This window comes from Mustela putorius, unplaced genomic scaffold (assembly GCF_011764305.1).
Source record: "Mustela putorius furo isolate JIRA1106 unplaced genomic scaffold, ASM1176430v1.1 tig00003834_pilon_pilon_pilon, whole genome shotgun sequence".
In the NCBI taxonomy this organism is placed as follows: Eukaryota; Metazoa; Chordata; class Mammalia; order Carnivora; family Mustelidae; genus Mustela; species Mustela putorius.
The window spans coordinates 118,714,735-118,838,453 of NW_025421987.1; the positions used below are offsets into that span (position 1 = coordinate 118,714,735).

The following is a 123,719-nucleotide window of genomic DNA, read 5'->3' on the forward strand; positions in this document are numbered from 1 at the left end:
GCACTTTCCGGCAGGCAGCCAGCACTCTCAGGTCAGCAACAACTATTTCAGCTCAATTTATAAAGCAAAAGAAAGGGATTTGGTTGACCTGCAAGGATCGACTCTGTAAGAATGAATGCTAACCACAAGGGTGATTATTCACAGCTTGCCCAACTTCCTGAGAAAATAAAACATTCTTCAGAGATTTTCCCCCCTCTTTTAAATGAATGCATCCATTTCCTCTCTAGTTAAAAAAAAAAAAAAAAAAAATCCAGAGAACATCAGAAGACTTGGTACCTAATAGATTTTTATAGAATTTCTAAGAGTGTTTAAGAGATTCATGTAATCAATTATCTCTTAATCTTGAAAGGATGACGAGGGAAATAGTGGGGATCACACAGCGGGCTCCTTTCCCATCTCGTTTACCCATTCTTTCCCTGTTAAAGATTTCTCAGTTCTTCAGGTTTTCACATTTTGGGCAAAGATGAACTGTGTGTAGTCAGCATTCCAAGAGTAGAATGCAGCCTTTCTACTGCTTACCAAAACTTTTACCAGTCCGTACACTCAAAACTAGCTGGGAGCTTTGTTTTTCCTTTCCTCATTCTACCTGAGTGACTTTGTGGTGTCTGTATTTGTTCTCTATTGCTTCTATAAGAAGGTACCACAAATTTAGCATCAAATTGCAACCCAAATGTATTAATTTATAGGTCTGGAGGCTAGAAGTCCACAATGGAGTTCTCTGGGCTAACATCCAGGCATCTGTAGAGTTGTATTCTTTTCCGGAGGCTCTAGGGAAAAATCCTTTCCCAGCTTCTAGAGGTTGCCCAAATTCCTTGTTTTGTGGCTGCCCTTCCATCTTCAAAGTCAGCAATGGCCTCTGTGGTCTTTCTCAGCCTGCATCACATGGACACTGACTTTCTGTCCTGCTCTTTTCCATTTAAAGAGCATGTCCGTGATTACATTGGGCCCCCCAGGCTAATCTCTTTAGTTTAGGGTCAGCCGGCCTTATTCCATCTGCACCTTAATACTCCCTCATAATTTAGCATAAGATAATCACAGATTCTGGGGAATCTCGTTACAGAATACGGACATATTTGGGGGGCCATTATTCTGCTGAGCAGTGTCTTTGTCAGACAGGAATGAAACAACTCAGGTTTCAATTAGCAATAATAAACCTCATTGGCTACGATACTACCACTGCGCAAAGCTACAACTCAGGTTTCAACCATATTGATCTCCTTCCTCAGTACACCTGCTCCTTCTTTCTGCTTTGGTCATCTCCACACAGACTTATCTTCTGGGATCTTTCGTAGCTTCATTTCTTCTCCATCCTTCCACGAGGCCCCCTTCTCAACTGCCTGCCCTCTACCGTATGAATTTCTACTCATTATCCAAACAAAATCCATCTCTTTAGTGATGACATTTCGGACTCTTCCATGACATGTGTCTCATTCCTCTATTTCAGCTCTTCCTACACATCATTTATTCATTCAATTCACAAATATTTATTTTGGAATAGCCACGTGTCAGGCAAATGGAATTCACCAGTGACCATGATGGACAGGGTCCCTGCTTCCATGTATCCCATATTTTAGTAGAGGTGACAATAAAGTAAACGAATAAAACAATTTCAGATAGTGACAAGAACTGCGGAACAAGGAGCAAAAGACATTAAATGGGGATCAAGGAAGTCTCCAGAAGGAAATAGAGATAAAGTGTGGATAAAATGTGGCTCCATGTGATGATCTGAGGGAAAATCATCCCAAGCAAGAAGGAAGCAAATGTAAAGGCTCTGAGCTGGGAGGATAGAGGAAAAGATAGGAGGACAATGAAGCAGGAATGCAAGGATAGTCAGGGAGAGGGTAGTGGGAGATGAGGCTGGAGACAGAGGCAGGGGCTGGGTCGGGTTAGATCTTCTAAGTCATGGGAACCTTGGTTTTATTCTATATGAAATGAACAGTATTGGAGGGCTTTATGCAGGGAGGCAACATAGTTTTAGATTAAAAAGAATCACTCAGAATGGAATATTGTGGGTGAGGGCTAGGTTAGAGCCTTGATGTCAGGACAGAGAAAAACCAGGTGGACCAGGGAAGTAGTTAGAGATGATGCAGCGTTGTAGTTATCTGCTTACTGGCAAAGTCTTAAATATCAACTGTGGCAAACGATTAAATACATCCAATTTAACCAATGCATTAAGTATATTGAATTTAGGGGCATCTGGGTAGTTCAGTTGGTTGCACATCAGACTCTTGATTTCAGCTCAGGTCATGGTTTGGAAGTTGTGAGATCAAGCCCCACATGGAGCTCCCATACTCAGTGGGGAGACTGCTGGAGATTCTCTCTCTTCCCCTCTCCGTCCTCTCTTCCTCTCTAAAATAAATAAATAAATCTAAAAAAATTTTTTTAAAGTATACGCAATTTAATGAACATATTATGAAGACTGTAATAGTTCTTCTCCTTCATTAGAGGCCCTAGAGTTGTCTGAGTAGAGACTAGTATCTTTTCATCCTGAGGACTTACTATAGTGCCTGATATAAAGTGGGCATCTAAAAGTGCTAATGATAAATATTATCCTGTCATTTCTAGTTATTTATGGAGTAAGATATTTTGACTAGGCCTTTATCTTTTTCTTGATCAGCAGCTTGGAGACTCGGTTCAAAATGGGAAAAATGATTGGGACATTTGTTCAACAGTGGAGTAGCCCAGTTGTGAACCTTGTACAAATCCTGAAATATCTGAGGAGAATTTATCACATATTTTCCTGAGTTAGATTTTTTTTTTTAAAACAGAAAACAACAGGCTTTAAAAAATCAAATTCATAATGAATATTATAGTAAAAATAAAACTTAAAATGGCTAAAATTGAACATGGTAAGATTTGTTGTTGACTCAAAAATAACAGAATTAAATCCTGGCAAATTGAAAATCTGAAAAATTTGATAAGGCAAATGGACGTGGAAGAAATAAGTTCTTGAAAGAAAGCTTAATGTGGGGAGCCTGAATGGCTTGGTCAGTTAAGCATCTGCCTTTGGCTCACGTCATGATCTCAGGGTCCTGTGATCCCATGGTGATGAGCAGGGAGTCTGCTTCTCCCTCTCCCTCTGCAGCTCCCTCTGCTTGTGCTCTCTTCCTCTCTGTCAAATAAATAAATAAAATCTAAAAAAAAGAAAAGAAAGCTTAATGGTTGAAGCTTTGATTGACCAAAAAGGAAGGAAAAATAAAAGAAGAAAGAAGAAAAATTGATCAATGAATCAGCTCTTTTTTTTAATAAAAATTTTAGGAAAAAGCTTGATGTTTATGAAATAATTCCAAACCAAAATCAAAATGGAAACTATTTGAAATAGTTTAACTTCATAATATAAAAAACTGATCATTTATTGATTTGTTTAATAATAAATCATTCAAGTCATGTTGGCGTGATGGATTTCTCTAGTTAATACTTTCTTGCTGAAAATTTATCAGTATTGGGGTAATTGTGGTTAAATGTTTGTATCCATTTGTCAAAGAGGCAACAATCTGTAAGTTTGAAATGATTGCCATTAAAAAAATTCACTGGATAAAAACATTAAGGTCAAGTTAACAGCATCAACATGGTAAACTCCAAAGACATTTTTAACATAAATATTAATTTTAATTCATTTTTCAAGTATTTTCATTATAAAATTATACAAAAAATTTAAAATTTTTTCATAATACACAAAATAAAAGGAAAAAATATCATCTATACTATCATCATCAAAACAAAACCATTTTTTAACAATTTGGTGTATTCTTCCAATCTTTTCTTAATGCAAATTAAAATTAAAAAATCATTAATTTTTAATTGTTAGTATTACTTCATATGCAGTTTTTCATACTGATTTTTTCACTCAATGTTAGATAATCAACATTTTCACATTCTGGCCTCATCTTCATAAACATTCTTTTTTAAAGGCCAAGGGGAATTTCCTTTTGGTTGGGTTAATTTTGCCAATTTTGTAATAGTATATAAACAGTGCTATATATTGTTTCACATAAAGATTTTTGTATATTTAGGATTATTTTCTTAGCAGAGAGTCCTAGAAATGCAATTATAGGTTCAAAATATTCTTCTTTCTTTTAATTTGGAAGAGAGAAAAAGACAGTTTTATTAGTAATATCCTGACCAGACATGGGACCAGTGAGAAAGCAGGTCAGACACCTAAAAGCAGCTGTATTGCAGCTGTAGACATTTTCTATTATTTTTTAGATTGTGGTATTTAAGGGGGCTTGGACAGTTTTCACCTTTTTTTTTTTTTTAGAGAGAGAGCGAGAGAGCACACATGTGTACATGAGTGTGTACTCTCCTTGAAGCAGGGGTGGAGGGGGAAGGGAAAGACAGAGGGAGAGGGAGAGAGAGAAACTCAAGCAGATGCTTGCCCAGTGTGGATCCCAAATTTCAGGACTGGGAGATCATGACCTGAGCTGAAATTGAGAGTCAGTTGCTTAGCTGACTGAGCTACAAGGCACCCTGGTTTTTGCTTTTAATTTTTTAGATTTTATTTATTCATTTGAGAGAGAATGAGAGAGACAGCATGAATGGTGGGGAGGGGCAGAGGCAGAGGGAGAAGCAGACTCCCAGCTGAGTGTGGAGCTGGGTATGAGGCTTGATCCCAGGACCTGAGATCATGACCTGAGCTGAAGGCAGATGCTCAACAGACTGAGCCACCGAGGTACCCCCAGTTTTTGTTTTCAAAGTAATCTTTATTTTCATCAAACTCATAAATTCACACAATTTAAGAAGTCAAATGGTACCATAAGTCTTATGATGAGTAACAGTGGTTTCCTGCCCCCTCCTTCATGAGATCCTTAAAAATGCTATTTTTTTATTCTTAAGTTTTAGGTATTAGTATTGACTTGCTATTATGGAAGATGGGAATTTAAGTAACACTTCCTTGTCACACACATCCCTTTTTCCAGTACCTCTCATATGTGTAGGTGTGTTAGCCCACCCACATGCTTCTGCACTCACACACACATAAACATGCACATTTCTCTTCCCTCTATTCTCCCAGTCTATGTTATATCGCTTTAGTGACCTTCTAAGAAAAGGTATATAGAAGGGGAGTTTTTTGAACACTTACTTGTCTGAAAATATCTTTATCCTACCTTTGAATTTGACTAATGGTTTGATTGAGTTTTGAGATAAAGTATTTTTATCTCAAAATTTGGAAGGCATTCCTGAGGCATTCAGTGATACTGTTAAGAATTCTGATGACATTTAGATTTCTATTGTTTTGTATGTGATCTGATCTTTCTTTCTGGATATTTTTATGATCTTCTCTTTATCCCTGATGTTTTGACATTTCATCTTGACATGCCTTGAAGTTTTTTTTTTTTTTTTTCTCAGTAGTTGCACAGGATAATATGTGTGTATTCTAATTTGGAAACCCTTTCATTTCATTCCAGGGAACTCTTTTCAATTATTTCCTTGATACTTTTCATTCTGGAACTCCTCTCTTGGATTAATCTTTAAGTTTAAAAAATAATCACTTCAGGGACACCTGGCTGACTCAGTCAGTGGACCTGCATCTCTTGATTTCAGAGTCATGAGTTCAGGCTCTACGTGGGATGTAGAGATTACTTAAATAAATAAAACTTTAAAAATATTTTAAAATAAGTAAATAATACTTTCTAATGTCCATCTTTTGTCTTTATGTTCTGCTTGATGGTGATTTCCTCGATTTCTAACTTTTTTAAAAAAATATTTTATTTATTTGACAGAGAGAGTTACAGTGAGAGAGGGAACACAAGCAGGGGGAGTGGGAGAGGGAGAACCAGGCTTCCTGCCAAGCAGGGAGCCTGATGCAGGACTGGATCCCAGGAACCTGGGATTATGACCCAAGCGGAAGGCAGACGCTCAACGACTGAGCCACCCAGGCCCCCAATTTCTAACTTTTCTAATACTTCTTCTATTTTGTAAGTTGCCTTTAATTTTCAAGAACTCTTACATATTTTGTGTTGCTTTTTTGTAGCATCCCACTGTCATCCATCTCATGGATGCTCTGTCTTCTCTTATCTCTCCAATAATAAAGACAATTGTTTCGTGTATTATTTCATAGTTTCTGTTTTCTTACCATCATGGTAGAATCTTCCCTTAAAAGTTTAGTGATCCATTGTTATTTGTTTATATTTGTATGAAGCATTAAAGGCTGATTAGAGGGATGCCTGGGTGGCTCAGCTGTTAAGTGTCTGCCTTTGGCTCAGGTCACAATCCCAGAGTCCTGGGACTGAGTCCCACATCAGGCTCCTTGCTCAGTGTGGAGCCTTCTTCTTCTGTCTGCCGCTCCCACTGCTTGCGCTTTCTCTCTTTCTAACAAATAAACAAAATCTTTAAAAAAAATTAAAAGCTGATTAGATATTCTGTGTGTGCGTGCACATGTGTTTGTGTGTGTATCTTGGGAAGCTCTGGGGAGCCCCATTTACTTTAAAGCTTCATTGTAGAGTGCTGGATGGGCCCTGCTGCTTCACGTATGTGAAGTTGAAATCAATCCCAGTTTTCAGTCTCACTACTCATCTTGGATTCAGTGATAATCTTCTTTAGGTGTTCACTCTGCCTATAGGTGTTTGTTTATCTAACGGTCTGTTAGGTCCCTGTGACTTCTGGGGAGTCTGGATTATATCTGAACTTTTAATATCTCTGATCTGCTGGTTCCTGCTCATTATTAGTCATCCATTGCTGAATAACAAATTACCCTAAAACCTAAAGACTTAAAACAACATTTGTTATCTCACAGCTCTGTGGGTGAGAAATCTGCATGCAGTTTAGCTGGGTTCTCTGCTTTAATATCTCACAATCAAGGTGTTAGGTGTGGCTGAAGTTGTCTGAAGGTTCAACTGGGGAGAGATCTACTTCCAGGTTCACGCACGTGCTTGTTGGCAGGATACTGTTCCTTGCTGGCTGCTGGCCAAAGGCCACCCTCACTTCTTTATCCCATGAATCTCTCTAGGGCAGGTCACAGCCCTGCAGCTTGCTTGATCAGGGTAAGCAGGCAAGGAGAGCCAGGGAGAGAGTGTGAGCAAGATATGTCTCAGTCTTTTATAACATCATCTCAAACGCGGTTTTATTTATTTATTTGCCAGAGAGAAAGAACACAGGCAGGGGGAGTGGGAGAGGGAGAAGCAGTCTCCCTGCTGAGCAGGGAGCCCCATGAGGGACTTGATTCCAGGACCCTGGGGTCATGATGTGAGTTGAAGGTAGAGGCTTAACTGACTGAGCCACCCAGGGGTCCCTGCCATAGTCTATTTTTAGAAGCAATTCATAGGTCCAGTTCACACTCAAGTGGAGGGGATTACACAAGGGAGTGAGTAACAGGAGGCGAGGGTCACTGGGGGACATCTTGAGAAGGCTGCCTACCACTTCCTTGCAGAGAACACTCCTGCTGCAAAGCCTCTGTCTCCTGGTATAGCATTGCTGGGCTTCTTGAACTTTTTTGTGCAGATAGGTCACCTGGAGCTTTTGATAGCAGGCAGATTCTGCTTCAGTAACTCTAGGGTGGGATATGAAATTCTGGCTCCCAGGTAATCCCAATGCTTCTGGTCTAGGACTACACTTTGAATAGTGAGGTAGTAAAAAAACCAATGTGCCTCCTGGCTTAATCTAAAATTACATTTGGTCTCTCTTCCAAGACCGAGAGAAGATCCATACCTAAAAGATCTTTACAAAGTTGGCTTCCATCATGGTGTACCGTGGCCAGGGCCAAAAGTGCAGAAGGTGATCATTTAGCCCATCAACCTTATCTTCAGAGACTTGCAGAATAGATCTCGAATTCAGGTGTGGCTTTATGAGCAGGTGAACATGTGGATAGAGGGCTGTATCACTGGTCTTGATGATTACATGAACCTCATGTTAGATGATGTTGAAGAGATTCATTCTGAAACAAAGTCAAGAAAACAACTGGGTCAGATCATTCTAAAAGGAGTTAATATTACCCTGCTCACAAAGTGTCTCCAGCTAGAAATGATCAATAAAGTGAGAAATTCTTGAGAAGGCCATGTAGTTTTTGTTTGTTTGTTTGTTTGTTTTGTTTTAGATATCCTTTGTTGGGAGTGTAGTTCTAAAATATTTGCTTGCATTATTTATTTATTTATTTATTTTTAAAAGATTTTATTTATTTATTTGACAGAGAGAGATCACAAGTAGGCAGAGAGGCAGGTAGAGAGAGAGGGAGGAGGAAGCAGGCTCCCTGCTGAGCAGAGAGCCCGATGTGGGACTCTATCCCAGGACCCTGAGATCATGACCTGAGCCGAAGGCAGCGGCTTAACCCACTGAGCCACCCAGGTGCCCTGTTTGCATTTTTTAAAAAGATTATTTATTTATTTGACACAGAGAGAGAGAGAGAGAGAGAGAGATCATAAGTTGGCAGAGTGGCAGGCATAGAGAGAGGGGGAAGCAAGCTCCCCATTGAGCAGAGAGCACGATGTGGGGCTATACTCCAGAACACCGAGACAATGACCTAAGCCAAAGGCAGAGGCTTAATCCACTGAGCCACCCAGGTGCCCCTGTTCATATTGTTTTGGTTACCTTTATGTTTTTACCAGAGGACAATAAATGCTCTGTGATTGTTTTTATTAAAAAAAAAATAAAAACAGTCATTACTAGACCAAAGCTGAATATGTTAGTCACAAATTGTAAAGTCTTTGGATATCCCAACATATTGCTTTAAAACAACAGAATCCAGACATATGAAAAATCAGTATGCAGTCTCTTGGTTATGATGCAAATGGTAAGGTATACTTTTTCCAATTTTCTTTTATAGAACTGCATCATAAGGAGGAGGAATGAGTTTTTATATGGATTTAGAAGGTAGGAGATGGTCCTGTATATTGACTATGGTTTAAATAACAATCCTATTGTTACCACTATTAAGACATTTTGTTTTTCCTGCACAGTCAGAAAGAAGTGTCTAAGCCTTAGGAATAAATTTACTTTCTAGAATATAAATAAATAAATCTGTAGGTAATTAGTAAAGACTTGCTAGTAGTAAGCATACCAATTCATGAGACTAGCTGTTTACTCCTAGAGTCTGTGGACAGAAAGTCATCCAGGTCTGTAGGAAGAACTGAAATCAAAAGTGCATGCAATGTGGGTTTTGCATATAGAATCCTACCCAGCTGTATTACATCCTGTCATATTATATACACATTACAGGGCACAAATCCTGCTCACTTGGGAGCATGGTGCAAAGAATCTGAAAAGAGGCAGCTATTGGCCTTATACACTTAGTCCCATGGCCCTACAGCCCTGAAATACAGGACTGATCAATTCTCTGTTGATGGATGCTACTGGCTCCATAAGCAGTGTTTTCAAACTCGAGTGCATCAGCATCACCTGGATGGTTTGTTAAAACAGAAATTGCTGGCGTCACCTGCAGAGTTTCTGATTCATTAGACCTGGGTGGAGCTCAAGAAATTACATTCAAACAAGTTCCTAGGTGGTATTGCTGCGGTGATCAGTGACCATACACTTTGAGAACCACTGGTCTAGATGAAAGGGAGACACCCAAGTCTCTCAGTGCCCTCTGAATGTTGTTGATAAATTGAGATAGAGAACTTAGGAGACTGTTCAGTTAATGGGGGTCACATTAGGACAGATTCCACTGCTGGGAGGATTCTCAGTTAGACAAGTTTTCAGAAGTAGGAAGATCAGATGGGAAGATGAGTGAGAAAGTCAGCAAGATGTGTTGTTCTTTTAGTGGGATAGCATGCCCTATTGTTAGGGCTAGCTCTTTGTATTTGATGCTTTGGGTTTCTTTTTCAAACTGTAATAAAGAGTATTAAAGATAATTAATATTCAATACTCAAACATTTCTTATAGCAATTTAGTTTGTTGAACAGCCATGCAACTTTTTTCCCCTTATTTCCATTCTTATTTTTCCTCCAAATTTCTGTTTAGTATGTTATTAAATCAGTGGAGGACTTAAATTCAACCAGGCTTTCCATGTCAAGTTGTATAGGTTGCATTCATTACATGTAGACATAACCCTTTCTCCTATTAGATTCTCCCCTGAGGGAGTAGTCCCATTCCAAAGCTATAAAATACTATTGATGGTGGACAATAAAGGACTTAGAATAGACAAGAGGCTGGGTCTGTATTTGGAATGTTATTCTATTGACATTCAGCTGCACAGAGAATGAAACAATGGACTGGAATAATCCTGTGGAGTGGGGGCCTTTCCCTACCCACTTGTTATCTCATTCCTTTCTCTGGCGCAATCTTTCCCCTTACATCAACACTTAGAAAATGTGGCCAGGTAGAGGGGATGAAAATGCTTACCCAGAGAAGTATATCTTAAGTTTTTGATGCTGCAATGTGGTATTCAGATCAAGATGGACTGTGTACGTGTGTTATTCTTTAAAATTGTACCCTATTTTAACAATGGTAGCTGCAACAATATATTCCATCTCACATGCTATCCAAAATATGACCTTGATGTTCCTCTTCAGAAGAGATTGAGATCTATGTGCCCTATCTTCCAGTCTGGGTATGCTTTTAACTCCCTTGCTACAAACCAATAATGCAGTGAAATTGATGTTGCCTGACTTCGGAAGCTTGGTCAGGAAAAAGTGAGACAACTTCTGCCTAATTCCCTTGAATGCTTGCACAGGAGCCCTGGCCTACTATGTTGTAGGTAGCCTGTCTGCCCTGAGGCCAACAAGCTGTGAGGGACTCCAGAGTAGCCCATATATAGAGACAGTGTAGAGAAGCTCTGCAGTTACTAGAGAGAGAAAGGTTGGTCCAGCCCTTAGCTGCTCCAGCCCCCTGCTGTTCTGGCTCTGCCTACTGTCTGATTGTCAGTGTTGAGACTCTGAGCCATAAATGTCCAACCAGGGGCTCCCCAAATTTCTGACTCATAGAAGTCAGCAGAGAGGATAACATGATTGCTGCTATTTTACTTTTATTTTATTTTTTACAGATTTTATTTTTAATAATCTCTACACCCAATGTGCAGCTCAAACTCACAACCCCGAGATCAAGAGTCAGATGCTTCCACTGACTGAGCCTGCCAGGCACCCCATGATTGCTGCTATTTTAAATCACTACATTTTGGGGTAATTTATTACACTGCAGTAGTAAGCGAAATAATCTCTGTAATAGGTGACAATGATTAAAGTAATTTTACCAATGAGGTTTCTTTCGTTATAAGAGAAACTGACTCTGGTCAACTGAAGCAACATTGATGAGATAGATGTCCAAATTATGAAGCTAGAAAAATCACATTAAAAGTGAACGGAAGGGCATCTGGGTGGCTCAGAGGGTTAGGCTTATGTACCTTCTGCTCAGGTTATGATCCCAGGGTCCTGGGATTGAGCCCCACATCAGTCTCTCTGCTTAGTAGGGAGCCTGCTTCCCACACTCTCTGCCTGCCTCTCTGCCTACTTGTGATCTTTCTCTCTCTGTGTAAAATAAATAAATAAAATCTTAGAAAGAAAAGGTGAATGGAAGAAGGGAGATCCAGATAAAGAGCAAAAATTCGTGAAGTTGAAAATTAAATCTTTGAGGACCGAGCAAAGAAAAAAAACAGTGCAAACAAAATTAAGAATGAGAAGTTAGAATTGATGGAGATTAAAGAGATAACAAGAGAATATGAAGAATTTTGTTTCAATAAACTTGAAAACTTATACAACGTGGATAATTTGTCATACTGACCCAGAAAGAGGAAGAAAGGCTCTATAAATCTGTAATGACTAGTATGGTACATGTGACTTTTGACACTTGAGACATGGCTAGTGTAACCAAGGGGTTAAATTTATATTTTATCTATTTTTAAAAAAAGATTTTATTTGAGAATGAGAGAGCATGAGTGGCAGGGAGGAGCAAAGGGAAAGGGACAAGCAGACTCCATGCTGAGTGTGGAGCCCAACTCAGGATTTAATCCCATGACTCTGCAATCATAACCTGAGTTGGGATGCCTAGGTGGCTCAGTGGGTTAAGCCTCTTCCTTGGGTCTCAGGGTCCTGGGATGGAGCCCCACATGGGGCTTTCTGCTCATCAGGGAGCCTGCTCCTTGCCCTACCCTCCCCACTGCCACCCCCCACTCCTACCTACTTGTGATCTCTGTCTGTCACATTAAAAAAAAAAATCTTGGGATGCCTGGGTGGCTCAGTTGGTTGGACGACTGCCTTCGGCTCAGGTCATGATCCTGGAGTCCCGGGATCAAGTCCCACATTGGGCTCCCAGCTCCATGGGGAGTCTGCTTCTCTCTCTGACCTTCTCCTCGCTCATGCTTTCTCTCACTGTCTCTCTCTCAAATAAATAAATAAAATCTTTAAAAATTAAATTTAAAAATTAAAAAAAAAAATCATGACCTGAGCTGAAATCACAAGTTGAGTACTCAACTGACTGAGCTACCAGCTGCCTCAATTTTATCTAATTTAAAAAAAATTATCTTTTTTTTAAAAAAGATTTTGTCAGAGAGAGAGAGAGAGAGCGAGAGAGAGCGCATAAGCAGGCAGAGTTATAGGCAGAGGCAGAGAGAGAGAGAAGCAGGCTCCCCACTGAGCAAGGAGCCAGATGCAGGACCCTGGGATCATGACCTGAGCTGAAGGCAGAGCTTAATCAACTGAGCTACCCAGGCATCCCAAAATTTTATCTAATTTTAAATAATTCAAATTTAAATTTAAAAACTGGGACAGTGTAAAAATATTTCTGTTAAACAAAGTTGACTCTTTTGCTAGGACTATATTTCACTTTATTACATCTTGTGAGATATTATCATATTATAGTGTGTATAGGATGTGTGTTTATGTGCACATAAACACATCACTGATCTTATTGATATTTTTTTCTGAATATATATATATGTACATGTATGTGTGTGTGTGTGTGTATTCTTGTGTATTAAACATTTCTGTTTTCATTTATAATAGGTAACTCTGGATGAATACATCCCCAAAAAAGCCTTTTGATGTCTTTAATCATTATAAGAATATAGAGTTTGAAAACTCCTGGACCAGGACATAGAGAAGACAAAGTAGAATGTTGTTATGGTGTTGGGAACTAGCATTATTCATTGGAACATTTTAAAATGAGGAATGACTTTGGACATTTTTAACTGGCTTTAACTTAAAAAAAAAATCCATCTTCTTTCCCAATACTTCTCTTTCATCAAGGCCCTCATACTGCAATACCTCAGTTGATCTATTTTACTGGATCTTGGGACGAGAGGACTCTAATATTTAGGCTCTTCTCTTCTTTATCCACATCCAGATCGGTCTATCCTGTGTTCAGTTTCCCAGGGCCCTGGTCGAATATTAGTGGAATATAAGAACTAATGAGGAAGCTTTCACAGGAACTCATTTGCCTTTTTGAAAAAGATTTTATAAGCAATCTCTCCACCCAACATGGGGCTCGGGCCTACAACCCCGAGATCAAAAGTCAAATGCTACACCAACTGAGACAGCCAGGTGCCCCTTAATTTGCATTTTTTAAATGGATGATTTTTGAAGACACAGTCTTCATTCAGCAGAGTTATTTTGGTCAGAGGAATGAGGAAGGTGGAGTAGGTAGAAATTCACCATGAATAGTCTGAGAATCCTACAGACTGAGCCATGGACTCTACAGAGTTAATACTTAAGTTTCCCGGAATGACAGCAGCAAAAGGCAATTTCCACTGCAGCGACAGTACCCTGGGGACTGTCCAACTCGGATGCTACTCTGCATCCTCCTTGCCCTGATAAACCTAATGTTTCCAGTGGCTAGTGGTGTGGCTGGTCACTGACCTGGATTCTAGTTTTATAGCCTCTGATAATTATCCACAATGTCTCTCAGGTAGAGGTGGCCTTTTGAAAACACAAGGCTCATGGACACAGATTTTTTTTTTTCATTTATTTGAATTTAAGATGCTTAAGGGACATTCCTTTGCAATGGCTTATTTTCAACTCCACTCTTCTCTTTTTCAAATTTAAATGGTGGTATCCTCTTTCTCTCTTAAAATAGGCTTCCCTTTTGAGAGCAATTTTATATCTACAGCAAAATCAAACAAAGTACAGAGAGTTCCTGTATACATTCTGTCCCCATGAGCGCACACAGCCTCCCCCACTAGAAATAGCCCAAACAACAGGGGTACATTTGTTACCACTGATGAACCGATATTGACATCATAATTATCCAAAGTCTTTAGTTTATATCAGCATTTACTCTTGTTTGTACATTGGACATGAATCCACCATCATAGTATCGTACAGAACAGTTTTACTGCCCTAAAAAATCGTCTGTGCTCTGCCTTTTCATCCCTCTGCCTCCCCAACCCCTGACAATCAATGATATTTTTACTTTCTTCATAGCTTTGCCTTTTCCAGAATGTTATATAGTTGGAATCATACAGTATATAGCCTTTTCAGAGAGGTATCCTCTTTTATGATTTCTTTTCTTTCTTCTAGACTGCTCATACTGGCCTCAGAAACAGATGGTGGTTGATAAATAAAATGAAAAAGTAAGCTACAAAGTATAGCCTGGGGAACTCTTGCATCAGCATCACATTAGAGTAATAAAGCCCTGAGGTAGGGAAGAAAAGAGAGCACTGTGGTTAGAGAACAGTGTTTAGGCGGTTGTAGGCAAGCCTTAGAAAGAGAATCAGGGCCTACAGTCTGTGTGGGCTTTGTAGGTCAGGCTAAGGCTTTGGAGTTTCCTTAAAGTGCAATCGGAAACTATTTGGAGGGTTTTGAGTAGAGTAACCCGATCTCATTTACATTTAAAAAATGACACTGAGAGGGAGAAATGACTGTAGGTGGATGTGAGGAACAGTCCCTCTCCCCAGTTAGGAAGCTATTACAGTAGCTGGGGCAAGAGATGATGATTGTTTGGTTTAGAGTAATAGTAATGTTGATGGAGAGAAGCATAGAAATTGAAGATATATGAAGGTAGAATAGCTCAAATTTGTTGATTTATTAAATAGGATATAGAAGGCAGTGTGAGACACACACACACACACACACAAGGACAGAAGAAATCCAATTTGCTGGTTTCAAGAACTTGCAGATTTGCCATAAAGACTGAGATGGAGAAGGAACAAACGTGTGTGTATGTAATGGATTGCGGGCACAGAAGAAGGAGTGTGGCACATGTAAAAATGTTTTACACATTACATATCCTCCAGCATTTTATACTGAACATATTCGAAGAGAAAACTGGAAAATAATTTTATGAATACCCATTTACAACATCTACAACTACCATTTTAATATACTTCTATTCGAAAATAATTTTATGAATACCCATTTACAACATCTACAACTACCATTTTAATATACTTCTATCCATTTATCCATGCCATCAGCTCATTTTACTTTTGTAATACGTTTCAGTTGCAGACATCAATGGGCTTCCCTCTGCATACTTCAGCATACATGTCATTTATTTCCAGCTTTTTTCTTTTGATGTAAAATTTATACACAAGGTGAAGCGCACAAATCTTACGTGTGCATTCACTGAGTGTTAACACATGTACACCCCTGACTACACCTTTAAGATCTTTAAGGGACATCAAGGGGGCATAATCAAACGGGATGTCAAGAGTGGGAATCTAGAGCTCAGAGAAGTCTCGGTTTGAAATTCAAATCTGGCAAGGCTCCGAACACAGGTCTATTTAAGCTATGGGATTGGATGAAATAACCCAAAGGGTGTAGACTGAAGCGAAATGGGTTCTACCCGCAAAGTGTCCAGCGTTTAACGGTCTGTTGGGGGCGGGGAAGGACGTGGGGGGAGCGCGCGACCTGTGGGGAGGTGGGGTTGGCCCAGTCCGGGGTCTCGAAAGGTCGGTCTGTTTGGCGCCTCTGGGCGGTCCTTGGTAACCACTGAGGTGACCTGAGGTGTCACGGGAAGGGGGGAATGAGGAGGGGGACATGGAAGGGACTTCCAGCCCGAGACCGGAGGTCGGCCTGGAGGGGAGGGAGCAGGGGAAAGAGGAAAAGAGATCTGGGGAGGAGGGAATGGGGAAGGGGGCCAAAGGAACGAAGGCGAGAACGCAGAAGCCGAGGGAAAGAGAGAGGTGGCGGCGGTGAGGGGGCGGAGTCGCCGCAGCGGCCCGCGGAGGGGCGGGCGGAGGGAGGGGGTGTGTGCGCGGGTCACATGGTCGCAGCTGCCCTCCCCGTCAGCCGCCCTCGCCGCCGCGGTGCGCTGGCTGCAGGAAGCCGCCGCGCCGCCGCTTTTGTTGTCAGGGACTCCGCGAGGAGCGCCGCTCGCCGGCTACCGCCGCCCTCTTTCAGTGCAGCCGGCTCTCTGGCCGCGGGGCCCGGGTCCCGGGCGCCCCGCCCGCCCTGCCCATGAGCGGGCCCCGCGACCACCGCTGCCTCCAGCCCGGGGCGGCGCGGCGCTGAGGCGGAGGCGGCGCTGCCACCTCTGCGGGAAGCGGGCAGCCTCGGTTCCCTCCCGGAGGGCACCATGGAGGTGAATGCGGGTAAGAGCCGGACTGCGGAGGGTGGGGGCACGGCGGAGGGGCGCTCGGATCCCGCTGGGGCACTTCGGCGGGCGGCGGCGGGGCTAACCCTAGGGCTGGTGGGGTGGGCTGCCGTGCGGTGCGTATCGACTCGGGCTCGGTCCCCGCGTCTACCCCCGGGCCGCTCCACGGCCGCCCTCCCGGCTCCCTGCAACGCCGCAGCGCGGCCCGGTGGCGCCGGCCCGGCCCCCCCCTCACATGGCCCGGCCGCGCGAGCCACGTGCGCGCTGTGTTTACGTTCGGCGGCGCGCGGGCGCCGGTTGGCTGGGCGGGCTCGTGACGCGGCATTACATAATGGGCGCTGAGGCGGCGGTGGCGGGCGGGGACACGTGAGGCCGCTCGGCTCGGTGACCCACATTCCCCGGGGCCGCAGGGACACGTGGGGGCGGGTGCGCGCGCGCGCCGGCGGGGAGCGCCGCAGCCTTCCGGGAGGCCCCGCCCCTTTGGAACCCTCCGGGCTGTGACGTGGCCGCGATTCCCTCCTCCCCCGCGGGGTTGCACACTGCGGAGGAGGCCGCGCGTGCGCGTGCGGTGAATCCCGCGCCCGGGCGGTCCCGTGGCGGGCGCGGGCGCCGCAGTGCACCCGCTGCCACCCCAGCGTCAGGAGACTGGGCTAGGCAGACTGCACTGGCGGCAGATTTTGGGGATACTGAGCAAGAAGTGTGGGGCCAGAACGCGCCACAGGCGGAGAGAGGTTTCTTTGGGGAGAAGACTCGGTGCTTCCCCAAAGCGAGACCCCTCGGAGTTCTGAGGTGCTTAGATCGTTTGCAATGTCTGGTAGCTAGGACGGCACCCGCCTTTGTTATGATGCTGCTTCAGTATTTCCTGGAAAAATGGTTGCTCTAGGACGTGACCTACCTTACACACCTTCAGTCATAAAAAAGGCTCTAAAATCTCCTTGGGCTGGGAGCCTATAGGTCATACAGATAGCTAATCATTCATCTCACGTAATGTCGAGATGACTCAGGTGATCCTAAGTGACCCCGGAACTTTAGGACGGACTGGTCATTGTTTATTTAAGTTGATTTAAAAAAAACCCATTGGTTGCCGACCTTTCTTGAACCTGATCAACAGAATTTGGCTTTATCAATATTTTTCTAGTTACATTTCCTGTTACAGCGTCACAGAACAATACTGTACTCCCTTCTCGCCTTTTGTCTGCCCTCATTGATGGTCTTTACACCTGAGGCCAGTGAAGTTAAAGAGGAAGCCAGTTTGTGATGAGCTCTGGGTGTTACACGCAAGTGATAAATTATTGAACACTACCTCTTAAACTAATGATGTGCTGTATATTGGCTAATTGAATTTGAATTAAAAAAAGCCAGTTTATATTTTCTAAGTTTTAAGTAAATATTTTTATATGTATACACACTTTAAAAAAACCATACCTTGAAAACAAGTGTGAGTTTTTCACCAATAGTAGAAATAAAGACAGCTTTTTGTGTTTTAATTGCTTCTGTGTCTGTTTAGCCTTTGAGGGTGTTTTTTAAAAAATTGGGTAATCTGTCAGGGAATTAAACTTTTGCTTGATAAGGATTTAGAGATTATTAGGTTCAGCCTCTTTAACCCAGCTTTCAGGATGAATGAATTCTTCCAGATTTGTAGCCTTGTAAGGTGGGCTAGCTCAGGAGGCAAGAAAGTTTTTGTCTGGTTTGAACCTTCCTGGAACAGTATCACTGATTTTAATCTTGCCTTTTGGATCTATAGATAATAAAACTTCCTTTGGATAACTGTTGAACACATCACCCCAGTTCTTCCATTTTCAGTTCTTATTACTTGGTCTTTGCAGTGTTTTGATCATCATCCATGTTGCCCTTTGGGCTGTAGCCCCCAGAGGTGAACAAGCTCCTGTGGAACTGGTTGGACAGTTACCAAGTTCCAAGTTTTGGATTCTGCTGCAAATGAATTCTCTGGCAGGCTGTGCTTTTGTGGCTTATTGGCTTTGCTGACTCATAGTAACCTTGCAATCAACTAGGACTTTTTATGTGAACTATTTTGAAGCTAGGTTTCATCCATTGTGCAGATAATTGTTTGCTGTAAAGTGTAGGAATTAGCAGTTTTCTTAAATTTTGTCTTGTTCCTTTTGGCTCCATTTTCAACTTGTTCTAAGCTGTTATCCAGTACATTTGACAGTTTCTGCCATATATCTGTTAGAGGGAGTGTTGGTAAGCATTACCTGTAATTTCCTTCAAATTGGCCCTTAGGGTGGGGCCATATTCAGTCTGTGTGGCACACCTCTGACCCATCCCTTTGGTTGATACCATTGTATCAGTACAGCACATTCAGCCAATGACCATTTCCTCTGTCATGACATATTGTGTCTTTATCCATGACTAATGCAGATGTGAAATAGTGAAGTGGTAGAAATCGACTGTATACGTTTCTGTCGCAGATTTTGGGTGAATATACCAGGTTCTTTAAAGTAAGTGATAACTCACGGCACAAACTTCATAACCATAGCTGTAATTCACATTTTTAAAAATCGGAAAAACATTCCCACATAGTTCATTCTTGTTTTTACAAACCTGTATTTCTAACTTGAAAAAAAAATGTCAGAGAGCAGTAACTATAAAGAAGTCAGTTGTAGAGAGAAGAGAGAAACAGCAAGATCATGGGAGGACTTAGAAGTGAAGTAGCAAGTTGCTTGACTAGTGAAGGGAGTTAAGATACTCAGAAGATGGTATGGAAATAACCTCCAGGGAAACCACTGGGTCCATATTACACACTCAAAATTAAAGGAAAGAAGAAAGGATAAGGGGGATTAATTTTGTTTGAACTCTTCTAATTGAACTCTTAAGTATGATGGTAAAATAATAATCACCCATATTGGCTGAGTACTTACTATGTGCCGGGCTCTTCACATGTGTCACTACTTTGATACCACAGCTTAATTCTGTGAAGGTGGGTACTGTTACCATTTGAAGATGAAGAGCTAAGTAGATTGAGGTTAAGTAACTTATTCAGGCAAGTTTTGGAGCCCGATTTTGAATCCACAAAGTCCACTTGGGGATCATAAGCTACTATGCTGTATTAGGTCTAAGCCCACATAACATCTGATAGCATGTGCACATCTGGGTGGTCTTGTCTTCTTGGGGGTAAAGGAAATAACTATGTGCATCCACTTGATTTGCAGTGGTATAGGGTATAGCTGGTATAGTGGTATAGTTGATGGAAAAGGGTGGGTGTCAGTAAAGCCTCCTAATCTTGTCATTCCTCTCTTTTAGTCTTGTTGCTAGTCAAACTTTCTCCCCCAGATGTTAGATTACACTTGTGTGTTCCCGATCTCCTACTTCCCCTGGTAATTTACAAAAAACACTGTTTTACAAAATAAGACCGGTTTATTTTGTCATCCCATTTTTTATTTGTTTTTTTAAGTCTCTTATGTGGTATATCACTAAATAATTTGTATGTTCTTCAAGACCCCATTTACCGTCATCTTGGCTGTGTTTGCCCCTTTTGATTTTTGCCCTCCAGAGTGCTCTTGTGTCATCCTCAGCAGTTCACAGTAATCTGTATGAAACAGTGCTCATAATGCAGGGGAGTGAATGGTTAACACAGCTGTTTCCTCATTTGGTCTATAAGGCTTTTTAGGGAAAGGACCATGTTCTCTAGAGCCCTGACATTCAGGACACAGTTGGAAGGTTACATCTATCTACTATGCTGTGAGTAGAGATTATTAGTAACCTACTTTTAAAATGAGAAGACTAAAGCTTCTTGATGGTAAATCTGTTTCATTCTAAGTCACAAGGCACAGTCATGAGTTGAAATCAAGCATACTTTCCAGGATGGTGGGCAGTGGGAATGAGAAGGTTTTGGTGATGGGCAAGTCTAGAGTTGGGGTAAGAAAACCCAATATATGGTGAACAGTAAGTGCTTCCCAGCAGTATAAAATTAGATATTGACTTCTGGCTTGTCTGAAGTTGACCACTGGGTAAGCCCTCGCCTGGGAACCTGGCCCAGCTCCAGGGATTTTTTTTTTTTTCCAACTAAAAATAGAGAAGACTGCTTCAGCTAATTTTAGCTTGAGACATCTAAGAAGTACATTCTGCCTGTTTCTGGAAGTGTTGGGACTTGCTGGTTCAGGAATTTCACCTTTCTTGCTTTATCATTGAAAACCATGTACTTTAATAATCCCCTTTTATGAACACCACTTCATTTCAATCTTATGATAACTCTGGCAGATAGTCCTGTTTTATAGAAGGTGACTCAGTTTTAGAGAGCTTGAAAGTGACTTGCTTGCCCAGGTCTTCACAGTAAGAGATAATAGTCTATACTCTGGCCTTGGCCTTCAACCCTGGACCTGCCACTTAAACCTCTCTGAGCTCTGAGTTCCTCCTGTGAAAAAAGGGATAATGGAAGTAAATGCTTGTGAGGTCAAAATGTGATATGGAGTTGTGTCACTTTGTTCTTGGTATTCAGTAGGTAATTGAGGACTTCTAGTTTTCACTTCCCTTTCTTCAGTGGGTTGAGGAACTATTAGATGTACTTCTTAACTTTCTAGGAAATTAAAATGTAACCGTTTGGGTCACTAACCATCAGGTCAGTAGATTGGTGTCTGGTAGCAAGAGTGGCTGCTAAGACAACTAAATCAGTGTTGAAGGTCTTGCTAGGAGAATGTAGCTGCTTCTAGGTGGGTCATCTTTGATACCATGGTTCTTGGCACAAATGCTTGCCGAAAAGGTTTGTTAAGCTCTGTAAAGGTAGGAATTGGATATTAACTGGATTGATAGTAGCTCAGTAATTTTTCTTTGGTTTGATTTTGGAGGTTTTGAAAGGAAGGTGCTTTTGGGTAGTTAATAACAATACCTTCCATTGGCCAGTTGTGTTTTAAAACAGTTATTAAGCCATTGGGATAGCTCTGATTTCTGCAAGTTTATTTCTAAGGTGAGGTAGTCAGAAGACCTTGTAAACACAAATGGCTCTCTCAAACGCTGGCCCTAAGAAAACCATACTTTTAAGGAAAACCATCACTTCTCATCTTTTACTATTTTGAGATGTAAGGAAGTGAATTTACCACCTAACGTGGTAGTACTTTAGGTAAGATAAATAGCTGTGAGATGTTCCTTTCGGAGTTTATTGAAGACAAAGGATAATACTTTCCTTTGCATTCTATTCTGAGTGTGTAGACATGTGAAAAAAGTAGCAGTTTGCTAACACCTGGAATTTCTAATGTGAACTTCAGATCTCTAAAATTTTATGAAAACAGATGGCACAGTGGTTTTAGCTGGTAACATGACATTTGCTGGCCTTTCAAATTAAATTGTTTATCTTTGGATTCACAGTATATTAAGGGTATTCAGGCAGTTATGTCAATGAAAACATCAACTTTTAAAATTATGAACCAGTTTGTGCTTTAATTCAGTGATTGTAGCTATTCTTAAACTTCAGTGTGCAAAGAATTGCCTGGGGAACTTGTTAAAAATTAAAAATGATCATTCCTGGGACGCCTGGGTGGCTCAGTTGGTTAAGCAGCTGCCTTTGGCTCAGGTCATGATCCCAGTGTCCTGGGATCGAGTCCCACATTGGGCTCCTTGCTCCGCAGGGAGCCTGCTTCTCCCTCTGACTCTGCCTTCCACTCTGTCTGCCTGTGCTCGCTCTCGCTCGCTCTCTCTCTGACAAATAAATAAATAAAATCTTTAAAAAAAAAAAAAAGATCATTCCTAAGGGGCTTTCTCTACTCTGGGCAGAGCCTTGAAAACATGTACTTTCAAAAAGTACCAGGTGGTTCTTATGATACATATTTTACATAATTTCTCTGGATGATGAGAATAAACTCAGACTTAGGAAATTTTTCCTCCTTGTGTTTGGAGTTTTAGGAGTTTTCAAAATCAGCAGTAGATGACATTCCTATTATCAAAATACCCTTGGTCACTGGGGTGCCTGGGTGGCTCCATCGGTTGAGCATCTATCTACCCTCGGCTCAGGTCATGATCCCAGAGTCCTGTGATCAAGCCCAGCATCTGGCTCCCTTCTCAGAGGGAGCCTGCTTCTTCCTCTCCCTCTGGTCACCTCCCTCCCTCCCTCTCCCCACCCACCCCCGCAATGCTCTCTCTGTTTCTGTCTCTCTCAAATAGATAATTAAAATCTTAAAAAAAAATTACCTTTGGTCGCATTTTCTTCCATTGAACACAGATAAAGACATTGGCTTGTGACAGTCCCGGTTTTACTGTGTAACTACTTTATTGTGTATCAGTTTCACCAAGAGGTTGATAAAAGTTTCTGATTCAGTAGATCTGGAGTGGGGCTTGAGAATTTAGATTTTTAACAGATTTGCAGGTGATGCTGAAGCTCTTGATCTAGGGACCACACTTTGAGAATGACTGGTTTATAGGTGGGGAGCACACAGGTCTAATATTAATCATGAAGCTCTGGTTTTGCTTTGGGAAGATGATAAGCACATGCCAAGAGAACATTTGGGAAGTGGGTTAGTCTAGAAAGACAGAGTCACACCTCCAACTTCGATGCTAATAACAGGTGTATGCTTAATGAATGGAAAAGTGGATGGAATTCTCCACATTGTATTTTTTGTCTTCAGAATTCAGGTACATTTAGTTGCATTTATGCATATTTGTGTATGATGAATACTGTTGTATTTTTCTTGACATGGTAGTGCTGTTTTAACTTAGATTTTAGGTTGTGACCAAAAATCCCTGAGAGTTATGGTTTCACTTTACTTCTCAGGAATTTCCCATCCTTCATTTGTATAGTTGGTACTTAAATGCGTGTCTGGTACCTTATTTCAACACAACAGACTAAAAGTGACCTAAAATTCCTCTGCCCATTTTTTTTCTTCTGTGTAAGTGTAAGTGTCTTTCTGTTCTTTGGAATTGTTTTGGCCTTAGCATTTTGCTGTGTGTGTGTGTGTGTGTGTACGTGCATGCGTGTGCACGTGCATGCGTGTGCATGTGTGTTGACTTATAAAGTGTGGGAAGTGTGGCTTTTATCTAAAAAAAGATTGGGGAATCATTTCTCAATAGCAGAGAAGTTTATTTCAGAGTGAATGCTTAAATTGCAGTTATCACTTAGGGAATGTGGAGAACTCTTCACTTATTACTCTGTATAGTTACCCACATTGTTTTCAGAAATGCCCTGTTTTGTGACTTCCTAGCAATGTTTTATGATATTTGGGATGTGTCTGTGTAATTAAATGTGGGCTTCACAAAGGCAGGGAAGTAGGTCTTAAAAATATTTATGGCAGGCTTATTACTTGTAAAGCATGTATAGAAAATTAGGAGACACTGTGCACTTAGGTGCTTATTGTCTAGTGAGAAAGAGATGGAAACAGGTAAATTGTAGATTTAAACAAGAACTCAGGACAGTGAGAGAGATAATTTTACCTTTGTATCACATTGAAAAGGCCTGTAAATGTTTGTTGATGATAGAAGAAAGAGGAAAAGAAACCACAGTAGATCTTGGCAGAAAAGTTGAGAGTTAGTTGTTTGGCCTGTATTTGGAAAAATAATATATTTGGCTATGGGATAACTCTTGCAGCATTTTATGTCTTCGAGGGAAGATGTTTGAAATTATATTCTTTTAAATACTATTTCTTAACCTGGGAGGTTTATAGTCTCTTAAAGAGGCCAAGACCAGTTTTCAGGAGGGTTGTGGAGGTTATATTGGTGAGGTCCTGAGTAGTGTTTTAAGAGTAGCTCTATGGAGAAAGAACTAGTGTCAGCCTTAATGTTATTCTCTTAGAGCATGCATTCTTTCAGCCTCTTTTAACAATTTACTGTAAATAGCAAGTCAGAAAACAGGTGGTGAGTCTGGATTCTTTAAGAGCTGTTTACGGGTAAGTGTGTCTGCAAGGCCAGTGGCGGAAGTGGGTGGAGAAGGGGGATCGTAGAACTGGTGATTAGTGGGTAGTCACAGAAGTTTTCAGGGATCTTTCAGGAAAGATTCGGGGAGCAGCTGCTATGAAAGATTCCCCATTTTGACATAAATTATCTGGAGTTCCAAATGTTACATCTGTTCCTGGTTAACCTATGTTTTAGCCAAGTGCTGGTGGAGGCAAACAAACTCTTTGTTTCTAGGATTGTGTCACTGTAATGAAGGAGGCAGAGAGAGGACCAGAAGCAGACTTCTTCATGGCAAAAACAGTTTGCTTACTCTAAGCTCTGTAGTCAGTCAGGAAAGTTTCTCATTCCTTTTAGGTAAAAACAAACAAACAAACAAAAAACCCCCAAAAAAACCCAGGGAAGGAAAAGCTTTAGGTTTGGATCTTTGTATGCTCAGAATAATTAAGCCAGTGAGAACCTTCTTATTTTTTGAATCCATGGAAATGATCTGTGCTTCGAGCCTTGTGGAAGCAGGAAAAATAGGAAATAAGGAAGTAAGTTATTTTCTTCTTTTAGGGTAAGTGGATAATTAGTCAGCAACCTGTTTCTAAAGTTAGTGACTTTACTGTTAAGATTTGGAAAAATAGAAAACATATATTGGCATGTATCTAATTATGTGAATTCTCCCTTTTTCTAGGAGGTGTGATCGCCTATATCAGTTCTTCAAGCTCAGCCTCTAGCCCTGCCTCTTGTCACAGTGAGGGTTCTGAGAACAGTTTCCAGTCCTCCTCCTCCTCTGTTCCATCTTCTCCAAATAGCTCAAATTCTGATAACAATGGTAATCCCAAAAATGGTGATCTCTCCAATATTGAAGGCATCCTGAAGAATGATCGAATAGATTGTTCTATGAAAACAAGCAAATCGAGTGCACCCGGGATGACAAAGAGTCATAGTGGAGTGACGAGTAAGTTACTTTAATTTTCAAAGGTTGGTGCCATTAATGCAGGTGGGGTTTATTTTATCAGTTTTTCATTTGGGTGTCATTTCACCCCATTTTGGGTAATCATAGTTTAGTAGTTAGGTAAGAAACAGCGATGATTTTAAAAGTTACAGCCTGGGGGTTGTCAGATTGGTTCTTGCCACAAAGCAAGAAATGTGACCTGCACTGTGCCTGACCGTGTTTCCTCTAGGGTATCCCCTGCTACCACATTTTCACAGTTGCCTTTCTTCTGAACTCTGCGTACTGAATCTGGTTTCTAGAACAGAGTACTTGTTATGGGAAGGGGTTTGCTTTCATGAAGTTGGAGCTAGGAACATTGGGGATTAGAAAATAAAGCAGCATTGGGTTAACTAAATGAGTGGTGGAATTTGGACCCCTAAGTGAATGTGGAGGTAAGATGGGCTGATACAGGGGAGGAATGGTGCCTGTTAGGTGAATTGAATTGTGTATTGTATAGCAGCAGCCTGTGGAGACGTGTTCACACCTCTGTCAATTGACTCTTCTGTCTGAGGAGAACTGTTTTTAATTCTGGTTGCATATATATGGTGTAAAGTAACTCTAGAGTCATAGAATTTCAGTGTATGTTTAAAATCATCAGGCTCTCAGAGATGTATTTGGCAGTCCCATAAACTGTGTTTAAAAGAAAATTAAGATTTCTTTGGATTTGTTAATTTGGTGTAAAGATTTTTCTTTGCATTGTTAAAGTAGATTGATATCTTTCGAAAGTACTTACAAGTTGAATAAAATAAATTGGAATTAGTTGGAAAGAAAACAAACAGTTGAAGTTTTTCTTCCAGCTTTATACTTTTATGTCTGTTTGTGTCTTAGAATTTAGTGGCATGGTTCTACTGTGTAAAGTCTGTGGGGATGTGGCGTCAGGATTCCACTATGGAGTTCATGCTTGTGAAGGCTGTAAGGTAAGCTACTGGTTCTGGGATTAAAGAAATTGGAGTTAGCCTTGGCCAGTTTCCATAATTGATTACCTGGGAGGATGAGAGAAGTTAACAGCTACTCTTAAAGTTTTAAATATTTTATGTAGTATATAAAGGTAACTTGTTTTGAAAAATGTATTTTTAATACAGTTAAAGTATTTTTTTTTCTTTTAAGATTTTGATCAAAATCAATTTGCTATCTTGCTCAAACTTAATTATGGTATGAAACCAAGTGCACAGATGCTTATTCATTAATGCATTAGGCACTATTCCAGGTAGTGGGGAAATAGCAGGGAGCAAAACAGACAAGGCACTGCTGCCTTGTTGGCTTAGTTTAAACCAAACTTTGAATAGGTCTCCTCGGATATGTTGACATTCTGATATATCAGGTATTAGGAGCTGGGAATAATTCCCACATACTTGTAAAAATGTAGATCTTCAGAAGTAATGCCAAATGAGTAAAAGAATCTTGAATATAAATTGAACACTTGAGAAACCTCATTTTATTTTTAAGGTTTGTTGACTGTTTCTTAGGTGGGGGGTCAGCTAATTCCAAGTGAGATAGTCTATACCTCCTACTTAAATCCAGGGAATCTCTGTCTCTTTTTTAAAAATCTGACACAACTGTTTGTACTGAGCATCAGAAATTAATATCATCAAGACATTCGCTCTTGCTGTTTTCTGACTGAAAGCCAGTTGTAGGAATCCAGTTTGGCAAGATAAGATGGGTGAGCAAGATGAAGAATATACGTGATGGAAGAAGAAATATTTTCTAGGGTAGCCCTGAATAAATTGTGAATTTTGTGGTAGGCCTGAATAAATTGTGAATTTTGTAGCTCTTAATGGCTGGGTCACTTCACAAGACTAGTCAGTATTCAATACAGAACTAGTACTTTTCCACTGTTTAAAAAAATTCTCTATATACTGTTTAGTCTTTCTTTTCTTTTCTTTTTTTTTTTAAATAAAAATGTGAAGTAACTGTAGAGCAAGCGTCATTTTCACTGTATTGCTAAAGAAACAAACAAAAAAAAGCACAAGCAAAGGATTCTAATTGTGTGTCCTTGATATATACACCTAATTGTTCTATAGCCTCTTAGAGAGGAGTCTAGTTCAGATATTTTAGTGTCCACATATAACGTTGCAATAATAAAATTTTAAAATGTTGTATTTCAAAATTATACAGATTCTTGAAATGTGTGGTTAGTTATGATATTAAAGGAAACTGCAGCTTGAAAGTTTGGTAGCTGTGTTCTTGATTTCTGTGTTCTTCCTGAGACCATGGAGCTGGAGCTCTTTGAAGACCCATCACAGAACATACTTTTTTTTTTTTTTTTAAGGATTTTATTTACTTATTTGACAGAGAGAGAGAGAGAGAGAGAGACACCACAAGTAGGCAGAGAGGCAGTCAGAGAGAGAGTGAGAAGCTCAGGCTCCCTGCTGAGGAGAGAGCCTGGTGTGGGGCTTGATCCCAGGACCCTGAGATCATGACCTGAGCCAAAGGCAGAGGCTTAACCCACTGAGCTACCCAGGTGCCCCCAGAACATATTCTTAAATTGTTAGTGTAGTAAAGGCAGTTATTTGTAGCCATCAGGCTGGGATCACTAGCAGCTCTGTGGGTGTGTGGTGTCACATGTACCTGTTGCTTACAAGTAGCCAGGAACATCTGGCACATGCAAGTAGACCTTGCTGGTATTAGCAGGTAATGATCTGGGAAAGACCAAGCTCTTCTGATGGAGTCCTGGTTCTAGTGAGGGAATTACAGCTATGGAATACATTTCTCTGTCAGCTCTTTAAAAATCATTCATATTTCAAGAGTTTTAGAATTTGTGTGTGATTAAAGTTTGGACTGGAAAATGTGGCTTCAGGCAGAGGCCAGTAATAGGGTAAAATGTGGTGAAGAGGTGCTTGGCAAGCTCCAAGATTCTCCAAAGGGAAGAAGGGGAAGGAGAGTTTTGGTTGGCTAGTAGGCATAGGTGCTTACTAATAACAGTAAGAATCCAGTTAAATTCTGTTTGTCAGTGTTATTATGTATCCCTGTATTCTAAGCCAGAATTACTTCTAGGTAGCTAGTAAAATACTCAATAGTTGTGGGGGGAGTGCTTACAAGGATTTCATCTGGATGTTTTTAAATGGCTGAGTACATCTTTCTTTGTTCTTAGGGTTTCTTTCGGAGAAGCATTCAGCAAAACATTCAGTACAAGAAGTGCCTGAAGAATGAAAACTGTTCTATAATGAGAATGAATAGAAACAGATGTCAGCAGTGTCGCTTCAAAAAGTGTCTGTCTGTTGGAATGTCGAGAGATGGTATGTTCCCACTTTAACGAGTACTCTTCTTAAAACATATGGAACTAGGCCTTTATTCCTTAGCATAAACCAGACCTATAGGCAACTTACCAGTGGCCTTCTTGTGCTTAGAGTGAAATGTATTTTAGAAAACACATTTTGATGCCTTGTAGGATGCTAAATTCTTTAAAGTTAAATTTTAGTGTTATCACCCTGGAAAAACAGCTTTTGGCTCTCTTTGGGACTTCTTGTAACCTTCCCCCCTTTAATAATGATAAATACTTTATTTCCTAAAAACAGAATTCATTTTCTCTCTCTCTCTCTCTCTCTTTTTTTTTTTTTTTTTTTTTTGAGAGAGAGAGAGAAAGAGAATCTCAAGCAGGCTCCATGCCCAGTGTGGAGCCCAACACAGAGCTTGATCCCACGACCCGCAGATCACGACCTGAGCTGAAATCAAGAGTTGGAGGCTTAACAACTGAACCACCCAGGCACCCCTCTTTTTTTTTTTTTTTTTAAATATAGGAATCCTTGGCTCTTTCTCCTTGATTTCTTAGCATTTCTGAGAAATCCATTTCTCCTATGTGAATTACCTCTGTGACTTTGTTAGCACTGAGACAGTAATGTGCTTTTAGGGCATAGGTTCTGAATACACTGAAAGAAGATACAAAACTGAAAGGAACAGTAGGGTCTGGGGTGGAGGTGATTGCTAAATTCTGGCATGATCCATTCCCATAAAAAATAAAAGTTAATTTGTGGGACTATTAGTGTTTTCTGTGGATGACATCACTGGAACATTTGACTCTTCTATTATGCTTACGAAAATCACTTTTGGATGGTCTCATTCAGTTCTAAGTAACATTACAGAAGAGTATGAGGTTTTCAGAGGGATTAGTTTAGTAGGATTAATTAAAAATTGCTAAGAATGAACCTGATATTTATCTAGGGAAGCATCACTTAATCAGTCCCTTAAGTTACTCTAAATATATTACACAAATACTGTTTGTAATAGAGCTTCTTGAGTAATGGATTTCAGCAGTTGATGTTTTGGATTTCATTTGCCTGAACATTTTTTTTTTAATATTACTGGAAATACTGATCCAAAGTTGGTGATATTGTGATTTCCCCAAAAGAACAGAAATGGCAGTCATTTATGAAGGAGGGAGTAGAGGTAGAGTGAAACATGATAAAATTGTCCATGATAGCAATAATGTCACAGGCTACAATTAGATTAGTAAGGAGTTCTTGCTGGGTGGGTATTTATTATCTCCATATGAATATTAGATTAGAAAGCTTTTCTTTTCTGTCCCTCAGGGATAAGAATGTTGGAGACAGAACACATTCTAAAACATGACCCCCAAAAAGGGGAAGATGAATGATTTAATTTTTGTTCCATTGATTTTATTTAAAATCCAGCAAATTTTCCAAAAACTGCATTTCTATTGGCTATGTTTTTTTTTAATTAAAAAAAATTTTTAAAAACAGTTTCTCTTTTAAAAAAGCTGGAAAAGAAGAGAGCAAATCTTTTTTTTTTTTTTTTAAAGATTATTTATTTATTTGGGGGGGGTAGAGAGAGAGAGCGAGCTAGTGAGAGAGGGAACCCAAGCAGGGGGAGTGGGAGGAGAAGCAGGCCTCCCGCTGAGCAGGGAGCCTGATATGGGAATCCTGATGTGGGGATCCCAGAACTCTGGGATCACGACTTGAGCTGAAGGCAGATGCTTAATGACTGTGCCACTCAGGTACCCCAAGAGCAGATATTTAATAGTTGGGTTTGAGAATAGGGTTATAAAAATGAATTGACAAAGGTTAGATGTTCAGGGACTACTTGTACCTACTAGGTTCCATTAACATTAATGGCTGGGGGTAGCTGAATCCCATTTGCCTTCTTAAGAACACAGCCTTCAGCCTTGTTAATAGGTGCTGCGTAGTAATGCCGATCTGCTTCAAACTGTGATTTTTATTAGTTAATTTCAAATTTTTAAAATTTTGCTCCTAAAAACCCAAGACATAGATCTTCTCTTAGTTCTTTTTTGGAAGAAAAATGAAAAATTTTTTTCCTTTCCACTTCCTCTGGTAACATTAAAAATATAACCAGCAAATTTAGAATAATTTGGGTCAGAAACATGCAGATATTTTTTATTTGTATCACTAGAGGCCATAGCTAACAGGTAATTTGGTGTTAGTCGTTTGTATGAACAGATCTAATTTAGAATATAGACGTTAAATATTTTTTTCTTTAATAGCTGTTCGGTTTGGTCGTATTCCTAAGCGTGAAAAACAGAGGATGCTAATTGAAATGCAGAGTGCAATGAAGACTATGATGAACAGCCAGTTCAGTGGTCATTTGCAGAATGACACTTTGGAACATCATGAACAGACAGCCTTACCAGCCCAGGAACAGCTGCGACCCAAGCCCCAGCTGGAACAAGAAAACATCAAAAGCTCTTCTCCCTCTTCTGATTTTGCAAAGGATGAAGTGATTGGCATGGTGACCAGGGCGCACAAGGATACTTTTCTGTATAATCAGGAGCAGCGAGAAAACTCAGCAGAGACCATGCAGCCTCAGAGAGAACGGATTCCCAAGGGCATGGAGCAGTATAATTTAAATCATGACCATTGTGGCAGTGGGCTTAGCAGCCATTTTCCATGTAGTGAGAGCCAGCAGCACCTCAATGGACAGTACAAAGGGAGGAACATAATGCATTACCCAAATGGGCATGCTATTTGTATTGCAAATGGACATTGTATGAACTTCTCCAATGCTTATATTCAACGAGTATGTGATAGAGTTTCGATAGATGGATTTTCTCAGAATGAGAACAAGAATAGTTACCTGTGCAACACTGGAGGGAGAATGCATCTGGTATAGTGAAATCAATTTTTTTACTCAACTTGCATCAAGGAAAGCTTTTGAAGGTTTTTTTTCTTTGTGGGGAGTATACACACTTCAGGGGCAGGGGTGGTATCAGAAAACATGAGACTTACAGAATCAGTATTGTGTGATATTTTAGGTCAAATACTGATAACATCATTTGTTGATTGACCCAATTTCACACAGAACTAGGTACAGCATGTGATTTGATTGATACTATGATTGGGATTAAGATTTTAAATAAAATATGGATCATGTAGAATTGATTCTTTAATTCTTAGAAATCCCTTTCAAAATTTAAGCATTCTGATTAATCACTGTCTTACTAGCTTTGGGATTTTCTCAAAGGGCTGATCATTTAGCTTGCTACAGTTAGTAATCCTTTAATTTCTATGGAGAGGGTTCTTTAACCATTATAGTACAAAAAGGTCCTTGAATGTAGAACATGGTTAGGTATTTTACTGTTTGAGAATTTTAGAAATAATTTAATACACTAGTTTCTAAGGATTTTCTCAGACTTTGTCTTATGAGATGAGTTAATGTTATTCATATTATTCAAGTTTTTTTTTTAATCAACTGCAACAATCTACATGAAAGTACAGTGTTTATATTCAGCCAAATTTTCATCAAAAAACAGCAGTACCACATCATTTCCAGTATAAACCATGAGGTCCTTTGATAGTGCTTGGTATTTTCTACAGCCAGGTAATTAAAGTCTTCTTTTTTTCAATTTCAAAATAGCTGAGACTACTCCAATTCTTTTTGTTAGATTTTTCTTGTCACTTGCAAGTATTCGATTGCATGGGTCAGAAAGGTGATCTTATATCATATTAGACTTAATGGCTACCTTAAGGAGGGAAAAATTTACAAGCATTTAGATTCTCATTTTGTGATATTCTCCATGGTTATAGAATCATCCCATTCCTGCATCTCCTATGGATTTAGTGAAAATTTAAAGGCTGATTTTACTAACAGAGTATACAGTGAATGTTCATCATCTTTCTAGTGTTCTTATACCTTGTTTGGCTTCCTACTTTTTCCCCACCAATCCTTATACAGAAGGTGCCCTTGTATCTCCCATCATTATTCTCTAATTGAACAAGTGGAAGCCAGTGGTCAGAGCACTGTTTATGAAATAAATGGTCAATGACCTTTTTAGAAAAGTGAGGCATCTCACTATCTTTCCTTCCTTGAAATTATAATACTGTAATTGTGCCTTTTGGAAAAAAGTGAGTTTTGAAATATTAACTAAATATTGGGTTCTAGGCCTGTGACTCTAGCTATATTTAGAGAAATTAACTAAACTTCTTAGAATCTCATTTCCTCTAAGAAATAGTAATTATAATATCTGCCGTGACTAATGAATAGGACTGCTAATAAAGTTTGTATGAATTTGTTTGAAAATCATAAAACCAGCATAAGGTGGCAGCAGTACTAAAAAATAAACTCTTAAACCCAGGTTTTTGAAATAGCTTAGGCCACCTCTTTTGTGATGCACGAATTGCTGTCAGAGTAGGTTGCCACGAGGCTTTCTAACACGAGGCAAGTAGAAGAAGAGAAAGTATTATTATTAGTAGATTTTACCTGTGTGTGAGAGTTATTTTCACATTGGGGTTTCCAATGATTTGAGATGCTACTCTCGAAGTTTCTTTACCATCTCTCATAATTTAATAGTTTTTCTGTTTTGTGCATGCTAGGTTTGTCCAATGAGTAAGTCTCCATATGTGGATCCTCATAAATCTGGGCATGAAATCTGGGAAGAATTTTCAATGAGCTTCACTCCAGCAGTGAAAGAAGTGGTGGAATTTGCAAAGCGTATTCCTGGATTCAGAGATCTCTCTCAGCATGACCAGGTCAACCTTTTGAAGGCTGGGACTTTTGAGGTAGGTTTTATTTATCTAGAATATCGATGCACAGTGTGTGTAGTATTTTATTTTCATTCTTTTCTAAATGAGTGCTTATAGTCCGGAGGCTAAAATTACCAGCAAAAGAATAACCATATCAGAATCTTGGCAAGAGATGTGACAAATCCAGAGTTTCTTAAGGCTTGAAATACAACTTCTCTGTATCCTCAGCGTATAGATTTCCTCCAGGTTGTAGTATTTACTTCCAGGGATGGGCTTCAGGCAGGGTCTGCAGAGCATTTGACACCCACTGAAATTCTATATTGGTGTTCTAGTATAGAGTACAAAGGGTAAATAGAATGTGGTTTTCTCTTTTAGGAAATTGTAGAATGTTTCAGGGTTATGTGAGATGTGTCTTCTGTGTTACCGTGGACTTTCTTGGCCTCATCTCATCCAGAATCCTTGCTACCTTTTCTTCTCTGGCTTCCCTTGCTGTGATGTATTCTGCCTGGACTTAGGGGACAGCTGCTTTTGCCAACTTGAGTGGGACAAGTGCTATGTTAGGTGCCTCCCACCTATGGCTTCTAAGTGCTGCTGAAGTGTGAGGAGCCTCAGGACTTGCTCAGAGCTCACTTAAATATTACTCTGAAATGCAGGGTGGTGGGTGGAAAGTTGGTGTCTGGTGGTCCACTTCTTTGATCCATGGGGGACGGGATCTGGGGAATATATTTTCATTTTCCCCTGCTGGTCCCACAGACTGAGCTCTCAGTTGTGAATGATACTGAGTGGCGGCCTGCTCATTAATGCATCCTCTGGTATTTGCTGATAATTGCTGTCATCCCTGTCATCTCATTTCCTTTTTCCTCAAACCTGTTTTCATGTATGGTAGTACACATTCCGTGTAAACTTTGGCCTTATGTTCTGTTTTTAGGAGACCTGGCCCAGAATGGAAAAGGAGCCATGTTCATAAACAAAATAGCTGTGGTATAATTTAGAAGCAAAACTGTTAGGTTAGGATTTTCAATGTAAAGGAAAACATTAGAGTTAAGATTTAAACCTGAATCTTAAAGGGGTGTCAGTGATCAAGTTCAAAGTTCAGTTCATTCATTTTTTGAGGTTAAGTAATTGTGGCCCACAGAGGTGGAGAGATTTTTCTGAAATTACCAATACATTTCTAACACAGCACCATAACACAAATCCCAGACTCCAGGACTTGTGTTCTTTCCCCCTTGTGATATGACTTGGGATTGCTGTGTTCTAGTTCTATACACTATTTTGGATTGTCTTGAGTAAAACAAGTCTTTGGGAAAATTGCAAAGGGGAGCTATTTGTTCAGTATTCCTTTGGTTATGAAAGAAATATGTGACATAGGTGTTACCCTTTACTATAGGGGAGGGAGTGCCATAGATAAGTAGTTGCTGATTTGGTTTGGATTTGAATTACAACTCGGTGTCTGGAACACTTCTGCTGTAATAGTTTTCTTTGTGTATTGTCTCTTTGGGTTATGGTTTCTTAAAATAGTCTAATTTAGGTTTATCCATGCATTTGTCTTGGCTTTATTTGGTGTTTTGATGTCTCTAAGTGTTGTTGCATTGAAATACTGCTCTTTTTACTTAGGATTTAGAGACCATGTGATATACTTGGTAGCTTAAAGAGTTTCTTTAATGCCTTTGGCCAAGGCCTAGTTTCATATTTCTTGGCATTAATGCCTGCTTTAATTTTATATTTGCATTTCAGAATCTTTATTAATAGAGTTGCAGAATATCACAGGACTCAAGTATTTTTGCCACTAGTGGCTGGAATTTTTCTGATGTTCACTCCATATTTATTGCTTTGGTAGAGAATTTGCCTTAAGGAAATGGTTCTGGGTAAAAATAAACTCAATTTTTCTTTTACAACTTTCTTTTATATGTAGGATGTTTCTTAACTGGCTTGAATACTGAATTTTTTCTTAGTATTAGTACTGAACTCCTTCAAATACATTTTTCTTTTTCCAGGTTTTAATGGTACGGTTTGCATCATTGTTTGATGCAAAGGAGCGTACGGTCACCTTTTTAAGTGGGAAGAAATACAGTGTTGATGATTTACACTCAATGGGAGCAGGGGATCTGCTAAACTCTATGTTTGAATTTAGTGAGAAGCTAAATGCCCTCCAACTTAGTGATGAAGAGATGAGTTTGTTTACAGCTGTTGTCCTGGTATCTGCAGGTAAGCAGGCTGGTGCAAAATTGTGCTACATCCAGAATATAAGTAACCAAGTGGAAAGAAGATGGAACTATGTTCCAGCAAGCTGTCTATATGGCAAGAGAGCCTGAGGCAGATGCTAAAGTGCATGAATAATCTGTTGTTTTTGAGAAATCAGATAGCAAAAATTCAAAAGTGCTGTATGATAATAAAATGATGTTTAGATATAGGCCTCAAATTGACCACAAGTCTTAGTCTTTAACTTTTGCCTGTAATTTTTACAACTCTAAATTGTTGCTTTTGTGGATTTAACTTTGGGAACATAGGTGGTTCTGATACGAATTTAAGTTTTAATTAAAGTGTGTATTACTTGAGAATGTTAAAATTATCAAGGTACATTAGTGAGGTCTGTTCCAAAACTTGGTGAATTACGAGTAGGCTTTTACCTAGCTTTGCCACTGAATTTTCTGTGTGATTTGCATAAATAATTCTATTCTTTTGGGTCTCCGTTTCCTTGTGGAAGGAAAGGATTGTACCATGTGAGCCAACCTGGGGTCTGGCACAGAATAGGTACTTAGTTTCTGTTTGAATGAGTGACCAAGATTTTTGAGTCCTCACACTTAATGTTTATTTATATGAGTCACTGATGATGTTTTCCAGTTTCCCTGCCACCTTGCATTTAAATTATATTATTTCTGAGCAAAGTATTTCAATTTAGATAATAGCTATTAAGATAATAGCAAATGGGAAATTGAAACACTGACTTTCCTGGGGATATATAAGTAAGTACCAGCCATTTTTAGGTATCACTAACTTTATTTTAAAACATTGAGAATTGTACAGTATTTTGATATGACTTACTTCAAGTTTTGTATTTGCTTCTTACTGTGTAAAAGCCATTGTACCAGGTGCTGTGGGGGTTATAAAGTGTAAGTTATAGCCCCTGCTTATGTGGTAAACTGTTAATCAGTAACTCCTAATGAGGAGGTTCTAGGTATATCTTAAAGGGTCTGTACATTAGTGGTGTAAATAAGAGTTAGGTAAATAGCTCTATATGTAAATAAGAGTGTAAATAAAGAGTTATGTCATTTGGAAGCATAATTTAGCTACCTATTCTGATCAGCTCTACCTAGGTGGCTAAAAATGCACTTATGATATGGAATAGTATTACAGTAACAGGTTAATAAGAGATAACTTATTTTCTTACAAGTAACCTTGTAGTTAATGCTTCTTGCACTTCACCTACCATCCTGCAGTCTCTTGATAAGTAATTATTAATGGTTTGAGTTGACATCTGATTAATGTATTGTGAAACTAAAGGTAATCCATACTTTGTAATTTCTTTATCTGATCAGTATGTGGACAGGGGAGACAGAACAAGCATTAAGATACACGCTTACTCTCCAAGCATCTATGTGTTATTTGAGAGAGAGAACTAACACAAAAAGCTTTATGGTATTAAGCTGTGTGGTTCTGACTGAGAAAGTAGGGGTCTAGGAAGGAAGATGAAGTTACCTGAGAAAGCTTTGTGGGGAAAGCTTTGAATTTGAAGGATGGGTTAGTAGATTTTCCCATCAAAACAGTGATGAAGCGGCTTTGGAGAACATGAGGTAAGGCAGGGTCAGGTGGCCAAAGCCCTATGTGTACATCAAGGAGGAAAGGGATGGAAGGCTTGGGAGTTAAAGGGACACTGGATTATGGAATGACCACAAGGAGAACTAAGCAGAGAAATTTTAACTGAAAAAATGGGGCAGTGGAAAGTCAGTGTAGGAGAATGATGAGGCATGGACAGAGTCATGGTTTGACATAGTTCTGCATGTTTATCTTGGGTAGGTTAGAAAAGTGAGTCATTGGAGCTGGAGGGTCAGGTTGAGAGGCTGTTGAAATAACTTCAGGTAGGAGGCAGTGGAGTGAACTTTCCTGAGATAGGTGTAGTAGAGGAGGTGAAGCAGGAGGGACTGTCTCAGAGATGGTGGAAAGGAAGAAACAGTGGCAGGGGATAACCGGAGCTCTCTACCAGGAAATATGCCATTTACTTACATTTTCTACCAAGTGAACATAATTTTTATTTTGTTTTAATCTCCTTTTGAAAAAGCCTTGTTTTGTTTACTGGTCATAACAATAATATGGGTCCTTTGCAAAAGTAGAAAATACTAAGATGAACATAAAGATGATAATATTGCTACCAAAAAAGATCACTGTCAACATTAGGGAGTCTTTCTCTGTCTGTTCACCTGTCCATCCATGTACCATTTGCTTGATTATTATGGTACATAAAAAAATATGTGACATACCGAGTGGAAAAGACTTATAAAAAAAGAATGTAGTGCATTCTTATTTTTGTTCTGTCTAAATGAAGGTACATAAGCAACACATACACAGACACAATTTCTTGCATTTTAAAATAATTTGCTTTCACTTAAACATATGATAGTGTTGATGTCTAACTTAAATCTTTACCACGAAGAAAAGACTATTATTATTTTTAAAGCAGTATCTATACAAGAAAATAAAATTCAGAAACTACAGAAGATAAGTCTCTCCTTCCTTCTCCCAGCCTACTCTCCAGAGAACTAGAATTCTATCTTTCTTAATTGTTCTGGGAGTTGCCCACTCAATTCTAAATATTATGCTTATAGCTTTTTTTTAATTGAGTAGATACAACTGACAAAAGTGTCTTCTCTTTATAAGTTTTATTTTTACAGTTACTTTGTTTTATATATAATTAGAATATGCTCACATTCTTTGACCATTCACTTTTACATAATCTCTCAGATAGAATAGAGAAAGAATCTTCTCCTTAGGAAGACAGTATCATCGTCCTTCCATATCCTGGCTTCTTTTGCTATACCTTTTTTTTTTTTTTATTTTACATTATCAAGAATGAAAATATTTATATTCTGTTCTATAGGTGTGATTAGATTCCATGCTTTATTTGATGGAAAAAGATACTGAAAATATTGAAAAGTAAAAAATATTTTTTTACTAAATATTGAAAAGTAAATATTGAAAAGTAAAAAAATCTACATTTTCTAAATATTCAAAAGTAAAAAATATTGAAAAGTAAAAAATATTGAATATTGAAATATTGAATAGTAAATATTGAAAAGTAAATATTGAAAAGTAAAAAAATACTACATTTTTTAAATATTGAAAAGTAAATATTGAAAAGTAAAAAATATTGAAAAGTAAAAAAATATTGAAAAGTAAAAAATATTTGAAATATTGAATATTAAATATTGAATATTTTCTAAATATTGAAAAGTAAATATTGAAAATATGATATTTTCTAATATTGAATAAATATTGAAAAGTAAAAAAATCTACATTTAGAGTATTAGGATTATGTAAATAGTACCTATAGTGTTCACATAGCGGGGTTGAATTGGTAGATGAGGCAATACAGATTTTAAGATTTTATTTATTTGAGAGAGAGAAGCATGAACATGGGGAGTGGCAGAGGGAGAGTGAGAGGGACAAGCAGACTTCCTGCTGAGTGAGGAGCCTTACAATGCTGAAGTCAAACACCTAACTGACTGAGCCATCAAGGCTTCTGGAGGCAATATAAATCTTGCCCTAAACCTGTGCCTCCCAAGGGGGGAATGTTCCAAGTATCAAATAACAAATGGATCATTTATATTCTCTATTAATTGCTTAGAATTTGCTTTATATTTAAAATAGCTTTTTGTTTTTCTTGGAATCTACAGTTGCCATCTGGGTTTTGTTTTGGTTGTTGTCAGATAAAGTGCTAGTTTCTAGACCTCATTATATAATTTTATCCTTACAGCAGACCTCTGATGTGAGCTAGGATATGTTATTTTCAAATATAGGCAAGAACTTTGAGGAACAGAAGGGTTAAATTGTCCAAGGTCATGAATTTTAAAAAATTGGCTGAGCATGCATTTGGACTACTGTTGGCCTAGCTTCAAAGCCTTTCTGTTACACTGCTTGTTAACAGAATAATTCTAGCTGCTAAGAGAGAGAGAAATCTAAAACACGATATTTGCCTATCCTCTTAGAAGACTCTTGATGCCATGGAGAAAAAGGGAATTATACCTGGAAGGTAGATTGTTCTTGAGATTGTGTGAAATGGCAGCAGTCATTGCAGTTGAAGATGAGGGATGGGCATATAGGTGTGAGAACAATCTGAATGTGGATTTTAGTTGTCCTATGGAGGTTTTTGTGGAAGGAATTTGACTTTCATCTTGTAGGAAGTGATTATCCACAGAAGATTTTGGTGAGATTTGGTGTTGAGCGATGAAGAACCTCTCTGAGTTTAAGGAAGTAGAGGACAGGTATATCGTGAATTAAACTATACTATAAACTATGAGGTAGGTAGTGTAGCATTTAGTACATCATTTTGAAAATCAATTTTTATTTCAGTCTGTGCATTGTATTGTTTTAATTTCTAGAGGATTATTGTTTATGATCCAGCTAGATTTTTACGTAGGTTATTTGGCCTTGAAATCATGAAATCATGGTTTTAGAAATGCAATTTTAGAAAGATTTAATGCAGTTCACATTTTTAGGTGTAGGAATCCATTTTCCTGAAGTTCTGAGTTGTAAGGAGGAAGCATAAGTCTTTCCAACAGAGTATTCACTGAAAGACTCATAATATTAGTTGTTCTAACTCAAGTATCCTTCTCTGCCTATCTAGATTATTTTGTTTGTAGGGCTCACAGTCATTCTTTTCCCAGTTGTTGGTATTGTAAATTACTGATGTGATGCAAACTAGGTATTTTTTTCTGCTCTAAGAGGTCTCTCAGGGAAGGAATTTTGGTTTGTTACGTTGACTGCTAATTCCCTAAGCACCTATCCAGTAGCCATATACATTCAGTAAGTGCTTGGTGAGGGAATTACTAAGTTGCAAGGATATTGAAGAAAACAGTTACTTGAATATTAAAGGCAGGAGAGACACTTGGAAGCATCATTGAAGGCTTTACGTAGTTTTATATGGCCATTATGATTGTATGATCAAAGTTGTATGTTAAGAGATCTTTTCTCCGTATAACAGTTTTATCTGAAAACATATGACTCTCCCAATCCAGTAGTCAGCATTCAAATTGTTTCTTTTTCCATAATAATTAGCACATAGTTCAGTAATAATCCACACTTTATTAAATGTAAGATAAACCTGTTTTCATCATTTTTTTCTGCATTTAGAGTTAATCAGACTTCCCCCTTGACTATGAAATTTTAGTCTTTGCATTGCAAGTGGCCTTTTTAGCTACCAGCTACAATGCAGAGCGTAAATACCCTTGTGAACAATGAATTAAAAAGGGTGTGAATGGCCAGAGATTTTTGCTTCCTTGGCAGTATCTTTCTTATTAATTAAAATTCCCTATACTGGGAGCCATTGAGTATTTCTTAGGCTCTACTGCCTCCTATTGTAAAGGGAAGAAATAGTCGTTGATGATGACTAAAAAAAAAAGTCCATGGGTAAACAGTATAGATTTTGCTAATTTTAAGATACTTTGCTTTATTGTTGGATTATACTAAATCATTAGTTTATTAACATTTTGTATGATGAGCTTAATAAACACAGTATGCAAAATGGAAGTGAATGCAGGTTAATGTAACTAGATAATAAAGGTACACAGTGTATTAGTTACCTCTTTACTGCGTAACAAATTACCTTAAAACTTAGTGGCTTGAAAAGATATACATTTATTATCTCACAGTTTCTGAGGATTAGGAATATGGGTATGGTTTAGATAGGTGCTTCTGGCTTGAGGTTTCTTGGGAGACTGTAGTCAGACTGTGAGTAGGGCTGTGGTTGGCTATGAAGGCTCAACTAGGGAAGGATCTGCTTCGAGGATTATTCATATGGTTGTGGTAGGAGTCCTTTCCTTGCAAGATGTTGGGCTGAGTACCTCAGTTCTTTGCTGGATGCTGGTCAGAGACCACCGTCAGTTCCTTAGCATAAGGGCTACTTCATAGGCAGCTCACAACATGGCACTTGGCATCTGGCTTTACTCAGAGGAGGTGAGTATGAGTTTGCTGAAGATGGAAGCCTTTTTTTTTTTTTTGGTAGTATTTTATTCATCAGTAGTGAGTCAGTAAGTCTAGCATACTGAAGGGGAAAGGGATACACAAGGGTGTGGATACCAGGGTGAGGGGGCCATTTTAGAGGTTGCCTGCCATACATGGTAACATACAACTGTGGATATATTCTGTATGAAGAAAAAAAATATATTTGTAAACTACACTATTTTATTTTGACAGGAGAGTTGAAATTAGTAGATGGCATCTAATTTTAAAAATTAGAACCTCTAGTTTTGTGAACAAAATACTAAATACCAAATCTTGATTTATCAAGTATACTGTGTAATGTGTCTTTTTATAATATAATAAATAGGTACAGAAATTTGCCATTGGGATTTAAATGTTGACAACTGTCTTTTGCCTTTATTCCAATATATAAAACCTTGTTGTAGACTCATTAATGAGATTGATGAAAAAGAATTTAATTTCTATTTAATGTTTTCTCTTAATTGGTATTTATATTTAATGTTTATAACGTCCTCTTATTCCTATCTGTCTATTCCTTACTCTCTGTTAGATCGATCTGGAATAGAAAACGTCAACTCTGTGGAGGCTTTGCAGGAAACTCTCATCCGCGCACTAAGGACCTTAATAATGAAAAACCATCCAAATGAGGCCTCTATTTTTACAAAACTTCTTCTAAAGTTGCCAGATCTTCGATCTTTAAACAACATGCACTCTGAGGAGCTTTTGGCCTTTAAAGTTCACCCCTAAGGCCTTTGTTTATTTAAACACGAACTGATTCATGCTAACTGTACATTTTGTGCTAAAATGCTTATTTATATGTGTATACCATATGTGGAGATAGAAAAGACCTTTAAGACAATACAAGATTGTAGGCTATCTCTGTAATTATGCAGTAGCTGTTTGGATTGAGGTTTCTTCAGCCATGGTTAGACATTGACCGCATTTCCCCTATAGACCAATCAGCTGTGTCGCACTTAAACTGGAGAAGTTACACTGAATTATAGTCACACTGAATGTTAGACTTTTTCATCTGCCAAAACCAAAAATCATTTTGATCTCCCTGTGGTATAAATATAACGCACAATCACAAGTACGTGAAGACTTAAAAATTAATCCTTCGTGGTAGAAATGCTGTTGTATGATGAAGACTTGATTTCACCACAAGACCATTTGATCTGGTAATTGGAGACATTGCAAATTAGAAGATCTTGATGTCTGTATTTTGTTCTGCCACTTATTAAACTGTACGATCCTGGGCAGGTTAGTTGGTTGTGGAAAATGAAAATTGATAGTGTTCTTAATGCCCCACCTCACAGATACTAAAAAATGTCTATAAAGCATATTTACCTCTTGGGAGATAGGCACTATGTAAATAAGATAAACTTTTTGTTATTATAATTATTCATAATAATATTCTTTCCTTATTTCTGAGAATTCATTTCACAGTCCACACCAACCTATTATTCAGGGTTCCTGCATATGTGTGGGGTATCCTCCTGGCACACATATATTCAAAGTTTATGGGTACATCAAATACATAGTATGTGTACATAATATCTGTGTGAATATAGTTATACATAAACACATTTCTTCACAATATTTTAAACTGTGAAGAACTTTTATCATACAATAAACTTAAAACAAGTGGTGTCAAAGACTCAAATTAGGTGCATTTTACCTATTGATATAACCATTGCTTTAAATGTTTAGATAGTATGTTATTGAACTTAGGCTCTATTTTTATTTAAGCAGCACTAAATGTAAAAGTACAACAGGCAGTTGAGTCCAGATTTCAAAAAATATGTATTTTGAGTTCATCTTTGTTTAAATCTTTGGTTCAGGGTACTAGATTTCTTACCTTGTACTGAGGAAAGGTTACATTGCTGCCCCTTATACACATGCTGCAGCCTAATGATAAATATTTTGATTCTTTTTGGAGAACCAATCAATGTTTTAAGAAAACTGTTTAATGTGTTGGCCCCATGTGCATATGTGTGCATGTGTGTGTATGCGTTTGTGTGCAAGTGTGTTTTGAGTCCACTTTTTTTTTCCTAGATAACACTACAGGGATTTTGTCCAATTAGATTTACTCTATAATTTGAAAAATCATTTAGTGTGTGTGACCTACAGGCTTAGAAGTGGTACAGAGACATTTCCTCCACATATCTAATATTGGGCTTTATTAAATAGAGAAAATCAGCCTCTATTTATGGCACTGGGAGAAATAACCAAAGTTGAGGATTTTATGTATGTTTTTCTGTTTCCCTGGAAAAACAGCAATTAATTGGAATTTTTTTTGAAAAGATTGCCTTCTGTATAATTTTTGGATTATATAAAACTGTAAGAATGGAAAGAGCCTGCTTTACTATACTCAGCCTGTTACTTTAATGATACATGAGCAGAATGCCTTATTTTGTAATCTTGTTTAACTTGTTGCTACTGGGACTTGAATTTCTGTGGCACTTGTTAAGTAAGTGAAAAAAAGAAGTTAAATCCTCTCATTATTAAAGAGGAAAGGTGATGGTGATGTCTGTAATACATTATAAACCATAATTGTGATTTACCTTACATAGGTAAGACTTTTATGGGATATACAGTATAGTTTTTGTGAATTCTTTACATGATAGCATTAACTTTTTATAATTTTTTTTCCTAAGATAAATGCATAGTTTTCTTCTATGGGGGATAGAAATGGCTTTTTGAAGTAATCCTGAAAACCTCAAAGATCATGTTTGTTCTTAATTTTTGCCTTTTGCCTAAGCCTCTTTATAATATGTTATCTTTAAAACAGTTACTGTCTTAGTGTGTAACCAAAACTATGTTAGTATTGCGTATACAACTTTAGTTAGGTTCAATATATACATGTATACATCTATATATAGATATGTAGGGTTGCATTTTGTCTTGTAAAATTTTATTTGAACAATTCTTCCTGTAGGTAATGGGAAACAAAATTAATAGTTCATATGCCACTTGTAGCATCTCTATATTTGAAAATAGCCCAATATTAAAACTACTAAAATTAAACCAGCAGCCTATTATAAGCACATTCTTTGATTGAGTCATTGGGTATAAACTTACTAAATGTGGAGAAGACAACCAGTTTGGGAAACTTCTGGGTCAGTGGGACACTGTTGATTAATTGATAATGTACTGTATGAATTAAGTGATGCTTTAACTCTGATTTTACATTTTAAGTTAAAATATGGGCATTATGTCAGCAAACTTAAGGGCATTATGTCAGCAAGCTAAAACATTTTTTTCCTGTGCTTTTAATGTATCTCTACATGATCTGAGAGAGGATTCAAGCTTTAGACAGATATAGCTGAGGGAAAGGGGAAGCATCTTCTTGAGTTGAAGCTTTTCCTTAGGGCAGTGGATTAATTACAGATTCAAAAAAATTAGAAGGCAATTTCAGTGGATTAAGTGTATAGCTTTTGTATCTACATTTCAAGAAATTACCATTGTAACTTGATAAGAAATGATTTATTTTATGTAAACATCATTGCAAAGCAAGGTGTAGAAGCTCAGCTAGATTTATTACTGTGCACGAGAGTAAGTACCTATCTCAATTATTCTTTTTCTTTTCCAATATAAAGTTTGCTGAATGTACAAGAAGAGTTTATCACTTAGGATATAGATTTTTTTTTAGGGGTTGGGGGGGATGGGATCTGTCAGGAAATTGCCTATAAACAAAGATTGTCTTGATTTGATTCAAAACATAAAACTTGAAGCTATTCTTGAACTAATGTGGAAAAATAAAATGGCTATTGTTTTAAAAAAGTGATAGAAATATATTGTCAAGATATGAATTAAGTTTATTTTCTACAAACTTATTGATGAGGACATGGACAATATCTTCATGTTTCTGAAAAGTAATGTGTACATGGGGGGAGGGGATAATAAATATTATTTCTAACCAAGTGTGGTTTTGGTATCTTTTTATCTCGATGTTTTTGTAAGACTCTAATTTAACTTCCTACTTTCCCCTGAGCATAGCAGTACATCTTAACCTAAATCTCTGATTCAGCGTGGTGGAATGTATATATGAAGGACTCTTTTGATTTTAGTTTGTTTAGAGAGTCCAGCAAAGGTCTTTGATGTTTTCTGGAATGACAGCTGAATCAGAGATTCAGAGACTCGCTGTATCTTGTAATCTGTCTTAGAGGGGGATGGTGAGAGAAGAACGGGGTGCTTGATCTAGCCAAGACTGAGCCTGGCTATAAACGGCATAAGATGCCTCAGCAAGACCACCACCTCCTTTCCCCTTTTCTAGGGGCTGTACCATGCCAGCAAAGTTGAAGCCATTACTTCAATCTACACTCACTACAGTTGTTACCTAGATCAGTGATATCCATTACTTTTTTTTTTTTTAAAGAATTTATTTATTTATCAGAGAAAGAGAGAGGGAGAGGGCACAAGCAGGCAGAGGCAGAGAGAAGCAGGCTCCCTGCTGAGCAAGGAGCCTGATGTGGGACTTGATTCTAGGACCCTGGAATCATGACCTGAGCGGAAGGCAGCTGCTTAACTGACTGAGCCACCCAGGCATCCCATACCCGCTACTTTTCTGTGGATGATAATTGATGTTGGGTAGGAGAAATGGGCTCCTTGATCAAATAGCTTGGAAATGCTGGGTTAACAAGGTTACTGAGATGTCTTTATGTGAGTCCCATTCTCTAATGAGCAAGTGTGTATTGTGAATTCTTTAAGGAAGTTTTCAGTAGGACATAGTCTTTTTCAAACTTCTGCCACGTAGCGCCCCCTTCTCCTTTTTTTCTGTGTTGAGCACTTGTTGGGACTCCTTGGAAGGTGTGATTTCAGGAGAAAAACATGTTAACCCACTTTGGTTGTTGGTCAGGATACTGATCATATTCTGTGGATTACTCTATAAATTTGTATTTTGTCCCTTTTTTGCACAGTATAATAAATATTAAGCTCTGAATAAATAGTTAATGAAAAAGTAGATTAAATTCCTTTTGAATTTTGGAAGTGCTGCATGTGAATAAATACAGTCAATTCATGGATCTGGTTTTAGTTTTACAAAAACTCATTTGGGCCTCTTAAAATCTGTCACATTTGCTTTTCTTAATTCTTGGTCTATCTAAAGGTTTAGCACCAACTATGGCCTGTATTCTAGTAGCCACGTTAGAGTTGCTCTTCACAATGCCAAAATTGGTGGACGAATTATAAGGACAATCTTGGAGGAACTCAACCTCTCCAGAATGCTTTCTATGGGGGCACGGTCGCAAGAACAGAAACATGGTCTCGAAATTAGCATTTCTCCTACATTGCAATAAAAATTACTAAAGAGGGTGAGACCAGTGTTTTAAAGAAGACTCAAATACCTGGGATGAAAGTGATGTTTTCAAATGTTTTTTCCCCCTCTGTTTTCCTACTGGTAACCACAGAATTGAGAATGATCTTCTGAGAAGTCTCTAAGGTAAGTTCTGTGTTTTTTCTGTTCTATAGGTTCATTTTTCTCTGAATTCTCCTTATCCATAACCCCAGCAGTTCCCTCCACCCACCCCCCTCCCCAATACTTTGTTGCTTTGCTTGTAAATTTTCATCTATCCCCCCCCCCCCACAGCCATTTCATTTCCTGTTCAGGTTCTGCAGTAAAATGCAAGTAGGGTAATTTCCAAAGTGGAAAGCACCTACACTTTCATTCTCTCTTGATCATCTTGCTCCCTACAGTTAGGCTGCTCTTTTTCTTTTCTTTAAGATTTTATTTATTTATTTGACAGAAAGATCACAGGTAGGCAGAGAGGCAGGCAGAGAGAGAGTGGGGGGGAAGCAGGCTCCCTGCTGAGCAGAGAGCCCAATGCACGGTTTGATCCCAGGACCCTGAGATCATGACCTGAGCCGAAAGCAGAGGCTTATTAACCCACTGAGCCACCCAGGTGCCCCATAGGCTGCTCTCTTTCTAAGCTGTTTTATCTAAAGGGCTTTGGAGGAATAAACTGATGCTTTAGCTACTCATTACATATTTATTGAACATACATGTATGGCTCAAGAATTTCTCTTTTTATCCAAATGCAAATGAGTTTCCTTGAAAATCCAGGGCACTAATCCAGACAGTGTTGTGGAAGTTGTGTGCACATGAAGCAAATGGCCACCATTCACAGCATCTTAAGTAGTAATTGCCAGTAAATGCTGTTCTAGCTGTGGTGTGCTGGAGCAGCTTGTAAGGTCTCTTGAGGTCTCACTGTTACACTTCCGGAAATTTATGGAGCTGGTTATTAAAACAGCCATTATTAAAAGTTAAATTACATAAACTTACATTTGAATTATATTTGAGAAGATACTTAAAACTCCTCACTTCCTAATTACATTTTACTCTTATTTATGCTTTTGAGGCTCAGTACCTTTATTTTTATGGGTATGGTAGCAATACTTTGTCATGGTGTTCCTGCACATCTCTTCTCAACTCCCTAAGTGATGGCCCATTGGTAGCTCAAAATTGGCGGCAGTAGGATTATTTATACTATGCAAAGCCGCTAATGCTATGATTCAGGCTTGATTTATTTTGCTGGTTGTCTAGCTTTAAGGAAGTGATGGAGACATTGTTAATAATACAAATTAAAGGTGTACTCTGATTTATACGTATGTAGAGTTCATACATGTGGAATTGTTTGGTGACGGGTAAGAGGAAGCTCGTTAGTCAGGATTCAGTACATAATATGAGTTTAATGTTATCCTCCAACCCCCACATAACTTTTTCTCTTATCTGTAAGAAGTGTAAGCTACTTCGAGTGATTACAAGACTAAATGAGAAGTATTTAAAAACTCTGCAGCAATGTCCTCTACAGACATGAGGTAATTGTCTTTCCTTAGGAAATGACATAAAGAGGAAGAGAAAGGAGAGTCTGGGGGTGGGGGGCGGGAGGAGTGGGCGCAGGGCCTCTGAGGAGGCTCTCCCTGGGCTGGCCTGTGTGGCTTGGCCTCTCACAGGCACGTCGGGGCTGAAGTGAGCTGGCAGTTCCCCATTTAGGCCTTTTCAGCGGGGAACTGCTCTGACAGTTGACTGTGATGACCGCAACCTTCGGATACTTCTGATTTCCAGTAACGTCTCCAGGAGAAGCTAACCAAGTGACAAAAGATGACCCGGTCCGCCTCCCATTCCCAAGCCCTCAGACCAGAATACAGTAGTTCCCCTGTCCCGCAGATGGGCTTTTTGGAGTTCCAATGACCTACCCTCAGCCTTGATTGCGCCCGGAAGCAAGAGCCCCACGCTGCGTCAGAGCGTGGCGACGTTCGCCTTACGTCATCCCACGTAGGCATTTTCTTTCTGCCGTCCTCACACGGAGAAGGGTGAGTACAGCGCCTTAAGGTGTTTTGAGAGCGGCCATTTACATAACTTCTATCACAGTATATTGTTACGTCATTCTTTTTTTATTATTGTTAATCTCGTACTGCGCCTAATTTAGAAGTTAAGCTTCATCATAGGTTTGTATGTATAGGAAAAGAAATCATGTATCTAGGCTTCGGTACTTCCGGGAATCAGGCATCCACTGGGGGTCTTGGAATGTATCCCCCTGCAGCCAGGGGGACACGGCTATGTATGAGGAAGGTCATTAGTATTCCACGGGATGCTATTATTGTTCAAGGTGTCCATCCGTCACAAGGGGCAGGGATAATGGGCTCAGTGTTCCTTCCTAGGAAAAATAATAAAAATACCCTTGGAAGGGTAGGAAGAACTTTCATGTCTGAGTTTTGGATGTTCTCACCATTTATGGAGGATTGAGGATACCTTTCTAGTTGTGATTCTGCTCTTCAGTGATCTTGAGAAGATCCCTTTATCATTGGGTTCAGCTCCCTTCTGTAAAATGAAGGAATTTAACTGTAAGCCCTCCCTCATCTCTTCCAGGGCTAACATTTGTGATATGATAGTATGTAAAACAAACAAACAAACACCCCCCCCCCCCAAACTAAACAAACACAAAAAAAGAACTAGAGAGTGGCTTTTAAAAAAGAAAAAAAAAAAGGGTGAAAAATTTGTTTTGTTGGAGGTGTGGTGAGGGGAGACAAAGAAATGTGGTTCCTGCAGCTAAAGGTTGATTGATCACACTTGCCTTACCCTGGTGTGACATTGCACCCTGCTGGCCATCTGTCCCCTCTCCTTGTGGTGTGACTCCCTGCTCCCTCGTGCCTGCCTCACTGCTAAGTGTTCACAATACCTTTAGCTCAAAGTCAGCTGTTAAGGTCAGGGACAGGAAGTATGCTGGGGGAAGAGGGGTCACTCTAGGAATTTCATGTCCCCCAAGGTTCCCAATGCCTAATGGAAGGGGCAACTGAAGCTGGACGCAGAAAGCACAAGGAAGGAACATTAGGAAGCCCTAAGACCTGTGGCAGCACTCACTGTTCAAGCTGAGCCCTTTCCTGCATGGCAGCACTTCCCAGTTTTTGATCGTTACAAAAATATAAAATTTTGTAGTTGAAGTGAAAAAGTGTAAAATTTTTTTGTAGTTGATGATTCTCTTGTCTTTTTCCTAAGTCTTTTTAATTTTATTCCAACCCTCAAGGTAGTCAGGAAAACTTTTACCATATAAAACCAAAACTTGTACCTATTGTTACTTTCTAGCGCTCTTAGCTAGCAAAATCAAAAGAATTTCATTTTGAACATCCTGACCCCTCCACCATTAACATTTTATTATACTTGTGAATTACACAGCTATCTGTCCTTCCATCTATCAGTCCTTATCTTGGCATTTTTAAAAGTGTATTTTAAAGTAAATTGCAGTCCTCAATAAACTGCCCCTTAAATTTTTTGTCTTGCATATAATTTACAAGAGTTAAATACTAATTTATACTCTGTTCTTTTGATATACAGTTTATAGATAATGAAATGTACAAGTCTTTAGGGTATATCTGCCACTTTATTTTCACAAATGCATTCTCACTGTGTAACCCAAAAACCAGTTGAGATATAGACCATTACCATGATCGTAGAAAGTTTTCTCATGCCCCTTTCTAGGCAATCCCCACCCCTCAGAGGTCATAGCTATTGTTCTGATTTTTTTCCACTATAGATTAGATTAACCTGTTCTATAACTTATATAAATGGTATCATTGCCATATATACTCTCTTGTATAAGACTTCTTCACTCAGCATAGTGTTTTTGAGATTTATCCATCATAATTTTATTATTTTTATTGCTAAACGGTATTCCTTCATATGGATATACCATAGTTTGTTTATCCTGTCAGTGGATACCTGGGTTATTTCCAGTTTTTTTTTATTATGGATAAAACAATTATGAATACTCCATTGTATTTGGTGTTATAGTATATCATGACTTGACCTTGGGGTAGAATTTGTTAGTTCTGTGAGTACAAGAAACAGCATATAGTGGAAAGCATGAAAAACAGAGCATTAAATTTAGTTCTTTCTGCTTAGAGTTCTTATAGACAAAAACAGCTCATCAGTTAGAAAATGCTTAAAGCCTATCTAAAAGGGAGTTCAGCAGTAAGGATATTTATTACTTATTTCCTGCCTAAGACTTCTGGAGGCAGGGCAATTCCAGCCTGGTTCAATAGCTCCAGATGCCATTGAAGAATCCAGGAGCTCACCTCATATACATTAGATTGGCCATTATCAAGTGAACAAACAAAAAACAAAACAAAGGAAAATAACAGGTGTTGGTGAGGGTGTGGAAAAATTCAAACAATTGTGCACTCTTGTTGGGAATGTGAAGTGGTGCAGTTTTGTGGAGAACAGTATGGTGCTTCTTTAAACAATTAAAAATAGAAAAGAAAATTTAAAATGGAATCACCATATGATCCAGCAATTCCACTTCCAGATATATATACCCAAAGGAATTGAAAGTAGGTTCTTGAAGAGAAATTTGTATATCCACATTATAGCAGCATTATTCATAATGGCCAAATGATGGAAGCAACCCAGGTGTCCACTGATGGATACGCAGCATGTGGTATGTACACAGTGACATATTATTCAAACTTAAAAAGAAAGGAAATTCTGACACATGCTACAACATAGATAAACCTTATGCTAAGTGAAATATGCCAGTCACAAAAAGAAAAATACGATGTGATTCCACTTATATGAAGTACCTAGAGTAGTCACATTCGTAGAAAATAGAGTGGAGAGAGGGGTAGTTGCTTAGGGCTGGTGGGGGAGGGGAGGAATGTTTCAGAGTTTCAGTTTTGCAAGATGAAAGAGTTTTGGAGATTTGTTGCACAATAGTGTGATGGTATTTAAACACTACAAAACTGTACACTTAAAAATTGTTAAGGTGGTAAATTTCCACGTTATATGTATTTTACTATAATTAATTAAAATAAAAAAACAACCCAGTAGCTTCTGATCCTTCTTTGTCATCTTGTGCATATTTGTAATGTTTTCTCTCATGATTACAAGATGGTGGGTGCCACTGTCAGGCATCACAGCAGAAGGAGTATGTCCAGAGAATAAGAGAGGCCATTCCTCTTGTTTTTTAGGGAGAAACTTTTCTCAGGAGGCCCAAGCAGACTTCCCCCTCTCAGCTCCTGTTGGCCAGAATGTGTATCTTGCTACAAGAGAGCTTGGAAAGCAAGTATGTACCATTTTTCGACCTCTGTAGAGAGCATCAGACTCTTCTGGAGAGAACAAGGGGTTTGGGAATGGCTTTTGGGGAACGAACCAATGATGTTATCTTGAATGGACTACTGTTAGGGAGGAAGGGTCCTTCTTTGTTAGCTCAGCATTTTTGGCCACTATAAATGATGACCAGAGCAAATCTTGGTTGATACAGGGATGATGCCCTTGGCTTACCTTTAATATAGGCAGCGTTAGGGCGAGAATACAAATGAAGAGGGGTGCCTGGGTGGCTTAGTAGGTTAAAGCCTCTGCCTTTGGCTCAGGTCATGATCCCAGGGTCCTGGGATTGAGCCCCACATCGGGCTCTCTGCTCAGCAGAAAGCCTGCTTCCCCCCCTCTCTCTTGGCCTGCCTCTCTGCCTACTTTTGATCTCTGTCAAATAAATAAATAAAATCTTAAAAAAAATACAAATGAAGACCACCAGCTTGCCCTTGTTTTTTTTCCCCACTCCTGCCTTTGTCCCCTAGTGTGAAGGACTGTTTTTTTTGGTTGTTGTTTGTTTTTTCCAGGAATTTTTGTGAGCCAGTTGACTTCATATTGGTATCTTGAAATTGGCTACCAGTGGGAATATTCATACTATGGAAATTGGTAAATACTACATATTAGGACTCTTTCCACCCCAAGTACCAATGTGCTGCTGAGCCTTTCACACAAGTTCATGGACACTCCAGCTCCCTGGTCCAAGCTCTATTCATGCCCTCTCTTTTATCATCTGTCCCTTGGGCCGAGTTTTGTGCATATTGGCAATGTGGTCTGACTGTGGGAAGTCAAGGAAGGAACCTTCTTCAGGCCTTGAAAGCAGGCCTAGAGTCATTTGGGTAGGGAATTCAGGTACTGGAGCATCATCTGGAGTGGGGTATGGATTCTGGGCATACTTGGCCTGAGGAGAGGGGCATAGCTTTAGACTTGGAACTTCTTAAATGTGACTCCAGGGCAGGGGGCCAGTAGCCTGGGTTGTAGTGTGGGCAAGAGAGGGAAATAGTTTTGTCCACTTTCCCCCATCTTCCGCCTTTGACTAAATGGAAGAAAACCCTTCCTTCCCTCATATACCTGCCTAATTTCTTGATGAAGGGAGAATTGCTGGTCTAATTTATCAGAATCCATTCATGGGCTATGTTTTAGTAGTGGACAGGGTTATTGTGTCTTAAAGTTTAGGATCTCTGCAAGATGTAGCTTTCATGATTGCAGTATATGGGGCAAGCTCACCTGTGACTGTACCTGGGTGTGAAGCTCAGGTCAGAATCGGTAAGAATCCTTTCCATTTTAGATTTAGGAAGGAGGGAGAAAGAGGCCTCTTGACTTGAATCTGTTAGGATTTGATATAATTTGTACCTCTTAGAACAGTAGTTCTCAACAGGAAGTGCTTAGAGTAGCAGCATTAGCATTACTTGAGAACTTACTAGAAATGTAGATTCTGTGGTCACTCCCCAGATCTCCTGGATCAGAAAACTCTGGGCATGGGTCCAACAGTGTCTTAATAAGTCCTCCAGGGAAGTCTGATGCAGCCAAAAGATTGAGAACCACTACTCTAGAATATAGCTTCAGCATACTCATTTGCTAGGGCTGTTATAACAGAGAGCCACAGGCCGGGTGGCAAACAACAGAAATTTACTTCTCACCCTTTTGGAGGCTGGGAGTCTGAGATCAAAGTATTGGCAGGGTTCGGTCTTTCTGATGGCCACAGGAGAAGGCTTCTCTCTCCTTGGTTGTAGATGCTTGTGTTCTTCCTGTGTCTTCACATCATCTTCCCTTTGTGCATGTCTGTGTCCAAATTTCCTCTTATAAGGACAGTATTCTGATTTAATTAGTGCTGACCCTAATGACCTTGCTTTAATTTAATGACCTCTTTATAGACCCTATCTCCAAATATGGTTACATTCTGAGGTACTGTGTGTTAGGACTAAAACATACAGATTCTTTGGAGGATGCAATTCAAACCATAATACTTGGGAAAACCAGTCATATAATTTATGTGCCAGGGTGCCTGGGTGGCTGAGTGGGTTAAGCCTCTGCCTTTGGCTCAGGTCATGATCTCAGGGTTCTGGGATCGAGTCCCACATTGGGCTCTCTGATCAGCGGGATCCTGCTTCTCCCTCTGCCTGCCTCTCTGCCTACTTGTGATCTCTCTCTCTCTCTGTCAAATAAATAAATAAAATCTTTAAAAAAACTTATGTGCCACTATGAGCTTATTAGATGTCAGAGACTGGGTCTTCCTTGTTTTTTTTTTTTTTTTTTTAGCTCCAGTTTCTTATAAGATGCCTAGTGGTTTTTTAATACATTTAAATAGACAGTGGATGGTAGGAGTTTTTGATGTTTTATTGGGGTTATAATCTTAAAACACTTTTTTTTTTTTGTGCTGTATGACCTTTAATTCGGTATAAAGAATTCCAATCACGTCACCTAGGGACCATTCTACCCACTGCTCTGTTTGGCCACCAGTCTCTTGTCTCTCTCTTCAGCAATGGTGAAGTGGATACCCTTTCCACGGGGAAGAGAAATCCATGATTTGTTGCCTTTGCCAATAACAAAAATGTTGGAGAGTCGGGTGGCAAAGCTGTTGCCATTGGCATCTTTCAGGTGAACCACATCAAACGAACCAGCGTGTGTCTCTGTGTTGGTGATCACACCAATTCTTCCCAGGTTAGCACCCCTAGTCACCATACATAGATTACCAGTGTCAAACTTGATGAAATCAGTAATCTTTCCGGTTTCCAAATCAATCTGAATGGTGTCATTGACCTTGATGAGGGGATCAGGATAGCAGATGGTGCGAGCATCGTGAGTCACCGGGTGGGGGATTCCTTTTGTCTGCACAAAGATCTTTATCACTTTGCACAACTTGTACTTGGCCTCCTTGAGTGTAATCCGATGAACAGCAAAGCAACCCTTGGTATCATAGATCAGATGGAAATTCTTTCCGGTCTTGTCAATGCTGATGACATCCATAAAACCAGCAGGGTATGTTATATCATTTCGGACCTTGCCATCAATCTTAATAAAATGCTGCATACAGATCTTTTTTACTTCATCTCCTGTTAGGGCATACTTAAGTCTGTTCCTTAAGAAAATGATGAGAGGGAGACACTCTCACAGCTTATGGGGACCAGTAGATGGGCGAGGAGCGAACACACCAGTCAGTTTATCCAGCATCCAATGCTTTGGAGCTGCTACATGCTTCAGATGTTTCTTGGGACCACGAGCCATAGCTGCGCTAGGAACAAAAAGAGCTTAAAACACTTTTTTGTATGTATATGTGAAAAGCACATGTCTCAAAGCTTATGGTCTCAGGCCTTTTTCAAGGCTATCTGATGTGAGACACTGACTGAGGTTTTTCTACCTCATGTTGCTATAGATTTTTGAGTTGCTTAATCCCGCTTCCTCCTTTTGTGTGTGTGTATAGTGGGAGCATTCTTCTGGGGCCATAGAAGACGCTTGACATCTAAACTCCCTCAGAAACTTGTTTGTTTGTTTTCTTCTTTCCTGCTTGAGAGCTTTTGAAAAGAAAAAAAAAAGGAAAAAAATTAGCCCTTCTTTAATCAAACAGAGCAAAGGATTCTAGGTATTTGTATTTGAAGAACTCAAAACCAGACTATGATAAACAGATAATTGTCGTTAAGAGGTATCCGACTTTATTTGCTAAGGATTTTCTATTGTTGCTTTTCAATTTAGTAGACAGTAGAATTACAAGTTGCCATGACAACCTATCCATTGCCCAAGTTGCTTGGGCCTTAAAGACACAGAAACCACATTTGGTTTTATTCCATAGAGCTGACATTGTTATGAAACAGAGCAAAGCAGAGTGAATGAGGAATTAGAGCAGACATCCTGCCCCCACTTCTTTCCCTTCCCTCCCCTCTTGTGGTTTCTGTGTTTACCAGGCCCCTGAATAGCCCAGTGTTAGAAATTGTATAATTTGGTCTCTGGAGTTCTTTCAAGAAAACAACCACGTTGCTGTGTCCTATGCAGTTTTGTTACCTTTGTTAGTAACAAATTATGGGTTAAGGAGGTTTGGCATATATGTAGTTAAATTCCCACTTCAGTACAAGGTTTGATGAATGATGGACGTCTGTCATTTCTGCAACTGCACTTCGTTCATTCAGGTGGGATATCAAAAGAACACTCCAAAGAAACTGAAGACTGGTTGTCCAGACATTTCCAACTTAAAGGAAGCCAGAAAAGCCTGGCAGACCCTGGGACCCATTCTTGGTTATGCCCAGAAGTAGAATTAACTGGCTAAGCTTGAGAAAACACTGGAACTCTGGCAACTTCTCTAAATGAATTTTCTCGTTCCTCTGAGCTTTGCCCATGTGCATTATGTTACAAAGCTAATTATAAAAGATCTTGAGAGCCAAGGGAAGGCTGATTCATCTGATAAGCTAATTTGAGAGCATACCTTGAGCTTGGGTTGTAGTACTTCCAGTAGGCATGATTGAGAAGTTAAAGAATAAAAAAAACCTTCCACTTGGCAGAAGTTTGCTGGCTCTGAAAGTTTAGATTTTACTCAGATGTATTTATTTTCAATCTTGCTTAATTTCTTTTCAGGCTGTAGGCCATTATTCAGTGTGATGCTGATTTTTTATGGCTACCTTTTAAAAAATTTTTTAAAAAAATTAATTATTTTTTGGCAGGGTTGGGGAGAGAGAGAGAGGGAGAGAGAAAGAGAGAAAGAGGAGAGAGGCAGAGGAAGAAGGGGAGAGAATATCTTAAGCAGGCTCCATGCCCAGCACAGAGCCCAGTGTGGGGCTCAGTTTCACAACCTTGAGATCCTGACCTGAACCAAAATCAAGAGTTGAACACTTCACTGACTGACCCACCCAAGTGCCCTTTTATGACTCCTTTTAAGGGACCAAGGAGGAATCTCCTTTTTTTGCTGTAGAAAGTACTTTATTTCATGGGGAAAGTGGGATCCATTAATGAAACAGTTACCCACCCAGGTACTGGAGCAGTTTTGGCTTTACCCTAGGACTTCTTTGAGCACCCAGGGTAATCCCAGACCTTCCCAGTTAACCACATTTCTGTTATGGTTTATAATAATTGCAGGAATTTAAACTGGGGAGGTCACCGGTTGCAACAGTTCCCAGACTTCTCTAATCAGGACACACGTAATGGGTGTTTTAGTTTGGGTCTCCAAAAGCAGACTGGAGGACAGGAAGTCAGGTGCTGGAATTGATGCCAGAAAGCAAAGATGAGGGAGGGAGTGCTGGAGGGAGAAGGGAGGAAAGCCAGTACAGAGGGTATTAATGAGCTGGAGGCTGCTTAGGCCAAGTGGCTCTCTGTCAAAAAAGTCACCTGACTTTACCTCAGAACTGGCCTGCCAAGGGATAAGGAAGTTGAGTATTTATCCACTGACTCTGTTATTGGTTGAGGGTTGCCTCTGAGGGCTTAGCTCCTTCTTACACAGAGAAAAAGCTCTTGGGCTGAGAAACAAAGACCGGGTCCCCTGCAGTTGCCACTGTCAACAATCACAGGAAATGTTATCTGCAGTTGTAGGTGACTTCAGACATGGGCCAGGGCAGCAGTAGCGTCAGTCTTACTTTTTGTGAGTATCCATGGTAATTATGGTGGTTTTAAAATCTCATCTACAAATTCTTGACACACTTCCCATTCAGAGATGGGAATCTATTGCTTTTTTCTCTTGAATATAGGTAGGCTTGGGAGTGCTTTGACCAACAGGATATGATAAAAGTGATCTATGTGACTTCGAAGGTTAGGTCATAAAAAGCCATGCGGATTCCACCTTTGTTGCTGGGACTTGCATTTGGAGCTTTGATCTGCTATGTGAGATTGCCATGGTGCAGAGGCCATGTGTTGTCAGCAGCCCCAGCTGAGTTCCCAGGCAATGGCTTCCAATCAGTTACCAGCCACGTGAGTGAACCATCTAGGATGTCTAGCTTAGTTGAACCTTCAGATATCTGCAGCCTCGGCCAATATCTGACTGCAACCCCCCAGGGAGAACTGTCCAGTCAAGCGCTTTCTGAATTCCTAACTCACAGAATCTATGAGGAAAAGAAAATGATTGTTTTACACTTTCACATTTGAACTACTTTGTTATGCAATAATAGTAACTAGAGCACTTACCAGGAAACTGGAGGTATCGAGGAAATTCTCACATAACACCTTTTGCTGTTTTTCAGAGAAGTCACTGGAAGCTCAGGGAGGTAAAAATATCCACCTGAGCTCACATTAGCATATTTCCCCCCAGCTGTGCTGTTAGCAGTTCCCCATCTGCTGTCTGGGGATGCTGCAGCACTGGGAGATAGTATTCGGAAAGGGCTTTGTGAAGAGTCTGTTAGTAACTTGCACCCATACTGTGCCTTCTCTTTCCTTACTTTGGAATTCTCCAGTGTTACCCTATTCTATTCAGTTGCAAGATTGTACTAACTGCTGCTTCATAGACAAGACTTTCATTCTCTTTATCCAAAGCAGTTAGAATCAAGGACAAAGGAAAGAAGGGGAATGATTTGTCTAACTAATCTGGAAATCTTTCCATCTTGTGAATACTAAATTTGGACAAAATGTCTTAAGAACTTGATATGTCAGGGGTGCCTGGATGGCTCAGTTGGTTAAGCATTTGCCTTTGGCTCAGGTTATGATCCCAGGGTCCTGGGATTAGGCCCCACATTAGGCTCCCTCCTCAGCAGGAAGCCTGCTTCTCCTTTTCCCTCTGCCTGTGCGTGCTCTCTTTCTCCTTCTCCCTTTGCCTGTGCATGCTCTCTTTCTCAAATAAATAAATACAATCTGAAAAAAAGAAAAAAGAACTTGATGTTCCAGTCAAGAGTATGGTTTACAAATTTTGGGACTCTTTGAGGGCCTGGGAGAAGAAAGTCCTCTGAAATTTTAGCCTTAGAATCATATGAACCTTGAAATAACTCCTATAAAAGAGAATGTCAGTGTTGTACAGTATAATACACTGTAATGAATGGAGTGTAAATACATTCCACAGCACATGGATTCCAGTTTCCTCGATAATACACTTGGATTTAGAAATGAAGGAGAAAAGCCTTAAGAAAATATGATTCTGAAGGGGCACCTGGGTGGCTCAGTGGGTTAAAGAAAATATAATTCTGGTTTTTTAAATATGTAATATTAGTTAAAAAGAATTTCAAAACTCTAAACTGTTCCTTACACCAGATGAACCCAAACTCCTATCATATTTATCCATTTGTAGTTCAAACACCTAGACTGCTTTATTACTTGCTGTTGATAATAATCAACCTGAAGTTGATAATAGTCCTTCTTTTTGTCAAGGAGAATAAAAATTTTGAGATAAAAAATGGTTGGTCTGGGGCGCCTGGGTGGCTCGGTGGGTTGGGGCCTCTGCCTTCGGCTTGGGTCATGATCCCAGGGGCCTGGGATCGAGCCCCGAGTCGGGCTCTCTGCTCAGCAGGGAGCCTGCTTCCTCCTCTCTCTGCCTGCCTCTCTGCCTACTTGTGGTCTCTGTCTGTCAAATAAACAAATAAAATCTAAAAAAAAAAAAAAAAAAGGTCGGTCTGATGGTTTTCCCTGACTCTGTGTGAGTCATAGAGATTGTGTGGCTGGGTTTCAGAGACTGACTATTAAAATGGTCCCAAAAAAATTTAACTGAGAAGTGATCAATTCAGAGACTGCATATAGATAAATCTTTGTCATAGGTTCTAAAGCTACCGGACCTCAACTTTCCTTAGGATCCCTGAGATGCAGCCTTATATCTTCTGTTTACAGAACACTGTAATCAGTGTTGGGACTAATTTAGGTTTTAGGCACAGTAAGGAGAACTGCTGGAGAAATGTGCTTGCAAAGTTTTCAGGGCATTCTCTAACTTAAAAAACTAAATATTGTAAATTGATTGTAAGTAGAGTGTGCATACGTGTGTGCTTATTTATATATACTTGCCTCATTGTCAAATAGAAGTTAGCTTGTTCCTTTATCCTGTGTAGTTCTATGAACTAGAAATTACAACTAAAGACTTGATTAGATGCGAGTTAATTATTTATGGCTACAATGCACTATAGGTGATGTTGCAGTTTCATATAGCTTCATAGCTTTTTAGCTTGTAATTCTGAAGGTCATTCTTCAGTATAGGCTGGGCTCAGCTGGGAAGGTTTAGTTTAGGCTAGGCTTGGTTGACCTTGGCTGGATTTACTCAGGTACCTGGTCAGTTGGTCGTTTGACTGGTTTGATTGGCTTATACAGATACACCTCATTTTATTGTGCTTTGCAAATATTGCATTTTTTACAGATTGGAGGTTTGTGCCAATCTGGGTCAAGCAAATGCTATTTAGTGCATCTTTCTTTCTTTGACAGACGGAGATCACAAGTAGGCAGAGAGGCAGGCAGAGAGAAGAGGGGGAAGCAGGCTCCCTGCTGAGCAGAGAGCCCGATGTGGGGCTCAATCCCAGGACCCTGGGACCATGACCTGAGCCGAAGGCAGAGGCTTTAACCCTCTAAGCCACCCAGGTGCCCCAATTAGTGCCATTTTTCTAACAGGATTTGGTCACTCTGTGTCTCTATGTCCCATTTTGGGAATTCTTGAAATATTTTATACTTTTTCAGCATTATGTGTTGGTGATCTGTGATCAGTGATCTTTGGTGTTATTTTGTAATTGTTTTGGGGTTCCACGAACTGCACCCGTATAATAAGGATGAACCTAATAGATTAATATTATCTTTCTCCCTCTCCTCTGGCCTCCCTATTCCCTGAGACACAACAATGTTGAAGTTAGGCCACTTAATAACCCTACAATGACATCTAAGTTTCAAGTGAAAAGAAGAGTCAGTTGATGTGACAAATTTCATTTTTGTTGTGTTTTAAGAAATTGCCACAGCCACCCTAATTTTTGGCAACCGTCACCCTGATCAGTCAGCAACCATCAACACTGAGGCATGACCCTCTGTCAGCAGAAAGATTATGACTTGCTGAGAGCTCAGATGATAGTTACCATTTTTTTTAGCAATAAAGTATTTTTAAATTAATGTACAAATATTTTGTTTTAGACATAGTGTTACTGTGGACTTAATAGAATATAGTGCAGTGTAAACATAACTTTTATATGCACTGGGACACAAAAAAATCAGTTTGATTTGCTTTATTGTACTATCTGCTTTGTTGTGGTGGTCTGGAACCAAACCTGCACTATCTCTGAGTTAGGCCTATAGTGGATTCAGCTTGGATGGCTCATATGACTGAGACCTTTCTCCATGTATTATCTTTCAGCATGCTATTTTAGGTTCATTCATATGGCAACTCAGGGTTCCAAGAGTGAAATTAGGAACATACAAAGCCTCTTGAGACATAGGGTTTGAGCTCATACAATATCATTTCTATTAGAGAAAATCTCAGGGCCAGACCAGAAGTGGAGAAAAAGACTCTAACATTGCTAGGGCATAGGTAGAAGGAGGAAAAGAATTTGTGGTCATTTTTTCAATCTACCGCACTGGATTTGTATTTTTCGCGAATGGGCCAACTAGCAAGAAAATTTCTCAGGTGACTGTTGAAAATGTAAGTTTCTGAGAAACCAGGCACTATGAATGTTTTGGAGTAAGAGAGAAGCCCTGAAAATTAGAATTCTGAGTTCAGCTGAGATGGCAGGTTAGCAGTTGGTGAGGATCTTTTTACAAAACTGATTGTGGCAAAAACTTGCTGTGGCATATATGTGTATATGTGAACACATTTGTGTGTGTGTGTGTGTGTGTATAAAATTTTGCTTCAGTGTCTCAGTTGTAGAATAGGGACATCCAGTTAGCTCACTTGAAAATGTAACTCCTTGAATATAAAATCTATAGGGTATTGAATATACTATGGATTATTGCAAGGTATAACCGTGGTATGTGTGTAGAGTGGGATCACTTCATAACAAAATGCCATTGACTGGGTTGTTTGACCAACAGAAGTTTATTTCTCACAGTCTAGAGGCTGTTAAGTCTGAGGTCAGGGTGTAGCATGGTTGAGTTGTGGTGAGGGCTCTCTTCCTGGCTTGCAGATTCTGCCTTCTTGCTGGGGAGTGGGCAAGATTGAGAGAAAGGTAGGAAGGAGTGAAGAGAAAGCTCTCTTACTGCTTCTTATAAGGGCACTAATCCCATTGTGAGGACCCCCTCCTTATGGCCTCATCTAAACCCAATTACCTCCCAAAGTCCCCACCTTGAAATATCACCTTGGGAGCCATGATTTCAACATATGAATTTTGAGGGACACAAACATTAGTCCATAACAAGTTGCACACAAAATCAGATTTTTCTGGGTTATAGTTTTTGGGGAGTGATCGGTATTTTGAATGTTTAGGGGGGGATATGGTAGCATATTTCCAATATTAAAGGGCTCACTTGCAGAAAAGTGATTAAATTTTGTAGTGTCTCAGAAGATTTGGGAATTGCAGATAAAAGCTATGAGGATTATAGAAAGCTGACTTCAGTTTAGTATAAGGCCTCTGCAATAATTTGGGCTCTCTGTAGTGGGCAGAATAGCCTGCCATATGAGGTCACCAGTTCTATCGTTAGCTGATTCAGAGAAAGGCCCTACCTCACTGGCTGGCAATTCTCTTCTACACAGGGTATTTTGTTAAGTCTTTGGTAGATGGTGGTAAAAAATAGTTTTATTATACTGTGGTGAAGTTCTGTTAGGGGTAATGTCTATTGACTTCTGCTGGATAGTGAGTGGAAGGATTCTTAAGAATATTACACTTGTTCCTGAAGAATCTGTACCTAGGATGAGAAAATGGCAACTCAAATTATTTTATCCTCTACAAAACCAAAAGCCGTGTGATCTGCTAATCCCCATTTTCTCAGTAGGCGGCGCTCTAGCACCAGGGATTGCATAAAAAGTATCAATTTAGGGAAACAAGGACTTTTTTGGTTAATGTTTGTTTTTCAGACAAAAAAGGAAAGCTGTTAGGAAAAATAAACAGTTTATCAAGTATTGCGACAAAGACACTTCAGGGGAAAGACAAGCTGTCGCTTCAAGGATAGGAAGAAAAATCTCTTCGTTTGTAGAAGCATCAGATGCTGTGTGAGTGCCTTGTAAGAAAAAAAAAATCATGATGATGAAGGGAAAGAAACCAGCGGAGATAATAGGGAAGATTAAGAAAATAGAAAACAATTGAAATCAGCTGCAAGCAAGCATGGAAGAGTAGAGCCTTGGGAGAGGGATGTGGCGGTGTAGTGTAGCAATTGGAAAAAATTAAAACTGCTTTAATATAATTGAGAGTCATTCTAAGTATTCAGATGTACCATTTACTTTAGATGCCAAATTTCCTGCATAATTGGTTTCAGCTGCCCAGCCCACAGCCTACAGCCCGTTCTTGTTCTGTAGCATTCAATGTTTTGAGGTCTTCAAGCACATAAACTTTTGCACCTAATGACAAGTATGTGATTTCTGGATTGATATTGCTTTGTTGTTTTCCAGATTTTCAAGTTGTGAAAACATAATAGGTGAGTTTGGAACCCAGTTTTTGTGAAAGGGATTGGGGGAGGAATAGCTTAATTGAACAGGAAAATAATTCACTATGAAATTGGTTGGATTTCTGAGGTGTCATCTGCGCTTACCTCTTCCTAAGATTAGGAAAGACGCTCCCAATTTAGTCTTCCCATCTTCCATTTGGCCATTTAAATGACTTTTCTTAAGAACTTCTCGACATTTATCTTTTTATATTGAATTCCTTCTTGTAAGGTGTTTAATGCAACATCATTTCACTTGGTTTACTTTTTTTTTTTTTTTTGGTAAAGATTTTATTTATTCATTTGAGAGAGAGACAGAGGGCACAAGCAGTGGGAGAGGCATAGAGAGAGAGAAGCAGACTCCCTGCTGAACTGGGAGCCTGACATGGGGCTTGATTCAAGGACCTGGAGAACATGATCTGAGATGAAGGCAGACGACCAACCATCTGAGCCACCCAGGGGCCCCTCACTTGGCTTACTCTTTCCTGTAGCAAGGTTTAATCAGCACAGTACATTAGAGTAATCTGAAAAAAAATGCATAAAAACTAAAGGACAGTGATCGTCAGATTATTAGGATCTAACCACAGTCTTTGCAATATTTGAGTTAAATTAATGCCATGGCAAAACTCTAACACACGTCGTTCTGAAACTTCAGTGTGCATCCACATCACCTGAGGGCTCCTTAAAATACAGACAGGTCCCTTGACCAGGAGGATCAATATCACCTGGAATTTGTTAGAAATTCCCATTTTCTGACCCCACTCCAGCCCTAATACTAAATCAGAAATTCCAAGTAGGGCTCCTTAAAATACAGACAGACAGTGGGCCCTACTCACCAGAGTTTCTGATTCAGTATTAGGGCTGGAGTGGGGTTAGAAAATGGGAATTTCTAACAAATTCCAGGTGATATTGATCCTCCTGGTCAAGGGACCTCATTTTGAGAACCAATGTCTTATACATTTGCTGAAAGTTTTTAAATTTGATCTTGTTAACTTTGGTTAACATCTTAACTTTGGTCCCCCATCCCCCCAACATGCTATAAGCGCAGATCAGATATTTAATTAACAGGAGAGGATAGACTGTGTAGCTGTTTGTTGAATACCTACTATGTACCTGGCTCTATTCTGAGTTCTTTTCATTTTTAATCTTCTCACTTAATCTTCCCTATGATCACAAAAAGTATGATTTGCTCTTTCCAGTTAACATAACGTAGAACCTGAGTCTTGAAGAGCTGGGGAACTTTCCGAAGGCAGCCAGCTAGCAAGTGGCAGAACTGGAATTTGGACTCAGGTTGTGCTTGACTACAAAGACTTTATTACACAAGAGGACTTCAAAGCATTCATTGATGTTTGATTTATTGAATTTTCGCAGATTTCAGTTCAAACTGGCCTTTACATAATTGACCACAAGCAAACTTCTTAATTTCTGGACCTAAGTGTTTCAATTTCTAAGGAGATAAGTATCTGTCTCACAGGCTAATATAAGGATTAAGTGAAATAATATATATTGGAGGGCCTAATATAGTATCTGGCACATAGTAAGTGCTCTTTTAAGCTGAACTCCCTTTCCTTTCTTTAAAGATGCAGGTATTTAATCCAAGTTCATCTTTGAGTGAGAAAACTATGACTAGAATAGAGACACTCAGATTCCAGCTTGTCCCTGGGAACTTAATTTGGAATGCCTTAGTGGGGAGGGAAGACAGCAATTCTGTTTGACAGTAGGCAAGACTGACATGGATCTTCTAGATTTCTCCAGGTGGAGCCTAGCTCTACATTTGCTTCAGGTCACCCAGTTCCTCTAAACATAGTGGGGGTCTGTCACAAATAATCTGTTCTCATGTGGAACCAAAAAGAACTAGACATTCTCCAGGTGAATTGTCCAGAAGCTCTGTGTATCTAACTACTCTCTTGGTTTGGAATTCCATCCCTTACCCGCATACCTTCCCTTGATAATTCCATTATCCTTGTTATTTTGGGGTCTGTTTCTTTCGACTACTCTTTCTCCTGGATGTGGGTCATTTTTTCCTGCTTCTTTCCATGTCTAGTAATTTTTTAGATGTTGGCATTATAAATGATACTTTTTTTGATGTTCAGATTTGTTGTTTAAATAGAATGTCAGTATTTGTTTTGGTAGGCAGTCAGCTTACTTGCAGATCAGTTTATCCTCTTTTAAAAAAAAAGATTTTATTTATTTAGGGCGCCTGGGTGGCTCAGTGGGCTAAGCCGCTGCCTTCGGCTCAGGTCATGATCTCAGAGTCCTGGGATCGAGTCCCGCATCGGGCTCCCTGCTCAGCGGAGAGCCTGCTTCCCTCTCTCTCTCTCTCTGCCTGCCTCTCCATCTACTTGTGATTTCTCTCTGTCAAATAAATAAATAAAAAAAAAAAAAAAAAAAAAAATAAAAAAAAAGATTTTATTTATTTATTTAGAGAGAGATGGAGCATGCATGAGCATGAGCAGGGGAGAGGAGCAGAAGGAGGAGAGAGAGAGAGAGAGAGAGAATGAATCTCAAGCTGACTCTGTGCTGAGCACAGACCCCAACACAGGGCTTGATTGCACGTCCCAGAGATCATGACCTGAGCTGAAATCAAGAGTCGAATGCTTACCCAACTGAGCCACTCAGGTGCCCTCAGATGATCCTTTCTATGCTTGTTTTTAAGCTTTGTTAGGATGGGTCTAGAGTACCATTTATTCTGCTACTAAGGCATGACACTTTTGGAGTTGCTTTGAATGCCCTTGTATTCAGTGATACCTCTCTGCTCTTGCTGGGGGGTGGGGTGGGGTGGTGGTGGATCAAAAATCTCCTTGCCCTAAATGGACTGTGGGAATTATTCAACTGAGAGCTACCTGGCCGTTGTCCTGATTTTGGCTTTGTGGAGCTTTATCGAAGTATTTACAGACTAGTATTCAGTTGAAGATTTGAGGAGACCCCTCTGCAGATTTCTTGAAAACTTTTTCTGCATATAAATTCCAAATATTTTAGCCTCCCCAGGGGCCTATATTTATATCCTTAACTCCAGTGAGTCTGCCAGGTTCTGTCTGGGTTCTCTTCCCTGTGCCAAAGTCCAGAAAGTGCCTCCAGAGAGAAAACCAGGTCAATTGTGGGGGGGGGGTTCACCTTGTTTATTTACTTTCTCTCAGAGATTACAGTCTTGTTGTGGTTGATGTCAACCGTTTCATGTATTTTGTCCAGTTTTCTAGTTGTTTACAGTGTGAGGGTATGTCTTATACCACTTATTACTCCATGGGTAGATGTAACAATCTGCACACCTTCTTTTGGTGGATTCCTATTTGTCATATTTCTAAGGCTTGGGTCAGCCACCATCTCCCTTGGGAAACCTTTTGGATTCTTACCAGTTTGACTTAAGTGCTGCACTTTCTTCTGCTTATTTATGTCCCCCACCCCCAACTCTTTCAAGGCTGTGAGCTTTTTAGGGCATGGATTATAAATTATTTTTAGCCACTACCGCGGCACTTAGAATATAGTAAGTGCTTAATAAATGCTCACTGGCTAAATGGGTATATTACATTGATTTGTATTTTTTGACTTTAACGTTTACTAAGAGTGTTCCTCATTCATCCCCTGTTTCAAAGGCTCCTCTTCCCTGGTCTGTCTTTTATTTATTTTTTAAAAAACATAATTTAAATTTAATTTTTTAAAAGATTTTTTTTATTTGTCAGAGAGAGAGAGAGAGCAAGTACAAGCACAAGCAGGGGTAGTGGCAGGCAGAAGGAGAGGGAGAAGCAGGCTCCCTGCTGAGCAGGGATCCCAACCTGGAGCTCCATCTCCCAGTGCCCTGGGATCATGACCTGATCTGAAGGCAGATGCTTAAGTGATTGAACCACCCAGGCGTCCCTTCCCTGGTCTTTCACACTCAAGAACAAGTTGCTATAAACCACCCATGGCTTGCCCAAAATATGGGGAATCTCCTTCATGTCATTTGTAGCCTATGGCAGAAATGACTAACTCTTCATCAAAATGTGTGATCCTCTGTCATAGATAGGATTGTCCCTGGGATAGGACTGCTGTATTTAACAAGCAGACAAGCAAGCAACTGCAAAAAGCAAGACACCTAGTTAAATTTGAATTTCAGGTTCAATATTTTGGACATATTAAAAATGGTTCTTTTTTTCCTCCAAAAATTCAAATAACTATGCATCCTGTATTTTATCTGGCAGCACTGCGCTGGGAAGTAGCTGCTCAGTTGGGGGCTCTATTCTCACCAGTGGACCATAGTGCGATGTGAGGTAATGCCTGGTGTGTGTCACTGCCAGGTGGTTAAAGTGTGTGTTTTCCACTCTCCCCTTCTGCCTGAATGCAGAGGCTTTGGGTGCCTGAGGGGAGGAGCAGGGCACAAGTTGGGGTGAAATGGTTGTCCCTGCATTGCATATGAAGGGGAGCTGCTCACATCCTGCTTTGGACTGCTTTGTGAGTGAGCAAGGAACTTCAGCTGTGGTGAGTCAGTTGGTCTGTGGGGTTGGTTTGCTACAGCAGTTAATATTGTTCTATTTCATGTTCTCTTGAAAGAATGACATGGGAATGTTTTCCCTGAGGTTCTACCCTGCCTGCTTGGTAGCTTCTGTGACATATCTCAAGATGCCTCAAACTCTGCATGTCCAAGCCTGAATTTGTGATTTCCCTAGCAATCAAACTGGTCCTGTGCCCTTTATTTCAGTGAGTGGTATAACCATCTACCCATTCTTGACACCTTTCTTCAGTATCCAATCCACCATCAGCTCATGTACATCTCACCTTTTAAATACATCTTTAACCAGCCCACCTCTTTTATTTTCATTGCTACCGCTCTCCTCTAGTTAATATCTTTTGTATGGACTGCTGCTGCTGCCTATATTCTGTTTATCCCCTGACCCAATATAGTCTCTTGGCCAACCCATTTTTCTACTTTTCTCAGCCAGAGGTGATCTTTTCAAAATCTCCTTTTGTCACTGTCAAGGGATTCCATTGCTCTTACGATAGGGATCAGAATCTTTAATGTGACCTCCAAAGCCCTGCCAGGATCTGGCCTCGTGCTCCCTTCTCTTTTCTGAATTTTAGGTCTACTGGCCCTCCTCCACTTCTTTGAATGTTCTATATATTCTCCACAAGACTTTGTGCAGCTGTGTCCTTCCCTGGGTATTGCCTTCCAACTCTTAGCTGAGCAGATCCTTGTTCTTTCTTCAGATCTCAGAACTAAGTTCAGTCACTTCCTTTTCAGGGAAGCATATCTTGACTTTCCTAATCTAATTCCTACTCTTTTGAGTTTTCATAACAGGTAGTAGCACTTTTTTTTTTGTAGCCCTTGCAACAATAGTAATTTTTATTCATTTGCATGGTTCTTTGATTTAATATATATATTTTTTACCTGTTAGCTCTACAGCAACAGAAAATATTTCTTTTTGTTCTTATGACTAGATCTTAAATAAGTATTTGTTGTCAGGTAGGGATCCAACTTAAATATTTTCTAAATGAGTGTCCAGTTGTCCCTAAAACATTTCTTTCTCTTTCTTTCTTTCTTTCTTTCTTTCTTTCTCTCTCTCTCTCTCTCTCTCTCTCTCCTTCCTTCCTTCCTTCCTTCCTTCCTTCCTTCAAGATTTTTAATGTATTTATTTGAAAGAGAGCAGAGCGAGTGAGAACATGAGTGAGGTTGGTGGGAGAGGGAGAGGGAGAAGCAGGCTCCTCACTGAGCAGGAAGCTCAGTCCGATGTTGATCCCAGGACCTAGGAATCATGACCTGAGCCAAAGGCAGACACTTAACCAGCCGAGCCACCCAGGCACCCCCCCTAAAACATTTCTTAAATAATCCTTTCTTTCCCTACTATTTTTTTTTTTTAAGATTTATTTATTTATTTATTTTTGGGGCAGGGGAAGGGACAGAGGAAGAGGGAGAGAGTCACAAGAAGGCTGTGCACTGAGTGTGGAGCGGCATGTGGGGCTGGATCCCACAACTCTGAGGTCACAATCTGAGCGTAAACCAAGAATCAGATGCTTAACAGACTGTACCACTGGGTGCCTCTCCCTACTGGTTTTAAATACTATTTTTATCTAAATGTATTCTGATCTGTAATGAGTCTCTTTTACAATTTCTTATTCTTTTTCATCTCTCTCTTTGTCTGTTATTGCACCAATAACACCTTAAAAATCTTTTGATATTTGGTTCTTATTTTTAAAGCATTGCTTGACTAGTCTTGAATATTTCCTCATTCAGAGGGTACTTATAATTAGTTTGTCAAATTTCACTAAGGAATCATATTGGAATTTGGTGTGTTTGCATTGAGAATTTATGGGTTAATGTAGGAAGGAAATAATGAGTTTTACAATAATGAGTCTTTCATACCCAAGGGCATGGACTATCTCTCTCTCCCTTTACTCAAATCACATTTTATCATCTGGAGAATATTTTTATAATTTTATTCATATAAGTTTTATATATTTCTTTTTTTTAAAGATTTTATTCATTTGAGAGAGAGAGAGAGAGCGAGCGCACGTGCACGCACTAGCATGTACGAGCGCGGCTCAGTCCCAGGACCTGGAGATCATGACCTGAGCTGAAGGCAGACACTTAACCCTCTGAGCCATCCAGGCTCCCCTGTACATTTATTTTCAAGTGTGTTCTTAGGCATTTTATAATTTTTGTTGCTATAGTGAATGGAATTTTTTTTTTCAGTACCAGTAAGTTTTTATTTATTCACTGTATTTTTCTAGGGTAAAGAGAAGGGAAAAAGGTCTGTATGTGTGTTACAAAATGTTAGCAAAATGGGAAAGGAAGTACCTAGCATAGCAAAATCAACCATCAAATAAACATTCCCCTATGAGGGGTCACAGAAGTCCAAGAGGGCTCAGTTCAGAAATGAGGGGAAGGGGTCAGGGAAAGAAGAGAGAGGTCCATACTTGTCTACCTTCCTTTCCAGACCCCTCCACCCCATAAATTCAAGATTTCACCAGAAGCTTTGGTTTCTATTAGTAAACATGCATGGAGCTACATTTGTCCATTTCTTATTAAACAATCTTGTGGCCCCCTTTGACATGTTTCTTATACCTGTATAAAAGTTCCTGAGTGACTTGGATATACATTTGTCTTCCCTTTCTTGGTCTTCTGAACCTGCTTCATTTCGTTTCCTTCCTTTCTTTCTTTTCTTCTTTCTTTCTTTCTTGGTTTTATTTATTATTTGAGAGAGAGAGTGAGAGAGAACTAAAGATGGGGTGGAGGTGGGGAGAGCAGCAGAGGGAGAGTGAAAACCAGGCTTTCTTCTGAGCAGGGAGCTTAATGTGGGGCTCAATTCCAGGACCCCAGGATCATGACCTGAGCCAAAGGCAGATGCTTAACCAACTGGGCCACGCAGGTGTCTCCCGACCCTGCTTTCTACATGGAAGGCCCCCATCACTGCTTTTGCTTCTCTTTACTCTAGGATTAGAGATAAAAGTAGGTTTGATCCTTCCAAATGCAACTGTATTAGTATGAATCTCATCAAAGAATGGTCTTGACACGAGATTGAGAAACGGGGATGGAGTGTTCTTAGCTTCTTCAAGACTTTTGCACAAATCATTTAAGAGTTGTGGACAATACCCACAAATTAAATATGTATGTGTGGGAGCTTTTTTGGGGGGAGAGAGAAGTGGGAATAGGATGAGAGTCAAGTTTTTAGGGCATTAGATCTGGCCCAATACAGAAAACAGGGGAAGGGGAACAGAGAAGAAAGGATGGTTTAAGACCCTCACACTTCAAGAAGAGGGCTTACTGAGCTATGCTCCAGATTCTTTTGCCTGGTGCAAGAACTTTGGTCAGTGATGTTCTGGCTCCTTTTCTCAATACAAAAAGAAGTTTGTAAACAATAAAACCCCAAAAGAACATGGAGAAGACTAACACATTATATTTACACAGTCAACAAATCAGCTACTTGTGAATTCGTACAAAACCTGGACTAATATGACAACTAGAGGATGGTAGCAATTGGGGGAGACAAGAACCCAGGATCAGACATACCTCATCCAGTGTGTTCTGTTGCATTTGCCCCATTTCAGCACCTGTATGGATGTTGTTTACATGTACAGATTGTTCATTTGGAACCAAGTACTGCACTAAGATCATAGTTCCTTCTAGATTTACTTCTCTCAGAGTTGTTAATTGCATCCATTTATTTTGCTTAGTTTTCTTTGTACCTATTGTGAATCTATTCCACACCCTCCAGCAGATAATTTACTAATCCCACTCCCTTACCTCTCAAGACCTCCTTCCTGGAGTCCACTTTTCTGCCCAAATCTGGACTCTGTGCTCCTGGGCTTGCTGTCCTCCTGGGACTACTTATCCTCCTAGAAGTCTTTCCTCCTCTCTTCTCTTTTGGGTTCTCTGTTTCCTGGATTCTGTGCATTCCTCTGCTTTGAATATTTTCCTCCATTTCTCTCTGGAAGCTATTCCTGGTGTTCTGAAATTCCACAATGATCTATTTATTGTGGCGTGTGTCTTTTAAATTTTATTGTGGTGGTCTTTTAAATTTTATAAATGGCTGTTTTCTTTCTTTCTTTTTTTTTTCTTCTGAGATTTTATTTAAATTCAAGTTAGTTAACATGTGGGGTAGTATTGGTTTCAGAAGTAGAATTTAGTTATTCATCAATTCCAGGTAACACTTGGTACTCAATGATGAGTGCCCTCCTTAATGCCCATCGCCCGTCTAGCCCATCCGCCACCCACACCCCTCCAGCAACCCTCAGTTTATTCTCTATATTTAAGAGCCTCTTATGGTTTGCCTCCCTCTCTGTTTTTATCTTATTTTATTTTTCCTTCCCTTCCTATATGTTTATCTATTTTCTTTCTTAAATTCCACATATGAGTGAAATCATATGGTATTTGTCTTTGACTGGCTGACTTCACTTAACATAATACAGTCTGGCTCCAACCATATCTTTGAAAATGGCAAGATTTCATTCTTTTTGATGGCTGAGTGGTATTCCATTGTATATGTGTGCCACATCTTCTTTATCCACCAGTTGAACACTTTGGGCTCTTTGTATAGTTTGGCTGTTGTTCATAATGCTGCTATAACTGTTGTGGTGCATGTGCCCCTTCGAATCTGTATCCTTTGGATAAATACCTAGTAGTGCAATCCCTTGGTCATAGGGTAGCTCTATTTTTAACTTTTTGAGGAACCTCCATACTGCTCTCCAGAGTGGCTGCAGCAGTTTGTGTTCCCACCAGCAGTGTGAGAGGATTCCCCTTTTCCCAAATCCTTGTGAACATCTGTTGTTTCTTGAATGTTAGTTTTAGCCAATACATGGCTGTTTCTATCCAGAGAGTCACATGTTCCAATTCTGAAGGTTTTCTTCTTTTATTTTGTATAGTTCTTTTTCCCATTACCCACTTTCCTCCCCTCCAGTCCCATCCTTATATCTGGAACTCCTTGTATTTGGATAGTGAATCTCACAGATTGAACCTCTAATTCTCTTACTCTCTTCTCTGCTTTTTGATTATTTTATGTCCTTTCCTTTTATTTATCATCTGGGGTATCTCTTTTGTTGACTTTTCTGAACTTCCTATTAAATTTCAATTGTCACTATCACAGTTGTAGCTTCCAAGGGCTCTTTCTCTTTCTTGTTCTTGCTTTTTAAAAATAGCAGCCTGTATTTGGTTTGTGGATGTGACAATGTCTCCTATGACTCTGTGTCTATTCATTTTAAGTGTTTTTCTACAAATTGTTTTTTTTAATGTTGTGCATAGCTCAGTTTCTTCCAGTTCCTTTTCCTATTTATTTGTTTTGCCCTCTGTTTTATGTTCAAGGCTTCCTTTAAATGTCAAGTATTACTGAGACATGGGTCTGTAAGAATGAAGAATGAGGTGCTAAAAACTGGCAGACCTGTGTGTGTGTTGGGTGGGGGTCAGGCTCGTTCATTGCTGGACTCCATCATATGGTGATTGAGTGGTGAGCTGGCTTTTTCCCTGGGAGATCCTGAGATTTTAGTAACTGGATGTCCTTTGTCTGGGCCTGTGCGATTTCTCCTGAGACGAATCTGTCTGTCCTGTGCTTTGGAGGTTTCTCCATTATTATGGGAGTTCTGGGAGTTTGGCTGGGAAAGAGAACTGGGAAGAACTCTCACCATTCAAGAGACAGAATTTTACTAAATTCACCACTTTAAAAAAATTTTGTTTTGGGGGGGTAGAAATAGAGGGGGGGAGAGAGAGAGAGAGAGAGAAGAAAGAGAGAGAAAGAGAGAGAGAGAGAGAGAGAGAGAGAAGCAGACTTCCTGATGAGCAGATCTCATCATTTGGAGATCAGAACCTGAGCTGAAGGCAGACTACTTAACCAACTGAGCCACCCAGGTGCCCCTCTATCATCTTTTGAAATGTTTATGTGTGTTTTCTTTTTTGATCTATTAATGTCATTCAGTATGTAAAATTTTAAAAATGTGACCTAACATTGACTTCTTGGAATCAGTAGTAATTTTCCATTATTTTATATTTTTATATATATATATATATTTATATATATATATATTTATATTTATATATTTATAAATATATATATATTTATATATTCTCTTATGTAAACATTCTGCCTATATATTCATACATGTGTATTCTTTTTCTGTATGTTTTTATTTTTATTTTTTAAAGATTTTATTTTTTTATTTGACAGACAAAGATCACAAGTAGACAGAAAGAGGAGGAAGCAGGCTTGCTTCAGAGCAGAGAGCCAGATGTGGGGCTCGATCCCAGGACACTGGGATCACGACCTGAGCCGAAGGCAGAGGCCTTAACCCACTGAGCCACCTAGGTGCCCCTCTGTGTGTTTTTAAAGTAGGCTCCACACCCAGCATGGAGCCCAGTGCAGAGCTTGAACTCATGACTTGGAGATTGAGACCTGGGCTGAGATTAAGAGTTGTACTCTTAACTGACTGAGCCACCCAGGTGCCCCTCTTTTTCTGGTTTTGATATCAGCATTATGCTAACTTCATAATACTAATTAAAAATCTTTTCACCCTTATCTGTGATCTGGAATTGTTTATGTAGCTTGGAAATTATGACCTTGAAAGCTTGACAGAACACCTATAAAATCAAATGGACCCGATACAATTAGATTTTTTAATTTATATTTTTTATGGTTAGTGTTCTACTTAGGTTTCTAATTTCTAATTTATTTCTTCTTTTACTGACATTAAAAAATTTTTTTACTGAACTTTATTTTTTATTTATATTTTAGGTAGTTAACATACAGTGCAATATTGGTTTCTGGAGCAGAATTCAGTGATTCATCACTTACATACAACACACAGTGTTCATCATAACAAGTGTCCTCTTTCATACTCATCATCCATCTAGCCTGCTCCCCACTGACCTCCCTCCATCAACCCTCTGATTGTTGTTTATCATTAAGAGTCTTTTATGGTTTGCCTCCCCTTCTTTCCTCTCTTTTTTCTCCCCCTTCTCACACTTTCATCTGTTTTGTTTCCCAAATCCACATAATCCACATTATTTTGTTTCACAAAATCACATGAGTGAAATCATATGGTATTTATCTTTCTCTGACTGATGTATTTCACTTAGCATAATATACACTAGCTCCATGCACATCCTTGCAAATGGCAAAATTTCATTTTTGATGGCTGAGTAATATTCCATTCTCTCTCTCTCTCTCTCTCTCTCTCTATGTATACACACACACACACCCCACATCTTCTTTATCCATTCATTAGTCAATGGACATTTGCACTCTCTCCATAATTTGGCTATTGTTGATAATGCTGCTATATACATTGGGGTACATGTATCCCTTGAATCTGTATTTTTGTATCCTTTGGGTAAATTGTAGGATAGCTCTATTTTTAACTTTTTGAGGAACCTCCATACTGTTCTCCAGTGACTGTGCCAGTTTGCATTCCTACCAAGAATGAAAGAGGGTTCCCCTTTCTCTGCAACCTTGCCAACACCTCTTATTTCTTGTGTTGTTAACTTTAGACATTCTGACAGGTTGAGGTGATATATTATTGTGGTTTTGATTTCTATTCCTTGATGATGAGTGATGTGCATCTTTTCACGTGTACCCAGACATTTTTTAAGATTTCACATTTTATGTTAGATTCTTTGGTTGAGGAGTGGGTGGGAAGTGACTATCAATTGTTTTGTTTTATGAATTTTAAATTATGTTATAATATGATCTAGATGATGTTTGCATTTTGAAAATTTTCAGGGTTTTTTTGGTGTGGCCTGATACATAGTTTTTGTAAAAATGACATGTGTTTGCTCACAAATTGTTGACTGCAAAGTTCTCTTTTTATATCTTCAGTTCAAGTCTGATGGCAGATATAAATAATATAACCATGTTATATTACCATGTTTTGTCTATATGTAGATTTCTGAGTGAGATATGTAAAAGGCTTTTGTTAAATTGATTACGTTTTCTGTTTCCCCCTTCCCTGTAATGTCTTGGAAATTACACGTTCTCCTTTAGTTCTTCTGTTGGTTACCTTTACATCGACAGTAATTGATTTAATTTACTTTCTTTAGAGATACAGCCCACATGGTCCAGAACTATCTTTAGAACTAGGTACTCTGACTCTATGTACTCTGGACGATTGCAAGGGAATAATTTAATTCCACAAACCTTTAGTAAGCACCGGCTATGTGCTAGGACTTGAGGCAGCTACTATGGCTATGAAAGATGAGTGAGATGGTTCTTCCCTTATGACGTTCATAGTCTAATGGGGAGGCTGACAACTGAATTGTAACATCACATGACAGGTGATAATAGAGACACAGAGTTATGGGAAAGCTTGGGGAATGGTTGTCACAATGATGCTCCCAATGAGTCATCCCTCCCAGTTTTGTGTGGTCCCCTCCCCTTGAATCTGGGCTGGTTAACCAACCTGAGATTCATTTCTTATCAAGAGAATGCAGCATAAATGACACTGACTTTTATTTCATATTTTTAATTCCCTTGAAAAATTGGGCTGCATTCTGAATTTCTTGGCTTATTAATTGCTCCTCAGCTACATCTATTTTATAGATAATAATTGCTATTTATTTTTATTATTTCCAAAGATCTCTAATTGGTTCTTTCCCCAATAATTCTTTTAATGTTTCTGCCTGGCTTTCCATTAACTTTTTCTCTTTGGGTGTTAGTTCTGTTTGTTGAGTTTAATATCTCCTTTTCCTGCTGTCAGCTTCCTATAAATATTAGAATATTATTGATTCTGTACTCACCTGGATAGTTGAGATTTCCTGTTGTATATCTTATTGCCTCTAATGGAGAGAGAGTTAAGATGTGATGTTGGTAGGATTCTAGGATTCACTTATCTGATGGTGTTCTAGGTTTCTCCAGCCACCCCAGACAATGTATGGCCTCTTTTACCCAAGCTGCCATCCATCTGCTCCATTCTGCTTGGCATAGGTGGTGTGGGATGAACCACCTGGGGTATTACCTGTTAATGTCACCTGGCATGTGGTTGATTGCCTTTCCTTTGTGTACCCTTTTTGGCCATCTCAAAGCTTGGGCCTCTCTTGGGGGCAGTTCCCACCTTCACAGAAGCCCTCTCCCATCCACAGATTGTGCTGTGGTTTCCTCCTTTGATCTAAATGTATCTGTTTTCTATCTTTGTTCCTGAGATAATCATCTTTAAGAAAAATGACTCGGAATACAAAATAACCTGGAATTGAGAACTGGCATTACAGATAGGAAATTATGATTGTTCAATTTAGCCCAGAATTCAGACCTATTAAGATCATTTTGAAATTTGAGTGTAATTGAAATAAAGACCTGGAATTTAGCTTCAAAAGAGCAAACACACCAGCATAGAATGGAGGAAAACCCAGTTTGGTATTAATTTGTGAAAAAAAAAGTCCTAGAGCATTTGGTTCATGACAAACATTAAAGGGTGTGATATAAGTCTGCAAATGTGATTACTAAAAAAGACAGTGTAAGACATCCTAAGATGGTGAGGTAGAAGACCCCTGCCTCTGTCCCCCCAAAAGATCAACAATTAGACAGCTATCTGTGAACAAATACAGTTCTGGGAGAGATCAAGTGGCCCCTTAAGAAATTTCAGCAACAGTGAAGCAAAAAACCCGAGAAAACTATATCTCGATAAAGCTGAAAAAAAAAAAAAAGATTGTAATGCAATTTTAGGTTTTACTTTTATTTTTTTTATTTTTTTTTTTTTTAATTTTTTATTTTTGATAAACATATATTTTTATCCCCAGGGGTACAGGTCTGTGAATCAACAGGTTTACACACTTCACAGCACTCACCAAATCACATACCCTCCCCAATGTCCATAATCCCACCCCCTTCTCCCAAACCCCCTCCCCCCGGCAACCCTCAGTTTGTTTTGTGAGATTAAGAGTCACTTATGGTTTGTCTCCCTCCCAATCCCATCTTGTTTCATTTATTCTTCTTCTACCCACTTAAGCCTCCATGTTGTATCACCACTTCCTCATATCAGGGAGATCATATGATAGTTGTCTTTCTCTGCTTGACTTATTTTGCTAAGCATGATACGCTCTAGTTCCATCCACGTTGTTGCAAATGGCAAGATTTCATTTCTTTTGATGGCTGCATAGTATTCCATTGTGTATATATACCACATCTTCTTGATCCATTCATCTGTTGATGGACATCTAGGTTCTTTCCATAGTTTGGCTATTGTGGACATTGCTGCTATAAACATTCGGGTGCATGTGCCCCTTTGTATCACTACATTTGTATCTTTAGGGTAAATACCCAATAGTGCAATTGCTGGGTCATAGGGCAGTTCTATTTTCAACATTTTGAGGAATCTCCATGCTGTTTTCCAGAGTGGCTGCACCAGCTTGCATTCCCACCAACAGTGTAGGAGGGTTCCCCTTTCTCCGCATCCTCGCCAACATCTGTCATTTCCTGACTTGTTGATTTTAGCCATTCTGACTGGTGTGAGGTGATATCTCATTGTGGTTTTGATTTGTATTTCCCTGATGCCGAGTGATATGGAGCACTTTTTCATGTGTCTGTTCGCCATCTGGATGTCTTCTTTGCAGAAATGTCTGTTCATGTCCTCTGCCCATTTCTTGATTGGATTATTTGTTCTTTGGGTGTTGAGTTTGCTAAGTTCTTTATAGATTCTGGACACTAGTCCTTTATCTGATATGTCGTTTGCAAATATCTTCTCCCATTCTGTCAGTTGTCTTTTGATTTTGTTAACTGTTTCCTTTGCTGTGCAAAAGCTTTTGATCTTGATGAAATCCCAGTAGTTCATTTTTTCCCTTGCTTCCCTTGCCTTTGGCGTTGTTCCTAGGAAGATGTTGCTGCGGCAGAGGTCGAAGAGGTTGCTGCCCGTGTTCTCCTCAAGGATTTTGATGGATTCCTTTCGTACATTGAGGTCCTTCATCCATTTTGAGTCAATTTTTGTGTGTGGTGTAAGGGAATGGTCCAATTTCATTTTTCTGCATGTGGCTGTCCAATTTTCCCAGCACCATTTATTGAAAAGGCTGTCTTTTTTCCATTGGACATTCTTTCCTGCTTTGTCGAAGATTAGTTGACCATAGATTTGAGGGTCTATTTCTGGGCTCTCTATTCTGTTCCATTGATCTATGGGTCTGTTTTTGTGCCAGTACCATGCTGTCTTGATGATGACAGCTTTGTAATAGAGCCTGAAGTCCGGAATTGTGATGCCACCAACGTTGGCTTTCTTTTTCAATATCCCTTTGGCTATTCGAGGTCTTTTCTGGTTCCATATAAATTTTAGCATTATTTGTTCCATTTCTTTGAAAAAGATGGATGGTACTTTGATAGGAATTGCATTAAATGTGTAGATTGCTTTAGGTAGCATAGACATTTTCACAATATTTATTCTTCCAATCCAGGAGCATGGAACATTTTTCCATTTCTTTGTGTCTTCCTCAATTTCTTTCATGAGTACTTTATAGTTTTCTGAGTATAGATTCTGTGTCTCTTTGGTTAGGTTTATTCCTAGGTATCTTATGGTTTTGGATGCAATTGTAAATGGGATTGACTCCTTAATATCTCTTTCTTCTGTCTTGCTGTTTGGTGTAGAGAAATGCAACTGATTTCTGTGCATTGATTTTATATCCTGACACTTTACTAAATTCCTGTATAAGTTCTAGCAGTTTTGGAGTGGAGTCTTTTGGGTTTTCCACATATAGTATCATATCATCTGCGAAGAGTGATAATTTGACTTCTTCTTTGCCGATTTGGATGCCTTTAATTTCCTTTTGTTGTCTGATTGCTGAGGCTAGGACCTCTAGTACGATGTTGAATAGCAGTGGTGATAATGGACATCCCTGCCGTGTTCCTGACCTTAGCGGAAAAGCTTTCAGTTTTTCTCCATTGAGAATGATATTTGCGGTGGGTTTTTCATAGATGGCTTTGATGATATTGAGGTATGTGCCCTCTATCCCTACACTTTGAAGAGTTTTGATCAGGAAGGGATGTTGTACTTTGTCAAATGCTTTTTCAGCATCTATTGAGAGTATCATATGGTTCTTGTTCTTTCTTTTATTGATGTGTTGTATCACATTGACTGATTTGCGGATGTTGAACCAACCTTGCAGCCCTGGAATAAATCCCACTTGGTCGTGGTGAATAATCCTTTTAATGTACTGTTGAATCCTATTGGCTAGTATTTTGTTGAGTATTTTCGCATCTGTGTTCATCAAGGATATCGGTCTATAGCTCTCTTTTTTGGTGGGATCCTTGTCTGGTTTTGGGATCAAGGTGATGCTGGCCTCATAAAATGAGTTTGGAAGTTTTCCTTCCATTTCTATTTTTTGGAACAGTTTCAGGAGAATAGGAATTAGTTCTTCTTTAAATGTTTGGTAGAATTCCCCCGGGAAGCCGTCTGGCCCTGGGCTTTTGTTTGTTTGGAGATTTTTAATGACTGTTTCAATCTCCTTACTGGTTATGGGTCTGTTCAGGCTTTCTATTTCTTCCTGGCTCAGTTGTGGTAGTTTATATGTTTCTAGGAATGCATCCATTTCTTCCAGATTGTCAAATTTATTGCCGTAGAGTTGCTCATAGTATGTTCTTATAATAGTTTGTATTTCTTTGGTGTTAGTTGTGATCTCTCCTCTTTCATTCATGATTTTATTTATTTGGGTCCTTTCTCTTTTCTTTTTGATAAGTAGGGCCAGGGGTTTATCAATTTTATTAATTCTTTCAAAGAACCAGCTCCTAGTTTCGTTGATTTGTTCTATTGTTTTTTTTGGTTTCTATTTCATTGATTTCTGCTCTGATCTTTATGATTTCTCTTCTCCTGCTGGGCTTAGGGTTTCTTTCTTGTTCTTTCTCCAGCTCCTTTAGGTGTAGGGTTAGGTTGTGTACCTGAGACCTTTCTTGTTTCTTGAGAAAGGCTTGTAGCGCTATATATTTTCCTCTCAGGACTGCCTTTGTTGTGTCCCACAGATTTTGAACCGTTGTATTTTCATTATCATTTGTTTCCATGATTTTTTTCAATTCTTCTTTAATTTCCCGGTTGACCCATTCATTCTTTAGAAGGATACTGTTTAGTCTCCATGTATTTGGGTTCTTTCCAAACTTCCTTTTGTGGTTGAGTTCTAGCTTTAGAGCATTGTGGTCTGAAAATATGCAGGGAATGATCCCAATCTTTTGATACCGGTTGAGTCCTGATTTAGGACCGAGGATGTGATCTATTCTGGAGAATGTTCCATGTGAACTAGAGAAGAATGTGTATTCTGTTGCTTTGGGGTGAAATATTCTGAATATATCTGTGATGTCCATCTGGTCCAGTGTGTCGTTTAAGGCCTTTATTTCCTTGCTGATCTTTTGCTTGGATGACCTGTCCATTTCAGTGAGGGGAGTGTTAAAGTCCCCTACTATGATTGTATTATTGTTGATGTGTTTCTTTGATTTTGTTATTAATTGGTTTATATAGTTGGCTGCTCCCACATTGGGGGCATAGATATTTAAAATTGTTAAATCTTCTTGTTGGACAGACCCTTTGAGTATGATATAGTGTCCTTCCTCATCTCTTATTATAGTCTTTGGCTTAAAATCTAATTGATCTGATATAAGGATTGCCACTCCTGCTTTCTTCTGATGTCCATTAGCATGGTAAATTCTTTTCCACCCCCTCACTTTAAATCTGGAGGTGTCTTCGGGCTTGAAATGTGTTTCTTGGAGGCAAAACATATAGATGGGTTTTGTTTTTTTTATCCATTCTGATACTCTGTGTCTTTTGACAGGGGCATTTAGCCCATTAACATTCAGGGTAACTATTGAGAGATATGAATTTAGTGCCATTGTATTGCCTGTAAGGTGACTGTTACTGTATATGGTCTCTGTTCCTTTCTGATCTACCACTTGTAGGCTCTCTCTTTGCTTAGAGGACCCCTTTCAATATTTCCTGTAGAGCTGGTTTGGTATTTGCAAATTCTTTCAGTTGTTGTTTGTCCTGGAAGCTTTTAATCTCTCCTTCTATTTTCAATGATAGCCTAGCTGGATATAGTATTCTTGGCTGCATGTTTTTCTCATTTAGTGCTCTGAAAATATCATGCCAGCTCTTTCTGGCCTGCCAGGTCTCTGTGGATAAGTCAGCTGCCAATCTAATATTTTTACCATTGTATGTTACAGACTTCTTTTCCCGGGCCGCTTTCAGGATTTTCTCTTTGTCATTGAGACTTGTAAATTTTACTATTAGGTGACGGGGTGTGGGCCTATTCTTATTGATTTTGAGGGGCATTCTCTGAACCTCCTGAATTTTGATGCTCGTTCCCTTTGCCATATTGGGGAAATTCTCCCCAATAATTCTCTCCAGGATACCTTCTGCTCCCCTCTCACTTTCTTCTTCTTCTGGAATCCCAATTATTCTAATGTTGTTTCGTCTTATGGTGTCACTTATCTCTCGAATTCTCCCCTCGTGGTCCAGTAGCTGTTTGTCCCTCTTTTGCTCAGCTTCTTTATTCTCTGTCATTTGGTCTTCTATATCACTAATTCTTTCTTCTGCCTCATTTATCCTAGCAGTGAGAGCCTCCATTTTTGATTGCACCTCATTAATAGCTTTTTTGATTTCACCTTGGTTAGATTTTAGTTCTTTTATTTCTCCAGAAAGGGCTTTTATATCTCTCGAGAGGGTTTCTCTAATATCTTCCATGCCTTTTTCGAGCCCGGCTAGAACCTTGAGAATTGTCATTCTGAACTCTAGATCTGACATATTACCGATGTCTGTATTGATTAGGTCCCTAGCCTTCGGTACTGCCTCTTGTTCTTTTTTTTGTGTTGAATTTTTACGTCTTGTCATTTTGTCCAGATAAGACTAAATGAAGGGGCAAGTAAAATACTAAAAGGGTGGCAACAACCCCAGGAAAATATGCTTTAACCAAATTAGAAGAGATCCAAAATCGTGAGTGGGGAGAAAGGGGATAAAAAGAGGTTCAAAAAGGAAGAAAGAAAAAAAAAAAAAAAACAAAAAGAAAAGAAAAAAAAAAAAAAAGAAAAGAAAAGAATTTTTTAAAAAAAGAATACACCTAAGAAAAATGTAAAAAAGAAAAAATATATATATTAGATAAACTAGTATAAAATCGTTAAAAAAGAAAAAGGTAACAGTTAAAAAAAAATTTTACCCGAAGGCGAGAAAAAGAAAAAAATGAAAAAGAAAAAATTAAATTAACTGCAAGACTAAAAAAAATCACAGGAAAAAAGCCATGAGTTCTGTGCTTGGCTTTCTCCTCCTCTGGAATTCTGCTGCTCTCCTTGGTATTGAAACCGCACTCCTTGGTAGGTGAACTTGGTCTCGGCTGGATTTCTTGTTGATCTTCTGGGGGAGGGGCCTGTTGTAGTGATTCTCAAGTGTCTTTGCCCCAGGCGGAATTACGCCGCCCTTACCCGGGGCCGGGGTTTGCTTTCAGGAGCTTTTGTTCCCTGAGCGCTTTCCGTAGAGTTCCAGAGGACGGGAATACAAATGGCGGCCTCCTGGTCTCCGGCCCAGAGGAGCCGAGAGCCCAGGGCCGCACTCCTCAGTGCGCGCTCAGAGAACAGCGCCCAGTTACTCCCGTCTGCCTGACCTCCGGCCGCGCTCCGAGCTCACCGAGCCTACGACCGGTTCAAGGTAACACGGAGCTGCGAGCTTACTGTCGGCTCTGTCTCTGCAGCCGGCTTTCCCGTTCCAATACCCGCAAGCTCTGCGACACTCAGACACCCCCGATCCTTCTGTGACCCTGCGGGACCTGAGGCCACGCTGACCCCGCGTGGGCTTCGCCCCGGTTTAGCCTCTGGAGCGATGTCCCTCAGCGGAACAGACTTTTAAAAGTCCTGATTTTGTGCGCGGTTGCTCCGCCGCTTGCCGGGAGCCGGCCCCTCCCCCCGGGGTCTCTCTTCCCGTCGCTTTGGATTCACTTCTCCGCCGGTCCTACCTTTCAGAAAGTGGTTGTTTTTCTGTTTCCAGAATTGCTGTTCTTCTTCTCTTCGATCTGCCGATGGATTTTCAGGTGTTTGCAATCTTTAGATAAGCTATCTAGCTGATCTCCGGCTAGCTGAAGCAGTCTCAGCTTGCTACTTCTCCGCCATCTTGACTCCTCCCCCCTAGGTTTTACTTTTAAATGTGAAACATCTTTTATAAGTCTTTCATAATATTGATTTATATTTCTTTCACTAAGAATGTTTGTTTATATCTTCTGCCTGTTAGGGTCCGTGGTCAAAGGAACCAGACTGACACAAAGCGAAAATCAAACAAAGCTTTATTTTGTGCCAAGCATCGAAAATCAAACTGACTGGTAGGGGCCATCTCTTACGAAGAGACGAAGACGATGACCCCGACAAGGCCACTCCCAAGAAGGCCGCTCTGGATGAGGCTGCTCAGGACGAGGCCACTCTGCAGATGAGGCCACTCTGGACGAGGCTGCTCCCAGGACAAGGCTGCTCCCAGGACAAGGCCGCTGGCCAACGAGGCAGCTCCCCAGACGAGGCCACTCGAAAAGGTGACGACGACCCCAACAAGGCCACTCTGGATGAGGCCGCTTGCTGATGAGGCTGCTCTGGATGAGGCCACCCCCAACGACAAAAAGGCAACGATGACGAGGACGACAACCCTGATGACGCAGAGACGACGACAACGAGGACGATAGCCCTGATGACTCAGACTCTACTCCCCATGATGCTGCTCCTGACGAGGCCGCTCCAGATGAGGCCGCTGCCTACGAGGCCGCTCCCCAGACAGGGCCGCTCCCGGGAATGAGGTTGCTCCGGCAAGGCCACTCCCTGGATGGGGCCGCTCCCCAGAATGGTGCCGCTCCAGTGAGGCTGCTGGCGGCAAGGCTGCTGGTGGTGAGGCTGTTGGCCGGGGCATTGCTGCCTATGACTACGATGACCAGGATGACCATGACACTCCCAACGACCATGATGACCACAATGCTCCGACTCTCCTGAAGATCACCCTAAGGGCTATTCCAACGGCTATTCTAACTCCTCCTACTCAGCCTCACAGACTAACCTTTATGTAGGTGGTTGAGCCTGGCCGCACACAGATGGCCAATGGGATTTCAACTCACCACAGTAAATATATGCGTGCCCCACTGATTGGATGTCTCCATCAGGCCTGGCCCGCCCCTATATCCGGGGTTTACAACTAAGTTCCTCTGGCTAACCAGGCCCTTACACTGCCCTTATTTTATTGAGAGTGAAATTAAACTTTTTTATGTTGATTTGTGAGAGCTTTATATGTAATTGCCCATTTGTAGTCACATACATCGTAATTATTTTCCTAGTTGTGATACCAAATTTCATGTAAAATTTTGCCTCTTACATGCTTAATGATTTGAATAGTAATCAAATCAATATTTGTGTTACATTTTAAAAATGTCTCCCCCCTTGGGGCGCCCGGGTGGCTCAGTGGGTTAAGGCCTCTGCTTTTGGCTCGGGTCCTGATCCCAGGGTCCTGGGATTGAGCCCTCTATCGGGCTCTCTGCTTAGCGGGGAGCCTGCTTCCTCCTCCTCTCTCTCTGCCTGCCTCTCTGCCTACTTGTGGTCTCTGTCTGTCAAATAAATAAATAAAATCTTTTAAAGTCTTCCCCCTTTAGGATTATAAAATATCCTTCTATATTTCCTTCCAGTATTTTTATAGTTCATTATTATTGAGACTTCTTATTGACTTGAAATTTATTTTTACTTATCTATAATATGAGCTCCTATCTGTATTCTTTGCTGAATTTATAACTAACTGCTGCAGTGTCATTAGGATTTTTGTGCCTGCATTTGTAATTGAGATTCTTTCCTATGTTACTTTTATCAGGTATACCAAGAGGATTGTGCTAGTCTTGAAATATGAATGTAGAGGGCGCCTGGGTGGCTCAGTGGGTTGGGGCCTCTGCCTTCAGCTAGGGTCATGATCCCGGGGTCCTGGGATCGAGCCCTGAATTGGGCTCTCTGCTCGGCAGGAAGCCTGCTTCCCCTCTCTCTTTGCCTGCCTCTCTGCCTACTTGTGGTCTCTGTCTGTCAAATAAATAAATAAATAAATAAATAAATAAAGTCTTATTAAAAAAAAAAAAAGAAAAATGAATGTGAGAATTTTTATGGGAAATACAAAGGAAAATACTCTGAAACAGAGTGATATAATGCAAACCTATCACATTTCTCCTCTGCTTAAAATCAGTGGTATTCCCATGCTCTCAGATAAGCCAAAATTTCTTGACTAGGCTTCAAGGCCCTTTGTATCTCTCCCCCTTTCCCCTGAAACTTCATTTATCTCTGCTCCCTATCTTGCCCTCTCCCTTCCACCAGTATAATAAGCATTATAAGGTCAGGATTTTTGTGGTGTTTTGCTTTCTACTATACTACTCCATCGCTCAGCACAATACCTGGTACACTGTAGATGCTGGTAATACTTGTTGCAGGAAAAACTTGCAATTCCTGGGGGGAAAGCCTCTCTATCCTCCAGACTTCCATATGAGTTCTTCTCTCTTTTGGGTACCTTCTCCCCATACTTGGTGTTTAGATAAACCTACACGGCTTGTAGGACTCAACTTGGATATTACCTACTCCGTAAAAACTGTCTCAAGCCTGAGTTAGGTACCCATAGAGCATTGCTACTGTGGTGCTAATCATGCTGTATTCTAGGAACACCTGGATCCGCTAAGCATCAGCTAAGCATTTGGCTTTGGCTCAGGTCATGATCTCAGGGTCCTGGGATTGAGTCCCATATTGGGCTCCTTGCTCAGCAGGAGCCTGCGTCTATCTCTGCCTGCCACTCCCCCTCTTATGCGCTCTCCGTCTCTCTCTGACAAATAAATAAATAAATAAAACCTTTAAAAAATGTGATGCTGTATTTTAATTGGCATTTCCTTGAGTATCAGGAGGTTGACAGGGACTTCCTCTCTAGAATTATCAATAGGATCCATTTGGGGTTGAAAGTTATGGTAAGTCTTTCATAGTATAAGAAATGCCGGGGCACCTAGGTGGCTCAATCAGTTAAGCATCTGCCTTTGGCTCAGGTCATGATCCCAGAATCCTGGGATGGAGCCCTATGTCAGGCTCCCTACTCAATGTGGAACCTGCTTCTCCCTCTCCCCCTCTCTCTTGCTATCTCTCTCTCTCAAATAAATAAAATCTCTCTTTTAAATTTTTATTTATTTTTAAAAGATTTTATTTGACATTTATTTGACCAGACAGAGATCATAAGTAGACTGAGAGGCAGACAGAGAGAGAGAGAGACAGAGGAGGAAGGCTCCCCACCAAGCAGAGATCCCATTGTGGGGCTCGATCCCAGGACCCTGGATCATGACCTGAGCCAAAGGCAGAGGCCCTAATCCACTGAGCCACCTAGGTGCCCCCCTCTCTCTTTTTTAAAAGAAGAGCTGCCAACAGTTGGGCCTAATAGCTACTCCAGGACCTTCTGAGGAAGAGTTGACTTGGAAATGTTATCCCCAAACACATGGCTCTAGGGACTAAATAATTTGGAAGAGTAGAAGGGGTTCATTTTTGGAATTGTAGGTTGTCGGCCTGGTAGGGAATGCTGTGGCTCTCCCATGTTTGCTCTCTGTTTTCCCTAAGCCAAGTGAAGGTGCAACTAGAAAAGATTTAAATTCAGGAATTGGAGGCATCTGCAAGAATGGGAGTTGGGCATCCCATTCCTCAGATGGAGGAGTGCTAAGGCAGTGGATTAGGATTTGGTGGTGGACACTGGGCCTACCTGGGCAGGGCAAAGGAAAACTAGAGAGAGATGATGGTGTGACTTAAAGCAGCTTGCTGATATCCAGGGCAAAAGGAGTGCCTGCTGGACAGTGGGACTCCAGCAGGAAGCTGCTGTGGGAGCACAATCGGGAGCAAGAGCTAAGGGGGCATCTGAAAGAAGTTGAGTAGGGCTGGACCTCCTGTCAGGAACCCTCCAACGTAGAGGCCCTTTCAGGGCTCCTAAAGGATGTGCCCCATGTGATTTATGAGTCATTGAACATCATTTATAAGCAATATTTTTCTCTTTCTTCATCCTCCCCATCCCTGCACACAGGAGGGAGAGAGATTAAAGGTACTCCAGAAGCAGACCATACTACTGTACTCTTCTACTCATGATATAGCCTGACCTAGAGGAGAAGAGGTAACAGTAAAATTTATTCCAAAGTTTAAAAATGGAATTTTAATAGCTAAAAGTGATAGAAAGCTACAGGATATGCCTGAGAAGTTGTGATGGGAAAGAATGATACAATATAACACAAATGGAGAGAGTATTTGGAAAAAAAGAAAACCATGTTATCTTGCACTCTGTTTGATTCATACTATTCAATGAACTGGTTGTACTTCTTTATTTTAATCTAAATTTTAAATAGTTAACATACAATGCAATATTGGTTTTTGGAGTAGAATTCAGTGATTCATCACTTATATATAATACCCAGTACTCATAACAAGTGCCCTTTTCAATATACATCACCCATCTAGCCCATCCCTCACCTCCTTCATCAACCCTCGGTTTGTTCTCTAAGAGTCTTATGGTTTGTTTCCCTCTCTCCATTTTCCCCCTTTCCCATATGTTCATCTGTTTTTTTTTCTTAAATTCCACATGAGCAAGATCATATGACATTAGTCTTTCTGTGACTAACTTACTTCACTTAACGTAATACACACTAGTTCCATCCACATCATTGCAAAGGGCAAGATTTTATTCTTTTTAAAAAAAGATTGTATTTATTTTAGAGAGAGAGAGGGAATGTGAGAGAGTGAGCATGAGTAGGGGGAGGGCAGAGGGGGAGGAGAGGGACAAGCAGACTCTGCACTGAGTGTGGAGGGCAATGTCACAACCCTGAGCTCATGACCTGAAATGAAACCAAGAGTTGGGTACTTAAATGACTGAGCTGCCTAGGCATCCCAGGATTCCATTGTTTTTCATGGCTGAGTAGTATTCCATACCACCCCCACCCAACATCTTCTTTATCCACTCATCACTTGGGCTCTTTCCATAGTTTGGCTATTGTTGATAATGCTGCTATCAATGTTGGGGTGCATATGCCCCTTCAAATATTATTTTTGTATCCTTTGGGTCCATAACTAGTAGTGTAATTAATGGATCATAGGGTTCTGTTTTTAACTTTTTGAGGAACCTCCATACTGTTCTCCAGAGTGGCTGCACCAGTTTACGTTCCCACCAACAGTGTAAGAGGGTTCATTCCTCTTTCTTCACATCCTTGTCAACACTTGTTTCTTGTGTGGCTGATTTTAGCTACTCCTACAGGTGTGAGGTAATATTGTGGTTTTGATTTCCCTGATGATGAGTGATGTTGTGCATCTTTTCATGTGTCTGTTAGCCATCTGGATATCTTCTTTGGGAAAGTGTCTGTTCATGTCTTCTGTCCATTTCTTAACTGGATTATTTGGTTTTTGGGTGTTGTTTGTTAGGTTCTTTATAGATTTTGGTACTAACACTTTATCAGATATGTTTGCATATCTAAGTCCCAGTCGTTCATTTTTTGCTTTTGTTTCCCCTGCCTCCTTCTGGCAACTTGTCTAGCAAGAAGTTGCTGTGGCTGAGGTCAAAGAGGTTTCTCCCTATGTTTTCCTCTGGGATTTTGGAGGTTTCCTGTCTCACTTTTAGATCTTTCATCATTTTTTTTTTTTTAAGAGAGAGGGCATGAGTTGGGGTCGGAAGGGGCAGAGGGAGAGGAAGAGACAGAATCTTAGGCATATTCTGCACACCACCCTGAGATCATGACTTGAACCGAAATCAAGAGTTGGCTGCTTAACTGATTTAGCTGCCCACGTGCCCCGGGTCTTTCATCCATTTGGAATTTATTTTTGCGTATGGTATAAGAAAGTAGTCCAGTTTCCTTCTGCGTGTGGCTATCCAGTTTTCCTAACACCATTTGTTGAAGAGACCATCTTTTTTCCATTGGCTATTCTTTCCAGTATTGTCAAAGATTAGCTGATCATACAGTTGCGCGTCCAAATCTGGGTTTTCTATCCTGTTCCATTGATCTATGTGTTTGTGTCTGTTTCTGTGCCAGTACCATACTGCCTTGATGATCACAGTTTTGTAATAATAGCTTGAGATCCAGAATTGTGATGCCTCTAGTTTTGTTTTTCTTTTTCAAGATTGCTTTGGCTATTTGGGGTCTTTTGTGGTTCCATACAAATTTTAGGATTGTTTGTTCTAACTCTGAAAAGTGCTGGTGGTATTGTGATAGGCATTGCATTAAATGTGAAAATTGCTTTAGGTAGTATAGACATTTTAACAATGTTTGTTCTTCTAATCCATGAGCATAGAATGCTTTTCCATTTCTTTGCGCCCTCTTCAATTTTTTCCTTAAGTGTTCTATAGTTTCTAGAGTACAGATCTTCTACCTCTTTAGTTAGGTTTATTTCTAGGTATTTTATTGATTTTGGTGCAATTGCAAATGGGATGGATTCCTTGATTTCTTGTTCTGATGCTTTATTATTGGTATATAGAAATGCAAATGATTTCTTCACATTGACTTAATGTCCTGTAACTTTGCTGAATTCATGTATGAGTTGTAAATTTTTTGTTGAAGTCTCTTGGGTTTTCTCCATAGAGAATCATGTCATCTGCAAATTGTGTAAGTTTGACTTCCTTGCCAATTTGGATGCCTTTTATTCCCTTTTGTTGTCTGATCTGAGGCTAAGACTTCTAGTACTATGTTAAATAGTAATGATAAGAGTGGTGAGGATGGAGAGGGAAGTGAGTCATTGCATATAATGAATTATTTTACATACTGATATACTAAAACATTATTGAAGGATAAAATGGTCTGATTCAAAAAAGGGAAAGAAATCATATAGCAATTTGTATAGGGAAAGTTTAATATAAAGAATTATTAACTATAACAGAGGATTGTGTAATGAAGAATTGGTAAGAAGTAGAGCGATCTCTAAATAATATACAAATGAGTCACCACCCCTGTGGTTGAGGTCTGGTGCCTGAGGATGAGCTCATCCCTTTCAACACTGAGCTCCAGATCCTTGTTGGAGAAGGTGTGGCCATGGGTTGCCGAATAATTGAGAGGTTGCTATGGGACCCATCTGGTCAAATTTGCAGGAAATATGCCCTCTAGGGTTTCAGGGAAATCTGTTCATGGAGAGGAGTCTCACAGAAGGTGCACAGCTACAAAACTGCCTAGGGGGTACCAGGGGAAGCTGGATGCTGGTGCTGTAGGTAATCTACACTATGGGAGCTGGGAGTTGAGGAAATCATTTATACTATAAAAGCTAGATTTTTAATGCTGGAAAAGCTGCTCCTGCAGGAGGAACTGGGTGCTGGATCTGGCAAGAGAATATACCAAACCAGGGTGCAAACTTCTTCCTGCAATCTCTCCAGTGCCCCTACTGACAAAACTTAACATCTAGTCAGTAGGCTAAGGAAAAATATTTAAAGGCCCAGATTCATTTTCATAGAGCAGACAAGAATAGTAAATTTGGTTCTGAGAGGCAACAACTTGCTAAAAAGTATAGGGGAATTTATATACATAAAGTGCACTGGCTTGCCCTCTGAAGGAGAAGCTTGTGTACATAACTCTTTTTCTTTCCCTTTCCTTTCCTTTCTTTTGCAGTTGAGATCACGGACAGTACTTTTCTGCAATTTCTGCACTTCCTAATTTCCTGAATTGTAGTGGCAGCTCTCCCTTACCTTTATTCCCTCAGTCCCTCCAGTGTTTTGTAAGGTTCTAATTTCTAGTATTAAATCCCTTCTTGTTCAGAATGCCTCAAATGATTTCTGGTTTCCTGAACAAAATCATGACTGACAAATTTATAACTTTACTTTTGTGAATGACTTAGAAACATGGCCAGGGTTGCACATTGATGAGCAGCAGCGTTGCAGTTCAATTTTACCTCTTTCCCTTAACGTTAGTGTGTAAGTCATCTTCTTTCCTGCCTTGAAAAACACTTGCCATCTTCTTCTTATGGACTGAGAAAACCAAGACAGCTCACTGAACTCTTTTGAAATCCTTTTTAATATCCAAAGTACTTCCACATACATATTTCCTTTGCTTTCTAAAACATTCCTGTGACAGGCTGGAGGGCAATAATTCATGTGTCCATCCATCTGTCTATCCATTCAATAAATACTTATTGGGCATACTGGATGTGCCAACTCTTACACTGTGTGTTGGGATTGTAGAAGCAAAAGATAAAGTGCTTGCCTCTAGATATGTGCAGTCTAAGAGGAAACTAGACAGAGAAATGTGATATGATTGGTGAGATGTATTCTGGAAGCCTATGTAGAACAAATAGACTAATTTTGTTTCCATCATCAACTGGAAGCAAATATTTGTAATACAATGGAGGGTCTGTATTTTAGTGCTGGTATCTTAATTTTTCCCATAGGTGTTCTTAGACTCCCTCAAGTAAATTTTCAGTATTTCTAGAGCCTGTCTTAGGCAAAGTTGAACTTAGAGAAAATTAGATTTTATTCATAAAGCTTTTAGGTTTGTTAAAAAAGAGGCAGGAAATCTCATGCAACTCTCACAGTAGCCCTGCGATTTGGGCATTGTGACTCCTCCTTTATATAGTTGGACAATTGAGGCTCCAGAGAGACTAAATTTGCCAAACTGGACACACAACTGGGACTAAGTATTAGGGCCTGGATTAGAACCTGATCTGTTTCTACGGGCTTTGAAGACATGTTCAATGATGCAACAGGATCTCTTAAATGTTACAGAGCCTTTTTTTTTTTTTTTTAAAGAAGTTAACTTTGAAACTTAGTCTAAGAAAATAAGTGGCAAGTGACTTTGGATTTCTGGTCTTTTTTTTTTTTTAAGATTTTATTTATTTATTTGACGGAGAGAGTGATCACAAGTAAGCAGAGAGGCAGGCTGAGAGAGAGGAGGAAGGAGGCTTCCCACTGAGCAGGGAGCCTGATATGGGGCTCGATTCCCAGGACCCTGAGATCATGATCTGAGCCGAAGGCAGAGGCTGAGCCATCCAGGAGACCCTGGTCTTCTTTTTTGCTTTACATTTTTTCTCTTTTCCTTATTTCTGGCATGATTGCTGTTCTTGGCTTCCATTTGTCTACACCAAGATGGTGGAGAAGAGGTTATCCTCTTTTTCTGTTTGATTCTGTTGAGCTGAGGTGCTTCTTTTTCAGGCTGTGGTGTCTGACCTGGTGGTCTGCTAAACATCTTTCTAGAATCCTCCCTATTACAGACTCTAAAAAGACCTGAACTTGCCTAGAAATATATACATATAGAATGAATATAGAAATGTATGGAGATTCTTGGCTATGAGTGTGAAAAGGAATTGGATGTTAATTAACCTTTACTGGATTAGGAGAACAGGAAAATACTTGAGAAGAGAATATACTGTTGTTAATCTGGTAAAACAGAAGAAGTGGTTATGCTTTTGGAACTAGACCGTTTCCTTGGTATCAGGTAGCTACTGAATGCATTCCTTTTCAAAAAAGTTACTAAGGAAAGACAAGAACCCTCTCTTTTGCTCACTGAGTATAAAGTCTGCAGAATGGAATTTTGCCTAATCAGCCTTGATTTCTAAACTTTCATACAATCCGTAATGTTGGCTTCTTCTGAGACCTCATTTTAATCTTTATGGATTTTTGAAAACTGAAGCTTTGCCCAGACTGAGACAAGCAAACCTACTCTTTCAAACAATAATTTATTTCTTATTTTGGGTTGACTATTTCCAAACATAGACCACTTTCTGTACTGCTTGTCCTCATATAAAGAGTTTATAATTCTCTCATAGAAGATGGTTTTACATGAAAATGCCCATATGTTATAGTTTTAGAAAAAAAAATATTTTGAACAGTGAGATGAGAATGGGTTATGTCCAAGTCCTGTTGCAGTCTGAGAATTCAAGTTTTAAAATATAACTCTTGGAGGCATTGTATCAGAGTGGCTAAAAGTGTGGGCTCTTGTTAAGAAGACTTGAGTTTGAATCTCATTTTTGCTAATTATTTTTTTATTAGTCTTTACGAAGTCATTTTTCCTCCCAAGGCTCAAAAAGGGATGTGACTGATACCTCCTGTTGGTTTTGTTGATCTATGTTTTATCATGAGGTAAAAATAATTTCACAGATCAAATGGCTTTTAACACCTTTCCCCCTCCTTGTGAAACGTTTCTCGGATAGTTCCTATTTGCCTTTCTAGGTGGACTCTTCATTCACCTCCTCCCTGCTCTGTGCTATAGGGCTGACCCTGAAGGAATTTAGGAACTTGGGGCTTCGGTTACATTCAGCCAATGGGAAGCATCAGGGAGATTTGCAAGGTGGAATGGAGTGAGGTCAGGATATTTATTCTGCTCTTCTCTCTGGATTCTGGTAACCGCTTTCTTCCCTTGTTTCTTTAGGGGTGGTGAAGGTAAATGTCTCCAGCTAATCTAGGCTTCCAGACTTTTCTTGGTTTCCCTTAAACCTACCTCCATCTTTATAACTAGAGCCTTTATTAAGCTCTCCTCAGTTATCCCATTTGAGGGGCTGTTAGCTTTCTGCTAGGGGACTGGCCAACACAAGGCTGTCTCCCTGCAGTTCCCTAAGCCCCTTAGGAATACATTCTCAATTCTGGATGTCAGTCCTGCTTGGTATTGCTTGCTCAATGAGCCAGTTTTGGCTGCTGTCGCTGCCATTGGGTGGGTATTGCTGCTGAAACAGGGGAAGGCTGGTGGCCTGTGCCTTCCTTTTAGTTTACTCCCTGTTGATATTCAGAATTGCATCTAATCCCCTTCTAGTTCCTGCTCACTTAGAGCCTGCTGTGAGTCTAGTCATTGCCTGTGGTGTGGTCACCTCCACATAGGACTTTAGCCACAGGTGGGAGAACACAAATGCCACTTAGGGACAAGACTAACTGTAGGCATTTTATCTGTGTTGGTCTTTGGCCCTTGGATGTCAAGTGAGCATTAATGATGCAGACTTGGTCCTACTATAGTTACTCAACTTGTGGAGTTCTCTTTCTCTGTTTCTCTCTCACATACAGCCATTTCCCCCAACGTAGCCCAGCAGGGCCAGGGTGACTATATAGTAAATGGCCTTTCCATCTCCAGCACCTGTTCTGTGTGGAACCAGCTCAGTCTCTACCAAGGAATTCTTTACATGTTCAGTGGAATCCATGGGTAGAAGTGTGATTTAGGACAATTGATTTCCTTTATTTTATGCATTTAAAAAACATAATTCTAAGAAGGTATTTGTAGGCTTCACAAGAGTGCCAAAATGGGCCATGGCACAAAAAAGTTAACCTGCTACCTAGCAGGCTGCATCTCCACTCACGAGATGACAGGGATATGATGATGGCATGTTAATACTCACTTTGCAGGATGGTTCAAGTGAGATGATAAATGGAAAGCACTTGGTTTCCACTTGTTTACTATGGCCAGGTACTGTGATATTATCATCTAGTGTCATCAAAATCATAAATACCTTATGTTTCCCACATTATTCAAAGCAGTAATCTTCAAGTGTTGGAAAATGGGGACATTCTCCTTCTCTATTTTCCCAATTTTTTTTTTTTCCACACTGTTATACACTAGCTAGGGCATTTCTCTGTTACTAGGAGTGGATGATATATAGGTTTTCTCTCCTCCTTTTCAATCCCTACATATAATCTACAACCTCTATCCCTGCCCCACCTTCCAAGACTCAAAAGCATGTCTGCCAGAAACCAAATTAATAAGACACCTGTCCATGGTAGTGAGTGTACCTGTTAATCTTGCTGTCATTCATTGGTTTCTGCTTTTTTCTAGGTACTGTATTTATATGAGGTGACATGCCTGATTTGGATTTCATGATTGCACTATTTTATCCATGTGAATTAAGCTGCCACAGACTGTCCCATTTCTAGCTTGTTACTTCAAGCCAGAATGATATTGTAAAAAGTTGGTGAAATATACTCAGAAGACTATTCATCACTAGTTTAGGAGAGATGATGATTAGATGATAAAAGAAGAAGACAAAGGAGAGGAGAGGAAATTGATTTCAATTTTCCTTATATGTAGGGATAGAAAAAACACATTTTGAATCTTGCATATGTTCATTTCTGGTTGGAATTTTTATTTTTTTAAAAGATTTTATTTATTGATGACACAGAAAGATAGGGAGAGAGAGAACACAAACACAGGGGAGCTGGAGAGGGAGAAGTAGGGTCCCCGCTGCACAGAGAGCCCGATATGGGGCTCCATCTCAGGACGCTGGGATCATGACCTGAGCCAAAGGCAGACACTTGAGCCACCCAGGTGCCCCTAATGTTGTTTTTGTAGTGATTATTTTATTCAGTTTTATTTCCTAGAAGCTAATGGGTAGATTGAATGATGTATTTCGAATCAAGGAAATTTAGAGTTAAACTAAGTATTGTTTGGACAGTTGATGTTTAAGAAGCTGATTTTTGCTGTTTTAAACTTTGTCTGAAGCACATTTTTACAACTGGTAAAGGTACCTGTGGGAATTGATGGAAAATATTTACAAAGTGTTTTGTCCTTAGTGCAAAGCCTTTTTATTTGTGTAGGAATTAGCATTAATGCTCTTTTGTGTAAGACTTTAGTTTGGACCCATTGCCTTAATATTGACCTCAGAATCTGTCATGCTGGAATCTCCAGTAGCTTTTACATTAGGAGTATTGTACTTAATGAGCTTTTAATAAACCAGGCAGCATTTAGAGATGAGGAAGTCTCCCTTGGCCCTTTGAAAATTTCCCCAGAAGTCCTAGGCTGTACTGAGTCCACCCATTTCTTAACACTCAAAGCATCTCCAGCCTGCAGTCACATTTTTCATGATTTGCTTTGAGCTCAAAGTATAGTGGCCCATGTGTGGACTTTGGAATTAACACACTTGGCTTTAAATGCTGTTTCTGATATTTAGTAGCTGTGTGATCCTAAGAGGTTTACTTAACCTCCTTGAGCTTTGGTTTACTCTTTTACAATAAGATGATAATAATGGCAACCTTGGAGCCTTGTTTTATTTAAAAATTTTTAAAAAATTATATATATAAAGAATAAATAAATAAATAAATAAATAATTGTGTGTGTGTGTGTAAATTTAGTTTCAGTATAGTTAACATACAATGTTATATTCATTTCAGGTGATTCAATAAGTCCGTGTCTTATTCAGTGCTCATCGTGGTTAAGTGTACTCTTAATCTTCACCTATTTCACCCATCCCCACCACCCACCTCCCATCTTGTAACTGTCTGTTCTCTATAGTAAAGAATCTGCTTTTGGTTTGTCTCTTTTCTTTCCCTTTGCTCATGTGTTTTGTTTCTTAAATGCCACATATGAGTGAAATCATACGGTATTTTGTCTTTGACTGACTTATTTTACTTAGCATAATACTCCCTAGCTCCATTCATGTTGTTGCAGATGGAAAGATTTCATTCTTTTCTATGGCTGAGTAATAGTCCATTGTTTATATATGCATATCTTCTTTACTCATTCATCAATCAATGGATGCTTGGGTTGCTTCCATAATTTGGCTATTATAAATAATGCTGCAGTAAACATAGGGGTGCATGTATTTCTTTGAATTCGAATTTTTGTATCCTTTAGGTAAATACCCAGTAGTGCAGTTATTAGATCATACAGTAAATCTATTTTTAAAAAGATTTTATTTATTTATTTGACAGACAGAGATCACAAGTAGGCAAAGAGGCAGACAGAGTGGCGGGGGAAGGGGGGGAAGCAGGCTTTCTGCTGAGCAGAGAGCCCGATGCAGCGCTCAATCCCAGGACCCTGGGATCATGACCTGAGCTGAAGGCAGAGGTTTTAATCCACTGAACCACCCAGGCACCCCTAGTAGATTTATTTTTAATTTATTGAGGGACTTTCCACAGTGGCTGTATCAGTTTGCATTCTCACCAACAGTACTAAAGGTTCCAGTTTTTCCATATCCTTGGCAACACTTGTTTCCTGTGTTTTTGATTTTAACTATTCTGACAGATAATGAGGTGATATCTCATTGTGGTTTTGATTAGCATTTCTCTGATATGAATGATGTTGAGCATCTTTTCATGTGTTACTGGCCATCTGTACATTTGTGAAAAGTCTGTTAATATTTTCTGTCCATTTTTATATTGGATTATTTGGTTTTTGGGTGTTGGGTTGTATATATTCTTTATATATTTTGGATACTAAGCCTTTACTGGCTATGTCATTTGCAAATATCTACTCCCATTCAATAGCTCATCTTTTGGTTTCGTTGACTATTTCCTTTTCTGCGAAGAAGCTTTTTATTTTGATGTAGTTTCAATAGTTTATTTTTGCTTTTGTTTTTCTTACCTCAGGAGACATATCTAGAAAGATGTTGTTATGGCTGATACCAGAAAAATTTCTCCCTATGCTCTCTTTTAGGATTTTTATAATTTCGGTTCTCATATTTAGGCCCTGAATCCTTTTTGAATTTATTTTTGTGTATGGTGTAAGAAAGAATACATTCTTTTGTATGTAGCTGTCTAGTTTTTCCAACACAGTTTCTTGGAAAGACTGTTTTTCCCCCCTTGCATGTTCTTGACTCCATTGTTGAATATTAATTGAGCATATAACTGTGGGTTTATTTCTGGACTTTCTATTCTGTTCTGTTGATCTATGTGTCTATTTTTGTGCCAGTATCATAGTATTTTAATTACTAGAGCTCTGTAATATAACTTGAAGTCTGCAGTTGTGATACTTCTGTTTTTTTTTTTCCAGGATAGTTTTTGGCTATTTGGCGTCTGTTATGGTTCCATACAAATTTTAAGATTGTTTGTTCCATTCTGTGAAAAGTGTTGCTTATATTTTGATAGGGATTGCATTAAATGTGTAGATTGCTTTGGGTAGTATAGACATTTTAGCAATATTTGTTCTTCCTATTCATGGGCATGGAATATCTTTCTATTCCTTTGTGTCATCTTAATTTTTTTTAATCAATGTCTTATAGTTTTCAGAGTATGGATCTTTTACCTATTTGGTTAAGCTTGAAGTCTTTTTTAAAGATTAGAATTAATGGAAGTCAAGCTCCTAGTATGATGCCTGGAGCAGAGTTTGCACTAAATATATGGTAGAAGTCATTAGGATTGCCTTTATTTTTCTATTTCTGTACTATTTTTTTCAAAATTTTTTCCTTTATTTCAAATTTTTATTTAAATTTTAGTTAGCCAATACATAGCATTATATTGGTTTTGGGAGTAGAATTTAGTGATTAATCACTTATATAGCATCTAGTGCTCATCATAACAGGTGCCCTTCTTAAAATCCTCCACTCATTTAGCCCATCCCCTATCCTTCTACCTCCATCAACCCTCAGTTTTCTATCATTAAGAATCTCTTATGGTTTGTTTCACTCTCTTTTTTCCCTGCTTCCCAAATGTTCTGTTTTGTTTCCAAAATTCCACATATGAGTGAAATCATATGGTATTTATCTTTCTTTGACTGACTTACTTTGCATAGCATAACACCCTCTAGTTGCATCCACGTTGTAGCAAATAGCAAGATTTCATTTTTTGATGGGTGAGTAATATTCCATTGTATATATGTGCCACATCTTGTTTATCCATTCATCAGTTGAAGGGCATTTAGGCTCTTTACATAATTTGACTATTGTTGATGATGCTGTTATAAATGTTGGGGTACACGTGGCCCTTCAAATCTATATTTTTGTATCCTTTGGGTAAATACCTAAGTAGTGCAACTGTTGAGTTGTAGTACAGTTCTATTTAAACCTTTTTGTGGAAACTCCATACTATTTTCCAGAGTGGCTGTACCAGTTTGCATTCCCACCAACAGTGTAAGAGGGTCCCCCTTTCTTTGCATTGTCACCAATGTCTGTTGTTTCCTGTGTGTTAATTTTAGCCATTCTGACAGGCGTGAGGTGGTATTTTAAAAAATTTTTCAGTGTTTTTTTCAATATGTTATGTCTCTAAAAGGGGAAAAAAACTACTGTAGGTACCAGAGTCTGGGTACACATTTGGCCTAGAATGAAAACTGTTGAGTTAGGTTAGGTGAGTCCCTTCCACTCTCAGGTGATTTCAGACATCCTATCCAATGTCAAATTTTAAGAGTCTATGAATTACCAGTTATGATCAAATCATACTGCTTTTGGGAGTGAAAATGTTGTGTGTATCTCTGTTTATGGAAGCAACAAGTCTGTCTGCAGGTGTTTATGTGAGAGAAGGTAGGGCAGTCATGGTCAGATGGGGAACTCTTTTAGAAGAGTGACTCCTCCTGGACACTGTTCTCTGTGGCTTCTGATTCTATTCCTGACCATGAACTGAGGAGGCAGCTGGGAAAGACCAGGTGGAGGTCCCAGAAGCTCTTCTACTTCTGATTAGTGAACAGGATACATGAGGGGAATAGAATCTTGAACTGAGTGTCTGTTATGAGATGATGGTTTGAAATAAAAAAATAATGAGAACAGCATTGGTGAAGATGTGGAGAAATAGACTCTTTAATACCCTGCATATAGAAATGTACTTCATGATAACACTTTCTGGAGCTCAGCTTTGTATTAATATGTACATCCCTTTTAGTCCAGTATTCCACCTTTAGAAATTTCTCCTAAGTATTTAAATAAGTGCAAAAAGATACAAAGATATATGTAAGTACATATGTATGTTTACAATGATAGAAGAATGGGAACAAACTAAATTTTTAACAAGCTAAGATTACTTCAATATATTATACTTGTCTCATTATAATAGGGTACGGGACAACATTTAAATGTTATTGCATAAGCCTAACCAAAGACATAAAGGATCTATACTCATGCTCATACTCATGCTCATGGATCATAAGAATAAACATTGTTAAAATGTCTATGCTGCACAGAGCAATCTGTACTTTTAATGCCATTCCAATCAAAATACTACTGGCATTTTTCAAAGTGCTGGAACAAACAATCCTAAAATTTGTATGGAACCAGAAAAGACCCTGAATCACCAAGGAAATGTTGAAAAAGAAAAAGCTAGAGGCATCATGTTGTCTGATTTCATGCTTTAGTACAAAGTTGTGATCACCAAGACAGTATGGTACTGGCACAAAAACAGACACATAGACCAATGGAACAGAGTAGAGAGCCAAGATATGGACCCTCAACTCTGTGGTCAAATAATCTTTGACAAAGTAGGAAAAAATATCCAATGGAAAAAAGACAGTCTCTTCAATAAATCGTCCTGGGAAAACTGGACAGCTATATACAGAAGAATGAAATTCGACCATTCTTTTATACTATACACAAAGATAAACTAAAATGAATGAAAGACCTCAATGAGAGACAGGAATCCATTAAAATCCTAGAGGAGAACATAGGCAGTAACTTCTTCCACATCGGCCACACTGACTTCTTTCAAGACACGTCTCCAAAGGCAAAGGAAACAAAAGCGAAAATGAACTTTTGGGACTTCATCAAGATAAAAAGCTTCTGCATAGCAAAGGAAACAGTCAACAAAACAAAGAAACAACCTACGGAATGGGAAAATATATTTGCAGATAACACTATAGAGAAAGGGCTGATATCCAAGATCTAGAAAGAACTTCTGAAACTCAAGGCACCAAAACCAAATAATTAAGTCAAAAATGGGCAGAAGACATGAACAGACACTTCTCCAAAGAAGACATATAAGTGGCTAACAGACACATGAAAAAGTGTTCATCATCATTAGCCATCAGGGAAATTCAAATCATACCTTATTACTCTTTTCGGAGCTTTCCTCACTTATTTTTAAAAAAATCTCACTTTTCTTTTAATATATATATTTATTTTTGTTGAAACAGCTGTTTCCCAATGTGTGATTTTGGAGATAAACCCATATAAAACCAATATAGCAGCAAGGTTATTGAATCAGCCTTGGGTCCCAAAAGTTGCTTCAGATGTGCAAATTGTGAATTTTTACTGTATTTGTAGAATACAGCTTTTGTTTTAAACTGTAGTTCCATCTGCTTCTCAAAAATGCTTTTCAAATAGAGTAAACTGTCCCAGGATAACTGCTTCTACCTGTGTCGAATCAAAACCACATTTATACCGGTTAGAATGGCAAAAATTAACAAGGCAAGAAACAACATAATAATAATATGATGGAGAGGATGTGGAGAAAGGGAAACACTTATATACTGTTGGTGGGAATACAAGGTGGTGCAGTCACTTTGGAAAACAATGTTAAGTTTCCTCAAAAAATTAAAAATAGAGCTACTCTATGACCTGCCAATTGCACTACTGGGTATTTACCCCAAAGATACAGATGTAGTCAAAAGAAGGGCCATATGTACCCCAATGTTCATAGAAGCAATGTCCACAATAGCCAAACTGTGGAAAGAGCCAAGATGCCCTTCAACAGACAAATGGATAAAGAAGATGTGGTCTGTATAAATAATGGAATATTACTCAGCCATCAGAAATGATGAACCCCCAACTTTTACATCAACATGAATGGGACTGGAGGAGATTATGCTGAGTGAAATAAGTCAGGCAGAGAAAGTCAGTTATCATATGGTTTTACTTACTTGTGGAACCTAAGGAATAGCATGGAGGACATTAAGAGAAGGAAGGGAAAGATGAGGGGGTGGAAATCAGAGGAGAAGATGAACCATGAGAGACTGGGGACTCCAAGAAACAAACTGAGGGTTTGAGAGGGGAGAGGGTGGGAGGATGGGTTGGCCCAGAGATGGGTATTAAGGAGGAGACGTATTGCAGGGAGCACTGGGTCTTAACATAAGCAACGAATCTTGGAACACTATTTCAAAAACAAATGAAATACTTATGTAACATAATAAAAAATAATAAATCACATAATTATTGCAAATCTATATTTATTGACATGTAAGGAAATTAATGATATAGTTTTAGCAGTTAACAAATATTTAGCCATGTACTCAGGAAAGTGAAAATAAGCAACATTTAAAAAAAACTCAATTTTATCTCAACTTTGAGCATCTGTCTCACCAAACTTGAGATTCACCAGTTTTTCTTTTCTCAAACACTGAAGTGATTTCTCTGACATTTCAGATGTAAAGGTGGTAAATTCAGAGTTCCTTTTCTTACCCCTTCCCAGTCCCTTTTTCCTTATGGTAGTACCTACATATTAGATGCTTGGTCAGTGGCAATTTTGTTCCCTTCTCTATCTGTGGACTTGTGAAGCTAAGAAACAAGGATGCTTTGTTTAGGAATACATAAGTGGTAAAAATAGGAGAAACAAAGAAATTCTGAATGGTAGGCCCTAACTGGTAGACCCTAATCAGGGGAGGTATGGAGCAGGAGGGAGGGTCATTGAATCAGGGTGGTACACACAGAATATCCTTAATATTTTATTTTTTTAAGCTGAGTTTTGGGTATGCAAGGGTTTATTTTATTATTAATTTTTACAGAAGCCGGGCTTCAGGGAGTTCAGCAGTGGACATGGATGGAGACTGTAATCCTAAATTACTTTTTCAAGAGAAACAAATCAGTAGCTGAGGGTCCCAAGGTTAAGGGAAGGTTATCTTGTAACAGAGGGGAAATGACTCAATATTGGAAAGAAGCCATTGGAAAGAGAGCCTGAAGGTAGGAATTGGAGCGAGGTAACTTAGGGAATGGAATCTGGTAGGCTGCTGGAAGAGTCAGTTTTGGAAAGCAGTAGACATGTGTTGTGTGTTGAGATGTGTCGACACACATCTTTAGTGCTGTGGAGGTTTTGGAGAAAATCAGTGCAAATCCTAAACACAGAAATTCTTAATTTTTATAGTCAAATTTATAAAATTTATCCAGTACAGTTAGCAGATTTTGTGTCTTATTTAAGATATCTTTCTGTATCTGAAGTTGTAAGCTTATTTTTCCATGTGTCTTCTTTATGTTTTATAGTGTTGTTTTTATCACTAAAGTCTTTAATTGAACTAGAATTGATTTTTATGTACATTGTGAGTTAGTAACCGGATTTCACTTTGTTTATTTGAATTTATTTCCAGCAACATTTATTAGAATACTATGCAGCCATCAAAAGAAACGAAATCTTGCCATTTGCGACAACATGGATGGAACTAGAATAATTCATTCTTTATCCACTGACCTGCATGTGTCTATTTGTAGTCTTCCTTCTGTTCCACCAGGGATAAAAACCATACACATTTTCTATTACACTGACTTTAGGTAATGCCTATTTGCTATTATAATTTGAACAGTTTAGAAGTAGATGGAAGTCAAATTTCACTGGATGATTTCGTATATTTTTTATGCCTCTATTGAGACAAGCATGTAGTTTTTCTTCTTTTATATTGTAGCATGGCAAGTTCTGTTAATTTGATTTTCTTTTTTTAAAAGATTTTATTTCTTTATTTGACAAAGAAAGAGCGAGGGAGGAACACAAGCAGGGGGAGTGGGAGAGGGAGAAGCAGGCTTCCCTTGGAGAAGCCCATGCGGGGCTCCATCTGAGGACCCCGGGATCAGGACCTGAGCCCAAGGCAGATGCTTAATGACTGAGCCACCCAGGGGCCCCTTAATTTGATTTTCTAATGTTAAACCAACTTTGCATCCTGGGATATATTCAATTCAGTCATTGTAAATTATCTTTCTTGTACCCTGTTGAATTTAAATTATTAATATTTCATGTACGATTTTAGTATCTATTTCAACAGTTTTTTTCTTTTTTTTGGTCCTTATCAGATTTCTGTATCAAGGATATACATGTCTCTGAAAAATGGGTTGTGGAGAACTTCCTCTTTTTCTCCTTTCTTCAATAGTTTACCTAAGATTTCAGTGACCTGTTCCTTAAAATATAAGAATTTGTCTGATATTTTCTTAATAGGAAATTAAAAAAAATAGGTTTATTGGGGGAATCTTCTAGGGTTTCTAGCTCTTATCAAAACTAACCTACCCTCTGTTTAGAGGTCCTGTATTTTATATCTGTTATTTTGGTGGCTCTCATTTATATTTTAACATGTCTGTTTAACAAAGTCTAAAGTTTATACATATGTTCGGCTTCCTTCATAACAGTACTTTGACCATAGACTATTATACTTCTGACCATCCTCTCTTATTTTATGTTACTGTTTTTTTGTATTTTAGTTCTATCCTGACTTTCCTCCCATTACTTATTATTGTTTTCTTCTTCCTTCCTTTCTTTCTTTTTTGTTTTTTATATTATTTAAAATTTAAATTTAATTAATTAGCATACAATGTATTATTGTTTTCAGAGGTAAAGATCAGTGATTCATCAGTCTTATAGAATACCGAGTGTTCACACCATCACATGCCCTCCTTAATGTCCATCATCCATTTACCCCATCCCCTCACCTCCACTCCTCCAGCAACCCTTAGTTTGTCTCCTATGATTAAGAGTCTCTGGTGGCTGGTTGGCTCAGTTGTTAAGCATCTGTCTTTGGCTTGGGTCATGGTCCCAGGGTTCTGGGATTGAGCCCTGCATCAGACTCCCTGCTCAGTGGGAGGGCCTGTTTCTCCCTCTCCCACTCTTCCTGCTTGTATTCCCTCTCTCACTTTCTCTCTATCTTTCTCTCTGTCAAATAAATAAATAAAATCTTAAAAAAACAAGAGTCTCTTATGGTTTGTCTCCCTCTCTAGTTTTGTCTTATTTTATTTTTCTTCTTGTCCACTATGATCCTGTTTTGTTTCTTAAATTTTACATATAGTGTGATCCTATGATAATTATTTCTTTGTTTGAGTTATTTCAGTTGGCATAATACTGTACTTCCATCCATGTCATTGTAAATGACAAGAGTTCATTTTTTTGATGGCTTTTTAATATTCCAGTGTATGTGTGTGTGTGTATTACATGTTCTTTATCCATTACTTTGTTGATGGACATCTGGGCTCTTTCCATCATTGGCTATTGTGGACACTGCTGCTATAAACATTGGGGTGCAGATGGTGTCCCTTTGGATCACTACAGTTGTATTTTTGGGGTAAATACCCAGTAGAGCAATTGCTGGGCTGTAAGATGGCTCTATTTTTCAACTTTTTGAGGAACCTCCATACTGTTTTCCAGAGTGGCTGCTCCAGCTGAAATTCCCACCAATAGTATAGGAGGGTTCCCCTTTCTCTGTATCCTTGCCAACATCTGTCGTTTCCTGGCTTGTTAATTTTAGCCATTCTGACTTATGTGAGGTGGTCCCTCATTGTGGTTTTGATTTGTAGTTCTAGGATGCCAAATGATGTGGAGCATTTTTTCATGTTTCTTTTGGCCATTTGGATGTCTTTGGAGAAATGTCTGTTTATGTCTTCTGCCCATTTCATTTTTTTTTAACTTTTTTTTTTAAGATTTTCTTTTTTAAATTTACTTACTTGACAGACAGAGATCACAAGTAGGCAGAGAGGCAGGCAGAGAGAGAGAGAGGAGGAAGCAGGCTCCCCGAGCAGAGAGCCCGATGTGGGGCTCGATCCCAGGACACTGGGATCATGACCTGAGCTGAGAGGCAGAGGCTTTAACCCACTGAGCCCCCCAGGTGCCTCTCTTTTGCCCATTTCTTGATTGGATTATTTGTTCTTTGGATGTTGAGTTGATAAGTTCTTTATAGATTTTGGGTATTAGTCCTTTATCTGATAAGTCATTTGTCAATATCTTCTCCCATTCTGTCAGTAATCTTTCAGTTTTGTTTCTTTTGCTGTTTCTTTTGCTGTGCAAAAGCTTTTTATCTTGATAAAGTCCCAATAGTTCATTTTTGCCTTTATCAATCTTATTAATTCTTTCAAAGAACCGGCTTCTAGTTTCATTGATCTGTTGTACTATTCTTTTGGTTTCTATTTCATTTATCTCTAATCTTTGTCAGTTCTCTTCTCCTGTTGGTTTAGGATTTGTTTGCTGTTATTTCTCCAGTTCCTTTAGGTAAAAGGTTAGGTTGTATATTTCCCTTGCTTTTGGAGAATTGTATAGCAGGAAGTTTCTGTGGCCGAGGTCACAGAGGTTGCTGCCTATATCCCCTTCCAGGATTTTGATGTCGTTGATCCATTTTGAGTCTATTTTTGTGTATGGTGCAAGGAAAAAGTCCAGTTTCATTCTTCTGCATGTGGCTGTCCAATTTTCCCAACATCATTTGTTGAAGAGACTGTTTTTTCCATCGGATATTCTTTCCTGCTTTGTCAAAGAGTAGTTGACCATAGAGTTGAAGGTCCCTTTGTGGGTTCTCTATTCTGTTCCATTGATCTGTGTGTCTGTTTTTGTGTCAGTACCATGCTGATTTGATGATTACAGCTTTGTAATAGAGCTTGAAGTATGGAATTGTGATGCTACTAGTTCTGATTTTCTTTTTTAACATTTTTTTGGCTTCAGGATCTTTTTTGATTCCATACAAATTTTGGGATTATTTGTTCTTGCTTTATGAAAAAAGTTGATGGGATCTTGATAGGGATTGCATTGTATGTGTAGATTGTTTCACATAGCATAGACATTTTTACAATATTTGTTCTTCTAATCCATGAGCATGGAACTTTTTTCCATTTCTTTGTGTCTTCCTCAATTTCTTTCATAAGTATTCTATAGTTTTCTGAGTACAGATCCTTTCCTCTTTGGTTAGGTTTTTTCCCTAGGGATCTTCTGGTTTTGGTACATTATAAATGGGATCAACTTCTTAATTTCTCTTTCTTCTATTTTTAGTATGTAGAAATGCAACTGATTTTTGTGCATTGATTTTATATCCTGCCATATTGCTGAATACCTGCAGGAGTTCTAGAAATTTTGGGGTAAAGTCTTTTGGGTTTTCCACATAGAGAATCATATCATCTGCAAAGAGTGAGAGTTTGACTACTTCTTTGCCAATTCGGATGCATTTTATTTCTTTTTGTTGTCTGATTGCTGAAGCTGGGACTTCTAGTACTATGTTGAACAACAGTGATGATAGTGGACATTCTTGCCATGTTCCTGACCTTAGGGGAAAAGTTCTTAGTTTTTCACCAGTGAGAATGATAATCATTGTGGGCTTTTTGTATATGGCTTTTATGATATTGAGGTATGTTCCTTCTATCCCTACAGTGTGAAGATTTTTGAACAAGAAAGGATGCTGTACTTTGTCAAATGTTTTTATTCTGTATTGAATGAGAGGATCATATGGTTCTTGCCCTTCCTTTTATTAATGTTGTGTATCACATTGATTAATTTGTGGATGTTGGACCACCTTTGAAGCCCAGAAATAAATCCCACTTGGTCATGGTGAATAATCCTTTTAAGGTACTGTTGGGTCCTATTGGCTAGTATTATGGTGAAAATGTTCTTTAGGGATATTGGTCTGTAATTCTCCTTTTTGATGGGGTCTTTGTCTGGTTTTGGGATCAAGGTAATGCTTGCCTCATAGAATGAGTTTGGAAGTTTTCCTTCCATTTCTATTTTTTTGAAAAAGCTTCAGAAAAATAGGTATTAATTCTTTAAATGTTTGGTAGAATTACCATGGGAAGCCATCCAGCCCTAGACTCTTGTTTTTTGGACGATTTTTTGATGACTGCTTCAATTTCCTTGCTGGTTATGGGTCTGTTCAGGTTTTTTATTTCTTCCTGTTTCAGTTTTGGTAGTTGATATGTCTCTAGGAATGCATCCATTTCTTCCAGATTGGCTAATTTGTTGGCATATAGTTGCTCATAATATGTTCTTATAGTTGTATTTTTTTGGTGTTGGTTGTGATCTCTCCTCTTTCATTCATGATTTTATTAATATAGGTCCTTTTTCTTTTCTTTTTGATAAGTCTGGCTGGGGGTTTATCAATCTTATTAATTCTTTCAAAGAACTGGCTTCTAGTTTCATTGATCTGTTGTACTATTCTTTTGGTTTCTATTTCATTTATCTCTAATCTTTATCTTTATCAGTTCTCTTCTCCTGCTGGTTTAGGATTTGTTTGCTGTTATTTCTCCAGTTCCTTTAGGTATAAGATTAGGTTGTATATTTGAGAACTTTCTGGTTTCTTGAGAAAGGCTTGTATTGGTATATACTTTCTTCTTAGGACCACCTTTGCTACATCTCAAAGATTTTGAATAGTTGTGTTTTCATGAATTTTTTAAATTCTTCATCAATTTTCTTGTTGATCCATTCATTCTTTAATAGGATGCTCTTTAGCCTCCATGTGTTTTAGTTCTTTCCAAATTTCCTCTTGTGGTTGAGTTATAGTTTCAAAGCACTGTGGTCTGAAAATATGCAGGGAACGATCCCAATTTTTTGGTACCAGTTGAGACTTGATTTGTGAACCAGTGTGTATTCTATTCTGAAGAAGGTTCCATATGTGCTCTAGAGCCTCCATTTTTTATTGCATCTCATTCATAGCCTTTTTGATTTCAATTGTTTTGATTTTTGTTCTTTTATTTCTCCAGAAGGGGATTCTCTAGTGTCTTCAATGCTTTTTTCAAGCCCAGCCAGTGCTTTATAATCATTATTCTGAACTCTAGTTCCAACATCTTACTTATACCCATACTGATTAGGTTTGTGGCAGTCTGTACTACCTCTTGTTCTCTTTTTTGAGTTTTTCCATCTTGTCATTCTGTCCAGAGAAGAATAGATGAATGAGAGAACAAAATACTAATATGGCAGTAATGAACCTAGAGAAATAGACACTTAAATTAAAAGAGACCTGAAAATGAAAAAAAGTTAAAAAAAGTAAAAAAATAATATAATCAGACAGGTGAACAAAACAGAGCAATACATGGGATTCTGTGTGTATTTTGGTCTGTTTTTTAGAAAATTGGATCCCAAAACTGTAAAGAAAGCAAAAACTTCTATATATACAAAAATAAAATTAAATACAGTGGAAGGATAGAATGTGACTGTAAAAATGAAAATTAGAAGACAAGAAAAAACAAAAGAGGAAAAAACAACAACCAGATAGGAAGGCATATGAACAGACAGGTGATCAGAACAGAGCAATACACTATCTCCTGAGTGTATTTTGCTCAGTTTGTGAAAATACATCTCAAAATTGTAAAGAAAGAAAAATTTATAAATACAAAAAATAAAATTAAATACATTGAAAGGATAATATAAGTGTAAAGATGAAAATTAAAGAAGACTTTAACAAAACAAAGCAACCCCCCCCCCCCAAAAAGGAAGACTAAAAAAAGAAAAAAACAAAAAAAGACTATGATCACACAGCCATACACTAAGTTTTGGGTGTATTTTGGTCTTTTAGAAGACCCCAAATTGTAAAGAAATATATATATCTATATATCTATATATAGATATATATACAAAAATGAAATTAAATACAAGAAGGGGGGTAGAATGTAACTGTAAAAATGAAAATGAAAAATGATTTAAAATAGGGTGCCTGGGTGGTTCAGTTGATTAAGCAGCTGCCTTTGGCTCAGGTCATGACTCCAGGGTCCTGAGATCAAGCCCAGCATTGGGCTCCCTCCTCAGCTGAGAGCCTGCTATTGTCTCCCTTTGCCTGCTGCTCTGCCTATTTGTGTTCTCTATATCTCTGTCAAATAAATAAATAAAATCTTTTAAAAAACTGATTTAAGAAAAGAGTTGATAAAATAAGTTGGTTGAAAAAGGAAAGAAAAAAATTAAAAATTTTAAAGTTGAAAGACTAAAGAATCATGGGGAAAAAGCCATGAATTCTACATGCTGTATTTCCTAAGTGCTGGAGTTTTGTAGTTCTCTTTGATGGATAAACTTGGTCTTGGCTGGATGTTCTTGCTGATCTTCTGGGGGAGGGGCATATTGCATTGATTCTCAAGTGTCTTTGCTCCAGGCAGAATTGCACTGCCCTTGCCAGGGGGCTAGGCTAAGTCTTCTGCTCTGGTTTGCTCTTTGTAGCTTTTGTTTCCTGAAGGCACAGCTTTAGAGGATGAGAATCAAAATGGTGGCCTCCCAATATCCAGCCGGGAACCTGAAAGCTCTCACCCCCCAACTCCTCAGTGTGTCCTCAGGGAAAAACAGTCAATCACTCTGTCTCTCTGGTGTCCAGTCAGACTCTGCGCTCACCTGGCCTGGCCTGTGACTGAGCTCCCATTTGGAGTCTCAAAACCCTGGAGGAGTGAGTCTTCTGGTTCTTCCACTTGTTGGGCTCTTGCTCATAGAGCAGTTACCTGACTGTGCTGTGGTTCACAGTTTCTGGCTGTCCCTAGATGAGCACTCATTCCTGGATACACTGTTCGTAGCTGGCTTCCCCGGGGTTGATGCCTGGGAGCTCTGCCACACTCAGGCACCCCCTGTCTTCCTGTAACCCCGGGGATCCTGAGACCACCCTGTCCCACCTAGAGTTCTGCCCCCACTTAGCAACCGGAGCGACTTTCAGGTTGGCTGGTGCCTCACCAGAGCAGACTTCTTAAAGTTCCTATTCTGCACTCCACTGCTATATTACTTATCTGTAGCCAGCTTAAGGAGGCTCCCCCGTGGTTTATCTTCCCTTTTTATTTCTTCAGATTCACTTCTCTGCACTGCCTACGTTGCAGAAAGTGGTCACTTTTCTATTTGTAGAGTTGCAGCTATTCTTTTCTTTGATCTCTGGTTGTGTTCACAGGTGTTCAGAATGATTTGATAGCTCTCTAGGTGAATTCCTGGGACCAGATGAAACAAAAGTTTCCTACTCCTCCACCATCTTGGACTCTTCAACCACTAATTATTGTTTTAAACAGTTGATATTTGCTTAGATTTCCTCATATATTTGCTAATATCTTTGACCCCTACCTTTCTTGAATCTAGACCTTTTATCCTGGTTATTTTCCTTTATTTCTGAAGTATATCCTTTAGAATTTACTTTATCAGAGTTTTATTGGTGGAAAATTCGTTCAATTTTTTTAATTCTTTCAAGAAATTGACTTTAATTATTCATTGTTCTTGAAAGAAGTTTCTTTGGATATACACATCTAAGATGACAGTTATTTTCTTTATGAACATTATAGATATTGCCTCAGTCTTTTGACTCTCATTTTTGCTTCTTTGATTTCAGCTGTAATTGTCATTTCTATGAAGATGATCTTGTTTCTCCCTTTTCATGATTTTCTCTTTTTCTTTTGTGTTCTGAGTTTCCTAATTGGTCTTAGGGAGAATTTCTTAAGGAAATCGTCTTGATATGAAGATTGCTATCTTTCACCAATTGTGGGAAATTATCAGCCATGGTTTTTTTGAAGAGTGCCTCTTCCTCCTTCCTTTATTGTTTCCTTCTAAATTCCATTTGGACACAACTTGGACTCTCTTACATTATTCTCTATGCCTTCAAACTTCTATTTTCTGTTTCTTTGCCTCTCTGGGATACATTCTGGGTCATATTTTCAAAGTTGTCTTTTCCTTTAAACACATAGAACATGGCTATTTTTCATTTTGTATTGTACAGTTCCAGTATCTGAAGTCTTTGTGGTATTGTTTTCCTGGCTCTCACTCAGCATACATTGATTCTCTGTGTTTTGTACTTTTATACTGTGAACAGTTTGTTGCCCTTGGAACTTTATCTATGAAAATTTTCTGAGGCCTCGGATGATGGTATTACTCCAATGAGGATTTTTGTTTGCTTCTGCCATTTACCTTGGCATATTTCTAACCCAAGCCTAGCTTTAAATTAAATTCTATACTTGAGGGTGTGTGTGTATGTGTATTTATCATGTAGTTGTCATGAATTTGGACCACAAACCTCTGTGAGAGCTGTTCTGTGGTAGTGGATTTAAAAAATTAAAAACAAAACAAAACAAATACCTTGCCCTTTTGGGCAGTGCTAAGGATGGAAGAGGCAAGTTTACTTTCTTCTTTTTGTTTATGTTTCATTTACTCTTCCTCTGAAGTGCATAGTTAGACTCTTCAGCTTGGGTGGCCCTAGAATTTTCCTCTCTTGTCTACTTCCCTATAGCCCTGACTACCAAAACTTCCTTTCCACTTAGACCATTGCTTCAATTCAAATATTTATTACCTTTTTCTGGCAATACTATAATAGCGACTTTGTTTCTTGGTCTCCAAGACTTTTCCCCCTTTTTATTTTTATCCTACCATCAGAGTGAACTTTCAAAAAAATAAAATGGAGAATATGATTTTTATACAGACAGAGTAGAAACATTTGGCATTCATGGAACTTCTAAATTGTTTGTTGATAGCAGGTGGGAAGTCTTATCTCATCCACAGAAAATCTCCAACCCTTCTCCCTACCTGTGTATTCTGTACTTAAGCCACACTAGATTATTCATCATTTTATGAATAATCTTTGGCATTTTCTTGCCTTTACACATACACTGAACCCATCTAGAATACCTCGGAACCTCATGATTGGGACTAGAGTGAGGCAAATGGAGTATCTGGGGTGCAGAATGTAAAGAGATTCTGGGGTTTGATAAGTGTTTTACTACTGCTGCCTAGTGAACTGCCTGATGCAATTGTCAGAGCCAAGTTCATATGTTACTTGCTTACCTTCCTAAAAAAGTAATGTAATGTTCAATACCATATTCATGAAGACAGGAACTATGTCTGTTTGGCAATGTATCACCAGTGTTTGGAATATTACCTATCACATGGCCGGTGCTCAATAAATATTTGTTGAATAAATGAATGAAAGAATGAATAGTTCTGAGTTTCTTGATGATAGAGAATAAGTGATATTCTTCAGTTTCCTTCCATCTCATCATTTATTCATACTTGATCCTTAAAAGATGTTTACTTGTTAATTGAGAAACTGGAAGGGAGTTTTCTTTGTCCTCTCCTGGCCTGGGAAGTTTCTGGATGAAGCTTCCTCCTATTGCTCACGTGTTACCTGCTTGCTTACAGTTCCTTTCTATTGATGCTTTCTAGTGGGGTGTGGATACAGTTGGGCTGAGACTATCAAAGCTGGCAGCCCATCAAATCACCAGAAAGATTATTATATACACATGATTTCTTGAGTCCCTTTTTAAAGAGACTCTGACTCCAATTTTTTTCTGAGGCAAAATCCAGTAATCTGCATTTTTACAAAATCCCTTGGTGGTTTTGATGATCAGGCAAGTTTGGGGGAACAAAACACCCTGGCACCAACAATATAATTGAAATCTTCTAGATGTTTACATGAATTTTAGAAAAATAATGATTGCCATAATGATTCCAGAATCCTGAATGTTTTAAAAATAGTTGCACATTTGCATTTGTTTCTAAAACATGCCACAGGACATCCTGAAAGTATGGAGTAGGGGGAGAAGATGCGGCCATGAATGTAGTATCTATACAGTTCAAATCTGATCTCCACTTATTTTCCATCTTCAGGAAGATTCTAATGCTATCCCAGATGATACCATCCTAAATGGATGGACTGGAGAGTGTTGACCAGTGAAAAAAGCAGAAAGGAGTAAAACATTCACTTAAAATAATTCCAGTCTCTACAGAAAATCACTTCCTAATCAGAGAATGAATTTCATAAATAATTGAGATAACCAATGGAACATTTTCAATAGCTGAAGGAAAAAGATACACATTCAGTATAAACCTCAAGCTGTTCCTCAATCCTTTGGTGATGTTTACATCTGAGAAGTACATTGCAGTCATTTGAAAATAATGGATGTCATGGAGGCGTGATGTTCAAAGACATTAAAAATAATCTACTCCCTTAGAAATAAACACCTAACCTAAGCCATTAGGAATTCTCAGTGAGAGACAGAAATAGCTTCTGTAGTCCCCACTGCTCTCTAATTTTCTATTTTACCATTTCATTATTCATCATTTCTGTGCAGTTCACTTTGTCTATTTATTTAAAATGTGATTCCAGACGACAGGCAACAGTCCCAGTGTTCTCTGTCTTGCACAGCCCTTTCCGCCCCGAGAAACAGAAATTATATAACTTGTTTTCAGTTGTGCAGACTGGGGAGGATTCACATGTTCAGTTTGGTGAGTTTCCAGGAAATAATTTTAAAGTGTTTATCCGAAGTTTATCCAGACTTTCTTGATCTAGAAGTTAGACAGAAACCTAGCAGAAAATGGAAAGAAACCAAGCTCTGAAGAGAGGGAACTCTAAGTGTAGGCAGAAGGAGTCTGAGCTGTGAAACCCCTTGGTATTCACACGTTGGAAACCAGAGGCCCTGTTCTAGGGCTTATGTACTGAGAAGCAGCATTAATATTAATATCTGCTACCATTTACTATTGTTCTTTGTTCTGGTTATGATTGTTGTATAACAAACAACCCGAATATGTCATAGTATAAACTTTTATTTTGCTCTTGGTTTTGTGGGTCAGGAATCTGGAAAGGGCTCAGCTGGTGGCTCTTGTGTAGGTTAAAGTCAAATGTTCTTTATCTGGAGGTTTTACTGGGCTAGATGTCCTTGCTGGCTCACTCATGTGGTTAGCAGTTTGTTAGCTGTCCAGGGGGAGCTCAGCTGATGCTGCTACCTCTCCATCATGATGAACTTAGGCTAGTCAGACTTCTTACATGGGAGCTAACCTTTCCCAGAGCAAATACCCCAAGAGAACCAGGCAACACATATATGGCTTTTCCTGGCTTAGCCGTGGAGATCTTGTCCACCGAACTCTATTGGTCAAAGCAGTCACAAGTCCACCCAAACTCAGTGGACGAGGACACGTATTTCAATTCTTGGTAGGAGTAGTCGGAAGGAATTTGTAGCCATTAACAAAGAAATAACAACCCATCACACTTACAAAAATACGAGACATTAAATATATATTGTAATCCTTACAAAACCCCTATGAAGTAGGTACTATTATTATTCATGTTTTACAGGTATGGAAATCTAGGTTCAGGGAGGTAAGTCATTTGCCCTAGATCACACAGCTAGTAAGTGTCTGAGATGGGATGTGAACCTAAACTGTCTGTCTCTAAGTGTCTTGTGTCTCTGGTAAGTTGCACAGTGTTTTAAAGTCAAACTTTACTTCAAATCTCAACCATTGCAGATGTTCTAGGCAACTGGATAGTTCTACCCATTCAGGAATGTTAGCACGTGAAGTGTCACTTTAGGTATATGGTCAATCTCTTTAAAACAAGAAGCATTCATTTGAGGATATGATCCTTTGTCCTTAGGTAGGGCAGTGTTCTTTGGCGAGGGTTCAGTCCCTTATCTGGAGATGGGAATCTGAACTTTATTACTCAGATAGCCCAAGACAAAATTAGAATCTTGTATGGTACTGGGAGGAGGGTGGGAGTTATTGTGACTCCTCTATGTGAACAAATGTGATAAAGATGTGATCATTTTAGGAGGAGGACCCTATAGCAAAGGTGTAGACTGGTCGTTGGCCTGTTTAGTTTGAGCTATGCCAAGTACCCATGTGAACAGATGAACAGATATGCCAAGTGGACAGATGGAACCACAGAAGATATTTCTGGGGGCTACATGGCTGAGGGCAGATGCTGTTCTGCAGAACTCAGAGATAGATGGGCCCAGGCAGAGAAGAAAGGAGAGGAGAGCCAGATCCTCAGAGGAGGACAGTCAGTGGACATGAGTGAGGAGGGCCCCACAGAGCATTTGGTTAGGGGAAGAAACACGGAGGCTGGAGGGCAGAGACCTTGGGGGAGTAACTCTCCATTCTTCTTCAGTCTCTTCTATTATGGAATACTTGATATGGTGTCCTAGACTCCAGAGATAAGAGTGATGAACTAGCTGGACATCTTTGCCCTCATGAAGCTTACAGACTAGATGGGTGAGGCAGAGCCATTAAATTAATAATTAGACAAATAATTACCTAATTACCATAGAATAAGTTTTGGCAGAGATTTCTAATTGTCCCCTCCCCATCTATTCTCCTCTTCTTTTTAGTAACGGAGTCTCCTGGAGTGGAAGCATGCATGGTGCTATAAACTACATTTCCCATCCTCCCTTGCAGTTACGAGTGGCGAAGCAAGGACTGGATGTCAGTTCATGTTAATAAAAATGATGGATGTCACTTCCATGTCTCATCCTTGAAATGAAATTTTGTTACCCTATACCTTTCTTCCCCTCCTTCTGTTGGCCCACTGGCAGGTGAATGGTAACAATCTGAGTAGTACCTTGGACTTAGAGATGGAAGTTATCCCTAAAGGATAACCTTGCCAGTTTTTTCCCCTCTATTGTTATTATGACAGATAAACTTTTACCCTAAGCTAATACAGCAGTACTCATATGACAAAGTATAGTGTGAAACAACAGTGAGATACCACTATACATCTATTAGAATGGCCAAAGCCCAGAACACTGACAACACCAAATGCTGGTGAGAATTTTGTGCAATAGGAATTCCTATTCATTGCTGGTGGGAATAAAAAATGGTACAACCTCTTTGGAAGATAATTTGGTGGTTTCTTATAAAACTAAATATACTTTTTACCATATGATCCAGCAACCATGTTTGGTATTTATGCAAAGGAGCTGAAAACTTATGTCCACACGCAAACCTGCCTACAGATGTTTATAGCAGCTTTATACATAATTGCCAAAACTTGGAAGCAACCAAGATGTCCTTTAGTAGGTAAGTAGATAAATCATGGCATATTCAGACAACGGAATAGTCTTCAGTGCTAAAAAGAAATGAGTTATCAAGCCATGAAAAGACATGAAGGAAATTTAAATGCATATTACTAAGTGAAAGGAGCCAATCTGAAAAGCCTATGATTGAATCATACCAATAGGTAACATTCCACCTATAAGACATGCTGGAAAAGGCAAAACTGTGGCGAGAGCAAAGAGATAAGTGGGGGAATAAGTAGATGGTGGATTTTAAGGGCAGTGAAACTATTTTGTAAGATACTATAATGATAGATATATATCATTAGACATTTGTTTAAATCAAGAGTAGTTATAACACCAAGAATGAACCATAATGTATACTATAAACTCTGGGTGATAATGATAATGTCAATATAGGTTGATCAGTTATAACAAAGGTACAACTTTGGGGGAGAATGTTGATAGTAAAAGAGATAATATATGTGGGAGCAGAAGATATATGGGAAATCCTTCTAACTTCTGTTCAATTTTGGTGTGAACCTAAAACTGCTCTAAAAAATAAAATTAATTAAAAAAAAGTATAGTGTGCTATATAAGCATATAACAAAGAAGGCTACTAGATTAAGGGTTAGTTAGGATGAGCAGTTTCTGTTCTCTAATGGAAACAAATAAAAAGAGTCAGCAGAATAAGCAGAACATAGTTTCTAATTATTTCTTTTCCTGTTTGCCTTAAAGATGTCCTCTTGCTAAAGCCCTTTTCTTAGAGACCAAAAAAAAAAAAAAAAAAAAAAAAAGAAAAGAAAAACGAAATGAAAAACTGGAATTAGGGTTGCCAGATAAAATACAGGATGGCCAGTTAAATTTAAATTTCAGACAAACAATGAATACTTTTTGTAGTATAAATGTTCCATGCAATATTTGGGACATACGTATACTAAAAATTTTTTCTTTGTTTATCTGAGTTCAAATTTAACTGGGCATCCTGTATTTTTATTTGCTAACCCTGGCAACCTCAGCCTAGACTTAAATCCCTGTGGGACCTGAGTAGCTAAACTCTTTCTTCTTAAGGATTACTCTTGTTTATATCCACAATTCCTGGCACATAGTAAGACCTCAATAAACAATTTTAGCCTCTGGGATGAGCGATTACAGATCACTAAAGATCATCTGAAATGTGAAGCCAATATAGGATCAGGTTGTGCTTTCAGTGGTTTTAATTTGTCATGATCAGAGATGCTTAGAGTTTTTTTTTTAATATAATTTTTTATTTTTTATAAACATATATTTTTATCCCCAGGGGTACAGGTCTGTGAATCACCAGGTTTACACACTTCACAGCACTCACCAAAGGGAGATGCTTAGAGTTTTGATTTGTTCATATTTTATCTGAGATCATCTGTAAATTCAGATGATTTTCAAAAAATGGGTTAAATTTCCAGTAATGCTTATATTATCCAATATCATCCAGGAAGTGGAGGAAACATTAGTTTAGCAGATGATGGAAGCTTAATCCTTTTAATGCCTCTGATTGAAATGTATACACTTTAAAGAAATAAAAATCTTAAAAAAATATGCCTTCTTAAGCAGAATGAATGAAGTATCAGGCAAATTGGTTGACTTTAGATCAAAGAAGTTCATGCTTGTTTGGGGAGGTCACCAAGAGGATGTGACCATTTGTGAGCTGGATCTAGACTATGAGAGGTTCCTTGTCCCCCGCCCCATCCTGGGAACGTACATTCTACCCACCATTCCCACAGTGGGAGCTGTTTCAAGGATGCAGTCTTGAGAGAGTAAGGTGTTATTGAGACCATCTAAATAGTATACATGACGAAAACCAGTTACGGCTTCAGTGTAAACGTTTAAGATTCTAGCAAGTAGGTGTGGAGATCTACTTATCTTACAGCTGCCCAAGACAAGTATTTTATGTAACTTTCCTTGCTTATTAAATCTGCCACCTACCAAGGTGAATTGGCTTGCCTCTTTGTTTTGTCTCTCCTTGCTTTCTGAATACAGGCGTCAGTTTATGAACCAAAAATAATCTTTCTCCTTGCCCAACTTCTTGACGTAAACTTTGGTGATTTGGGTATTCTTTTTGATGACCATTTTTACCATGAAGCCTCAAATCTATGACCTCTATCCCTATACTCTGAAGGCCAATCTCATCATCACTTGAAATGGATTCACTCCTAGGATCTAAAACTTGACATTTTTTTCTTAGCCATGGCTTACTTTTCACTTCCTTCACTTCTACTGGCTTTTGTTTGCATCCTTATTGTCATTTCTTTATCTTCGGATCTTCCCTGCTTTATTAGACCATTATCTTTCCTACCACCATACCAAGTCAGCCATTTCACTGATGACGCAGTGCCCAGTTCTGGGTCCCTCCATTGCTGGCTTTGCTGGAAAAAGGTATGAGACATACAGATGGGTTGCGCCATAAGTGTTTACTTTTTGTGCTTAGGGGAGCTTGCTGTAACATCTTCTTGATGTCATGTTGCATTATCCCCAGTGGCTTTTACAAACTTTTTCTGATTTTTCCAGTTATCATTTAAAACTTTGTCTTGACCTTTTTCAACATTCTCTCTCCAGTGCCTATGACTCTGCAGCATCAACTAGTACTTCTAAGCAGATTACCCTTAAATTTGTTATTGGCCTCAGTCTTGTTTCTGAGATGCCAACCCATGTTTACCATCATTTTTCTTTTTTTGCCACCAAACCATCTACTTCCCCTTACATCCCAGTTTGTTAACTGATGTGTTGAATGAACAGCATTTGTAGAGTATAAACCTGAGGCTTATTTTCATCACTTACTGTTCCTTTCATCTGCTTTTGAAGGGGTGGTTCATCTTCTTCCAGGAGGTAAGGGAAGTTGATAAGTCTTCTATGCATTCTTAGATAATAGAAAGCCCTAAGTTACAAAACACCATTTGATACAGAAATTAGTGTATCTCATTATGGACACGTCAGTTTTCACTCAAGCATTTCTTTTCCTGGGCGTAGGAAGGGGTTTTCATCAGCTTCTTCTGTTTTGTTATCTTTTCCTAATCTCTCTAGCTGCTTTTCCTCAATCTACCAGAATTCAAGGAGACTGGAAAGGAGTTACTGTTGTTACTTAATAGGCACTGCCATGAGATAACCACATGCTTTCTGTGTTTTGGGGGGAGGCAGATGTTTAAATTTGGTTATTTTTCTTGTGGGCATTTTTGTGGGCTCTTGCAAATCCCATTCTGGTCCTGTTACCCTGTGATGTGAATGGTGCCTCTCCATCAACTGGCAGCTGCTGATCTCCTCTTGGCTTCTGCCTTAATATACATTCTCCAGCCTACTATTGTTGGGCTCCTTTGGTCTGGAAGCCATCCTCTATGTCAAGATCTCTTTTATAATGACTCTAGGCTCATGTTCCTGCTGTGGTCCCCAGAATTCATGTATTATTATTATTTTTTAATCTGAAGAAGTTCAGTCACTACCCAGCTACAACTCTACTCTATAGCCACAGGACGGTTGAATTTTCTCAGACCGAGGCCAAACTCTGTGCCTTGTGAATTTTACCTGCCAGGAACACATGCCAGACTGAGTGATGCCCTTGAAGCCCTTCTCATTGGGCTTAGGATGAAGGGAAATACCTCTTATTCCTTCCCTTAGATATATGTTTGTTGTTATTCATAGCTGAGTTTATTCCAAGTAAATCCTCATAAATTCTCAAATTTCCATGCTCTCGAGTCTTATATTCTTGATTTGAATGAGGATCCCCAAACTTGCAACTGATTTTTAAGCACTTTCTTTGAAAATTTGTATGTAGTTACGGGCTTAGTTGATTAAGTTTCCAACTTTTGATCTCAGCTCAGGTCTTGATCTCAGGGTCATGAGTTCAACCCCCCCCCCAAAAAAAGAAAATTTATATGTTGTATATGGCCATTCTATCTCACACATCTCCCTTTGGCATCTGATATCTCTTACAGTTCAGAGCCTTAGTCAAAACTTGTAATTTAACATCTGGTTTCACATACTTTCCCCTGCCATGCTGGTTCGAAGTCTGAGTCATTTGTGAGTCACCCTTCTTTCTTGATTCCCATATCCTACTAGTGAATATGTTCTACTGATTTACCTCTCAAACACCCTGTCCCCTTTCACTGCCAACACTCCACCCCAGGCTTTCACTGTTTCCTGTACTTTGCTAGTGGAGAGGGGGCGGTATGACCTCATGGGTGTTTGTGCTCTGAACCCAGATTAATTGGTTTTAAATTCTAGTCTTAACATTGTTAGCGGAATAAACCTCTGCTAAAGTTACTGAATATCTCTAAGCCTCAGTTTTCTTTTTTTTTTTTTTAAGATTTTATTTATTAATTTGACAGAGATAACACAAGTAGACGGAGAGGCAGCCAGAGAGAGAGAGAGAGAGAGGGAAGCAGGCTCCCTGCTGAGCAGAGAGCCCGATGCGGGACTTGATCCCAGGACCCTGAGATCATGACCTGAGCCGAAGGCAGCAGCTTAACCCACTGAGCCACCCAGGCCCTAAGCCTCAGTTTTCTTATCTTAAAAAGTGGGGATAATAACAACTACTTCATAGGGATATGTTAGAATTACATGAGATAAAAAATGTGGAGTTTCTTGAACATAAAAAAGGCTCAATAAATGTTAAGGAATGTGATCCTTATTATAATTGTCTTTGAGTTGTTGTCTTCCATGTTTAGGCTTACTTCTTTAGTTCATCTCAAACAGTGCTATCTGTGGTAGAATATTTGCAAAATTACAAGCAAAATTCCCATCTCTGTCTCTAGGCTGTGAGTAGTCTCTGGGCTTGACTATGTGATTTGTTTTGATCAATGAGACAATAGCAAATGTGCCACAAGCAGAGATTTGAAAAGCGTTTGCTTATCTTTTGCTGCTGGGACCATTTCTGCTATCATGGGAAAAAGTTTGGCTAGAGTGTTGTAGATATGTAATTCAGTGGACATGCCAGTACCAACCACCAGAGCTAGACAAAGCCAGACTAATCAGCAAATGTAGCTGTTTGCAGCTACAGGTGTAAGCCTAAGCCAGAACAGCAGAAGAATTGCCCAATTGAGTGCAGCTCAAATTGCTAGCTCACTGAATTTTGAACTAATAAATTATTGCTGTTTTACAGTGGGAAGCCTGCTTCTTCCTTTCCCACTCCCCCTGCTTGTGTTCCCTCTCTCGCTGTCTCTCTCTCTGTTAAATAAATAAACAAAATCTTTTTTTTTAAAGATTTTATCTATTTATTTGACAGAGAGAGATCACAAGTAGGCAGAGAGGCAGGCAGAGAGAGAGAGAGGAGGAGGCAGGCTCCCCGCTGAGCAGAGAGCCTGATGCGGGACTCGATCCCAGGACCCTGAGATCATGACCTGAGCCGAAGACAGTGGCTTAACCCACTGAGCCACCCAGGCGCCCCAGTAAACAAAATCTTTAAAAAAATTAAAAAAAATAAACTATTGCTGTTTTAAACCACTGTATTTTGGGATGGTTTGTACATAGCAACAGGTAATTGATAGAGTACCATGATAGAGTACTACTTCATTATTTTAAACAACAGCTCTAATTATCTTGTCTTTCTGCTTAGGTGACCTTTCTGGTTTAAATGTGACTGTATTAGTTTATATCTGTTGTCCTTGCATTAATAATACCATCTTTAACTCTCAAAATTTCTACTTTGGATAACAAATAAAATTTCTACTTTGGATAATAAATGGTCACACTACTTCTGCTCAAAATTATTCATATTGCCTATTGTTTTATTTATTTTTAAAAATAAAAAAAAGATTTTATTTATTTATTTGTCAGAGAGAAAGGGAGAGCAAGAGAGAGAGAGAGAGAGAGAGAGAGCGAGCGCACAAGCAAGGGGAGCAGCAGGCAGAGGGAGAAGCAGGTTCCTTGCTGAACAAGGAGCCCAATGTAAAATTAGATCCCAGAATCCCTGAGCCAAAGGCAGACGCTTAACTGACTGAGCCACCCAGGCATCCCTTGCCTGTTTTTTTTTTTTTTTAAGATTTTTTATTTGTTTTTTTTAATTTTTTAATTTTTTATTTTTTATAAACATATATTTTTATCCCCAGGGGTACAGGTCTGTGAATCACCAGGTTTACACACTTCACAGCACTCACCAAAGCACATACCCTCCCCAATGTCCATAATCCCACCCTCTTCTCCCAAACCCCCTCCCCCCAGCAACCCTCAGTTTGTTTTGTGAGATTAAGAGTCACTTATGGTTTGTCTCCCTCCCAATCCCATCTTGTTTCATTTATTCTTCTCCTACCCACTTAAGCCCCCATGTTGCATCACCACTTCCTCATATCAGGGAGATCATATGATAGTTGTCTTTCTCTGCTTGTTTTAAATGAACTTTTTGGATTAGTTTTCATGAACTTCCATGAGGTGGCTTCAACCTATGTTTCAAACAAAGTCTTTATATTTCAAGCTTCAGACAAATTGGACTACAGTTGAATCTCCAGTATAATCTGTATTTTCCATTCCTACATCTAGTCCCTTTCTTATATTGTTTCCCATGTTTGCTGTTCTCTTCACCCACCTTAAAGTGCTAGTTCATCTTTGAAACTCCTTGCCAAACACAACTTCCATGACACCATGTTCATTTCCCTCAGTGGGATGTTGGATGGCTGACCCAATCTCCATTCCTAGTTCCTTTCCCCAAGCCATCTACAGTGATAGTGACAATGAACCTCATCTTACTTCTACCAAGGAGAGAATAATAGTTCTCAAAAGTGTATACATTTATTCTCTCCTTGGGTAGTTTTAAT

General features: G+C 39.2%; 3 protein-coding genes and 1 long non-coding RNA gene across 4 annotated transcripts; 3 read left to right on the forward strand and 1 right to left on the reverse strand.

The window, feature by feature from the left end:
* Nucleotides 1–7,675: 7,675 nt before the first annotated feature.
* On the forward strand, nt 7,676–7,983 carry LOC101682781 (small nuclear ribonucleoprotein E-like). The gene is given in 2 exon segments (XM_045088140.1): nt 7,676–7,700; nt 7,703–7,983. Coding segments are annotated over 2 exon segments (306 nt in total).
* Nucleotides 7,984–16,254: 8,271 nt separating this feature from the next.
* NR1D2 (nuclear receptor subfamily 1 group D member 2) lies at nt 16,255–45,254 on the forward strand. Its single transcript, XM_004754358.3, has 8 exons — nt 16,255–16,393; nt 24,905–25,171; nt 26,036–26,124; nt 28,299–28,443; nt 30,663–31,282; nt 32,989–33,174; nt 35,133–35,343; nt 41,882–45,254. Exons 1-8 carry the CDS (start codon nt 16,378–16,380, stop codon nt 42,076–42,078), a joined length of 1,731 nt encoding a protein of 576 aa, XP_004754415.1. The 5' UTR covers nt 16,255–16,377; the 3' UTR covers nt 42,079–45,254.
* Nucleotides 45,255–47,210: 1,956 nt separating this feature from the next.
* Nucleotides 47,211–84,986, forward strand: LOC106005991. Its single transcript, XR_001179777.2, has 3 exons — nt 47,211–48,642; nt 51,793–51,887; nt 83,957–84,986. It is a non-coding gene; the product is annotated as an uncharacterized LOC106005991 (long non-coding RNA).
* On the reverse strand, nt 54,238–55,153 carry LOC106005990 (40S ribosomal protein S4-like). Its single transcript, XM_045088967.1, has one exon. It carries the CDS (start codon nt 54,938–54,940, stop codon nt 54,344–54,346), a length of 597 nt encoding a protein of 198 aa, XP_044944902.1. The 5' UTR covers nt 54,941–55,153; the 3' UTR covers nt 54,238–54,343.
* Nucleotides 84,987–123,719: the final 38,733 nt, after the last annotated feature.

Bases quoted from the DNA above. Each gene is read 5' to 3' on its own strand.
- NR1D2 (XM_004754358.3), top strand. The intron at 25,172-26,035 runs GTAAGTTACTTT...TTTGTGTCTTAG, and splicing joins GAGTCATAGTGGAGTGACGA to AATTTAGTGGCATGGTTCTA. The intron at 31,283-32,988 runs GTATAGTGAAAT...TGTGCATGCTAG, and splicing joins CTGGAGGGAGAATGCATCTG to GTTTGTCCAATGAGTAAGTC.
- LOC106005990 (XM_045088967.1), bottom strand. From the start codon at position 54,940: ATGCAGCATTTTATTAAGATTGATGGCAAGGTCCGAAATGATATAACA.